The 140975-nt window shown below is 44.3% G+C and overlaps 2 protein-coding genes across 2 annotated transcripts; both read left to right on the top strand.

Moving 5' to 3' along the window:
* Positions 1-19881: 19881 nt before the first annotated feature.
* On the top strand, positions 19882-81470 carry NPEPPS (aminopeptidase puromycin sensitive). Its single transcript, XM_037886694.2, has 23 exons — positions 19882-20330; positions 30806-30890; positions 42479-42556; positions 47489-47610; positions 49255-49362; positions 50334-50534; positions 51031-51127; positions 51237-51270; positions 52740-52854; positions 58094-58258; positions 59575-59679; positions 60123-60183; positions 61192-61301; positions 65911-65974; positions 67162-67301; positions 72491-72625; positions 74296-74515; positions 75118-75260; positions 76589-76645; positions 77177-77284; positions 77818-77973; positions 78079-78126; positions 81061-81470. The coding sequence occupies exons 1-23, from the start codon at positions 20208-20210 to the stop codon at positions 81211-81213; spliced, it is 2628 nt and encodes an 875-aa protein (XP_037742622.1). The 5' UTR covers positions 19882-20207; the 3' UTR covers positions 81214-81470.
* A 16130-nt stretch (positions 81471-97600) lies between these two features.
* Positions 97601-133666, top strand: KPNB1 (karyopherin subunit beta 1). The gene is made up of 22 exons (XM_037886678.2): positions 97601-98043; positions 98421-98479; positions 101557-101739; positions 106381-106581; positions 108887-109039; positions 110556-110615; positions 110949-111038; positions 113097-113207; positions 115000-115101; positions 118396-118620; positions 119231-119422; positions 121106-121236; positions 122289-122436; positions 122723-122794; positions 125197-125341; positions 127337-127419; positions 128081-128188; positions 128437-128580; positions 128690-128795; positions 128900-129014; positions 129769-129930; positions 130513-133666. Coding segments are annotated over exons 1-22 (2631 nt in total). The 5' UTR covers positions 97601-98003; the 3' UTR covers positions 130514-133666.
* The last annotated feature ends 7309 nt before the right edge of the window (positions 133667-140975 follow it).

Genomic DNA, 140975 nt, shown 5'->3' with positions numbered 1-140975 from the left:
GGGGGGGAAGGAGAGGCTATAGGGAGCCCCCCAAGCTCAGTGTGCACGGGGGGAAGGAGAGAGGGACCTCCCCCCAAGCTCAGTGTGCACGGGGGGAAGGAGAGAGGGACCCCCCCCCCCCAAGCTCAGTGTGCACGGGGGGGGAAGGAGAGGCTATAGGGAGCCCCCCAAGCTCAGTGTGCACTGGGGGGGAGAGAGGGAGCCCCCCAAGCTCAGTGTGCACGAGGGGGGGGGAAGGAGAGGCAATAGGGAGCCCCCCAAGCTCAGTGTGCACGGGGGGAAGGAGAGAGGGACCCCCCCCCCAAGCTCAGTGTGCACGGGGGGGGGGAAGGAGAGGCTATAGGGAGCCCCCCAAGCTCAGTGTGCACGGGGGGAAGGAGAGAGGGACCCCCCCAAGCTCAGTGTGCACGGGGGGAAGGAGAGAGGGACCACCCCCAAGCTCAGTGTGCACGGGGGGGGGAAGGAGAGAGGGACCCCCCCCCAAGCTCAGTGTGCACGGGGGGGGGAGGAGAGGCTATAGGGAGCCCCCCAAGCTCAGTGTGCACTGGGGGGGGAGAGGGAACCCCCAAAGCTCAGTGTGCACGGGGGGGGGGAAGGAGAGGCAATAGGGAGCCCCCCTCCGCTCAGTGTGCACTGGGGGAAGGAGAGGCTATAGGGACCCCCCCAAGCTCAGTGTGCACGGGGGGAAGGAGAGAGGGACCCCCCCCAAGCTCAGTGTGCACGGGGGGAAGGAGAGAGGGACCCCCCCCCCAAGCTCAGTGTGCACGGGGGGGGGGAAGGAGAGGCTATAGGGAGCCCCCCAAGCTCAGTGTGCATTGGGGGGGAGAGAGGGAGCCCCCCAAGCTCAGTGTGCACGGGGGGGGGAAGGAGAGGCAATAGGGAGCCCCCCAAGCTCAGTGTGCACGGGGGGAAGGAGAGAGGGACCCCCCCCAAGCTCAGTGTGCACGGGGGGGGGAAGGAGAAGCAATAGGGAGCCCCCCAAGCTCAGTGTGCACGGGGGGGGGGAAGGAGAGGCAATAGGGAGCCCCCCAAGCTCAGTGTGCACGGGGGGAAGGAGAGAGGGACCCCTCCCAAGCTCAGTGTGCACGGGGGGGGAAGGAGAGGCTATAGGGAGCCCCCCAAGCTCAGTGTGCACGGGGGGAAGGAGAGAGGGACCTCCCCCCAAGCTCAGTGTGCACGGGGGGAAGGAGAGAGGGACCCCCCCCCCCAAGCTCAGTGTGCACGGGGGGGGAAGGAGAGGCTATAGGGAGCCCCCCAAGCTCAGTGTGCACTGGGGGGGAGAGAGGGAGCCCCCCAAGCTCAGTGTGCACGAGGGGGGGGGAAGGAGAGGCAATAGGGAGCCCCCCAAGCTCAGTGTGCACGGGGGGAAGGAGAGAGGGACCCCCCCCCAAGCTCAGTGTGCACGGGGGGGGGGGAAGGAGAGGCTATAGGGAGCCCCCCAAGCTCAGTGTGCACGGGGGGAAGGAGAGAGGGACCCCCCCAAGCTCAGTGTGCACGGGGGGAAGGAGAGAGGGACCACCCCCAAGCTCAGTGTGCACGGGGGGGGGGAAGGAGAGAGGGACCCCCCCCCAAGCTCAGTGTGCACGGGGGGGGAAGGAGAGGCTATAGGGAGCCCCCCAAGCTCAGTGTGCACTGGGGGGGAGAGAGGGGACCCCCAAAGCTCAGTGTGCACGGGGGGGGGAAGGAGAGGCAATAGGGAGCCCCCCAAGCTCAGTGTGCACTGGGGGGGGAGAGGGAACCCCCAAAGCTCAGTGTGCACGGGGGGGGGAAGGAGAGGCAATAGGGAGCCCCCCTCCGCTCAGTGTGCACTGGGGGAAGGAGGGACCCCCCCCCAAGCTCACTGTGCATGGTGTAGGGTGACTTTGTGTTCACTCTTTTGTTTACTGCTAAGTAGTTTAAAAAGCAGGGGGGGATGGGGAACCCTGCCCCCCGCCCCCAACTCAGTGTGCCGAAGCTAGCTCAGAAAGTGCTGAACGGATCCACATGCCAGCACAGGCCCCGGTGATAAGCCGACGTGTACCAATAAGGGAAAGACCCTATACTTTTTATTTGCATCATAAGGCCTCCTTTTAATCATAGTCGAATACCCCCTCGCTGGCCCTGCCTAAGGAACTAAAAATGGAAGCTCCTGGGGCAACAGACATGCTCCCTTCCCTAAGCACCCACATTGTGCAGGGTGGGCTCAAAGTTTTCTTTCCAGACCTAAGAACATTTACTTTGCAAACTGGTCCAGCGAACAGATCCCATTTTGACTCTGCATGAGCAGAAATGCATCATTTGTTAAGTCCCTGCAACCAGTTGTTTTTTCCCCTTAGAATAAGTTTTCCTGTATAACTAGACCGTAGCGCTATCAGAGAGCCAGCCTCTTCCTCTCCTGGAGGGGTGAAATCAGGCGCTTTGGTTTTTAATCAACAGGCCTGTTCCAACAAGTGCGATACTTTCATAGCCAACAGCTTAGGGACAACGCCTCAAAAGTCTATTGGCTTCCCTCCAAAGGTAAGGAGACACTTCTGTCTGGCACAGTAGTCGGTGGGGGGGGGGGGGGTGAAGGTAGGTTGTTAAAACGAAAAGCAAGGTGCATGCTTTGTTTTGTATTCTTTTTATCTTCCACCTGTCATTAGGTGACAAATCGTTAACAACAAAAGGCATATGGACGGCCTGTTCCGCTAACAAGAACGCCCATGTGCTTGTGCATTAGGAATATCGGTAGCTGGGCCTCTGGCCATTGCAAAGTAGCCTTAAAGCCCTCAATTCCCCCACCCTTTTCTTCAGATCTTCTCTTAAAATCTTACTTTCTTCTACTTCATCTGAGCCTTTTAATTTCCCCCAGGCACTCTGCATTAGTCATCATAACACCTCTGTTTTCAGTCATTTCTCAACTCTCTCGTCCCCTGGCTTGTATTATTTAACTCTGCAAAGCATGGATGGTTACAGTCTGTATACAAGTAAAATATAAAGTGTTGTGTAAAAACAAAAATAATTCTTTAGGGCTTCTGGACTGTAATGATAAATAAATATTGAAAAAATGTAATTGTTGCTTGGCAGGTATTGCTACAAAATATCTCCAGGCATGTCCTCCCTCAATGTTTTTGTTCATTTTATATCCGATAGTCCATTGAAGGGGGGGAAAACAACACCTCACGAAACGGGGAGGTCTTTCTATCTGACAAACGCTTGCCCAACAAAGGAGGGCCACCTACAAAACTGTTTCGCCAAAAAAGATTTCTGCGAGACGAGGTGGATGAGGTAATATCTTTTATTGGACCAATGTCTGTTGGTGGTCCAGTTTAGGTTGGACATATTCCTGGAGGTTTCATCACAGGACATAATCTTTAATTAAAGATTAATCTTGAATTCCTAGAGACTCCAGGACAATCCTGGAAGTTTGGCAACTCTAGTTGGTGAGAGAGATCTCCAGCCCAGAAGAGCCGCTCTGTGTTGCTCGAAAGCTTATCTTTTGTTCGACCAACTTTTGTTGGAGAGACAGACATCACCTTACCCACCTTGTGCATCTCATATCCTGGGACTGACATGGCTACAACACTACCCACCAAAAAGATTTCAGGCAGTTATCAATATTCCCCTAAAATCCAGGCCAGCTCGCTTATCCTCCCAGTTCTGCATTCCACATTAAACTTTTTTCAAAGTTTATAAATTAAAACTTTGATATGATTAAAAACTGGATGTTTAGCGAAAGAACATGAAAAGGTGACGGTTTTAAACTAAAAATCAGGACAGGAGGAGGAGCAAGAATAGAGCAGAGGGGTTTGGGGCTCTTTCTTCACATAAATGAGTGAGGGGGTGACAGCTTCCTGCGGTCATACAGCTACGGTGTTTTGTCTCTTAAAAATATATTTTTTTTTTAATTGTAAAAGTCCTCAGTTGGGGCTTTTGTACTATACCCCACATGTTGAAGCTTTCTTCACAATTTACTAGTGATAACTCTTAAGAAAAGTTTTGGTTTGGTTGGGATTTTTGTATTCTGGTCAATTCATTTAGGTAAAACTCTGAAAAGCAAACAAACACTATGTTTTTAAAGAGCTCCTTTAAACATTTAGAAAGCTAGGACATGTCCTGTTAACCCCCCTCCCTTTTTTTTTTTAAATTGTAAAACCCTCCTTTACATAAGGGTTTTGTATAATATTGCTATTCCCCAGGAACTTATGTTGTTACAATTACATTCCTATAAACTTATTTTGCCCGGAGCTGCACTGATTTCCACCAGCTGAGATGCTGGCCCTATTGTCTTTCTAGCCGACACTCGCTGGAGGGGGAAGGTTTGGCACTGGGAGAAGCTGCTAGAGAGGAATCTCTGGAGCTTTGCCCTCTCGTTTGTTTCTTGGTGAATAATGGTCTTGCGAAAGGGGTTCGCTTAGCAGCCCTGGGTACTTAGGCTCTCCCTGTGCACCTCTCTCAAGTGCCACCCTGGGATACATTTCTGGGGTTCAAGGGATAGCTGGGTGTTTAAAATCAATTCACTCCTTGCTCTCTACTGAATATATCATGAGGGCCAGGTAGTGCCAGCTGTACCTTGGTGTTTGTGCCAGGGGCACCTGCCCATATGACAAATGGGGGTGGGGGGAAGCCCCCAACCTAGAGGGTGACGATGCAGCAAATTTTTTTCACAACTCCAGATTTACCGCAGTCTGACCACAAGCAGATCTGACCCCACAGGCCCTATAGCCAGTCCCCAGTCTCCTGACATCCAGAAGGGTCCCAAAGTGCTCTGGGAACTACAGAATTTGTACTCCACTCCTAGCACCGCTCAGCTCCTGGCACGCAGAGCAGCCTGCAGCAGAGTGTGCACTCCCCACGCCCAGGGTGGGCAAACAGCTCTGACGTTCCAGGGACACGCAGGGAGCAACACCTACCCCACGCTATTCTTAGTCATTGGCAACAAAGAGGAAAAAAAAAAAAAAGAGTGCCTTCTGATTGGTTTGCAAAGGGGGCTTGAGTTGCATCCAGTGGTTTTGCCAGTCAGGACCCTGAAACGTGCCAGGAAACGGTAACTAGGACACAGGGTGGAGCGGCGGACACACAGCGGCTTTAGAGAGCCACCAACGAGATGCGTAAAACGTGACGAGAGCCCCGTTTATACACCCTGCCGTTCGGCAGCTAAACACACGGCTCTGCTTTACAGCCCCTCACTTTGGATGTGGAGCAGAGTGGCTTAGGGGGATAGGTAGAGGCCAAGCTGGGCTTTGGAGTCCTGCCATTCAGAGGGCATGAGCATCTCAATCGGCCAGATCCTAAAACCATTTATTTACCAGCATCCCCACAAATGCTGAGGGCTTTGAGAAAGTGAAACTTGGATTCAAACCACCCCGACTTTGGCAGCTTGAGAGCCCAAGCCACCACTCCTCTTTTGCCCAGCTCCATTTCAATTTGTGGGGCCCCTGCTAGGAGGTGGGGGCCAAAGGTGACCATAAGCCACCGTTCTGGTGCTGCACAGTCCAGGGCTGCACAGCACAATCCCTGCTCAGCCTAGTGTAAATTAGAGCAGCCTCTGGTCCTCCTTCCCATCCAGTGCCACACCCCCATACAACTCCTAGGGGCTGAGAGCAGGACCTCACCCCAGCTGTGCACTGGGTAGGGGAGGCCCCCAGCGCTGGAGGCAGTCTCAGGGACTTTGCAGGGAGGCGGAGGAGTACCCAGGCTGCTGCAGAGCAACGTAAATGGGCCTTAGCGTAACTGAGAATCAGGCCGATTAAAGCCAAGTTGGAATGGGAAAACCTGAACCAGGGCTCCTCGGTTTGGTTCTTGCCCAATATTCATATGTAATGGCCAGAGAAGGGGCATGGTTCCTATGCTACTCATCATGTCAGACAGGCTGGGCCAAACATAACCCAGGTGCAACAGCTACAGTGGAAGTTACTCATGATTATTAAAAAAAATCCCATGGCTTTTTTTGGCAGGGGAGCAGGGGGCAGAGTAGATATGTGAACCTCAGCTTGAGGAGTACTTTTATGCTGACCCCTACTCCCTTTTCAGCTCCAGTTGGATTCATCTTCGCTTCTTGTCGTGAACAACTGGGTTGCAAACAGTTGCTGGGCTCTGTCAGAGTCACCAGGCCAACTGCCCCTTTGACCCCTCCTGATCTGGCCGAGTGCTCCCCCCAGGCCTCCAGCCGTCACCTGGCTCAGGGTGGAATCACAGTTCTTCCCCTTGCGATTGAACTGTCCCAGGGTACTCACTGTGGTGACCTCAGCAGGTCTGACTCAGGCTCAGATCCTGCTGCTCTGGTCTCTCCAGGGTCGTGATAACAGGAACCAGTGACTAAACAGCTAAGCTTAGAAGAACAGCATTTCAGAGAAATGCAGTCATCAACCAGCCCATAGGCCTGCCTGCTTATCAGGCGTCTAACCATCTTCCACCTGGGGACACTGGAAGGACTAGCTCTCTGTAGCCTCTCACAGAGCCGCTGTGTCCCTTGTCTCCCTATCCGAGCTTATGGACAACTCCCTGGCAGTGGCAATAAATTCCCCCTTTGCAGGACCAGAGTCTCTTTTTAAACTGTTGATAGCCCCTTTTGATGTCTAGCCTCCCAGCCTAGCAAAAACAGCTGGGTCATTTCAGCCTAGAAGCAGGCCAATCTTCTAATTACCCTCCACTGTTTGCTGAGAGGTTGCTTCTCTGGGACCACTGGCTTGCCTTCTTGTTTGTCCTTTCCTCAGCTCCCTACTAAGGGAGATCAACCCATTCATACAAGAACAGTTTGTAACAATTATAGGGTCACCACTTCTATTGCAACCCCTGTGGATCTGCCGCAGTCCTGTCTCAGTTTCCCTCCAAGCATCCCAGAAATAATCCACAGAGGCTGACTTGGAGCTAATGACACCCCAGCTTGGGTCTGGTTTCCTAACATAATTCAAAGCAAGCTTCAAAGTAAAGTCTATCACCCAACACAAAAATTCATTATCAGCTCTTGCATTTTCTGCTAGTCCAGGGGCTCTGCAAGCAGCACCCTCAAGCTTTCCTATCTGGAGTCCTCCTTCCCCTGCCCAGGAGAGGATCCAAAATTCTCCCTGGATTGTCTTCTCTGTGGCCCTAACAAACCCATTCTTCTGGTAGCCTACAGGAGCCTTACCACCCTGCCACCTTTCTAAGCCTCTCCTTTATTTATCCCAGAGTCCTGATTGTATCATGACCCATCTTGATTTTCCTGACCTGGGAAAGAGAATTAACAATGTCACAGGTGGGGCTAAGACCCATTTCTGTTAAAGAACTAGCTGCCGTGTGACAAGCCCCAATAACTTCCCATCTGTAACAAGGTCACATACAGTGTTCATAAAATCATTATCATCACCATGTTACATATCAGCTCCATGGGTGTCACCGGCTCCACCCCAGAAGTGGCTGCATTTCATAGCTAGGGATCTAGTTTATCTCAAAGCGGGGGAGGAAAGATGCAAAGTCATTTTCATTCATGGCTTTCTTGGCCCGGATCCCTCACACCATGGGCATTCCTCCAGCAGCTCTACCTTCCTGATGCCATCTCAAGTGTGCAGAGCTCAGCAATGTGTGCTCTGAGGGAGAGAAGAGAAGCAGCCTTGGAATGTGCCCTGGCTGCTCTAGCCACACAGAGTTCTCTCTGCTTGCTGCTGAAAGTCCTGACTCTGGGTGGGGCAGCTGGGGGAGGAATACGATGTTACAAGCAAGAGAGGGGATCTGACTAGTCATAGGGGAACCAGTTTAGGAAACATAAGACCCTTCCGAAAGCTGCTTGCTTTGGGGGTGGAGCAGAATGGACAGGGAAAGCGGGGGGCCTGGTTCCCTCAACCCTCCCCACCCCAGAGCAGCGAAGCTAGAAAGGGAAAAAACAATGACGTTTTGAATTGCCCAGGTTGGGTCCTGGTTCTGAAAAGCCCAGCGTGCAGCCTTCGGCACGGGGCATCCGCTCGCACCTGCACTTTGTCCGTGCAGAGATCAGAGCCGTGCCAGCTACAGCAAGGTGTGCCTGCACGGGTTTTAGGCATGGGTTCCACAGGGTACATTGGCTAGCATGCTTCGCACACACACGATCCCTGGCCCTGCTGAACAGGGAGACCTGGCTGGAACCGGGCTATTGACAGCAATGTTTACACATGACTGTAACCGGCAGGGTGTGTGGATCTCACTGTGGAAGGAGGATTATTCACCCAGGCTGCCTGTTGCTCAGAGGGCCTGATTTTCACTTACCCTTGGAGGCCCCCTCAAGCTGCTCTGACAGTGCAAACGGGGTGGAAAGAACTTCCTGAGCCTCCCTGCACCCACACCTCTACACCAACCTTGCTCCCAGCCCCCGCTGTAGGGGGTAAGTCGGGGGCCTGCCCACGGTATACTATGGCTGTTCTGTTGCCCAGGGCCCATAGGGAGCCATGAAAATCAGGGTATAAATTAGAACAGCTCTCCTTATGCCAGGGTGCAGGCAGGGCCCTGAGTAGTCCCGGAATATTGGGAGCGCTGCTGAAAGCTACCTTCTCCCCCACCACTGCCCTTGTCCCTGCCACAAGCAGAGGAATGGAGTCACTGAGAATCAGGCCCAGTGTTTCTAGTCCCACACTGCCTCTCCTCTTGGCCACGTTAACTCCCCTGGGATCCTGAGCTGCTCTTGCCCTGATGCGGCACAGCCAAAGCTGGCTCCAAATGCTAATCCTCCCTGTGCCATCAGCTCCAAGCGCTAGGCAGAAGGAATCCGTGTGCCAGCCCAGCATCCCAGTCTCAGGAGGTGCTGCTGAGTTCAGGGCAGGAGGTTCTGTTTGGCTCCTGGCTGGCTCCCAGGACTGGACTGAAGGACACGGTGCTTCATGCTCCTGGGTCCTCAGCTGTGTCCAGAGCTGTACCCGCTCCAAGGACTGGAGCTGCGGGAACGGAGCTGTCGACTGTCGCCACCGCTGCTTTCTGGCTCGCTCGCTGCAGTTCAAGTCTCAGCTGGTGATTTACGACATTCACGAGTCTGTAAAGGGGAAATTCTTTATGGCTGATTATTCACTTACTCAGAGAAAGCAGCGGGGAGGGCAGAGAGAAGGGAGGAAAAAAGCAAATGGCACTGGGCAAGATTCTGTTGATGTCAGCGGAGTTATCCGTTTGCACCAGTGCAAGTGAGAGTATGATCAAGCTAATGGTTTCAGCTTTGCTCTAGAAAAGGTGTTGTCCCTAGATGTGAAAGGGCAGCGCGGGACATCACAATGGAGAGTGTGTGGGCAGGCGGGAATAATCCAAGCCAATGCACTGGAGGGAAGACTGCATCACCCCAGCACTGGGGAAAACAAGTGCTGCATCTAGAAAGGGGCCAAGTGCAGATGTGCCAAGTGTGGGTTCTAGATGTCTCATGCTTCAGTCTAGATTTCTAGTAGATTCTAGGCTTCTTGTGTGCTTCTGATTCCCTATGGGTTCCAGGTATCTCATGTTTCTTGTGGGTTCTAGTCTCCAAATAGATGATAGGTTTCTCATATGACTCTGATTTCTCATAGGTTCTAGGCTTCCAATGGGTTTTAGTTTTTTCCTAGGTTCCAGAGTTCCCAGGAACCCGAGGCTCTTTGTGGCTTCTGGGCTTCTCCTTTACACACACCACAGGGCCTTAGCTGTATCTGCCCTGCAAAACTTTACAACGGCTCCAGATATCCACAGGTACCGGACAGCCTACCACTCTTGGCATCCATTACAGCAGGAACAGCGTTGCTCTTGTTGCTCCTCTTTCAATATCATCTTTCTGCCTGTCCCCAGTGGAGTTCTGATCTCCATCTCATCCAGACTCTAAAGCAACTGTCTTACCAGGGTGTTCAGTGCCTGACTAGCCCTGAGACACAAAAGACAGCACCTGGCCAGTATTTTACTTTTGGGTTACGCTTCACAAACTCGCGTGGGCTCTTTCCAATTCATTCTTGCTCTCAGAGCCATGAGAGAAGGTCACCCTGTCCTGACCCATGCTAAGCTTCCTGGGCCGGTGGTTGAGCTGGCACATTCTCATTAGGTCATCCCTTTTAGCCATCTTTAACTGGCTGCCTTCCCTTGAGTGGCTGGCTATGCAGCAGGCACTTGAGAGCATGATGGGCACATTGAATACATGAGCCAGAAGAAGCTCCTTGCCAGAATGCTCGTCTGGATGGACGGAGAGGGAGGCCAGCGCTCCACAAGGGCCTGCAGCTCTAGCTCTGAGCTTGTTGTGTTGGAGGAAGACAGATTATTAGAGATTAATAATAATTATTATTATTAGAGATAGGGGCCTAATAATAGCCCATTGGCACTGGCACAGTAACAGTCAATGTCTCCCTCCCTTTCTCTCTCTGCAATAACTGTGGGCAATTCCCCTGACATTTCAGTTAACTAGCAACCTCTCTGCGCATGGCAATGCCAGTGCTAATGCCCATGCCGGTCTGTCTCAGAACGCCGTCCCTTGCGAGCAGATTTGCTCTTGCTGGGTTGGGGGTGCCAAGTGGAGGTGCATGAAATGAAAAACTCCACAACAGCGCATGGGGTAATTTATTTTCCTCACTGCTGCTGTTTCCTTCTCCTCCTCCCGCTGCATATGGACACATATTCATCCCACCAGGGCCTAAACAGAAATTCTCTAACTCATTTTTACGTGGAAACCTCCGGTATGAACCCAGGTCCTCAGAGGCAAACGGCTGATGTGCTAAATCAAAGCACTGCGTCTGTTCCTGCCCTGCCAGCCTCATTTAGTCAGTTACCCTCACACACACAAGGGAATGGGAGAAGGGAGTTTGCCCCTGTGTATTTCTTGCCCTTTGAGCTCCAGCTTTGTTGCCTGTGCAATGGCTGTGAGAGTAGATCCAGCCCAGGCCTAGAAACAGTACTTTATTTGTAATGAAAGAGGTGGTGAGGCTCAAGCAATTAGGTGCCAGGGCTCAAGCAATTTTTTGACATTCATAACTGATGCAGCAAGCCCAGAGGTGCCGGGGCTATGAACTGCCAAGCCCAGAGGTGCCGGGGCTCAGCTTTGGCAAGTCCTGGCACAACTTAAGCACTGCCTAGAAGCAGACGCAGGGGCACTTTGGATCCCACCGGGGCAAATCTAGAGGCTCTTCCCCAGTTTGTACTCAGGCACATCCCCCCACTGAAGTCAACGGGAGCTTTGCTTGAGTAGAGGACTTCAGGATCTGGCTCCTTCACGTTACTGGCTTGACAAGTTGTACAAGTGCCACCGGTGTGTCACGCATCTGTGCCTAGGACTTTACAGTGCTGCTGGGCTAGAGAGGCACCTGGGGTCTAGCGTGTCATCAGGTGTGTGTATCAGGATGCCTGGTTCTATTCTGAGCTCTTCCACGGAGCTGCTGCTTGGCCGTGGACCAATCACTCTGGGCCTCCACTTCCCTATCTGTAATAAGACCTATTTCACAGAGGGATGAGTCACTTAGTTTCTGTCTCTTAATTACTACTTTTCTATTAAGAAAAGGAGGACTTGTGGCACCTTAGAGACTAACAAATTTATTTGAGCATAAGTTTTTGTGAGCTACAGCTCACTTCACGAAAGCTTAGGCTCAAATAAATTGGTTCGTCTCTAAGGTGCCACAAGTCCTCCTGTTCTTTTTGCGAATACAGACTAACACGGCTGCTCCATGCTCTGTTTTCCGGTGTCTCTTTTCTCCTCAAAGTTACACTGAGTTTTTCTCCATGGCTGTTTAGTGGGGCTTCTATTTTCCAGCTTTTAGAGAGCTTGGTGAGGCATATTTGCCTAGTGCTTTGTAAGTTGGCTGGATTTGTCTCACAGTTTCAGTCCCTCCCTTCTGCCACATTCATTACAGAGTCCATCCCCTCTGGGTTTCCGGCATGCTCCACTGGCTAGATTCTCAAGGGCTCAGCACTCACAATAGGGACTGGATTATCAGACACTCCGATCTGGGCACCAAAATAAAAGCCAGATTTGCAAAAGTGCCCAACCCCCAGCAGCTCCTGTTGAGATTTCCCTGTTAAGATTTTCCAAATAGCTCAGCACCCAAAGTACTGAACCCTTTTGAAAATCTGCTCGTATATTTAGGTGCCTACATGGGAACTAAGCTCTTCTAAAATAAGGCCTTCATTGTGGGAGCCCAGCATGTTGGGGGAAAATGGCCACATGTCACTCCAGATACGATGTCCCGTTTGTGAGAAATAGTCCTATCTTTGGCAAGAGCCGGCCTGTGTTTTGTGCATCGGACTGTAGTAAATCTGCTAGCCCGGAGCTGCTGTGCAGGGATCTTAGTTTGGGGTGGGTATTTAAATTTGTCCCTGTGTCAACGACTCTCCTGATTTTATCACAAGTCTCACGATATTTGGTATTTTTCTTGAAGCCCCAGCTCCTGGGGTTAGCTGAATCCATAAGAATGAAAAGTCTCTGGTCCTCATGGCTGCAGATAAAAGCATGGAAATTTGACCCCGGTGTATTAGAAAGGCTGAAAAGTCAGAAGGCAAATAAGACTCCAAACTGGCTTTTGTTGTTCTTATTAAATCTCATGATTCTTTTATAGCCGAGCTTATGTCCTTTCCGCTCAGCAGCGTACTCTTTCAAAATTGATCTTTCCCAGGAAATGTTTCCACCATGGGCCAGCCTGGCCTGGAAAATGGCATGGGGAGAATCAGCTGAGCACAGCCACAAGCTGTGATGTTCTGCAGCTTGCGATCAGTTTCAGTGACGTCCGGATCCGACACGCTGTGTTGCTCTTTGATGACAGACTGAGGGATTAACGGGGGCCTGCTGGAGCCCTGGAGGGATACGCCAACAGTGACAAATGCCGCACTTGAACCGCAAGGCCAGCCAGGACGTAACGGCCACCTCCCGGGAGCCCTGGCGAAGCTCTGAATCAACGCGCCTCCCATCCTGTTTCTTATTTCAGCGCACATGCTAGCAGGATCATTCCTTGCCCGGACATGCTCTGGGGTTTGCTTTGGGGACTGTTGATCTTGGCTGAGAGGAAATGTTTCTGTATCAAATAGCTGGCTCATGCGTAGTGATGGGGACATTGTTGGGCAGGAGCCCATCTTGTCTCTGCCCAGACTATGTTCTGGGCGAGTGACTGTGTGAGCAAAGCAGGCTGGGAAAGGGGGCACAGAACCATGCAGCTGATTTGGAGGGTCGACAGTGGGGCGGGGAGGGGGATGAAAGTAGGAAGTTTAGTTTAAATCTGAATAATCAAGAGGTGAACTCATAATCTTTACAGAGCAAGGGAGTTGCCCAGAGCTGGGCATTCTCAGGGCTATCTCAGAAATCCCTTCTCTGACCTGCACACGCACACATTCCCCCAGAGGGGGAGGAGCAGCAACTAGGGTGGGAGGAAGGTTTTCCTCACAGGGTGTCAATCGGTGGTAGCTGAACAAAAGAGGCAAGGCACAAGGGTTTTGCTTTCAGTTTCATGGCTGCAGCTTCTATGAGATAATACGTGTTATAATAATTAAGGAAAGATGCTTAGTGACTGAGATTTTCTAAGATACCTAAGGGGTTTAGGCACGTGGCTCCTATTAATTTCAATGGGAACGGTGTACCTAAATCCCCAAGGCAGATTTGAAAATCTGAGCTGACACAATGCATTTCATTGTTGAGATTCTTTACTAATATGAGCTGATTAATCCTCCCAGGTCCAGGCCCCAGGAGGTAGCTAAATCAACGTTATCCCCATTTTACAGATGGGGAAACTGAAACACAGAAGGTGTCAGTGTCAGAGCTGGGATTGGAATCCTGGAGTTCCTGTTCTCTGGTCCTGTGCTCAAACTACTAGGGAACCAGAGAGGGTGAGTCATCTAACTCTGTAAGTGAAAACACCTGTAACCCTTTAGCTTCACCACTGCTATTGAGACAGCCTCCATCTTGACCGACATCCTGGGGATTGAACCAGGAACTTCCACAACTAAAAGCATGAACTTCTGCAGCTTGAGCTAAAGGGCCAGGCTGCTGTAGTTGGGCCTTGTAACAACTCATATCCTCTGTGGATCAGCACAGACAAGGCTCTGTAACACTCATCGGTGGGTTACACAACCACACATGGGGAATTGTAGATCCTATCCAGTTTTGACAAATCCTTCGGCTTCACAGATCACCTCTAACAGACGTGGTAACTATCCGGTGAGATCACCTGGCCCAAACTGGCACTCAGTGTGACTACCTGTGCGAGCTGCTATTACAAGCCATTCATGAGCGTGGAGCACAGAGATTGCTCGAGGCTATCTCAGCCATCTACTTAGCATGGCTACATCTCAGCTGTGTCCGCCCAGAGCTGGAGGAAGAGGTGTTCTAAACTCCTCCTGCATAGTGGTTCTGGAGGAGGCCTGTGGAGAGCTCTTGTGACATATGTCCTGAGAACTTTCCTGTTCGTGGAGAGGCCCACTCGAGCAACGCTGCAATCTCCAGTGAAGTCACTTGACAGTGACTTCCCGATGCAAAGCCTGAAAGTCAGCATGACCTTCTCCCTGCAACAAACGACTATGCTAGGCTGTAACTGGCTACAGCTGATAGAGGGGAATGGGAGGTGTATCCTGTGCAGAGAGTCCATGGAAAAGAAGCTGGAGGGCCCTTGTTAAACAGAAGAATAGGAGCTGTGCCCCAGCTGGGGCTGCAATGAATGTAGAAACCACACCCCAATTCCCCAGAAGGTTCAAGCTTCCTTCGCACAGTGCAGATCAGGCTGCACCTCCAATTGTTCACTGCTCCTGCCTGCCCCCAAACCCCCTCCGGGCATCATGCTCTAGCATTTCAACTATCTCTGTGACATGGCGCCCTGGGACCCCCTTGAAACTGCAGGTTTGGCTTCATTGTCTGAACTGGCCTTGCATTAAGATAACACTAAAGCTGAGCAAACGACCCAGGGCTGGCTGTTGAGTTCAGCTCCTGCAGGCACAGCCATGCCCGTCACTACTATTACGATTCTTTATCTGTCTTGCATTGTGGTAGGTGCTGTGTGGGCACAGAGTACGGTCACGGCTACACTAGAGCATCTGCAGCTGTGCTGCTGTAAGTTCTCTAATGCAGACGCCCCGTTGGCTTAATTACTCCAGCCCCGGCGAGCGTCAGTAGCTATTTTGGCAGGAGAAGCTCTCCCACCGACATAGCGCTGTGCACATGGCTTATGTTGATGTAACTTATGTCACTCAGTGGGTTGATTTATTCACCCCCGAGTGACATACGTTATGCCAACATAAGCTTTAGTGTAGACATAGCCTTAGAGACAGACTCTGCTCTGAACAGCTTACAGTCTAAATAGGTAAGACAGACAAATGTTGGGAGGGGAAACGGAATGGAAGTGGCTTGCCCAAAATCACACAGAAATTCAAGGGAAAAGCCATGAAACCCCAGTCTCCTGGTCCAGCATCCTACCCACGGGACCATGCTGTATCCCATTGTAAGAGAGAGAGGACAGAGTCCTGAAATCACAGTTACCCAATACAGAAGATCCCTCCCAGTCTAACTCACAGAGGAATGTTTGCTGCAGGAAGTTACAAGATAGCCTTTCAGCAGCAAACAGCGAGAGTTTATGCAGGAGCAGCTACAATGCACGCAGCTCACCATTCCATCTGCGGATCAAAGGGCCGGGCAGCTTTTATTCCCAGACTGACTGAATAATGATAAATAAGTATCAACCAAAATTAGTTAATGCATCTGGAGCATTAAAATACATGAGAAAGCAGGGGTGGAGAGAGAATCAGCGCAAAGACAGGGTTTTAAATGCAGCAGCTGGAGGCAACTGGCGCTCAAGAGCAACTCATAAAGGGGGCTGTTGAGTTATTTCCCCATCTGTTACTGTTTCCAACAAAAAATGTCAAACTTGTGCGTGTTGCTGTAAAAATACCTGAGATTCCAACTGTGAGTTGCTTCTACCGTACCTTCAAGGCAACGTTCGCCGGTTGCCTTGAAGCTCCCCATTTTCACAGCAGAAGGAGAGGCAAAGAAACCTTGAGATCTCTTTTGTTTGCCAGATAAAATGATGAACTAACAGTGGCTGCTGAGATTCTGGGTCAATTACAGCTCATTGACTTCGGTGGAGGAGTTTAGGTCTTTATGCAGGGACGATATTTAATCCTGAATCCCTCCTTTGACCAACAGCTGCAGGGGTCTTACCTGCCCGCTTCATTTGAAGTGGTTTCTTGCAACATGTGTTAACTCTTTATGCTTAACAATCTGTCCCAATTTGTATCGAGCTGACACACTCTGCTTATCTTTCCCAGACCTGAAGAAGAGCTCTGTGACGCTGGAAAGCTTGTCTCTTTCACTAACAGAAATTGGTCCAGTAAAAGATATGACCTCACCCACCTTGTCTGTTATATCCTGGCACCAACACAGGGCTACAACAACATTGTAAACAACGCTATACGTTTGTCTTGTGGAACCACAGGAGAAGCTGATTGATTGGGAAGCAGAATGGGCAGGGGGTGGAGATGTTTCCGTGGGTTTTCTGGGTGGAAGGATTTTTTTACCCCCCAACTGACAGCTTCTGTTCAACACAGCCAAGACCATCTCATACTGTACCTCTGGGAGAAACATAGCCATGGAAATAGTCTATTATCCTTTTCACCAAACTTAAGCCAAGCAACTACTTTGGCAACCGAATTCAAATGCAATCCATCTGCAAATATTTGTTTCCATTTGGAGAAGACAAATTGCTTCCCGTGCAGTCTACCTGGGTTTATCCTACCTTGCAGCAAACCTTTGGTAGTCACTCAGAGACCACTGTGATTAGTGCAATATCAGTACGTAGTTATCAAATGAATCGCTTTCAAAAGGATACCTGAGACTGGAATAAACTGTTCAAACGGACGAACACCCCTTGATGTAAAACAGAGCAAGAAGCTGACCCATTCCAGGATTTAGATCTAGTCCCCAAATGCCCTTACTGTGTGCCAAACCAAAGTTTATTCTTTCTAACCCTTCAGCAGCGTTAGGCAGCCCCTGTTTGAGGCAGAAACCCATTTAGAAGATATTTTTATGTGAATTGTAATGACACTTTTGAAAACAAAGGTGATCTGGACAGCAACAGGAAGGTGGCTATCCATCCAGGTATCTGTCTGCAGCCAGTCCTTTCTGCTAGGGACCTTGGCATAGTTCCCTAGACCTTCGTTGCGCCTAAGCTCCTGCTTTGGGCTGCCCTTGAATAGTACCTAGAAACAAGTGGTGTATCTGTAATGGGTTATTCTGGTTCTTGCTGTCTGGCTATTAATATGAACAAGTGGCTCAGAGGATGGGTAATAAGATACGGAGCCTTATACCTTTGATCATCAGTTCTTATTCAGCACAGTATGGTCGTGGCTGACAGTCATTGTCTGTAGGCTATTCCCTGCCCTATGTACAATGAGCTTGGTGGTAACAGATCAGTTTCCTGTAGGCAAGGGTCAAACTTTCCAAAATCATTGGCTCGAATCATCCACCCCCTTTCTGGCAGGCTCAGGGCACATCGACTATGAAATTATGCCGACCTAAATTACATCGGCATACAGCCGCAGCAGTAATGAAATAACTTTTGCGTGTCCTTGAGTCTGCAGTGCGCATCCTCCCCAGGAGCACTTGTACTGATTGTACTGTCAGTGTGGGGCATTGTGGGATGGCTTCCGAAAGCCAGTAACAATGAAAGCAACGCAGTGTCTACACTGACACTGCGTCAGCCTAACTACAGAGACATTGACTCTACGCCTCTTGTGGAGGTGGAGTTACTAAATCAGCATACATCGGTGGGAGTGAAATTTTAGTGTAGACACTTACTTAGTTAGGTCAGCGTAAGCTGCCTTCCGTTGACCTAACTGTGTAATGAAGACCAGGCTTCAGAAAAGCAGCCAAGGAGTGAATAGGCTATGGAGACAAACTGATGCTTTCACCACAAGAGCTGGGGCAAGACACTGTCTTTTCCAATGTGTTTGTACTGCAGCCTGCACAATGGGGCCCTGATCCTGACTGGGGCCTCTGGGCACAATGCTGATATAACTAATAATAATTCATTAATCTAGCAATAATGTCAGGATGGGAAAACTTGTACTGCTATCGCCCATGCTGTTCCTGTTTGGGATAAAGGATTCCAGTAACCAAGGCTGCCGCTGGTACCTTTCACCAGCACTGAATTTACTTAACAACAATTAACTAATTAATTAAAAACAAACAACCCCCCTTTCCTGCCCAGCCGCCTGTGTTGACAACTTGTATCTCAAGTTTTAGCACACTGGGCCTGATCCTGAACCACGTGGCTTTGCGATGGGTTTCAGTGGGTGCAAGATCTGGCCCAGCATGGATTGAAACAGCGGCATAGAACATGGGTTTTCTGATGGCAAAGGTAATTTGACTCCTCTATACAGTGGCATTGATGGGTGCTGCTGCACAATGATGGCCCCCGCACAGGCAGCCTTCATACAACTGGTGCAATGCACGATGGTTGGCTGGCTGCCATGAAAATGCATGAGGCCATCTGAGATGTTCAGTTCTGGGCATCTGGACCAAGAGATTGGAAAAGCAATCCTGGGGAACAGGTACAGAGAACTTATTAAATACCATGCACACCTCCAGCCATTCTCTTCTGTCTCCTTGCCTGTCCTCGGGGCCTTGCAGCCAAAAAGAAATCCCAAACAAATCTGTGCTCATCAGCTGTTTTTTAATTATGCTTCAAGATTGTCTGTTCTTTTTCCGTGCCCCAGTTCCTGCTATAAACTTCTCTGGGTCTCAGCAAATTAATGTTCTCTCTCTCTCTGTGCTTATATTTTAAACAGTGAGATATCACTTTTAACTAAAATAAAACCTTCTGAAAAATCCAGTTGTGGCTTCCAAGGACAGAAGGAAATTAACAACAAAACACTTTCCTTGCATAAGATATTTTGCTCCCTCTTAAAATAAAGGAGGAAATAGAACTCAAAAAGAGATTAATACCTTCCTTTTATTTGTTGGCATTTGAGATTTTATTCAGGTTAATGGTTAACACTGGGTGTACCCATGGAGGAGATCTGGGTCCTATTTATTGGACCTAAAATTACTCTCCCCAGTCTACCAGGAACAGTGGAAATTAACATGCTGGGTGGAATGGAATATCCTCTGTCACTGAAGAATGAGCTAAGCAACCCCGGTGATAGGACACAGAGGTGGGGTTAGTTTATGAGACCTGCACACCCTTCAGCTGAACAGAGGTGCTTGATTCAGTGCAGGCCCAAGCTTAATGGGCAGAGAGACAAAAGGGCTGTATGGAACTGAGCCACCACTGATAATAAAATAAATTCACTTATCCTCCCATTGAACACTAGTTAACCTCCGTTGGTGTTTTTTCCTCAAAGCCCCAGCTCCTGGAGTCCTGTTATTTCATGAGCTGCTTGGCTCTCAATAATCACGGTTGTGGAATAGGGTTGCCACCTTTAAGGTACAAAAGCTGGGATTTTCCCAAGCCCATAAACTGGACAGCTGCTGTGCATACCAAGCACCTTAACAGATTGCCCGGGACAGCTACCACCAAAAAAAAAAAAGATGGGGGTGGGGGACAATCATGGGAAAACGGGACAGGCGGCACTCCTGTTGTGGAGAAAAGCAGGGAAAGGTGTCCCGAGCGTACGGAGAAGGTGACAAATCAGAAGGCAAATGAGAAGAACGCCAAACGTATCATTGTCTTTAAGAGCCTAGGGGATTGAAAGGCGAGCTTGCCGCCTCCAGGGGCCTGGCTCAGGCTGTTGGAGGGCTGGTGAGGGGGACACACGCCCCAGAGGATGCTGCAGTGGCCAAGGCGAGACTGGAGGAGGCGCTCAGCTCTGGAGGGAGGGAGGGAGGGGGGCAGGTGAGTTGGCTCTAGAAATGGGGGGGGGATTTGCAGGTTCTAGACATGGGAACCCCTGCCCCACTTGGGGAGTGAATTGTATCCTCTCCCAGCCACACCTAGGCTCCCCCCCAAGCCTCTCCCCACGCGCACGCGCACGGCCCCGCCTCCTTCAGGCGGGGCGCGAGGAGGAGCCTGGGAGCGGGCGCGCTTCTGACGCACACGCGCGCTCGCTCCTTCGGGGCGGCGGTTTCGAGCGGGCGGGCGCGCGCCGCGCCGCGTGACGCCGCTGCGTGGCGCCGGCCCCCGCGCACGCAAGGCCCAACCCCTTGCCCTCTCTCTCCCTCTGTCTCCGTGCCCCGCCCCCCTCGCCCGACCGTCCTCACTCCTGTGTCGGGAACGCGCCGGGCCGCCCCGACCCTCCGTCTCCGCGGGACTCGCTCGCTGGCCGGGCGGCGCGCGCGCGCGCGGTGGGTCCCCCCCGCTGCCTCAGGCCCCCACGCCCCGTCAGGCCGCCCCCTCAGCCCCGCCATGCCGGAGAAGCGGCCCTTCGAGCGGCTGCCGGCCGAGGTGTCCCCGCTCAACTACGGGCTCTGCCTCAAGCCCGACCTCCTCGACTTCACCTTCGAGGGCAAGCTGGAGGCGGCCGTACAGGTACCGGGCGGGGCGGGGTCGGGGCCGGGCCCCCCCCCCGCGGGAAGGAGGCGGCCTGGGGGGGGCGGCCCGGGGCTCAGAGAGAGGCAGGAGGCCGGGTACGGCGGGCGGGGGGCTGGGCCTTGGGTGAGGAGAGCGGGGGGGGGCGGAGTGACCACGCGCGGCGGGGAGGAGGGGCGCTGTGGCCCCGCCCTACCCCGGGCCTTACGACTGAGGAACCTTGGGGTCTCCCGTGGGGGGCAGCGCTCTCCACGATGGGGGGGTTGGGGAAGGGATCTCCCCCGGTGGGGGGGCGCTCTCCCCCCAGTAAGGGGGCGAGGGGGGCGCTCTTCCCTGGTGGGGGGGGCTGGTGGCGCGCTCTCCCCCCAGTAAGGGATCGTGGGGGGGGGGCAGCTTAGGGGCAGGGTCTGAAGGTCAGCCTTTAGTTTTCCCCTTTGGGGTATTTCTGTATTGGGAGGGTCTGTTCCCTGCCATTTGCTTTCGCCCCCCCCCCCCCCGCATTTCTTGGATGTTTCCCTGTCCGTCTCCCTTTTTCTCCCCAATGTTTCCTTTCAGAGTCAAAGAATCCAAGGTTTCAGAGTAGCAGCCGTGTTAATCTGTATTCGCAAAAAGAAAAGGAGGACTTGTGGCACCTTAGAGACTAACCAATTTATTTGAGCATAAGCTTTCGTGAGCTACAGCTCACTTCCGATGAAGTGAGCTGTAGCTCACGAAAGCTTATGCTCAAATAAATTGGTTAGTCTCTAAGGTGAGCTGTAGCTCACGAAAGCTTATGCTCAAATAAATTGGTTAGTCTCTAAGGTGCCACAAGTACTCCTTTTTAAAGGATCCAAGCTCTGCCTTTTTTTGTACGGCTGTTAAAACGTCCAGTGGTAGGTCGTCGTCGTACTGGGCAAATGGGTTGAGGCTGTAGTAAAGAACAGAATTATTAGACACACAGGTGAACGCGATTTGTTGGGGAAGAGACAACACGGCTTTTGTAAAGGGAAATCACCAATCTATTAGAATTCTTTGAGGCGGGTCAACAAACATGTGGACAAGGGTGATCCAGTGGATATCGCATACTTCGACTTTCAGAAAGCCTTTGACAAAGGCTCTCACCAAAGGCTCTTAAGCAAATGAAGCAATCATGGGGTAAGAGAGAAGGTCCTCTCATGGATCAGTAACTGGTTAAAAGAAAACAAAGGGTAGGGATAAATGGTCAGTTTTCACAATGGAGAGGTATATAGTGGTGTCCCCCAACGATCTGATCTGTACAGTACAGTAAGAGGTAAATAGTGAGGTGGCAAAGTTTACAGATGTTACAAACTTACTCAAGATAATTAAGTCCAAAGCAGGCAGTGAAGAGTTACAAAGGGATCTCACAAAACTGGGTGACTGGGCAACAAAATGGGAGATGAAATTCAGTGTTGATAAACGCAGAGTAATGCATATAGGAAAATGTAATCCTAACTATACACACAACATGGTGGGGTATAAGTTAGCTATTACCGCTCAAGAAAGAGATTTTGGAGTCACTGTGTATACTTCTCTGAAACCGTCTGCTCAGTGCGCTGTGGCAGTCAAAAAAAGCTAATGTTAGGAACCATTAGGAAAAGGATAGATAATAAGACAGTAAATATCATAATGCCACTATATAAATCCATTGTATGCCCACTTCTTGCATAGTGCATGCAGTTCTGGTCGCCTCATGTCAAAAAAGATGTATTAGAACTGGAATAAGGTGCAGAGAAGGGCAACAGAAATGATTAAGGGTATGGAACAGCTTCCATATGAGGAGAGATTAAAAACAGTGGGACTATTTGGCTTGTAAAAGAGACAACTGAGATGGGATATGATAGAAGTCTATGAAATAATGAATGGTGTGGAGAAATTGAATAGGGAAGAGTTATCTACTGCTTCACCTAACACAAGAACCTGAGGTCACTGAATGAAATTTGTAGACGACATGTTTAAAACAAATAAAAGTTCTTCACACAATGCACAGTCAACCTGTGGAACTTGTTGCTAGGGGAGGTTGTGAAGGCGAAAAGTATAACTGGATTAAAAAAAGAATTAGATAAATTCCTGGAGGATAGGTCCGTCAGTGGTTTTTAGCCAAAATGGTCAAGGATGCAACCCCATGTTCTGGTTGTCCTCAAGCCTCTGACTTGCCAGTTGTAGGTACTGTATGACAGGGGATGGGTCGACTGATGATTACCCTGTTCTGTTTATTCCCTTTGGAGCATCTGGCATTGGCCACTATCGGAAGACAGGTTAATGGGCTAGAGGGACCATTGGTCTGACCCCATATGGCCATCCTTATGTGTCAGGGTTTCCCCTAGTCAGTATTCCAATCCAAAAGATGCTGCATTTGAGTGGTATTGTATGCATTAAGTCTATGAAGTGGCTTGGAATTATTTGGTTGAAAGCCTTTATGTATAACATTACAAATTCTTCTTTTCCTCTTGGTTAACACCAGGTTGGAAGGCGAGGGGGACGGAGACTGTGGGCCTCCGTATCATGCAGAGCAGAGGTGTCAGTGAAATAAGAGGCTACCCTACCAGTAAAAATGTGTAAACAACCCAAAACACTGAATCTCTCACTTTTTCTGAAAGGCAAAAGCTTTACCATGAGCAGGTTTTCCCTCTGAAGTTAGTTTGAAAATGATGCACATTTGTTAGGTTCTTGCTGGGCTTTCTTTCAAACTGGCACAGTTTGAAAGAAAGAATGAAAAATATTTGAGGAAGATTGTAAATACCTTGTTTGAAACACACCTATCCCAAAATCCTTTGTCATAAAAAGGACTTAAAATCTGCCTGTAAACATAATCCTACATGAGTAATAAGGTTATTAAATATAAAGTATAGAGACTGTGCTTCACCAGACAAGTTCCTGGTGTCTGTGTAGATTGGGAGTGGGCGAAAGGCTCTGAATGATAGTGAATCTTGTGATTTGGCAGGAAGATGACCAATGATTAAGTAAATTTGCATCATGTGGAATATTGAAATTCTGTATTTGGTGGTTCTCCTTTAGCTCAAGTGCTAGAGATGTGCTGCTGGTAGGGTCTTAGGGCCCTGGTTCAAGTCCAGGGCTGGCTTTGGAATTTTGAAAGGCCTTCATTTATTTATTTATTTATTTATTTGCTGGATTTGTTATCCCCTTTGAGGTGCTCTTAAGGTTAGGGTACAGTTCAGAGAGCACTGATCAATGCATTTAGAGAGTGCATCAACTAGTGAAGAAAAAATGTAAAGTAATGTGAATGTTTTGAAGATACGCGTGTTCATTTTCTGAGAATCCTAGATCTTTGTCTAGTCACCAAGTTACAACTGATTTAATACATAGGCACTTATTTTATGGGTCTTGAGTCTTCCAAATTATTTGGATTTGGGTTGAGTGTAATAACTGGAACCCCATCACCACCTGCTGAAGGGCTGATATCAGGATTTATTAACAAGAACCCCAGTACTAGCAATGGCTGTGTAGACAGTAGTGTGTGTTAAGGGGTTAAAGAGGAATACTTTCTGACTTGGAGGGTGAATAGTGTAACATTGACACCTGGATGAGTCACTAAGTTAACCATTTGTTTATGAAAGCTTGTGCTACTGTGTACCTCAAGTGTGTCCGTTCTGCCATTTAGTATCCTCAGTAGTGAGCTGTAGAATCAATAATAAATATATAATTCAACTATCCTTTTAAGTATCAGATTAAAGGCCAGCATCCAGTCAATGAAATTGTTTTTTGAATTTGTAGCAGTAAGCAGGATTTGTTGGTCTTTTGCACAGTATTTCTGTTGGACACTTCTGCCCTGAGCATTTGAGGCTCAAATACGTGTTGCACTTGAAGTCTTGGCTTTGGAACATCAGACTTTTTTGCAAACTTTTAACCATGTAAACTGATTGATAAAAAAAAATTTCATTTACTCCACAGAAGTAAATGTTATGTTTATGCAGGGTTTTTTCATGTCCGCATCAGAGAGCAGAATCTTTTATGATTCAGTAGTTAAGATTTTGTGGCAATTGTTGATTGAAGCAAATCATGCAATTTCAAAGTCTTGAAAATTACCAGTACTTACATGTAGTCTTTAATTTTGGCACTTCATTGTTAGTTTTTGTGTGTTAGAAAACTTGGCCCTCTTTAGGTTTGCTTGTTATCTGCTCTCTTGTCAAGAAACTACAATGTTGTGATCTGTCTCTTGATAAAACTCAAGTTTATAGCCATGTGAAACTAACATATTTTTCAGAGCAGTGACGGAGTTTGTTAATATCTATAACTTAAATAGTAAGTTTTCTGTCTGGTTATTCAACATGACTTTTAAATGCTAAACTTTAGCATTTACACAAATACATATATAATTTAGAAGTCTGTAGAGTTCCAAAACAGTCATAAACTGACAATTTATATTGCATTACACTTATATCACACTACAAACAGTGATCCTTAAAAGCATCTTGTGAGGTAGTTCATTTGTTATCCCCCATTTTACAGATGGGGAAGATAAGATGGGCTAACTGATACCCTCTGACTTTAGGAGTATGTCTACACTGCAGTTAGACACCCAAGGCTAGTTCATGCCAGCTGGCTCCATCTAAGGGGCTGTTTAATTGCAGTAAAGATGGGGTGTAGACTCACCTTGGAGGGTCCTAGAACTCAGATCTGAACGTCTACACCACAGTTCGACAGCCCCTTAGCATGAGCCCCGTGAGCCAGAGTCAGCTGGCCTGTGGTTTAGCTGGAATTGAAATTAAGGGGGTCTAGCTCCTGGTTCTGTGTTCAGTTCCCTAACCACACTTCCTCTCAATAGTCCAAACTGTTGCAAGTACCTGTTTGTGAACTGTTTTAAATGAACATAATTAATGTTTATTCAGAAAAAGATATGAACTGCCAGATAGTTAAGTCTTCAGTTCATGGAAGTCTCCTGTTGTAACTCTATTTCTAAGGATCCAGCCATCAACTCAGCACAGTCATTACACAATGTCTAGGTCAATTGAAGTCTATTCTGTTTCCACGTTCCAAAAGGCTTAATGCTGGACCAGGAACAAAGAAGGGATGTACTAACATACTGTTCTTCAGCAGCATCAAATTGAAAAGGCAAATCTGAGCTAGCTATCAACAAAACCAATCAGCTGACTCCTAACATTCGACTTCTGATTTAATCCTATAAATTAAAGTTTGTAATGCTGTAATGCCTCTGAACAATTACCTGTCCAGTTAAGGGTGTAACAGCTCAGAGCTTCAGACAGACTTGGGCAGCATGATTCTGCTGGTTTGCACATATTGGAAATTGTAAGCCATCATATTAAACATGGAGAACATCAGCTCATGATAGTTCAGTTTTGTTGTGTATAAACTGCCAGCAAAAGTCTACTTGGCTGCCCAATAGGTATCTTCTGCCTAAAAGGCTGGCTGTGTAATATAAAATGGATGGACCTTTTAAATCTCTCCTTTCCCAGTCCCTTTAATATGCCTTCAGGATATTCTGATATATTTAGCAATGTTTTAACCTGCATCTGTCGCTTTTTATAGCTTGCTTTTTATAGCTTGCTGTTCGCACCGCTGCTTTTCGTCGTAGAGCTTGTGTTGTTCGAGGATGTATGTTTTTTTAACACGCCTGAACAACAGAAGTTTTGACGGCGAAGTGCCAGTGTAGACATACGCTTTGAGTCAGAGTCCAGTATAGCAGTTTGGATTTGTAGTACTCTAATTTAGATCTGAGTCTGAAGTTTAAAGGTGTAATGCACTACGTTTGAATCTGTTTATATTTCACCGTCAGGGGTCCCTGCTTTTACTCTCTATTCCTCCTGCTTTTCAAAACTGGCAAAACCCCTTATTTCTCAGTTCTGTGCAATGCTATAATTCATCAGACTAAACAGTTATCCTGTGTTATACATTAAAAAGACACTTGCATAGGGATTGTGTAAACTTAAACATTTCTGAAGTGTGTGAATGCTATAGGAAAATAGTGGAATCAAGTGCTGATTGAAATATGAAATAGCTTTTTATAGCAGAGCAATACTGTGTTCAGTATTAGAAGATTTACTACTTGGCTACCATAATCCAATCTAGATGTAGGTGAATAAAAATGTGGTTACCTAGATAAGGACTAATAAATGTAACTGCTGCTGCTTTTCTCTCATTGACATGATTGATCTTTCAGTTCTAAGAGAGATCTCTCTGTGTATTTGTTTACATTCTAGGCTCTGAACTAGTTTTCATATTTCTGGAGAGTAAAATACTAATCAAATGTTTGGCAGACTCTGAGGACTGAGTACATGCTTGTTGGAATGTTATATTTAGAATAACCATTGGACAACTTTAAATTACCAGGTTTTATTTATCTAGTGTTAACAAACTGTACAGTACGCAGAAAGAGTCCATGCACCAAAGATTTTACAAGCTAAGATATTAGTGGTATTAAAAAAAGGCTTCTGATGAATAAAACTTGAGACTGAAGTTCAAGTGGATTCAGATGCCATCAGAACTATCCAGATGTCTTGTTTTTTAATTGCTGTAAATAGTACAGACATCCTAAAGAGGTTTCTTTCCCTCTACTCTTCTGCTTCAGTACCTAATCAAAAAAATTCTGAACATCTTCAACTCATATTTGGAACAGTTATGAAAATATCTATGTTCACAAGTTTCAGACTTTCAGAATTATGGTTTAGGTGAGGTAATCTGTAACTGACTTTTCCTGTGCCCGACCTATTAGTGTGTTAAACATGGATACATCTATGTTAAATTTGATCTGAACACCAGGAAGCCTTGGCGATGGGAGTTATAAAAAAGCGTATGGGGGGGGGGATGGAACCCTCAATGCTCTTTGACCTTTGAAACTAAAACTATACATAAGCATTTTAAAATACATCTGAATTAAAGGATAAAAAAACTGGACATTTTCAGAGTCAAATCTTGCCATACTGTCTAATTTTTCCCTTGTAATGAATTGTGGAATGGCTTGACTTTTAAAGTTTTGAATGCAGTTGGGCTTTCTGGTTGGCAAAGTCCAATAAATGCAGTTCAGACTTTATTGATTATTATGTAATGGAAACTATAAAAGGATTCCATGAGCCAAGCTTCCTTGATAGTTAAGTTACTTAGTCTCTATGCAGTAATTGTCCACAGACTCACTGCCTTTCTTCCCTTATTACTCAAGGACGCAAGCTGTTCAATGATCACTATTCTTTGTGCTAAGGTAGTTTGATATGGATGATAGCCAGAGTGTTACCCTTTACCCTTTTCAGTTCTGAATGAGGTGCCTGATATGTCTAGTTGCCTTCTATTCCAATGAAATTGGTCATTTTTGCAGTAGCATGAACTTTTTATTTTAAATTGCTGCTGGTTTACATGAATATTTTGACTTCAGTGAAAGTATTATCTCTGAATTTTCAGATCTTTGCAATGTCTAATTTGGACAATGAAAAGTAAAATTTCAGGTAGTCTTAGTCTCTGCATCCTTTTCTGAGAGTGAAATTTATAGACCCCTCCAAATTAATTGTGGATGCAAATATGAGCAAGTAGACACTCCTCTTCAGATATGTACACCATTTTGAAAATGAATCCCCCAAGGAAAACTTAAGAAAACAGTTAAATTTTTACTGGTATTTGAAGAGGTGAAATTGAACTGGCTTTGAGTTTGAGTTCAATAAAACAATTATAACTATTCTTCCTCTGAGAACATGGAAAAGCAATTGTTGTTTCCATTGAGACTTCATATGGTTAATATATCTGGGACATCAATAAGCCAGTTCAAGTTGGTAACAGAGAGGTGGGGAAACTTGTGCTTCAAAACATTAAACTTTGATCTCCCACTTGGGTCGATGGAATTCTCGTCTCCAGAGAAATAAACATGGTGGGAGGAGCAGGAGGAGGACTGGAGGAGGGCTTCACCTTTCCCTGTTGTTAGGCTACAGCCAGTAGCAAGATAGTAGACAGACTGTTAGTCTGTTCCAGGATGGCTATTCTGGAGGGATCTGCTGGGTATTTAAACTCCAGCACCCATCTCATCTCAGTTTTATTGCAAGTGTTTTTATTTTGGTTATTGTTGGCCCTGTAGTTACTACTTTTCTTCTCTCCATCTTTTTCTTGTACTGAATCTCCTTGATCAACCTGATCTGTTTGAAGGACAGCTTAATTATGTTGTACAGCTGTGTGGAGCAAGGGTGACACTTCACATATTTATAATCTTGGAAATGAATGTACCGCATCCATCAAGAGTGCTTTTTGCCTTCTTAACTTGATTGTGTTCATGAATACAAACTACTACATGAGCAGAATAAGTGTCTTCCAGAAAGCAAACTTCTCAAGCTTATAAACTGTGTTTTCTAAGTATTCACTTAAATACGTAGTTTTTATTAAAAGGTATCAGTCTCCATAAGGCACTACGAATGTCTGATAAATTTAAGATTTAGGTTCTGGCAAAGTAGAAATGGTTAAACGTGGAGTGTTTTGCATGGATTTTGTCATTCTGCCTCGTCTTTAAGGATTGTTGAGGACTTGTTAAAGATGTAGTTGAGTCCTACTTTTTTTTTTAATAGAACGGGGGGGAGGCTCCCTGAGAACCTGCTTCCCTGTCTGAAGATTTTTTTTTAACTGTGCTGTGTAATTATAGCATCACAAGTGTACTCTCTAATTCTTGGTGCATAGTCATATTAATTTGCTGATTTCACCTGATATTTGTGGGGGCTGATAGAGTAAACATCACATGTTAACGGTTAACCTGATTCCTGTAAATGTTTTCCAGCACTTTGCACCCTTTTGTAAAACTGGCTTGTGTTTGCAGGAGGCAAGGGAAATCTAAAAATTGTGCGTCCTCACAAAGATTTGACGATGAAGTCGTCTCCAATAAATCCTAACCTCTACTGTATTTCAGGCACTGTGTTCTAATGAAAACAGTTCTGTGTGTTTAGAGCTATTCAGAACTTTTAAAGCCGAAGACTTCTTGTTAACTTTGGAATTTTCTGAACTTTGGATAGCTCTTTCGTGTATCGTTCCACTTTTAAGATCTCAACTAGCTGAGGAATTTGGACTAGTAGGTTGAATAATAAGGCTCTTGCAATTTAGTACCATTTAGAAAAAAGTTTTTACACCATCTAGTTTTTTCTGAAAACCAGATTGACTGTGTCCCTTCATTTTTTTTTTAAACCTAAATAAGAAATTTCCTTTCATAATCTCATGCTGAAATCTGTGTTGGTTATGAAGGTTATATTCATGGGAGGGGATGTAGAACCTCCTGAGTTGTACACTATGTGGAAAATATTAGCTCTTTGCCAGATCTAGATCATGTCACTTTAGCTGTTACGTTTGTTTAGTTTCATATCATGGAAATATGTTTCTTGGTACTTTGATACCACATTAAATTTACTGGGTGATATTGTTGGGTTATTTTATGCCCAGTGAGATTAAAAGGCAACATATCAAAATCTGACAGAAGGAAATACTCTCTTTGCACAATACACAGTTCTGTGGAGCATACTGCCACAGTGTGATTGAGGCAAAGCTTTGTAGTATGCACAAAATAATTACGCATTTATTAAAATATTTATAGTTACACTAGTTAGGATAAAAGAGTGTAAAGAATATTATCCCCTTTTGCCTCAGGACTAAGCCAGTCGCTAACTGCTTATGGTTAGGATGAAACTGCCTCAGTAGGTGTTTTGTGTATTTTTCTATCATGCAGGTTTATACACTTTCTTCTGAATAATCTGTTACTAGCCACTGTGGGAGACGAGCAGTTCCTAAAAACTTCCAATTTTATTTTGTCCAGAATTGTACTCATTTTGTAGTAGACTGGTATTTAATTTGGGCATCTCTCTATTCAAGCTTTTGCATCCAAGTGAGATGTTGTAGAAGTGAGGCACTTTATTATATTGGTAGCCAGCCATTTAAAAAATAAACAATGTGTATACAGACATAAGTTGTCAGAAGATAACTTTTTACTAGAAGTTAAAGGCTACTACCCTTTTAGCAGATGTTCCTGTACTATGAAGTTCTTGTGTAATTTTTAAATACTGTTGACAGTGTAAGATGTTTTAGCTCATCTTCAGTAGTTATACTCTCCACTTTTACTGTAATCCATTATTGCTTATTACTAACTGGGAAGATCTCTAACTTCCCTAACTATTTATTATTTGCACGGGGACAGTGCTTAGAAACCCCAGTAAAGGACCACGGCCCCATTGTGCTAGTGTCCTCTACAAATTTCATATAGATCCCTGCCCCCCAAAATTTATAATCTGAGTAATAATAAATAGGTTGAAATAGTCTGAATGTAATGTAAATATGCATGTTCTAGTAAATGATTTTATGGAAGAAAAAGAGAGGATGTGGTGGTATATTTTTTCTTAGTAGCTACTTCGTTGCAATATTTCATCTAATTCCAAATGACTCATGATGTCAGATTAAATGAAGATACAAAGTGAATACCAAGCAAAAGATAATGTTAAAGGGGAATGTGTATGAGCCTTTCATGACACTTGCTGATAGAACTTCTTTTGCAGGTGAGACAGGCAACCAATCAAATTGTGATGAATTGTGCTGACATTGACATTATTACTGCCTCCTATGCACCAGAGGGAGATGAAGGTAAGAACTACTCTTGATGCAGTTTGTTACATGTTCCCTCTCAATGCTTTTGACACTGGAAGTTCCGTCACTCACAGGGTGAGCACTGTCACAAGACTTTCTTAGCTGTTGCACCAAACTGTAGTCTACTTTAGTTTGCTGTGCATAGATTTTAAATGTGTAATGTAGTGGATGTTCTTAATTTGATTTGCAGATTCTTCATTGGGACTTCTAGTTCTGAAATGGGGGGAAAATACGGTAAATGTTGGGTAGTAGGCAGATACTACTTTACCAGCCCTGAATAGGAAAGTGGCAAAAAAGAAGAGGTAGATACTCTTTTTCCTTGTAGGTGGATTCAAAAGGGATACATAGAAAGAAGTCCTATTATTTGAGCATTTATTTAAATGGGTGAGTGAAAGAGCTGAGATTACAAATAATTTTATGCTTTTAGAGTTTAGGTGTTAGTCCAAAGCTGAAGTTTAATTCCTCTACACACTGTGTTTAAAAAAATAGTCTATTTTAATTTGCACAAAAAAGGAAATTGAGTTGTGCTTTAGCATTTCAGCTCAAGGGATGTTTAAGGTTGACTGTTCTGACACTTCGTTATCCATTTATGTAAGACCATAGTGAGACATGGTCTTTACTGTGAGGCGTGTGCAGTTCAACACAAATGACAAAACATGGGGTAACAGTGCAGGTAAGGGAGGTGTGGTAGCATCAATGGTCAGATCAGTGTAGGAAAGATTCATGGGCAAAGGTGGGAAAAAGGCATTTAGTATATGCGAGTGAGAGTGTTCCAAGCATAGGAGCAACATGATTAGAAGGCATGAATCTCAGCGGATATAGGAGACAACAGGAGTATTTAGAGGTCCCAACTGGGAAGAAATAAGACCAGAGAAAGGTGGAGATGAGATTACATAGGGCCTTAACACAGAGGACTGGAACTTTCAATTGATATGGAAAGACGGGAAGCCAGTGAAGAGATTCAAGATTACAATGTGTGTAACGTGGTCAAAGTGGTGAGAGAAGATGATTTCAGCAATGGTGTTTTAAATAGATTGGAGGATGGAGAGAAATTATAGTAGTGAAAACATGAGATGACCTAGGTGTGGACAGTATCGTCCTTGATATAGAAACGCTTAGTTTACTATGCAGTAGATTTACAAAATAAGGGGAGTTAAGGATGTTTTAATAACTTGTTTGTGAGCTCTTAATATTTTTAATGGAATCTTTAATAGTACAAACATGATACACAGTGGGCCAAATAGCTGCTAAGAGTGCATTTTAAATTCTCCAGCCCCTAAAAAACCTTTGCAGAACTTTCCGAAGAGAACACTATGATAGTGATGTCAATGAAGCATTCCCTTTAAATTTTGTTATAAGTAGAATGAGCTACTGTGGGTTTGGATTTGGAAGATGTTCTTTTAAATAGGTTAAAATTTTCTTAGCGTCTTCAGTTGTCGGATAAATGAAAGGGAGTTGGTGGCATGGAACCTATTACATTTTTTAACACTTAAGAAAAATTGAAGCTTAAAATTCTCCTGACTAGGTTTAGATAGGGAAAGCTTACGTTCCGTCTGCAGTGATGTACCAGGAAAAGATTTACTGAAGTGTCCATTATATATGTCAGAAGTGCAGGTTTTTGTGTGACCAGAGGAACATCCACGAGCAGGCTTTGTTTTTAATTTGGTTTGATTTTTGTCTTCGGTGTGGTGACATTTTCTGCAAACATCAGGAAAGTGACTAGAGGACCTCCCAGTGTTGGCTGTCAACAGCTGAATAGTGCCCAGGCAGATAAGGCTGTAAGGAAGTAGCGTTCAATGGATATGTTTTGAGAAAGTGGAACTTAATGCAGGAAGTTCAGTGGGCAGTGAAAGAACAAGACTGTGGTGCAGGGAGCATTGTCAAACAATTTGGAATCTGTCCATTCAGACTTGATGATGGGAGAATGCAGAGCTAGCTTCTTCCAGATGCAAGGTTTAATTCAGGCTATGGGGCTATATCCTGCCTCTGATCTTGCATAGATTTCACAAACATTTTATCCCCCAGGATAACATTGCACACTGTCATTAGTGATCTTTAGACTCATTAGACACACTATATTGCTAGCATTCCTGAAGCTATGCATCATGCTTGTGGTGAGGAGGTGAAGAGATTGATGACAATGACAGAAGACCTACCTACCTACCTACAGAAGACCTACCTAACAAAACCACCACATGTACATGCTGCCTCTTGAAAAGTCTGTTCCAGTACTGGGGAAATGGCAGGACCAAGCAGGAAAGGCTGAATCATGGCTCCAAAAACCTTGTCTTCCCACAAAATTAAAGTGAAGCCCAAGAGATTTAAAATTTTGCACCTCCTGTTTTTAGTTATTGCCCCCCATTTGCCATACTCTGAAATGAACCTCGTAGAGTTTCCCTGTGACATCCATTTTATACTGTTTCAATGTTGGTATCCTTATTGGATAGCTTGAAATACCAGTAGCAGAACTTAGTATAGAAAATTATCATTTAAAATAATTGATGTTCTGTCCTTCTGTAGTTTTCATAATCAAGGAAAATAGAAAAGAAGTGTCTGTGGCTAAAACACTTCATCCTGAGTTTTAATTACTTTGACTGTGGTAAACTGTGGCAGCATAAATACATAGCTTTGTTACATAGAAAATGCATTCCTAACAAGGTTTATTCTTATACTCTGGCTATTTCTTTATAGGGTTAAGGCATTTAAGTCAGTTTGGTAGGCTGCCAAATAGTAATGGATTTCAAAGTAAAATTGCATGGAATTGGCAGGCCATTTGTAGAGGTTCTTTTCTGGCACCTGTTGCTGTTACTTAGAAGTCTGTCTTACTAGTGCTGCTATTGTGATAATGTGCGTTGCTTTTACATGATATTTGTTTGATCACAAATACAAAATATTGTACTAGAAAGGGATGCAAATATAAAACAAATCAATTGAACTTTTGCTACTAATACAAACATTTTACAAGGGTCAATATAAATATTATGTATTAGATTTTAAAACAAGAATTATAGGAATCTTTGTAAGATCAGTAAATTTTCTCCTTTACAGGCTGCAGTGAGGAATTGCTACCCATTTTAATTCTATAACTTTGGGGAAGAATTTCTACTTGACGTATACATTGTTAAATGTGAGACGAGATAATGTCTTATCTCCTTTTAAAGTGTGGTTCTACGCTGAAAAGTAACAGTGTAGAAATAGCACTTTCTCAACAAATCTGTGAACTTGCCACATGTACCAACTAACGTTATACTGGAACCATGATGCTCAGTTTAGAGTTACTCTGAATTTTCTGTTACAAACTCTTCCTTCACTTCAGTGAGTTTTCTTTCATGACTTGATTATTTGTTGCCTTCTAGATTCCTGGGCCTATACTTTTTCTGGTGTTTGTGGCATAATTTTTATTATACATGGCCATTACTTCTGGTTAAGGTGAATAGTTATGCATTAGCCGTATTAGCTTTGTCCAAATGAATGGCCATGCTCTGCTAAATAAGGGATTAAGAAAACAAGTGTAACTAGCTGGCTCTTTAAGTTAAATTTCAGGGGATTGTATTTTACTCATATTTAATATTGGATATTAAGTAGTTTGATTTCCCTGCAAGTCTGCATTTTCAGGAAGTGTGAAATTATCTGCTGAAGTCATAATCATTGGCTAATTATTTTTCACCTTCATTTAGCTTGGAGAGCATTTTGGATATTTCACGGATTACAAGCAACTCGTTATTAAAGACATGAATGTTGAGGTGCTTGGAGGGTAATAATCAGCAATTTCACATACAGAATTGCAAACAGACTTAGTGTTATCTGTTAATTTTACCAAATAATTGAGTGAGCACTACCATTCTATTTTAGCATTGCAATTTTTCTATATACAATTTTTGAAAAAAATGTTGCCAGCTGACTCCTTATTTGAATTTTTTGCCGCTTGATGTTTGCCACCTCAGTCTTTTCAGTCCCACAGGAAGTTAGTGAACCACCACTAATAGGATGCAGGACCTGATTAAGGCATTCCTAGATCCCCAGTCAATATGATAATATCAGAATATCAACTGTCTTTTAAAAACAAAAATTAAGTGTCTGGTAGTTGTGAACAGCTTGGCAATATGCAGTGATACCTGCTTGAGTCTGCAGATAATTTGAACTGAGAAGCGTGAACCACTTTGTGCATTTCAAAGGAGTGTTAACTTAAAAACCTAATGCTCTGAAGGGCCTATCAACACCGCCCCAATAGATGACTCTATCATAGAATCATAGGACTGGAAGGGCCCTTGAGAGGTCATCTAGTCCAGTCCCCTGCCTCGTGGCAGGACTAAGTATTATCTAGACCATCCCTGACAGGGGTTTGTCTAACCTGCTTTTAAAAATCTCCAATAATGGAGATTCCACAGCCTCCCTAGGCAATTTATTCCAGTGCTTAACCACCCTGACAGGTAGGAAGTTTTTCCTAATGCCCAACCTAAACCTCCCTTGCTATAATTTAAGCCCATTGCTTCTTGTCCTATCCTCTGAGGTTAAGAAAAACAAATTTTCTCTCTCCTCCTTGTAACAACCTTTTGCGTACTTGAAAACTGTTATGTCCACTCTGTCTTCTCTTTTCCAGACTAAACAAACCCAATTTTTTCAATCTTCCCTCGTGGGTCAAGTTTTCTAGACCTTTAATCATTTTTGTTGCTCTTCTCTGGACTCTCTCCAGTTTGTCACATCCTTCCTGAAATGTGGCACCCAGAACTGGACACAGTACTCCATTTGAGGCCTCATCAGTGCGGAGTAGAGCATTCTTGTGTCTTGCTTATAACACTCCTGCTAATACATCCCAGAATGATGTTCGCTTTTTTTGCAACAGCGTTACACTGTTGACTCATATTTAGTTTGTGGTCCACTATGATCCCCAGATTGCTTTCCGCAGTACTCCTTTCTAGGCAGTCATTTTCCATTTTGCATGTGTGCAACTGATTGTTCCTTCCTCAGTGGAGTACTTTTCATTTGTCCTTATTGAATTTCATCCTATTTACTTCAGACCATTTCTCCAGTTTGTCCAGATCATTTTGAATTTTAATCCTGTCCTCCAAAGCACTTGCAACCTGTCCCAGCTTGGTATTGTCCACAAATTTTATAAGTGTACTCTCTGTGCCATTATCTAAATCGTATGGCCACGTGGGATCCTGGGCTGTAGGATATGTCTGCACTTGCACAACTGACCTGGTGTTTGGCACTCTGGTTACTTTGCCTGAGTATGAGCTGTTTCCACAGCAAAGCTTTACCCACATTATTGTTTCCTCAGTGTTTCTGCACTCGCTTCTGTCTGTCTGTGGGCATATCCCATGGTTTGTGCTGAGATGCTCGGCGATTCTTTCCCAATTAATTGTATCATTTGTGGGAGAACTTGTCTGTCCTTTGGAGGTGGAGAGGGGGAATTGTGGGAAAGGCATTGGAGCACTATGAGCACTTGAGTGCTCTTGTCCATCCTCACGTTCTAGCCCTTGCTAAAGCAGTTTGGGCTTTAACCCATGCCCCCCAGCTGTGCATGCAAGCACAGGTTTCAAGTGCAATTAAGCGTATGGATGAGGGTGGATAGTAGCAGGGTTTGGGCAAAAACACATGTAGGAGCACATGCTAAAACGACAGACATACTCTGTGTGCTGAGGGCCCTGGATTGCCTTAATCTGGACCTGATGGGATGAGTGGGATGCTGTGATGCTTAAGAATTTTTGTGAAGGAGAAAGTAGTACTTCTTTTAACTAATTTAGTTGCATAAAAACCAATGAAACTTTGTGAAAATCACCAGAAAACTCTCCATAAATCACATTGCTGGAGGTCAGTGATTAATGCTGATGACTGAGGAAGTACAAGATGTAAGTTCTTGCATCTGTGAAACTTAAACTCCAGAAGAGGGTAGATGAGGAGCTTTGAATTCTCTTTCTACTCAGGCAGATTGCTTGGGCACACCTTTAATGAAAGGCTGAAGTTTGTCCACACTGTGCTAGCAACAGTGTTTAAATATAGTTCCCGGCACAGTTTTGAGAAACACTGTGCTTTTCAGGATTCCCAGTATGGTGTTTTTGAGCTTGCCCAAACCATTTTATTGACAGATTAAGTTTTGTAGTTAAGTATGAATATAAATAATGTTTAAAACATGGAACCCGCCGACCTCATTTACCCACGCATTAAAACAGTATTAGCCATAGTTAAGGCTACGATTCTTCCCCCCCACCTAGCCTTGCCCCCCAGTTATTTTTAGTAAAGTCACGGCTTATGCTCAAATAAATTTGTTAGTCTCTAAGGTGCCACAAGTACTCCTTTTCTTTTTGCAAATACAGACTAACATGGCTGCTACTCTGAAACCGGACAAGTCACAGGCTCCATGAATTTTTGTTTATTGACCGTGACCTGTCCGTGACTTTTACTAAAAATAGCCATGACAAAATCTTAACCAAAAAGAAAAGGAGTACTTGTGGCACCTTAGAGACTAACCGATTTATTTGAGCATAAGCTTTATTATATGTCGGTATCTAAAATCTTAACCGTAGCCATAATAGCTAAAAAAAAAAAAAAGATTTCGGTAACGTTTTTAGACAACTTACTGTGCTGGGCTAAATCATAGTAAAAGTGTTTGTTCGAAACTTCAGTTAGAATTGTCATGGTTTGTCCCTCTCCACCCTGGTCTGCAATTTTATATTAAAGCCATTTAACCATGAAACTGTTTCATATTGTGCCCCATGTGCTAGATGTTCTGCAGAGCAAGAAGAGATGGGTCATGTCCCAAGGAGTGTGTGTTAAAACCACTCAGATAACATGTTTTTTCTACAAGTGTGGGTGGGGTCATAATATAAATATAGGCATAGTGGTGAGTTGCTTCAATTTTGAGCTCTGTTGGCCAAAATCTGATGCCATTGGAATTGGTGGCAAAAATTCCCAAGCTGATTTCAGTGAGGGGGAGACACTGACTCTGTATGCCATTTTAAAGGCCCCTGGGTATTTTTCTAGGGAATTTAGTGGAAAAACCAGAACACTAAATCTGCTTTTTACAGTTTGTACTGTTAAACTCAGTACCTGTTGGTATTTAATATGTTTGATGCAGCAAACAGGATGTAGAATGTGTTTTGAAAGCTATTTATGTAGACTCAACATTAATTGTATCAGAATTGTACTTAACTCATAAATGACCAAGGAGGTTCTTTAATTTTTAGCTCAGAAAACACCACTGAAAGTCTTTGTTTTCACTAGGGAAAATTGTGTTCAGTGCATCTTGGTGTATTGAGGTAAGCCCTGTGAGGGGTAGAGCTTAGGGTTTACCTCAACCAGCTAGCATGTGTTAAAGCTACACCTGTCTTCTCTAGTATTTTAATGCACCTTTTCCACCCCCAAATATGGACAGTGACCTTAGTGAGTGTAGGGGGAATCATCTTTTACAATCAGCTTGATTCCTAACATATATAATTCTATCTTTGGTATTTGTCTGTGTTTTCTCTCAAATACGGTACACTAGATTGGACATACTGCTTAGAACCTTTGGCCAGGATTTAGACTTTTGTATTACATGCCTGTAAATTGGAATAATTAATTGACACATCCATCTGGGTACTGTGCAGTTTCAGGAATTACTCTGTAGAAGTGCAGTAATTTATTTAAAATACTGGATGTTCTTTATAGAAAACTGATGTTAAATATGCAGTGCCCCATATTTTGGAAACTTTACTAGATCTTTTTTTAATGCCCTTTTCTAGAGAAACTGAGAACTAACAACTTCTTCCTGTTTTCTCATGCTACTTGGTCCAGTGTGTGTACTAGTGTGCCAGCGATGAACTCACCACCTGGCAGTGCCAAACCCTCTAAAGTTAGTAGACTGCCAAAATTGTGCTGTTTCCTTCAGGAGCCTTTGTATTCAGCTCCATCAGGAATTCCAGCAGCCTCCTGCAGCACTTAGTTATTTGTTACAAGCCGTTCTCTTAGGCACTTACAAAAATATTGTAGACTGTATTCTAAGGCTTAAATATTTGTGGGCTGCATAATCACTAATTTATTCATACTTTGCTGGGTATTAAAAAATCTTGCAGTCTTGAATGGGCATCCTTCAAATCTTTAAAAACAGTGCAACTTAAAGTGTGATTTTTTGAGTTGATAGAAATGTAATTATCTTTTGTGTATTTTAACATAAACATGCATATGGAAGCCAAGAGGCTGGAAAGAGACTTTTGGTTTGACACCATCATCAGTAATTACGTGCCTTTTTGAAGCATTGACTGAATAAATTCTCTTTTGTTACCCTCATGGATTTAAATCTTTCTGCTATTTTAAAAATGTAAGTTAATCAGAGGAAGTTTGTGATAGCAAGTAAGGCTGTTCTTGAGTCTTGTGATACTTAAGGCCTTATTTTCAGAGTTGCAGAGAGCACCCACTGTATTCATCAAAAAGAAAAGGAGTACTTGTGGCACCTTAGAGACTAACCAATTTATTTGAGCATAAGCTTTTGGGAGCTACAAAATCATCCCTTCTGAACAATCAAGTGCTAAGGCCCTATGTACACTACAATGGAAAGTAATGTTGGAAGCAACCCTGTTTAAACAGTGTTAGACCCCATCTACCCTACACAATTAACCATGTTTAAGTACTGTTATGAAACATGGTTGTTATCTGCATGTATAAACAAGTTTTCTTCCTGTGCAAGCAGAAAAATAAAACTGCGGGCTGGGGGAGCGGGGGCTGTTTTGGCTATGTATCTACCATGGTTAAAACAGTTGCCCAATGTTTTTCATGCACAGACAAGAAAAGTTTTAAAACCACACCACAACAATGTGCTGATGCTAAGCACAATTGTTTTGCAGTGATTTAGAGCCTGCGGGGGAATAAATTAAATTAAGAAATTAAATATTTGGTGTCAAATTTGGCAACAATCTGCATGCCTTATGCATACTGTCAGGTACTTCCTTAGGTTCAGTAGGGTGGAGCTCTGAATCTGCAGTGACACTGAATCCTTGACTTCATGATCAGGTCCTTGCCACAGCCCTGTATGGATAGCACAGGGTTCTTTCACTGAGTTCGTGATCAAGAGACCTTCCACTCTGGTTTCTTAGCTCTTTATTTTAGCCTCTGTCCTCAAGCTGACACACAGTTGGGCAGCTCAGCATCACTTGCTGGCCCCTGTGGTGGATAACATACTTTCCAGGCAGCCTGACAGAGAAATATCTGAGGCAGATGTTCAGCCCCTTCCTCCTCATTCGACAGATTGCCGGTGCTCTATTTTGTTACACCAGGTTTGTTTTTCATTGAAATCTAAAGATAGAAAGGGTCAAAATCCAGTGAATCTTATTTAGTGATGCAATTGGCAACCAGTTTTGCACCCTCATTTTACCACGAAGCTCATTAGTGTGCCTTGTTCTTCAGACCTCCATACACCCAAAGGTCCTACAACATTCTGTCCAGTATGCTTTAACCTACAGCTTGCTGGTAATAGCTCCTTTGCTTTCTCCACCTTCTACGAAACTAAGAGAATAGAGGAACCTAATCACTTAGCTTTTTTTTTTTTTCCTGGCTGTATTTGGTGAACCTTTGTCCAGAAGGCATTGTTTAAGTCTTCCTCATGTCTTAATATCCCAGACCTATTTTCAGTTGAATTCAGTGGTTTGAGCAGAAGGGGATAGACAATTTAAAATAGTGGAAGGGCAGAGTATTAACTATTAGACTAAACTTCCAACACATCAGTCCACTAAACTATCATTTTTCTCTTGGGATTGAGTCACTGCTATATTTCTTTCCACTTAAAATTGTTTTATAGTGAGGGTTGACTATCTCACTATTGTGATCAGTGCTGATTAATTCCTGAGTAAAGTATCATGGAGCAAGCAGGTAAGACTGTGTGCATTCATACAATTTTTACATTTACATTTTGTCAACAGAGATGGTATTTACACTGCATGACTTTCAAGCTGAAATAATGCACCATTTTAAGAAATGGAGCAACATGTTCTCTCCCCTAATATTTTATACTACAGTAAACTAAAGCACATTTTCAATAAACAGTATTCCTGAAAAGGGAGTTCTTCCTGACAGTTCCTGGCTTGACAAAATTAACTTGAGTGTTCGGAGGCTGTATCTAAAAATGCATGTCTGGAAAATACCCCTTGCCACAATATATGATCCTAGAAAAAGAGGTCATTCTGTAATACTTCAGAATTAAACTCAGTCATTTCTAGATGTAGTTCATAGTGATTCAAGGATCTGTGTAATGAGAATGGATACTGTGGAATGTTCCTCTTTTAATGTGTTCATATCTAACATCGCACAGCAAATTTCTTTAATCACCCTTTTCCTTATTTCTGTTGTCCTTTAAATATTAATACCTTAGAAGATTAAGCAAATGTGTATTAGTAAATCCACAACTATGCCTGTGTATATAATGCTGCGTATGCATGTAATTTGTTGAATGGAAATTTACCAACTCAGAACATTGGGCAGTATTAAAAATAGAGTTCATCTGTTGATTACATACAGCTCTGCGTTTCTCGAAGCTTGTTAGTGATGGATTATTTGTGTGGGCCAGGGGTGGGTGAAGAGGGCCTAGGATCTCACCTTGAAAGCTGTAGCAGTTTTCCTGGGTGAGAAGTGCTGGACACAGCAGTTCTCTCCAAACACAGTAAGTGCCACTCGCTGAATTGGTTAGAAAGGAGGAAGCAATACAAGGTGCTTCCTCAGTGCTGAGCACACTGCAGCTCAGTGGATGAGCTTGGTATCAGAGTGCTGATTTCCTCTATATGTCAGTCTGGCTTGGATTCATTATTTAACAGTAACCATTTACAATGTAGTGCTTAGCAGCTCCAACTGAAACTGGGAGCCCCTTGTGAGCTGCTTTACAAATCTAAACAAAGACAAGGTCCCTGTTCCTGAAGACCTCTGAGTTTCATTTTCAAGGTATAAGAACCAGCTTTGAAAAATTGGATATTGTTTTTCAAATTGAGATCTAGAAGCTTCTAAAACAAAGTGTCTGATTTTTGTAAATACTACGTTTTGGACATTTAAACAAATCTCTGTTGGACCAGCTTTTCTGTTTGTTCTCCCTAACACTGCTGCATGCATGTTAACGGAGAGATCTCAACTGGAATTTCACTCTGTCAGGAGAGCAGCATTTAAATGCCACTAGCATGCTTGGTGCTGAACAAGAGGCAGACAATCTTCACCCCAAAGAGTTTCTAATCTAAACATACAGCTCTCATTTCTCTAGTTGTGAAACAATTAGGTTGCTCAGCCTTTGCAGAGTTGTGTAAGTGCAGCATTCCAATGGAGTATGTGTGGGAAGAGATTGAGGTGTGGTAGCTTGGAGTGAAATCAGTGTGTGGGAACCCTATGACCCCCACATAAATATGCTTAAATTGGTTTTCTGAGGCATGAGAATAGAGCATTGAACCTTGTCAATAAGTGGTATTTCTTTGGGTGTTTAGGTTTACATTGTTCTATGTTAATTGAAATCTTGATTAGTGATTACAGCATTTTGCTAAGTTCAGCTGGATTCAATTCATTGAAGTGTGAACGTAAAGTGCTCTTGAGTTACGGAAACATTCTAGGCTCTTGTTGAATAGCTCTTTCCGTTTCAGAAATACACGCCACGGGATTCAACTATCAAAATGAAGATGAGAAAGTTACTCTCTCCTTTCCCAGTACTCTACAAAAAGGTAAGAGGTGCTTCCAAAATCTCTCAGGGCATGTCTACACTACAAAATTAAATCGACTTAAGATAATTCGACTGCTGCAGTAATTAAAGTGGTGTTTCACATCCACACTGTGCTTGTTCTGTCAGCTGTGCGCATCCTCACCAGGCGTGCTTCCACCAACTTAACTGTGTGGGGCAATGAAAGCTGGAGCCCCGCTGTCCCAGGGCTGACAGCTCACAGCTGGAGACTCCATACTGCCCAGGGGTGCGGGGGGCTCCAGCTGTCAGCCCTGAGGCAGGTGAGCTCCAGATGTGAGCCCCGCAGTGGGGCTGACAGCCAACAGGCAATGTAAGTAACACTGTCTACACAGATACTGTGTCACCTAACTACATTGATTTAAGTGCTACGTCTCTTATGGATGGGGAGTTAAGTTGGTGTAGTGAGTGACTCACGTCGGTGGCAGCTACATTTTAGTGTAGACGCTTACGAAACTGTCTTATGTCAACCTAACTCTGTAGTGTAGACCAGGCCTCAGACTGACATGTTACTTGTCGCAGCCAAGTTAAAATACTGTCACTCGGGATGGGTCTGTCTGCCTCTCTTATCGTGTATTCCTTTTGCAGTGTGTTTCGTTTAAAATTTCCCCCTCTGAATTTCACAATCTGATGGGAAAATGTCAGGCAACTGAACAGTTAGGGCCCAGTTTCTAACTAGCTTAAGAATTAATATTTACATTGCAGTTAAACAGAGGGGCCAGTTTCCATAAAGCCTCAGTGTTAGTAGGCTGTCAATTACTTGCAGTTAACGCAAGCGATTAATGCAAAACAAAATAACTAGATTAAAAAAAACCCTGCGATTAATCGCAGTTTTAATCGCCCTGGAAAACAACAATAGAATACCAATTTGAATTTATTATAAGTATTTTTGGATGTTTTTCTACGTTTTCAAATATATTTATTTCAATTACAGTGCACAATACAAAATATACAGTGCTCATTTTGTATTATTGTTTTGATTATGAATATACTCAAAAACAAAACAATGTAAAACTTTAGAGCCTACAAGTCCACTCAGTCCTACTTCTTGTTCAGCCAATCACTAAGACAAAAAAGTTTGTTTACATTTACGGGAGGTAATGCTGCCTGCTTCTTATTGACAATGTCACCTGGCAATGAGAACAGGCCTTTACACGGCACTGTTGTAGCTGGCATAGCCAGGTATTTGTGCCAGATATGCTAAACATTCATATGCCCCTTCATGCTTCAACTTGTAGGCTCTAAAGTTTTACATTGTTTTGGTTGTGAGTACAGTTATGTTAAAAATAAAAATCTACATTTGAAAATTGCACTTTCATGGTAAAGAGATTGCACTACAGTAGGGTTTCTCAACCTTTTTCTTTCTGAGCCCCCCCACCCCCCCCCCAAAAAAAAAGGCTATAAAAACTCCACGGCCCACCTATGTCACAACAACTGTTTTTCTGCATATAAAAGCCAGGGCTGGCATTAGGGGGTAGCAAGCAGGGCAGTTGCCTGGGGCCCCACACCACAGGGGCCCCTGCCAAGCTACATTGCTCAGGCTTCAGCCCCGGTGGTGAGACTCAAGGCCCTGGGCTTCAGTTCTATGCAGGCTCCAGCGAGTCTAATGTTAGCCCTGATTGGCAGACCCCCTAAAACCACCTCGCAGCCCCCCAGGGGGCCCTGGTCCCCTGGTTGAGAACCACCGCACTACAGTAATTGTATGAGGTGAATTGAAAAATACAATTTCTTTTTTTCAGTGCAAATATTTGTAATAACAAATAATATAAAGTGAGCACTGTATACTTTGTGTTGTGTTGTAATTGAAATCAATATATTTAAAAATGTAGAAAAACATCCAAAAATATATATATTACATTTAAATTGGTGGTCTATTATTGATTTAAAGTGTGATTAAAATGGCAATTAGTCGTGACTATTTTTATCTTACGATTAATTGTGAATATTTTTTAATCGTTGTACAGTCCTAGTTAATAATTATATCTAGTTAATTGAAAAACTCCTTTGTATAGAACTCCCTATATGAAGTGGGTGAGGATCATAGAGAATGGGCATGGTTCAGGTTACCATGACTCCTCTGCTCTGGCTCTTTTCTGGCTAGAGTTGCTTTCCATTCTCAGTTCCCACCAAACAGGTAGCTTAATTGTTCACTGAATATTTTGGGTGTCTTGGCTAGGTGAAAACAAGACAAGAAGAGGACCAAGAAAAATTGGTGACCTGGGAATGACAGAAGTTGCTTAAGACTCAGCCCTCTTCTAGAGTCTTGATTCCATAACTGGGGATTAATGAATGTTTGTATGGTGTTTTAAGCATGTAGAACACAGTGCAAAGTGCTAAGTATTTGCTTGTAAAGTGCCTTAGTATCCCTGAATAAAAGATGCAGTAAGGGCAAAGTACTACAATGTAAGACTGCTCTATTTCAAGATTTACTCAGGATACTTATTCCCTTTCTGTCATCTAAACATAAAGTAACTTTTTGAGGGCAGTTTAGACCTCAGCATTGTTCAAGTAGTTGTTAGGGTTGGTGACATCATTGGATAGTCCAGGAGATGAATAATTTCACATCTGACATGAGTTAAAATCTCTCCCAGGTTGGAAGGGACTGGTTATTGAGAGGCTTATATAAAATGAGCATTTGGATTCAGCCCATGTCCTGGAGGGGCTGATGTCCATCTCGCACAAATCCATACCGCAGTTGGCTCTTCTAGGCAGTCTCCTTTGGCAGCCCATGCAGAGAGGCCCAAGACTGAATGGGTATGAAAAGTAAACTGAACTATCTTCTGACCGGATGGGGAGAAATCGATTGAAAGGTTGATACATGGGTGGGACACTGCAGATGCTCATACTTAAGTGCTTGTGCTGACTGAAATCACGTGGCCTACTGGTATTGCAGCATTTAAAGAAATCTTCCTATCAAGCCCCACACACTGTCTTGGCTATGGAATATTACCCAGCAGAAGTATCCTTTCTGCAGGTGGTGGTTTGGTGCTGACAACTCCAGGAATCTTTCAACAGATTCTTTGTGCTTGATATTGTCCTCTGTGGTTAGGCTTATTAACTGTTTTGCACAGTAATTAGTAGATTAACTTGTAGTTCAGTGGGAAAACATGTGCAGGTGATCGTTGTCTGCCTATAGGGATCATGGTGTCTAGCAGTGGCAGCATTGTAGTAATTTGATAACGGCAATTTGTATGGTAAAATACTAGTGTCTGGGTCAGTTGGAAACACCCCTCTTGTAGAGATGTTTAAATATTTCACTGACTTAAAAAAAAAAAAAAATCTAGTGCTTGTTACTATCTGCCTAGCTGTTTACAAAAAAGAATCAAGATTTGAAAGATACAAAATTTTAACTACTTTAAAAAATTCCATATTTCATTCTCTCATACTTCACTGTCTCAGTTCTTGAAGTTCCTCTCCTGGCTCCTCCAAGAAAGACGGGGGAGCTGCAGCAGGCTTCACATTTCATGCGCAGATGCACAAAGTCTGATTCCATGCATGTACCACTTACCCTGTTGGTCTAGTTTGTTCATTATTGTGAGCCAGTAGAAGATTGAAATTTACAAGAATCCTATTTGTTCAATTATATTTGGCAGTAGCAGGTTGAAATTAAAACACAATGATGGGATTAAAGGTTTGTGGGTCCTCTTTTCTAGAATTCTAGTAGGCTTTTGCAAGAGCATATTTTAAATAAGAACAATTGTGCCTGAGCCTTAAAAATTACTGTCCGTCTAGCTCCTTAGTTAACAGTTGATTCTACATTCGAACTGTATCAGTGATTGGATTGCACTTGAATAAAGTTTAATTTACATTGACACTGTAAATGACATTCACTGGGCTTGAGACCTGCTCTACAAAGAACATTCTCACGGACACACTAGGTAAGCAGCGCCCGTGATGAAGTTGCTTCGATGTGTCGGACGCTAGAAGATGATTCCGTGATCGTTTGCTTCCAGCAATAGTGAAGTTTGCTCCTGAACACCAGGGGTGATTCTCATCGTCTGCCTGCCATTGAGAGTTAAGCTTAGGAGCTGTTTATGTGAGAGACTGTTTATCTGTTCTCTTGTTACCCAGAAAGGACTAAGCTGAATTAATATAGTGCTCTCCAAGCTTTGAATATACAAACTCCTTGTTAACTGCGTGGCAGTTCTGTTTGCTGAGAGATTTTTTTTTTAGGTTGGAATTTGACACCACAGTTGTATATTTTTATCTTTGCATGTAGATGTGTAACGATTCTAAGCAGATACAAATGTTACCGTGCTCTATTCTGTAGGTTATTGGCATGTTGCCTTTCTTAGCAAGATCAGGTTCCCCTTTGGTGCTGAGGCATCAAGGGCAGAATAAATCCTGGATGTAACTGAATTAGATGTTAGAGCTCAGACAGAGCTCTACCTTGACTACTGTATTAGATTTTCATAAGATTCTATTAATAACCACTTAGGCACTCCATATAAATAGGCTTTCTAAGCCTACCTGTGGAATTAAAATTAGCATCCCATCATGCATCCCTTACTCATAATGATAATGGTAGCAGTATCAGGTCCTTAAAATAGGTAGAAAGGTAGAGCTTAGTCTGGTTACAATAAAGTAATAGAGTAGAAAAAGTGAATACAAGCGGAAGCCTCACAGGTACTGTACCAGTCAATTGTGATATCTCCATGGCTGGTGAGATTTTGCTTGTATTACTCCTAATGCTTAGCTGCCATTGAGCAGTGTTCTGTGCGATGCTGCCAAAAGGGGTGGGTGGGTGGGTTTGAGGGGTGCTGGCGATGGAGCGGTGGGTGGGGACGAATTGGAGGGAAGAGTTATTTCAGAAGGGCAGTGAGCCAACTAAATAGCTTGGCCTGAAAAAACAGACAAAATAAATGTTCTGTTTGGCACCTCCAAATAACATGTCCCATCTGTTCTTTTTTTGTCACAGGGACAGGGACGTTAAAGATAGACTTTGTTGGAGAATTGAATGATAAAATGAAAGGTTTCTATAGAAGTAAATATACCACCCCTTCCGGAGACACGCGCTATGCTGCTGTCACTCAGTTTGAGGTATGAGCTGTATTTGTGTTTTCAGAAAGGGTCATTCTTAATATAAGATTTACTCTTGGGAAAAGACTTGGGTACAGTTTTTCTAGTCTCAACTACACACATGGCCTGATTTTTTTGGAATCCATATTTTCTACGTCTCACTCTCAGCAAATTAGAAGGTAATAAGAAATAAGCTTTGTACTGTGACCTAAAAGTCAAATTCAGGGTCTGGCAAATTCCTCAGTCAAGGTCTCTGTCTGTATATAGTATATGCATATGTGTAACAGCTGCAGTGTTAGAAACAAATTCCTTTAACAGCTGCTTTGAACCAAATGTCCATATAAATTGCCTTTTGAAAGTACACTATTTTAGTTTGACTCTCTGACTTACTCACAATATCTTAATGGCACTCAGGTTGTGTGCTGTCTTGTGTCTCAAGTATTCTATAACTGTTGACATCATGAAATGTTTATACCATTCTTTAAACCAGTGGTCTCCAACCTTTTTACACACAAAATCACTTTTTGAATTTAAGGGCAACCCAGGATCTACCCCGCCCCTTCCCTGAGGCCCTGCCCACTCCATCCACCCCGTTGCTCGCTCTCTTCCCCCACCCCCACCCCCACTTTCACCGGACAGGGGGTTGGGGTTTGGGAGAGGGGGTGCGGGTGCTGGGCTGGGACCAAGCGGTTTGCAGTGTGGCGGGGGGCTCCTGCCTGGGACAGGGGGCGAGAGGTGCAAGCTCTGGGAGGGAGTTTGAGTGCAGGAAGGGGCTCCGGGCTGGTACGGTATGGGGTACTGGCTCCCGCTGGGAGGCACTTATCTCAGGTGGCTCCTGGTCGGCGGCATAGCAGGGCTAAGGCAGGCTCCCTGCCTGCCCCAGCCCCACGCTGCTCCTGTAAGGGGCCCATGTGCCCCTGGGGAGGGCACGTGGCTCCGCGCGCTGCCCCTCTCTTCAGGCACTGCCCCCACAGCACCCATTGGTCACAGTTCCCCGTTCCCAGCCAATGGGAGCTGCGGAGGCGGTGCTTTCAGGCAGGTGCAGCATGTGGAGACCCCTGCCTCCCCCTCCCCCGGGGCTGCAGGGGTGTGCTGGCCACTTCTGGGAGCAGTGTGGGGCTGGGGCAGGCAGGGAGCCTTAGTGGCAGCCCTGCTGCACCGCCGAAGATCCCTCCAGGATCAACCAGTTGATCGCGATCGTCCAGTTGGTGACCACTGGTTGTCTTCGTTTGTTACATAAACAAAACCATGAAGCACTCTTTCTTTTATCTAATGCACATAAAACATACCGTGGTGCGTGCAGTCTAATGAGATGATACAACCAAGGGGTCCTGTGTGCTTTCTATGGATGTCTGTGCACTCTCCCTTTCACATGACTGAAGCATTACTCAGGTCATGGCTGTGTTGAATTTTGCTCAGGGACTGTAAACTTCAGTGGCAACACAAGATGAATTTCTGTTGCCTTTTTTTTAACCTGAGAGTGAATTAAACTATACGCTAAGAGAAAACACACTAATCCAAGGGCCAAGGAAGATGAACAAGGAAACTTTTTCTAGCAGAGACTGACCATAGCTTGCCAGACTATCAATAGAATGTATTTTTATGTGGTTCATTGTGATAATCTTGGTGAAAGATTTGTTCAGTTAATGCTCTTATTTCCTTCAGGCCACTGATGCTCGCAGAGCCTTCCCTTGCTGGGATGAACCTGCTATTAAGGCGACATTCGATATCTCATTGGTTGTCCCTAAAGACAGAGTAGCTTTGTCAAATATGGTAAGTATTTAAAGTGCAAGTAACAAACTCAATTTTTTATAGCAACTGGCTATGTAGCGGTTTTATTTGCAAGTTAGTGATGTGTTTTGGTAATATCCATTAATAGGAAGATGGATTGTATTATTTGTCATTACTAAGCAATTATACTTGATTGAGGGAAGCTTTTTTAAAGTAGATATCCATTGCTAGTAGACGCTAGTACAGAAATTAAATACGCTGCACAAGCCAGAGAGGGTTGTTTATTAAAACGAGTCCTAACACGAGGCATGACGTGCTGCTCAATTAAATGAATGAAAAAACTTAAACTTTTGCTGGTTTAGATAGCTACATAAGCACGCATGGCATTTTATAGACGAATAAGACCAGTCTCTGCCCTGGAGAGCTGATAATTAAAGTTCAGATGTAACAGGAGCAAGTGGTAGCAATTTCATCGAAGGTACAAAGCGGGTATCTTCACATTCCCCATTTTAAATATGCTGTAAAGCTTCATGATAGTCATTTGCTACTGAGAAACCACTCTTCAGGGTCTCATCCTACAGGCTTCTATTGTTGGGATGACTGTTTACTGGTAAAGGCCATTTTCAGTTAAGACTCATTTTCCTCTGCTCGGGCAGCTTGATGCTGCAATGTGTTAATGCAAGCCAGAAGTCTTGTCCAGCACCATTTTGTTGCAGCCATCCATTCAGTGTTTGAACAAAAGAATCATGCCCTGAAAACTTCATAGGGGAAACTGGCTCCATAGGCATGGGTCCTGTCACCAGTCCTGGAGAGCGGGAGTCCAGGAACTGATAGCAAAAGCTATCCAGCAGACCTTAGCTACTGCAGTGTGAAATATGACTTGTGGAGTAAACGATACAAAATAAGTATTTGTGTTTCGGGGCGGCTATAAATCTAATGAGCATTTTAACGTTGTAATCCAGTGTTGCTTTTCATGGAACTAATCTGATTCCTTTTCGTGTTTTGTTGGAAAGAATGTCACTGATCGGAAGCCATACCCTGATGATGAAAATCTGGTGGAAGTGAAGTTTGCCCGCACACCTGTGATGTCAACGTACCTAGTAGCATTTGTGGTGGGAGAATATGACTTTGTAGAGACCAGGTCATCTGATGGTGTGTTAATCCGTGTTTACACTCCTGTTGGCAAAGCAGAACAGGGAAAGTTCGCATTAGAGGTAAATGCGCTTGAAGTGATTTCTCCACTACTTGTATAGTCCCCAGTTGCGGGGAGCCTATGTTCTGGCTGGGTTCTATCAACAGCGCAATTAATGTGAAACTTGTCATGCTGCTTTGGTTTTGGTTTGATTAGTGACATGGAGAAACAAGGCTTGATAGTAAACTGAAATTCATTACATACAAAGAAAACATGAAGTCATGACAAAAATCTAGATTCTGACCCAACTGAGATGATTTAGCGTTATCACCTTTTATATAAAGTCAGTGTAAGGTAGTAGAGATTTGCTGAAGCCTGGAAAAAATTGGGGTACTTCCAAATGTTGGTACTCTGGCATTCCTGGAAGTCCCACCTTTTAGAAGTGGGATTTCTGGGGAAGAGAGCCAGTATGTGCCGCTTTCTGGAGTACTTGCAGCCATGTGGAAATGTCAGTTCTGGCCTATCATTGTGAGTTAGTTCAAAATGTTTACTAGGTTTTTCCTTTTATTTTTTTATAGGTTGCTGCTAAAACTCTGCCTTTTTATAAGGGCTACTTCAATGTTCCTTATCCTCTTCCTAAAATTGATCTCATAGCTATTGCAGACTTTGCAGCTGGTAAAGTAACTCACTTTATTGCTGAACGGTATTGATTTTCTTTGAATTTTAAACATTTAGGAAGAGGTGTGTATCAATGTCAATAAACCTTTGTATTTATTTTATAAAGGTGCCATGGAGAACTGGGGCCTTGTTACTTATAGGTATGCTGTTAAAATACTGTCTTTCCCCCCTTTGTTCACTAATTTTGGAGGCAATCAAACTGGTTTTAGGGAGCTGTAATGATTGGGCTTCATCATCCCAAGTAAGGTTGAGTAACTTCCTCCAAACTCTAGCTTCAGTCTTGAGTAATTTAGGCTTTTACACCAGAATGCACTGGTGTTCACATCTCAGAAGGGCAAGAATGAGCTTTTAAGACTACTGGCCAAGATAGCCTTAAAGATTTTAAAAGCAGCTTCTGCAGAAAAGGAAAGTGTTTTCTTGGCTACATTCCCCCTCCCCCCCCCGCCCCGCCCTCTCCCAAGGTTTTGTAGTTATTTACACAGCTTAGAAAACTGTTTTTGATTTTTTTGCATGTTCTAGCCAAAGTCAGTAAACTTCTGCAACCATAGGACAAACATGTGGGTTGAGTCATTTTTAAAACTTTATCTTGCCTTCCATTTTCAGTTGCTTGATCAGATGAGCTAAATTTCATACCTTCTGCTTGATAGACTCGTGTTTGTTTTGAGCTGTTGGAAGGCGCTCCCTTCAGCCTCTGCAACATGGGACTCTCATTAGCTCTAGATTAATTAGCATTGAAGTGATATTTCAGGATTTTTCTTCTTTTAAATTTACTCCATTAATTTGACCTTACAAAATTGTCATGAAAAATTACTAGCCCATGCACAGAATCTACTTGCCTGCTCTACCGTGCTGATGAGAACTGATATTTTTTTCTCTGTGCAAAAATTATTTGCCCTGAGTGAGTAGAATTTTGAAAGCCTGCTTTAATGCTAGTGCTATGTTCTCCCCTTGCATTCAGATTGGCAGTTTTGCCTCTTACCTGTATGATAGATAGGAGGCAGGCTATATTTTATCCAAGACATTTTTCCCCCTTAGAGTTGCAGGAGTCTAAAAGTCTCTTCTGATTGACCTACTGAGCCATGGTTGTGTTGCAGGTGTTTGTAGATTTCTTTAGAGTTTCCGTTATAGGATCACAAGTGAAATGAGTGTGTGTGTCTGTGTGTGGATATTCGTATGCATCTGAGATGGTAAATGTAACACGACTGATGATTGGGCACGTGGATGAGTGGAGACTCCCTCTGGGTTGAGTGTGGGAAAGAAGACTTGCTTTGCATACATTATGAAGTGTGAAAGCAAATTGCAGTCAAGGTGAGACTTCCCCCTGTTTTTTCTAGTCATGTAGCTGGACTATTTTTTGCAGAATAAAGTTTTTCTCCTGTCTGGGTTTCTTGCCCTTGATTTTATGCACACTTTGAGGAAGTGTTGCCCCAACTCATCCCAACAGCTCTGAAATTTAATGTAACTGCTTTTATGCGCAAACTGAAACAACTTCTGTTTTTCGGTTGTGCGGATCATGTTTGTAGGTTGCTTAGGTAATTCAGACTTTGAAATCTTATTTTTCCCAGGTGTGTGCTGCTCAATTAATTTATCTTTATTTCTTAAAAAACAGGGAGACTGCACTGCTGATTGATCCCAAAAATTCCTGCTCTTCGTCCCGCCAGTGGGTTGCTTTGGTTGTGGGACATGAACTTGCTCATCAGTGGTTTGGAAACCTTGTCACCATGGTATCTAATATTTAAAGTATTTTTATTATTATTTGTATTACCATAGCACCTAGAAGCCCTAATCATGGAACAGTACCACATTGTGCTAGGCACTGTACAAATGCAGAACAAAAAGACTGTCCCCACCCCAAGACGCTTGCAAGTTAATTAAGAAGAGATGTATCGTATGTTTAGATTTGACATGCTTCTCCTAGATTCTTCATGTGCCCCCTACAGTATCATGTAATAGACAGGTTGAGTAGATACTTTACAAAGCTGTCTTTTTAAAGTGGATTTTAAGATACTTACTTGACCAGATGCTCCTGAAGAACAGATGTATAAAGAGAAAAATGCTAATTAACCTGTTCTAGTTCATGTGTGCATGAATTAATGTTAAGAAGTTGACTGCGTCTGTTTGAATATAGTCGGAGAGTGGGAAGAGAACAGCAAGTTTCCATGGAAATGAGTTAAGCCACCATATTAGATTACTTCTAAAGTGATAAATCATCATTTTCCTTTCTGGTAGGGATGATTCACTGTGTCATCAGCAACTTTTCATACTAAGCAGGCCGCCTCAGTTTGTGACACTGGGACTGTATTATTCTAATCCATTAGTTGAAAAGTTGCCTGGTGGTAGCTGACATAGATTATTTTGGGTCCATAGGGAACCAGTCTTCTGAATGATTGAAGCTGAAGCCATTTAGATGGGAATAAAAGTACGTGAGAGGCAGCAGGTTGAAAGGTGCTAATAAACTCCCCACTGTGCTTACAAACCTGAAAGCCATGTTTACTGAAGTGTCTGCCGACAAATGGCCTCTGCCGATCCTGATTAGATCTTTGCAGCGTTGTTGTAGCCTGACGCTCTCTTTCCTCTGAAGCCCCATCAAAAAAACCCTGCTAATAGGTCCTTGGAAGCCAACCATGTTACATATTAGGAAGCTTATGCGTTGTCAAAAGCAGAGTATGTTTGGTAATTGAACTAGAAGCACTGCAGCAAAAAGAGCATGGCTTCTGGGGCCAGCAGTTTCCTAGCCATATCTTTTAGGCTGCCAAAACAGAGGTCATGACTTGGGTGGAAGATAGGTTTAGATGTCACTTCACAGGGAAAGCAGTAAGGAAGGGGTTTTCAGACTTTTCCATAGTGTGGCACGCATCATAATAGAAAGTCTTGTGCGCCACTTCTTTTCCCATTCACAATTGCACAGGCTACCTCCCTCAGTGACTCAAGTCCCATCCCTGTGACAGCAACAGCAAATAAGAGGAAAAGTAATACAGTAGAGACCCGTTTATGCAAGGTAGCGCCATGCCTTCCACTGCTCCCTGTTTAACACACGAGACTCGTTAACATGCAATACAGGAACTTGCTACGTAGCGCTACGGATTTGCTCACTAACTCACTGACATAGAAATCGACAGGAAGTGCGGAACTGGAAATGTGTTGTACGTCTTTACCGATATTGCATGCACGCTTAGTCATAGTCACGCTAGAGAGATATACAATATATAGTAGTGTTATAGTAATATATATATACTACATTAGAAAATTTTAACCATAGGCCTAATATAATGGCAGAGGGCAAGCATCAGCGTTCCTACACGGTAGAAGAAAAGCTAGCTGCAATAGATCGAGTAAATAGCGGAGAAACCCAGGCCAAAGTTTCAAAAGATACTGGGATTGCCGAATCTACTCTCTGAGGATGGCTAAAAACCAAATCTGAATTGAACGGCTTTGTACAAAATATCGATTCTGCCTCAGGGCTTAAGCGAAAATGTGCGCGCTATTCAGTAAAACCCACAATAGACAAAGCCACACGCACGGGGTTTGCTCGGGAAAGGCTGAAAGGAATGCCGCTAAGTGGGCCAATGCTTCAAGCCCAAGCTACAAAATTTGGAAATTTAATGGGGGATGAATCATTCCAAGCCAGCAAGGGGTTTATAAGTCGTTTTAAAAAGCATCATGGCAGTAGCACAGGTATCGATTTCTGGAGGAAGCCGATGAATTGGCCACGAACGCGTTTCCTGCCGAGTTAAAATCTCTTTTACAAAATGAAGGCTACCACGAAGAACAACTTTATAATTGTGATGAAACAGCTTTATTTGCAAAACTGCTACCTGATAAGACTTTAGCCTTTAATTATGAGAGACAGAAAACAGCTGGATTAAAAAAGATAGTGTGACTTTTCTTTTTTGTAGTAATAAGACGGGCAGCCATAAGCTTGCCCCTCTTCTCGTTGGCCACTTCCATAACCCTCGCTGCTTTAATCCCTCAATAGAGCCAAACTGCTAATAGTATATGCTAACAGCAAAAATGCTTGGATGACAAGACACATTTTCAACAACTGGTTCCACAACCGCTTTGTTCCAGCTGTTTGTAAGCATCTGCGGTCGAAGAAACTCGAAGCCAAAGCACTTTTGCTACTTGACAATTGTCCAGCCAATTCTCCAGCCGAATCACTGGTATTGAGCGATGGAAAAATTTGAGTGCTATACCTACCATTCAACACAACATCAAAAATTCAACTTTTAGACCAGGGCATTATTCAGAATTTTAAAAACAATTGACAGGAGCCTGATTTCGGTGATCGTGTCATGCGCATCTTCAGGCATTTCCGAATTCCTGAAACAGTTAAACATGAAGGAAATTATTTATTTAGTTAAAAAAGCTTGGGATGGAGTAAAACAAAAGTCCATTGAAAACTGCTGGATGAAGGGTCTCGGTGATGCCTTTTCTGTCAAAGATGGCTCAGACTCGGAAAACTCCAGCAGTGGCACTGATTCAGAGCCAGACTTTGAAGGATTTTTGGAAGAAGACGTCCTACGAACACGCACACAGACAAAAGAAGATAAAGGTAAACTTCTCTTTCAAATTATAAAAGATTTTAGTTTGGATCCATTGCCGGAAATCATTACCAAGTGGCTGGAGATGGATGAAGATTGTCAGACTTCAGATTTTCTGTCCGAGGAAGAAATATTAATGGGCTGCGAGGCTACGTCGGACTGCGAAAGTGATGGTGAGGATGTCTTTGAAAAGGTCAACGTTTCGCCCACAGAAGCCTTTAGTGCTGTAGAAACTGTTGTAAGATTTATGGAGGGGCAAAATGTGGAAAATACTGAAATCATTCATCTGTGGCGAATGACAGACTTCATAAGAGAGAGAAAAAAAATGAGCCAGAAAGCGCAGAAAATAACGGCGTTTTTTTCTAAGTGAATCATAGACACTTTTTTCAGCATAGCCTTCTTAGCCCATGGTCCGTTAACATGCGGTCATGAGGGCTTGACTCCCGACACCTGCGCATAAACGGGTCTGTACTGTATTAGGATAGTATATAATGTATTTTTAGCTTTTAATGCAGTTGGACAGCTGGAAATTAAGAGAGCTGGCATTGTGTGATCAACCAGTTCTTTGTGGATCACTAGTAAGTGCTTTTGGGACACCAGTGGCTCACAGACCATCAGTGGTCTAACCGCAGCTTGAGAACCACTACAGTAAGGCATTTAACAAAGCAGTATTACTTGTCTTATAAGGGCTTGGCTGCTTTGATAAAGTTTTACATTTTCTTTCCCTTTTGAAGCTTTGTGCCATTCATAAAGTTTTTTCTTTTAATTTTCGTATTTTCAAATTTTTTGTATTTGAAATAGGATTGTTTTGTGAAATGAAAGTCTTTCACTTTCCCATTTCAGGTAGCTTGTTGCACACAGGGAACAAAGATACTATCACTGCAGGAAGTGTCAGTTACATCATGGTTACAATGTGCCAATGTTGGATCTTACCTGATAGCACAGCCCTCAAATGCCAGCTCTTTAACACTGAGGATGTTAAACTAATTGGAATCAAAATAGGTCTGGGAAATAAATGGATGCCTGAGCAACAAGACTGTAGTTGTCTACCCCGGTCTTTAGTTTTCACTGGGGTAGGCTAGCAGCTTGTTGCACTTAGCATGTGACTGACAGCCACTTATACTTCATGAAATTAATACAGAAAAAACCTGACTTGTTGGGAGTTTGAAAGTAAAGTTGAATGCCTTTCATTTTTCACAGTTGCATTAATCTTTTGACACCAGAACTACATTTAAGTTCTGGAACTTTGTCTTGAAAACAGATTTAATCAGAACTATAATGAAAATTGGACAGTCTCCGCTCTAAAAATAAATAATGTTGGACTTATCTGTGTAGAATGTCAGTAAAATTATTTCTTATCATATTCCCTCTGTGATGTTTCATTCTTAACTAGGAAGTAGAATTGCTGTGTGGCTGAATTTCTATTGGGTTGACTCTGCACTTGACACTTTTCTTCTCCTTAAATAGACATGGCAACTTAATCAAACATATCTGAATTTACCTACCACTGTTTTATAAGTAAGAGTACTATATCTGAAAGAAATAAGAGGATGGGAAAGTCTTTTTCTCTTTTTTTTTTTAGTTTCACATGTAGTCTGTTTCCTTATCTCAGTACAGTAGACATTCTCTCTCTTAGCCAGGGATGGGGAAGGAACATGCATTTAAAATATAGCACATATAATTGCACACCTGCAAAAATTGTCAGTGACTGAGTCTTGGATAGGTATAATCCAGAAATTACTTTAACTTCCTTTTTCAAGAAAAAAATTACTAGATTTCAGGTTTTCAGTATCTGTTTACAACAGTATTCTTTCTCCCTCAGGTATCCAAACTCCTTTTCCATTACCTGTAAGGACATTAATACAAAAATTCCTGTGCAGCTGTGATTGATGGAGGCCTTTTCCAGGATTTGGCTACTTCGTTGAACTGTGGCCTTCCATGCCACAGACAGCTTCCCCAATCTGGTCTTCCCTTGTCAGCTTCCTGTAACTGTTCCCTCTGTGGCTCTGTGCTCAAATCCAGCCTCATATGCAGCTTGTACAGCAATTTCTTTTGTACCATCTGCAGGTTTGCCCTCTCCATTTTGAGTTCTTGGAAGCACACCTCACCTAGCAAATAGTTGCTAGATAGGCCATTCTGCACTGGGTTCAGTTCAGTCCACAAGCTGTTCTAAGGCTAAAGGGGATACTTTTGTGTAACCAGTCTGCTGTGTGTTCTATTCCACTTCCTGAATTTGACTTCTCCATATTGTGGAATTCAGATACCAGCTCAGTAGACCTTTCTCTCTGATTTGCGGTTAACTGGGCCGTTAATAGGTTATAGTCTGTAATGCAGACTTTTTAGTTGAGTGAGTAGGAAGAGTTAAAATAAGTGAAACTAGAGAAATAAAGCATTTTATATTCAAATACTCTTTTCTTTCCAGGAATGGTGGACCCACCTCTGGCTGAATGAAGGCTTTGCCTCCTGGATTGAGTATCTCTGTGTAGACCACTGCTTCCCAGAATATGATATCTGGACTCAGTTTGTTTCTGCTGATTACACACGAGCTCAAGAGCTTGATGCCTTAGACAACAGTCATCCTATTGAAGTGAGCTGTAACTCCCTGCTACTGGCATTGTCTCTCTTTCAGTTCAACTAGGAATTCTTGGTAGAAACCTTCCACTGATAGCTAGAAAGGAGGGAAGTGTGCAGGCATTCACAATGCAAAGCAAAATCTCAAATTGCTTTTGCATCTAGTAGATTTTCTGTTAAAATAGGAAGGACTCTTCTAGTAAAAGTAGTACTTAAGGGAGATCTGAAAGCTCAAGCAATTGGTAATGGTTTAAAGACACTTTCATCTCTACTGACTTGAGCTAGCAAACTAGTGACCAAAACACATGTTTTTTCCTTTGACAACAGTGAAATGAGTTGTTGGGTCTCAGTCCAGTTCCTAGTCAATACTTGCTCACATTAGAAGCAGCCACCACTAATTGGTATCTTTGAGCCTCAGCAGTGAGGGAAGGGTAGACCAGAGGGCAGTAACTTCCCTGTAATCCTTAGAGGTGGTCACTCCGGTTCAGAATTTGAGGCCCATTAACAGGACAATATGAGGAAACTCATGTTGCCGCTGCTTGTGCTGTACCTATTCTGTGAACAAATAAGAATGTAAGTCTTCTGGGCTGTCAGTCTGGCACCTTAACCTAAAAATGCATAAAATGTCATTTAAAACTTTGAAAATTAGGCTGCTCATCTGCTTAGTATTTGTACAGATGAGGTAGTAGCTGTTGGATCTATTCATCTATATTTAGAGTCTAGCCTCCATTATATAAATGTGACAGGGATTTAATATGTTCAGTCAAGCTTTCAGATAATCAAGGAAATTCTTAATGTAATAGATATCAGGGGGCATGATCCTGCTTTGCGTAACAGGGAATTTTGGATACTTGTAGATGTACTGCTATCACCCACAGGCAGGTACAGTGCTGGTACTCTTAGAAGTTTACTTTTCTCATTGCCCCATCAGTAACCAGTTTTCATTATATTATTTTTTTACTTTGAGCTCAACCAAATTTAGTCAAGTCAAAGTGTGAGTGTTTGAGTGTAGATCATGGGCCACAAAGGACTGGGACAAGACCTTCAGACCTATTTATTAGGGGCTGGAACCTAAGCACAAGACTGTCAACCTATAAACGAATCCTAACACTGCCATCTCTGAACATATCTAGTTGAAGAGGCATATTAGGCAGGCTTAGTAAGAGATTCAGACATGGAGATAGGCTACATGAACCTCCTCTGTAGCTGAACTATTAAATAAGAATATTGTTTTAGCATTGGCTATTGAGACTTTTTTGTTCTGTTCATTGGAACTGGAGTTGCAGATAAGATGTTGCTTGTTCTAACTACACATTGTACTGTAAACCCCAGGTCAGCGTGGGCCACCCATCTGAAGTAGACGAAATATTTGATGCTATTTCTTATAGCAAAGGAGCATCTGTAATCCGAATGTTACATGACTACATTGGAGATGAGGTAAAAATGCACAATGCTATTGTACACAATTTAATTCAGATTGTTCGTAAAAACTCTTGTTGAACAGTTAAAAACAGATGTATGTTTGTCATTTCTGGTTGCTGAACGTTTATATTCCTGAACACTAATTCTCCCACTCCCATAACTACACTTCAAGAGGAAATGTAAACACCCTGAATAAATTCAAGGGGGAAGTAAGCTATTCGGACAATATAGAAACATGATTGTTTAAAAGTTCTAAATGCATTTGAAGCTTGAATGCCACCTACCAATAATGCTACAAAGCCATTTTGGTGCCTAATGTCACAACCTAGGAGAGTGGCAGATAAGTAAAACCGGTGCTAGGGATCCTTGACTGCTGTGTGGAAGTAAGTGCACTGCACTGGAAGGCAAGTAAGAACCTCCTTTCTGGTGCAATTACATGTTTAATTGTATGTTTCTAGGATTTTCGGAAAGGAATGCATTTGTACTTAACCAGGTTCCAGCAGAGGAATGCAGCTACAGGTAATCAGCAGTTATTCTTGTACTTTATCCAGGAAAGCTCAACTCTGGAGAATTAAATTGTCAGCAGTATCTTGGGTTTCTAAAATACCCAGTTTCCCTGCTGAGTTGACTGAGATGCAAGGAAGTCAATAGACTTGCACCTGAGGTCATGTAATGAGTCAGTAGCTCAGCCTGGATTAGAACCCAATATACTCTTGGCTTTCTCCCAATCCGTTTCTCTAACCTCCGGAGTACACAAGCACAATGATCAGAAAGAGCTGTTTTTACCTCAGTAAAGCTGCCTGTGCAGTAGTCTAATTCAGAATTTTTGCCCTTGAGGCTTTTTTCTAATGAGTGGTTGGTTTTTCAGAGTAAGTTGATAATTGGCCATTAAGGCTTCTGCAAATTTCCATTTGCAGAACTGATCACATGTGGGATTAAACGGATCAAATGAGGTTGTGTCCAGCGTATCTTGGCACTTATTTCACATGGCGATTTACTGTGTATCAAAGTTAAAATTCTGAAGTGGAATAAGGGGCTCTCTGTCATTTAGGTATAAGTGATCCAGATGTTCAGTAATGCTCCTGGGCATAATATGTGAAAGTATGTAGAGAAGAGAGCAGTTGTTTTTGAAGCCTGGTACAGTTCTGAATGTTTCATTACTTACTCCAGATCTTTTGATAACAATGCATTACAAATGATACTCTTTGGAATCCTAATGAAGAGGCTGACGTTTTCCATGGGAGGTTTAAACTGCTGCTTATTCTAACTGCGTGATCTCTGTTATAGTGTAACTTTACAAAAGTGGAGCATAAAACCGTGGAGGGAAGCATCTTTAGCTTCTGATTAGGAATATTTGTGACAATAAGAATAAATAAAATGACACAAATTAGACTCCTTGATGGTGCCAGTATAGTGTGGCCTTAATAGCTTTTAATGTGTGTTTAGATTTACATTTTTGTGTGTGTGTGTGTTTGGGGCGGGGGGGAGAATTTGGAAACCCTTAGACTGATGATTTTTCTTCTACAGAGGACCTTTGGGAGAGCCTGGAGAAAGCCAGTGGTAAACCTATAGCTGCTGTAATGAATACATGGACCAAACAAATGGGATTCCCACTCATTTATGTGGAAGCAGAGCAGGTAAATTGTGATGATAAAAACAGAACATCAGAGGTTTTGAAATTCCAGTTACACTAAATGTTCCTCTGCACTTCAGAACAAAACACTACCTTACTTAAGTGTCCTGGATCACTTTTTAATAGTATCCAGTCATTTCAGAACTTTCTTCTGTTTGATCAGGAGGCAGTGCAGTGACTTGCTTTTGTTCAGTGACAAAATCTGCTCCTGAAGGGAGGGAGAATGCTGTTAAATTGAACATAAAAGTTGGGTGCTATCATACTGTTGCGAGAGGACTAGTGTATATTCTTCATAATTTAAAATTAGACTGGACAAAGTATCTTAAAGTAAAGGAGCTTCTATCCCTTTCCTTGGGGAATGCTATTCATAGTGGTATGGAGTTCATTCCCCTGATGCGTCCAGCTCATGTGCTTGGAGCTTAGACATTAAGTATCCTTTTTGTTCTGAGCATGCATCAAGTATAGGGGAGAGAATACCTGGCATGACTCACTTCTCATTCCAGTTTAATTACAATGACTTTAGGAGATTGGCCCTATCTCTTCCTTGTGTTAATGAATCAGCTGTGGATTAAGATGCATGGCCAGTCTTGCTAGTGGGCTACAATCCCTAGGATCCTCATAGTATATGACAAAGGTAGCTGCGATCCATTAGTAAGTGACTTTCTGAGTGAAATTCAAAGTAAATCCAGGGTGAATCCAGCAATCCTGTGGCTGAATGAATGATGTGAAGGGCCGTATTAGCTCAGGTTTCTCAAAGGAAACATATCATCCAGGTTTATAGACAGGGATGTAGACGCTTTACTGACATTACTCCAATTTACTTGAAATTGTCTGTGCCCTCTGGGATTAACAAGGAGAATTGGTTAATGCAGGTGCTAAAATTTGAGATTGGGAAAGAATTCCTGAAAGAGTTTAATGAACTGCCATGATAGACTTCCTGGTTCTGAAATTTTACAGCCAGAAGACTGATCTGCCCTCAATTGTTCTGAAGTCTTTTATGGTCTCTGGTGGCAAATTTTCAGTTTGCTGTTTTTCTCGGTGTCGTTCAGAGAGAGACTGTCACAGACACCTGCAGGAATGAGGAGCTGAGATATGTGGTGTTTGAAATTAAAATGTTGAAACACTGCATATAAATTGGTCTCTTGACCTCTAATTCTCTCTAGTTCGTCATACCTAATATACATTAAGAGTGTTATAATGGGGCAGTAAAATTGGCAAATTATCCTCTGAGCAAATGCATCATAAAAGTTAGATGCATCACACTGTTAGGAGAGGATTACTGTATATTCTTCGTAACTTAAAATTAGATTGGACCAAGTATCTTAAGTAGAGGGGCTTCTACCACTTTCCTTGGAAACTGTTCTCCAGTTTAATAATCTTGCTTTCAGTAAGTGTCCCCCTTTTTAATGTCCTCCCCTTACTTTTAGTTCATACCATCCTGTACAGTGTCTTTCCATCACTGATGTTACACATTTCAAATACTTGTTGGATGATTCTCACCTCCCTGTCAGTAGTAGTTGCTTAGCCACTTAGTCACTTTTTATAAGCTAATGTTTCTATCACCACTAATAATTTTTCCTTTTTCTCTTAAAATCTTCTGGTGCTGAGGCACTTATGACTTAATACAATATGCTAGGTCTCACTAGCACTTCATAGACCGCTATCTTCTACTGTACTCTGATGTGATGAGCATAAGAATGGCCACTCTGGGTCAGGTCCATCTAGCCCAGTATTCTGTCTTCTGACAGTGGCCAGTGCCAGATGCTTCAGAGGGAATGAACAAAACAGGGCAAGTTCAAGTGATCCACTCCCATCTTCTAGCAGTTGGAGGTTTAAGGACACCCAGAGCGTGGATTGCATCCCTAACCATCTTGGCTATTAGCCATTGATGGAACTGTCCTCCAGTAAGTTGTCTAATTCTTTCTTTTTTGAACTCAGTTATACTTTTGGCCTTCACAGCATCCCTTGGCAATGAGTTCCATAGGTTGATTGTGCAATGTGTGAAGTACTTCCTTTTGTTTTAAACCAGCTGCCTATTAATTTCATCAGGAGACACCCCCAAGTTCTTGTGTTATGTGAAGGGGTAAATATCACTTCCCTATTCACTTTCTCCATACCATTCATGATTTTATAGATGCCTCTGCTAACGTTGAACAAAGTTGTATTTGCCTTTCTTGGTGCCATGTTGCATTGCAAACATGTAGCCAGCTTGTTCTTCAACCATTGTGGACCATAACATCTTGAGGAACATTTACTATGCGTGCTTCTGTCACCTCCTCTGCTTTAATTCTGATTATTGGAGCTTTAACCTACAGTACTTTTCAAGCCCTATACTTTCAGGTTCAGAAGCACATTTAAATGGAAAAGGGTGGACTTTACTTTGGTTGGACACTGTTTCCTCCAGTGAGTAATTCTCCATTTTAAAGTGCTATGTATAGCCATTCCGTCACACTTTAAATCATCCCAGTCTTCTTTCTTCGTGCTTCCTACAAGCTTGAATCCCAATTCTCCACTCTGAAGCAGAAGTGGCAAAGCAACTTTCAAAGAAAAATAAAGGATGAACGAATAACCTGTCTTGAGTCATCCCAGTGCTGAATGAGGATCCCTAAAAACTTGGCAAAGCTGGCTTGCATTAACTTGGGAAACGTGCTTCCTGACAAAGTTGCCTGACTCAGGCAGGCTTTGAGGACCAGCACTGTGTAGCTAATGTCCCCAAGCTCCAGTAGAGAAGTTCTCTCTCCAGTAGCTGTGCTGATGGACCACTTCCTGCCTTAATTGAAGAGCCTTTGATTGCACTTCTGAGTGTATTTTTGTATTTAATCTCCAAGATTTGTGCTATATAATCAATTTGTCAACCCTTCAAACCATTGGAAGCCCCATTTCCCTTCAGACTGTGGCAAAGCTGTCTCTGCTTCTACTCTTCATTAGTATTTTTTTATTACCTCTCTATTCTAGGAGTTCACCTGTAAAATGTCATTGCATGTAAATGATACTTTTTCTTCCAGAGCCTTTGACCTTAGCCCAGCACTGCTGTAACATGCAATCTTCCAATGATATGAGTGCTCTTGTTCCTGTTAACTACAAGAAGCAGGAAATGACTTCCTGATTCTATCATTTTCAGATTAGTCCTTCCAGGCACCAAATACCTGTTTCACTTTTCTGACTTGGCAGTTATCACCACTGCTGTAGTTGGGATTCTCTTGCATCTGATTTTCCTAAAATGAACATTTTTTTCTTTGCCTATTTTTTTCCTTTTGTGTCTTGTTTTTACACTTGAATAGCTTTACAGAATCATACTATACCAGGGATGAAAATATATGGGCTTCTTCCTATCACCTGTTCGAATTTTTTTTATCTATTGGTTTCTAGAATGTATTAGATAACAGTACTTTTCTGCACTGAAGACACTTAACTGCCACGGTTACATTTTTTCAGTCTTGGAGTAGGTGAGTCTGTGAAGAACGACCCTATTGTACTTTCATTAGACTTTCAGCATTGGTATAGATTGAGGACGTGTTTGAATTTCAGCTGCTTTGATTCTAGTTCTCTGTGCCTGCAGTTATGGGACAGGCTGGGGACTTCAGATGAGGAACTCATACCTTAGTGACAACTGGAGGCCACTCTTGATAATGGAGCTGAAATCTCCATCATTTTGGGGAATAATAATCAAATTAGGGGTGTTTCCAGTAGGGTTCTGCAGGGATTGGCACAAGGCTTACCACAGTTCAACATGTTCATCAATGCTCTGGAAGTAAATGTAAAATCACTGCTGATAAAATTTGCAGCTAACCCAAAGATTAGCGGAATGATAACATATGGCAACAGGACAGTGATACTGAGGGATACTGGATGGCTTCGTAAGCTGAGCATGTTCCAATAAAAATGCATTTTAATATAGCCAAATGCAGAATTATACTTCTAAGAACAAGGAATGCAAGGCATACCTATGGAATGGGGGACTGCATCCTGGAAAGCAGTGATTTAGAGGTCATAACGGACAAGCTACTCAGTATGATCTCCCAGTGTGATGGCTGTGGCAAAAAGAACTAACGCAACTCTTGGATATATAAACAGGGAAGTAGTGAGTTAGGAGTAGGGAGGTGATTTTAGCTGTATACAACACTGGGAAGACCATTACAGGAATACTGCGTGCAGTATTAACCTTTGGGACAAACTACCAAGGCGGAAGTAGCAGATTCTCAATCTCTTGGAGTCTTGATTTGTAGACTGGATACCTTTTTAGAAGATATGCTTTAGCCACACACAAGTTATTTTGCTTAATATAGGGGTAATTGGGTAAAATTTACTGGCCTGTGCTATGCAGAAGGTCAGACTAGATGATCTAGAAGTCCCTTCTGACCTTAAACTCTATGGATCTTTAAATGTGCTGGGACTCTGTTCTGAATCAAGTGACTGATACCCTAGTATCCGTTTCCAGTTGTGTTGCTTGCTAGTAAAAAAAAAAAAAACCCTCTGCCCCACGTGATTGAGCCGTGGGAGCAGGGGAATTGGAAAAAACATTTTCCAGTTATTCTGTGTTTTCATGAGAATGTTCTTCCATCATGGAAGTTTTTGAAATCGATACTACTTTAGCATTTATTTTCCATTTTTAGCAAGAAGAGGACAAAGTTCTGAAGTTAGTCCAGAAGAAGTTCTGTGCCAGTGGACCATATAGCGGTAAGATGAAGGCTAATAGCAGGAGTCGAGCCGTGCATCATATTGTATGCCACGCCAGCACTTCCGTGAAACTCAACTCTTGCACTGTCTGATTGCACAGGCAGGTGCCCTTTTAGGATTTAGATTTTTTTAAAATACTTGTTAAAACCCAAAGTTAAGCTAAGCCCTGGGTGCTCTTGCATTTTTAGAGTATGTCCTATGCTGCAAAGATAAACTCTGAGCCCAGGTCGATTGACTCGGCCTCACAGGGTGTGGGGTTAAAAATAACTGTAGACATTCGGGCTTGGGCTGAAGCCCAGGCTCTGAAACCTAGGGCAGGGAAGGGCTCAGAGTCCAAATGTTAACACTGCCGTGTTTAGCCCCAAGCCTGAGCTCCACAAGCCTGAGTCAGTCGACCCAGGCTCTAAGACTCTGCTCTGTGGGTTTTTCCTCAGCAGTGTAGACGTATCCTGAGTCTGCATGTCATTATCACATGTATCGGGGAGAGACTTTCACCTGTAAAATGTTTTTATATTAGCATGTTAAGATGTTTAAACCTTTGTTCAATATCCAATCTAGGGCCTTGACTGCCGTCTTAGCCCTGGTCTACACGGGGGGGGGAATCGATCTAAGTTACGCAACTTCAACTACGTTAATAATGTAGCTGAAGTCGACGTACTTAGATCGACTTACCACCCCGTCGACTCCGCCTGTGCCTCTCGCGGAGCTGGATACAGAAGTCTATGGGAGAGCGCTCGGGGATCAATTTATCGCATCTAGACTAGACACGATAAATCAATCCCGGCTGGATCGATCACTGCCTGCCGATCCGGCGGGTAGTGAAGACATACCCTCAAAGAGCTCATCTTGTGGGCCTCAGTAACTGAGTAAATTCTCCATGTATAAGAGCAAGCACAAGCTTGTCGTTTATAATTTAAGTAGATATAAATGCTGGTTAGCTACTGCATGTACAGAAATTAGAATGTTTTATTTCAGAAGTGATATATGGACTCCTGTTGTCAGATTCTAAAATCATCCTTTTCTCTCAGAGTCTTTGCCATTTTCCTGACTGTCAGAATAAGCTGACTTTAAACTGTAGTGTTGAATTGGCCACTGAAACCTGCTGGAACATTAGGCTGAACCTCTGTGTCGGGAAGTGTCTGCTACCTTCTTCCCTCAGGCTTCATTTTTTCTTCTCTCTTGTTTAGGGGAGGACTGCCCTCTGTGGATGGTCCCCATTAGTATTTGTACAAGTGATGACCCCAGCTGTGCCAAAATGCAAGTGCTGATGGACAAGCCAGAGCTGACGTTGGTTTTGAAAGATGTTAAACCAGGCCAGTGGGTGAAGGTGAGTTTGTTCAGAAGGGGACATACTCATGAGACTTAAACTCAACCTCACTGAGATGTTCCATTATGCTTCATTCAGGCCATTCATTTTCCTTTCCTACTCTTTTGTGTTGCAAGCCTGCTATGCTTCTGGTGGGTCTTGTTGGTGCCATTACCCTGCATTGGCTCTGCTCCATAGTGCTTGCTTAGGGGGGTCCTTTCCCTTTGAGGATTTGCTTCCAAGAGCGTTCTAGACAATGTAAACTCAAACCATTTAGAAGTTCAAGCTTGGAAAAGCTGACCGATGCCATTAAACTGTGGCAGCTTTTGAATTGAACTGTGGTGGCTTTTTGTGCATCCCCATAGCAACCACAGCTTAACTAAAGCCCATCCTGGCCAAAAATAGTCCTGTTTATCTTTCATGAGTGTGTAGAGTTTTTACTGGCTATTATCAGGCCAGTATAGATCTGCAAGTGAAAAATTCAGTGTTGAGGTCTTCTGTAGATAGTGATGCATGTATCAGAATCTAAATGTCAAAACTGAAAAACACTTGTTGGATAGCTGTCATATGAACTACTTAGGTTAAGGAATAATCATTCTTAAGGTAGAGAAGTACTTTGAAAAGTGACTCCATGAAATAACATTATGGGCCAGTCTCGCAGTGATTACATATCAAATGGGCGCTGTCCCATTCTTAACCTTCAGCAACGAAACACCTTAATCAGGAAATCCAAATTCCATATGGTAACACTGGCATCGATTATCCCATCTCTCCCCCACGGGGCCTGGTTTGTGGCTCTTGGCATGGATGCCTACTTCCACATCGACATTCATCCGGCCCACCAGAAATTTCTCCATTTCCAGCTAGGACACCACCACTACCCATTCCAAGTCCTCCCTTTCATCATAGCAACGGGTCCGTGAGTCTTCGTGAAAGTCTTTGCCGTCATAGCAGCACATAGCAGCTGCCTTGGCTTATCGGTGTACTCCTACCTGGGCAACTGGCTCCTTGTTGCACTATCCCAAGAACTCACCTCCACCATCCTCACCCTTTGCACTCTCCTCACATCTCTAGGTATTTGCATCAACAAGGACAAGTCAGTGCTCCTGTCTACACAGATGATTCACTTTGTTGGGGCATGGCTCAGCTCCATTGTGGCATGAGTCTTCCTCCTGGTGGACCGCTACTCTGACAGCCATAATTGCAGACCTGCATTTCAAGCCGAACACCGCAGTCTGCTGTTCTTGTTCGTTCTCTCTCTCTCTCTCCTTGGACATACCTCCATCATACCACACACACATCTGCACATGCGTTTCCTCCACCTGCGGCTCCTCTCCATCTACAGACCCAATAAGGACTATTTGGAGGCCAGAATTATTCTGCAAACAGTTCTGGCCTCCCTCGTGTGGTGGACCGATCCTTCCAAGGACATGGTCAGGATGCCATTCATCCTTCCCACCCTGCAGGCCACCATCACAACAGGCACCTCCCTCGCAGGTTGGGGAGCCCATCTAGACCATCACAGTCCAGGAGGGTTGGATGCCACAAGAGGTCAGAATGCACATAAATGCGCTGGAACTGAGGGCAGTCCATTTTGCGTGCCAGGCATTTCTTCCTCTCATCTGGTCTCGGCACATTCAATTGCTCTCCCAACAACATCGCAGTGGTCGTGTACATCAGCAAGCCGGGTGGCCACCTTCTGCACTGAGTCCATCCACTTTTGGAACTGGTGCATCGAACACCATGTGATGCTCCAAGCTGCATACCTCCCAGGCACCCAAGATTCCTTAGCCGACTCACTCAGAAGGACTCTCTACCTTGACCATGAGTGGGAGTTACACGAAGTCCCACTCGGATACCTCTTCCACAAATGGGGCATCCCACGGGGACCTCTTTGCTAACCGAAAGCGGCCCCTTTATTGCTGCGGGGAGCCATAGGGGAGGATTCACAGGGCCACACTCTTCTCCCCTAGATGGGTGACCTGCGCTATACCTTTTGCCCTCATTCCCCTCCTCCCACAAGTGTTATGCAAGATCCAGTGGGACCAAGCTACCGTAATACTTGTAGCCCTGTTGTGGCCACACCAGTTCTGGTTCATGGACCTCCTCATACTCTCCACTCACACACCACTTCGCCTCCGCTCACTCCCGGATCTCTTCACACAAGATTGGGGCCAGGTTCAGCACCCTAACCCGGGCACTTTTCACCTCATGACCTGATATTTGGATGGGGCTCACGGGGAGACAGGGCCTGCTCCACCACAGTGCGAGACATCCTTAACCAAAGCAGAAGGGCATCAACCAGGGCCAGCTACCAGGCTACGTGGCAACGGTTCATCTTTTGGGCTCGCTGACATCAACACCCACTGAGTGTGATATTTATACCTATCGTCCTCGACTACCTTCTCAGTCTCAGAACGTCGGGCCTTTTTGATTGCAAAACGTCTCTCTCCGAGTCCATCTGGCAGCGCTCGGTGCTCTGTGTTTAGACATCCTACCACTATCCATTTCATGAAGAGTTTGCTCAATACCTTTCCGCCAGTACGCAAGCTTACACCCCTGTGGGACCTTAACCTCTTTCTCTCCACCCTCACAAAGCCACCTTTCGAGCTGCTGGCAGCATGCTCCCTGTCTGACCTCTCCATGAAGGTGATATTCTTGTTAGCCATCACTTCAGCTAGACGGGTCAATGAACTGGCAGCCATGATAGCAGACTGCCCTTATACCGTATTCTACAAGAATAAAATTTCCTTACAGAATAAAACTTCCTCCCAAAAGTAGGGTCAGAGCTCCACCTAAAGCAGTGCATCCACCTACCTGTGTTCTGCCCCAAACCGCACGCCTCCCATATGGACAGGGTCCTGCACTCCCTCGACATCTGCTGTGCCTTGGCATTCTATCTCCACAGGACTCACTCCTTTCACACGTCACCAAAACTATTTGTGGTCATTGCCAAGCCCTCTCCGCCCAACGAATCTCCAGATGGGTCTCCAGGTGCATCTTCGAATGCTACACACAGTCCAACCTGCCGCTGCCTGATGGAGTCACGGCACACTGTATGCAAGCACAAGCAACCACGTCAGCCTGGCTCACAGATGTCTCATGGCAAGACCTCTGTCATGCAGCAATCTGGTGCTCCGTACACACGTTCATGTTCCACTATGCCATCGCCCTAGCAGTGGCTGCAGATGCTGCTGTAGGCCATGCCATACTGAAGACTGAATGTTCTTTCACCTGCCTTCGCACTGCTCACTACTCACCCCATATGGAATATGCATAGGGACTATCACTCAAAGAGGAGAGGAGGTTACTTACCTGTAATTGGAGGTTCTTCAAGATATGTGATCCCTATTTGTATTCCAATACCTGCCCTCCATCCCTTCTGCTGCTGACTGGAGTACTCAGCGGTAAGAGGGATCCTGGAGAGGCATTGATCCACATAACCTATTATACCCTCGGCTGCGAGCACGAGGGGATGCACGATGCACGTGTTGGTCAATGGACATTGCTAAGAAAACCTTCCAGACTCAGGCACATATGTGCATCCACATATGGAATACACGTAGGGACCACATACCTCAAAGAACCTCCAGTTACAGGTAAGTAACATCCTCTTTTCCTGCTGGCAGTTCTGCAAGTTCACCCTGGAATCAGAGAATGAAGCTGCGTTCTTTCCTTCTCACCAGTAATAAGGGTGCATAACTTAAAAGACAATGGACTTGCACGTTTATCAGTGAGGGCAGGACTTGACCTGCGATATCTGTAATAGTGATGCCTGAGAAGGAAGGAACCCAACCCAAGATGAACTTGTAAGGCTAGCAGGTAGGAAAAAACATAGTTGTGTTTGTAAACAGATCATTTGATATGGACTCAGTGAGACACATCTGGAACCCTACACTGCCATTTCAGAGTCCCTTTTCAGACTAGAACTGCCCGGTGTTGCTTGATCTTTGGTTGTGTGGCGTTCAAGGGTGTTATACTTGACAGGTTTGACTCCTGCTTGCTTTAGTTGCATTACTATCTCCTTGAGAAGATTTTGAATTCCTCTTACTGGCTAGAGGAGAAACACTTCATCCTTGGACTCCAAAAGAGGGAATTCTAAGAGGTTTAAAGTGGGGAGTGTAGGGCTCTGGGTGAGCTCCACGAAGATTAACCTTCAGATGTGCCTGTTGAGAATGGGAGGAGAGATGAGATCATATTGTTCAGAAATGTCACTTCCTCGCCCTTCTGAGAGAGAATCACCATCCTTTGTTATGCTTCGCTAAATCAGCCCACTGCCCGTTGCAGTTACACCTGCAGAGGTATGAACTTACCTCTGTCCTGTTTGGATGATAAATTCAAAGCCTGGCTGAGCTCTTTTACATCTTAACATGGTTAAATCCGCCTAGATGTTTGAACACCCGCCTTGAGTCATTGAAATGTAATATTATGTCAGCTGGCATGTAGTTTATCAAGTTTACTTACCACAAAGCACTTTTACACAGGACAGAGGAGTTTAGTTGTCTTTCTGCAGGAAGTAGAAAGAGATCTGCAAACTTGATTTGGATGGTTTCCAAATATTGCACTGGCATTGCCAATGTCAGAATTGAATGGAGCTGGCTGTGGGGTGACGTTAGATACGCATTTTTGTTCTTCCTCTGTACTTAGATGTGCGTGTTTCTACACTGCAGTCCCCTTCGCTGATTCCTGCAAGACCCAGAATGCTGCAGTCTGCCTTCAGACATAGACAGAGGCATGTCCCTGTCACTCCATCCTCAAACAGCTCCACTGACACTGTTCGCTTTAGGCTTCCGTTCAAAATTGCCCTCCTTGTTATAACTCTCCATGGAGTTGATCCAGTCTTACCTCATGGAGCTAGTTTCTCTCTGCTCTCTTCCCCACTAATTTAAATACTTACTAGCCTCTGTCTCCCCTACATAAACTTACCACTGATGGTGCACGAACTTTCACCTCTACAGTTCCTACCATTCTGGATATCTCTGCTTCAGCACGCCTTATTTCAGATCTGTTCTCCCTTGTTCATACCTCTTAATTTCTTTTTCCCTCTGTGCTGTGCAAAATAGTTATGATTTTTAAATGACAGTGTGGCTGATTCTGCTGCATATACAGACAAGGACCATTTGAAAACTGTTTCCATATATTCCAGAAGAACAACAGTTGGCTTAATTATTCAGTGCTGGTAATGTTGGTTTTATTTTGGTGTATTTCAGTTAAACCTGGGAACAGTCGGGTTTTACCGTACTCAGTACAGCCCTGACCTGCTGGAGAGTTTAATACCAGCGATCCAAGACCTCTCCCTACCCCCTGTGGACAGACTTGGGCTGCAGAATGATCTCTTCTCTCTGGTGAGCAACTCTCTTCCTGTCCTGTGTTGCAGATGATTAATAACGAGAACTACAGTTACTGTAACTATCAGTGTCTGAAGAGCCAGGCTCTGTTCCTGGAGTCAAAGCACCTTTGGGATTACTGCATACAGAGGATTATTAATGAGCTTTGCAAGTTAGAACTTGTACTATAAATTTAAATCCTGTGGCACCAACCTGAGCCTGCAACTCTGTTTTGCCATTTCCCACAAGGGTATTTCACACTGTTTTTTTTATAAACAAATAGTATCTGAAAACTTCCCTTGCTTCTCTCACCTGAGTCAGCACTATTTCCTGATCCCTAAAAGGGTTTTGAGTAAAGGGCTTGTTGGGGAAGCTTGTCAACTGTCTTCCCTCTGGGGACAGAACCCATTTTTATGTCCCACATACTATACACGTATTTTTGAAACTGCATAGGGAACCGAGCGTTAGATATGAAACAGTCGACCCCCTTCTCCATTCCTGAAATGGGCTGGAGAAGGTCCTCCTTTGTTGAAAGAAATGACCGGTGGTTTTGGATTCAGTGTCCAAGCACAGATTTCCATTAAAGCAAGATGTACCAGCTTTGAATATCCCCTTTACAAGATACAAATGTCCCATGGGGTGGGCTCTTGGAGCAGTTAGCTCCTGTAACTGAAGTCATGCTTTCTTATATTGCCAGTCAGCAATCAGCTGAGGGATTTAAACACAATTTTGAGACTACATTGATTTCCTTTAATGACAGGTTTCAGAGTCGCAGCCATGTTAGTCTGTATCCGCAAAAAGAAAAGGAGGACTTGTGGCACCTTAGAGACTAACAGATTTATTTGAGCATAAGCTTTCGTGAGCTACAGCTCACTTTTCCACTGAATGCATCTGATGAAGTGAGCTGTAGCTCACGGAAGCTTATGCTCAAATAAATTTGTTAGTCTCTAAGGTGCCACAAGTCCTCCTTTTCATTGACTTCCTGCAACTTTAGAGATAGAAATAGTCTTAAGCTTGTAAAGAATGCCACGGTTTAGCTGTTACAGTTTTTAAGGGGAAGCTGTCAATAGTTTTGGCCTGTAGTTTAGGTATTGGATACTGCTAGGAACAAAAATATTTTCATGACGCCTTTTTAAGAACAGTTATTTAATTCTTTTCTCATAGTGGAAGGAACAACAATTTTGTGCTAGCACCCAAGAATTGGGAAATGAAACTGACTTCCCTAGTTTCACTGTCCCCGCTGAACGAATGGTAACAAGTAAAATGTAGATGTTTAATCCGAAGGGAGGTTTCAGTGGGCACAGAATCTGACTGGGATTAAGGAAGGTCTCGGGCTTGGGGGAGGGGGTTTCTCTTGTCAGCCCTAACACAAACATACTGTGACTTTGAGAAAGTTGCTTAAGCTCTGTGCCTCGGTTTTCCCATTATTATCTTTAGCCTCCTTCTTATAAAGTGCTTTGTCTGCCGTTCAAATGCACTCTGGGTGCTGTGTCTTATTAATAAGAAGGCAGGTGAGAAACTCTCAATAGACTTATCTTGGCACCATCTTTCTCCATACACAAGTGCAGCTCACATTCAGACCCTGTAGACTGCAAAGAGGAAAGAATGTTAAATAACTATCTGGTGAACGACTGACTGTTTCAGTTCTGTTTGGAGATGAGTTTAATCTGTCTCTTTTCCTCTCCCAGGCCCGAGCTGGAATCATTAGCACTGTAGATGTTCTAAAAGTCATGGAGGCTTTTGTGAATGAGCCCAATTATACAGTGTGGAGCGACCTGAGCTGTAACCTGGGGATTCTCTCAACTCTCTTGTCCCACACAGACTTCTATGAGGAAATCCAGGTGTTTGTGAAAGATGTCTTTTCACCCATAGGGGAGAGGCTGGGATGGGACCCCAAACCTGGAGAGGGTAGGAGATTTTTTTATGCTACGGAATTTAATAGTGGTTTTGAAATACTGCTATGTGATGAATAGATTAAAAGTTTTGGGGGGTGGGGCATTGCTGCTGGTGTGTTTAGAAAAATGTTCCTCATGTTTTCCTGCTGCAGTTAAAGCCAGCTGACATGGTAAAATCCATCTCAGCATGTTTCTTTGCAGCTTGAGAGGTCTCTTATCCTAGCTCTGAGTCTGACAGTGCAAAGATTGCAAGGTTAATGAAAAACTTTACGCGTGCACAACTTGTCTTGGACTAATCTGAGTCATGTTGTAGCAAAGCATTGACGGGCTCAAATGGGCATTATACCTAATTTCAGTAGGCCAGATTACAGCTCTAATTATCTGTGTCTAGCCTGCAAAATCCCCTTTTCGTGAACCTCTACTCAAAAGTCAATGCATTGTCCAGTGGAGCCAGGGGTGTGGAAAAGATCTAGCTTTTTCATACAGCTTACAAGGATGTGGGAGAGAAAACGATTGTGCATTTATAGCCTATCCTAATGGCTGTAGGTCATGAATGGAGCTGCTTAAATATTGTCCCAAATTAATTTTTCTCTCTTCCCTACCCTTGTTTATCAGGTCATCTGGATGCACTTCTGAGGGGCCTGGTTTTGGGAAAACTAGGAAAAGCTGGGCATAAGGCAACATTAGAAGAAGCGCGACGTCGGTTTAAGGACCACGTAGAAGGAAAACACATCCTGTCAGCTGACCTGAGAAGTCCTGTAGGTTACTGTGAACTCTGCTTCCTAATGGAGCCAAACCCATTTTCACTCTGCCCCTTGTTCTGTACCAAACTGTCGTATTTATAGTGACCAGAATTAGTATGAGTCCCATACTGCAGCACTGCCTGCCTAAGTTTTTGTCCCTGAATTAGGTTTGTACTGAGCAGATCTTGCCTTTTTTGAATTTTGCTTCTAGCAAGTTTGCAATGCTCCTCATTGCTTTGGAACTTATTAGTGAACTGATCCCCATCCCCTTTGGCAAGCCAGCAGAAATCAGTGCCACAGAAGTAAAGTTGGTTGGTAAATGCATTTCTGCTGTGCCCGATATTGAATTGCGGCTGGCTCCTAGTCAGTAATTCACAGTTTAATCCTTAAATTGCTGGCTTTCTCCAAACAGCTGACTGAATGCTTATAGGTGTTTAGTCTCATGAGGACTAAAATGCTTTATTTAAATAAAATAATTGGGCTTAACATAGGAGTATTTGGATAAAATTCAGTGGCCTGTGATATATAGGAGGTGAGACCAGATGATCTAATGGTCCCATCTGGCCTTAAACTCTGTTAATCTTTGTATATATATCTGTCACCAGTGAGTTACTGTAGTTTAATAAAACATTTAATCTTTCACTAGTATGCTATTTAGCATGTCCACAAAAATCCTAATTATCTCTATCACCAGATCAGGGGTTGAAAATGACATTGGTCTGAAATCTGGGACTTGCTTCATTCAGTCAGTACTGGACCAGTACCAAATAGCACTGACTAGATCAAAGGATTGGTAACAGTTTTAAGATCCAGATATCTTGTGAATTACCAGAACCAGGAATGGTTTGTGCCGTACCCCACTGGAAATCACTTCACCGTCATTGCTTTCTTGCAACTGCCTCCTGGCACCATTGTCCCATGTTTAATTTCCAACATGATTTTAGCAGCCAAAATCTCTCTCTCCCTTTTACAGTTAGATTTAAGCATGATAGTGTTTTTTAAAGTATTGATTTCTAGCTTTGAGGTTTCCTGAAGTGTGACTTGAAACAGGAGGGCAAGGAGCAAGACAGATCTTTAAAGTCCACTATCTTGTGACTTACTGGGGCTGGTCCAATACTAATATTTTCAGGACCAGTAAACTTTTCCAAGATCTGGTCCCAGACCACTGGTGAGAGGAATTTATTATTGCAGATCACTTACATTGTAAGAGAACTCCTATGGGTACTCTTGTGTACAATGCCTTACCTATAGCCCATTCATCCATTTTGCCATCTTTTCCTCTGTCTTTCCATTTCTAAAAGCCTGCTTTTCAAGGAGCGTTCCTTGTTTGTGTTCTCTCTTAGGTATATGTAACGGTTTTGAAGCATGGAGATGGTGCTACTTTAGACACTATGTTAAAGGTGAGTGCGTTCTTGTTGCTTTATGTTCCTGTCACCTCAAGATCTGTCCTTTTATCCGGCCAGGAACTAAATATTCTTCCTCATGAACTGATCTATGAGACAGTTGGTCTGAAGCTAGTGTCGCTCCCAGCTTCTGCAGGTGATGTGGAAGCTAGTTTGCCACAGTACTGTTTGGTTACAGATAGTGTTAAGGTGCCATCTAGTGGGCTCCTACACCTGTTTTCTTAAAACAATGTACCATTGCTCAGAGGAGTGGTGCCTGCTTGACCCTACGTAAACGAAGTGGTGAGTAGTCCAGTGCAGATTACCAGTTGGCTACGTGCCCCATTGCTGGGCTGATAATGTGGAAGAGCTGTGGGAGTATGTATAGCCGTGTAATACCACATGTCCACTTCATAATCTCCAATACTTGAATGCCAGCCGTACAGCTCCAGTATATTGTGAAGGATTTTCTGTACAGGGTAAGAATCCACGTAACGATTGCTCCTAATCTGTGCTGTGTTTAACACTGCTTACTCTTGTTGCCTGAAGCTACACAAACAAGCAGAGATGCAGGAGGAGAAGAACCGAATTGAGCGAGTTCTCGGAGCCATCTCTCAACCTGAACTGATCCAAAAAGTTCTGACCTTTGCACTTTCAGTAAGTTATCAGAGGGGTTGGTACTTGTCTACCTCATGGGAACAGGGTTGTTATTGAGCACCCTGAGGTAGTAGGATGGAAGGCTCTAGGGTAGGGTGAAGTATCAGAACTGCTTTTGAAAAGGACCCACCAAACTTTGGCCTTGTTGCCAAATCTTCTAGAGTCGTTCTGTATCCCATGATTAACGTGGCATAGACTTCTCAAGGCCCTGGGGTCAGGTCCAAGAGGGGTATCGAGGGAGAGTGTGAAGGGGTGTCACCTGTCTTTGAATTTTAATGTTCAGCCCTAGACTGAGGATCTCTGCCCTCAGTCCCCAGGGTTAGTCATTCTCCTGTTTAACTAGTGGCAGCTCTTCCTCATGGACTAGCTTGTTGCTGTCTACCTTAAAAAGCCAACGGGTGAACAGCCTGGGAGAACAGAAGCTGATCGATGCTGCCTACAAGCGCAACCTCTGAAAAGTGCCGTGGGAAATAAAGCAAATGGTCTATTTCCGAGGACACTGGCCTGAATATTTGCTTCCTTCTTGTTTGCAGGAAGAGGTACGTCCCCAGGATACCGTGTCTGTTATCGGTGGAGTGGCTGGAAGCAGCAAGCAGGGGAGAAGAGCTGCCTGGAAATTTGTAAAGGACAATTGGGAGGAACTTTATAATCGCTATCAGGGTGGATTCTTAATATCCAGACTAATAAAGGTATGTGCAGTTGCCTGGAAACTTTGGGCATGTCGTTAATTACATCTAGACAGTTCTAATTAAAATGGTTCTCCTTAAAACATAAATATTCTTATCCCTTTTCAGCTATCGGTGGATGGATTTGCAATTGATAAAATGGCTGCAGAAGTTAAGGTAAGACTCATCTTGCTTTAATCTTGTCCTCTAACATAACAAAAGAGTGACTAGCTTTCTTTGACAGGCACAAGAGAGGGGGAGCCAGAAACTCCTGATTTCAAATCCCAGCTTTTTCTGTTGACTCTGGCTGTGATTTTGGCCAGGGCACTTAACCTCTGTGTCTCAGGCCTTGTCAACATGAGAAAGTTCCACTGGTTTCAATAAACTGGTTTTTAACCTGATTTAGCTGAACCAGTGCAAACCCCTGTGTGGACGCTTACTTTGGCTTCGCTTAATCTGATGCCTATTCGATTCAGAGTAAACTGCAATAAACCTGGTTTGAACTAGAATAAGTGTCGACATAGCTTTTTGCACTGGTTTAACTAAATTGATTTAAAATCATCCCGTTAGGTAAACTTGTGCAACTTTTGTTATCTGGACTAGCCCTGTTTCCACCATTTGTAAATTGGAATTAAAACCTCCATATGTCAGAAGTGGTGGGGTGGTTAACTGTCTAATGTTCATTGTTTTATGATGTAAAGTGCTACGTAAACTGTAAAGCGAATTGATTAGAGAGAGGCTTTAGTACCACTATAATTAAGGTGGAGACTAGCTTACTGTTTAACAGCTGATTTTTCCAACTGCTCTAAAATTCACATATTTGGATTGTCTTGAAAATTCCTGTACCTCATGGGGATCCAGGATAGATTAGTGGTCTAAATTTGAGGTTATTTGGCCTAGGGGTTCCCAAGATATGGTCCTCTTAAAATAATCATGACATCAAAATGTTGTAACTTTTTTGTGTACCTGGGGCTCAAACTGATCTTACTCGCTCAGGATTGATCTCAACTAATGTCTGGCTCCCACTTCCTCTCTGGAAAAGCAATGTTAAAAAAGTTAGAGTAAAAGCTGAACACCAGTGTGGCTAGAGCCAGGATGAGGAGCCAGAGAGTCATTTGCCGGTGTACAGCTACACTGGGGCTCTGTTGCAAGCCGGAGCGTTTGCAGACAGTCTGATGTCAGAGTATGTGGCTGGCTCAATGCGACAAGCTTTGGCCACTGAATCTGAGCGGCACCCATATACTGAGAGTTCAAGGCCTGTCCTTGGCAGCTTTCTGCAAATGTGTTGTGTACATTATTTTCTCTTTGCCTGCAGAGGCTCCTTCTGGAAATAAATATCCGATGTTAAAAATTTGTCACATGGCCCTTTTTAAAACGTGTGTTGTCATAGCCCTGTTGGTCCCAGGGTATTAGAGAGATAAGATGAGGGAGGTAATATCTTCTGGTTGGTCCAGTAAAAGAGATTACCTCACCCACATTTCCTCCTTCATTAGAACAGTCGTAGCAAACCGCAAAGGATATTTTTCTCCCACAAATGCTATAGAAAAATCTAACCGTGCACAAACTGCAGTAAACAATTAAAAATGGTACTCTGACCCAAAAGACAGTTTTTGTAGACCTTTCTCATCCCTGTTAAAATGGAAATCCCTAATGCAACCATAACAGGTGGTACTATTGCTCCATCATAATTGGCAGATTCTCCATTTCTTGATGTCTTCAGATCAAGGCTGGTTGCCTTTCTGGAAGAGATACTTAAGCTAAACACAAGCTATTGGGCTCAATATAGGGGTAACAGTGTGAAATGTAATGGCCTGTGTTATACAGGAGGTCAGACTAGATGATCTAATGGGCTCTTTTGACCTTAAATTCTACGAATCTTTAAATAACATAGCTGTCACACAGGGCCTGGAGTAGTGTTTAGTTTGGCAAGTTGGGGTCATTTGGTCAAGGGGTTTCTCAGATACAACCCCCCCATAAGAAGATGGTCTTAACATTCAGATTGTTCCAGAAGCGTAGTAAGATTGTCTCAAAAATTGGTGTGTTGGAGCGGGGCTGGGTTTGACTTTGGAAGATAGAGGGGAAGAACACTCAGTGAGATGAATGAGCCACATCACACCTCTACAATCCTCCTGTGCTGCAGGGGATTGTGCAGAACCCCTGTCCCCTACACAAAAGTCAGCCACTTATCCAGAGAAGTGAACGGAGTACTTTGTAATGCCGTTTCCTTCATTATTGATACTATTACCTTGTTCACTAATGTGCTAATTCTCAGTGGCTCTCCTAGTCAATAGTATGAGTTAGTGAGGTTCTGCTATCGTGGGGAAGAGCTAGTATGCAAATAAATTTAATGATTATTCATCCTTATTCTGACAGCATCCTCTGCTCTGCTCCTGTAGTCAGTTAATTCTAAAATGCTAAGTGACAGTCTGTAATGGAGTGCTCTCTGGCTGGAATTATTTCCATGTGGTCAACTTCCATTCTTCTGGGGGAGTGGAGAGAAGGGCAGGCCTCCATGCTCTCAGCAGTGCCCCTTCTCTGGGGCCAGAGGCCCATTTAAAAGCAGCATGTTAAACAAAACAAAACAAAACAAAATCTGACCGTTAACAAAGTTATTAGTAATCCTAAAGGGCCTTGGGCTTAATTTAGTGTCTTCCAAGTAGCCTTGTGATAGTCACACCTTGGATTTGTTTCTCATTTGCTGCCCTTCCACGAGGAGATGCATGCTGGATCTGTCTTTGTTTAAGCTCAGTTTGCTGTCACTGGTAGTCAGTACATAGTGGTAGAAGGCTCTGTCTGAACCAGTTTGCAAAGATAATGCTGTGGATTTTCCCTAACAGAGCAGACATTTTGCTGTTCCCCAGCAGTACCTTTGGTTACACAAGTAGCTCTAGCAAACTAAGAGCCCCATCCTGTGGCCTTTACTCACCCAACTAAGCTCATTGACATCATTGTCTCTTCTCGCATGAGTAAGGGCTCCCAGGAGCTAGATATTGTGTAATCATATTTTGTAGAAAGACTTTCTACCCAACTGGTGAATTTGACCATTTAAAAAAACATATTTTTGTCTATGGGTGTTACCCCTTTATGGATGATGTTGTGTGTTTTATTCAGGCCTTCTTTGAGACTCACCCTGCTCCATCAGCAGAACGCACTGTCCAGCAGTGCTGTGAAAATATCTTGCTGAATGCAGCTTGGCTGAATCGGGACGCCGAGAGCATCCACCAATATCTTCTGCAGCGCAAGGCCCCGCCAGCCATGGTGTGAATCTGTGCATGCGGCTGCTGCAATCCTACTGCCTCGTCAGGGGGAGAGGGAGGAGCTACCCAACAGCTGATTCATATGCCAAGAATTTGGAGTCTTTTCTCAAAGCGATGGGGATTGGACAATGAATGTAGTTAACTGGTTCCTGCTCACACTCCAGAATTAAATTCTATTAAAAAAAAATTATCAGCAATTCAGCAAAAAACAAGTCTGTAAATATGATAGTAATAAAATAGAGCATAACAAAACTGTGAAACTTCCTCAAGCCTTGTCAGTGGTTAAAATATTTAACACCCCCTTCCTACACTCTTATTGACAGATGTTCTGTTTTTTTACATCCCTTAAAAAGGAAACCAGAGGCTCTGGGTCAGTGGAATTTTGTGATAAGTCTGGGGCAGGAATGGGTTAACACCTCTGTGTAAGACAGAGACCTACAAGACACTGAAGTGCACGTTGTGTGGAACAGTTCACTATGAAAGGCAGGTAGCTGGTATAACAGTCTGAATCTGTGCATAAATTCCACCTGTGTGGTTTTGGGGAGATTATTTTCCTGCAAACTCCAATCAAATCCAAGGATAGTAGGTCCCCCCCCTGCATCCCTTCTGTGTCGCCTCTTGGCAAAAAGAAAAATATTCTGTTGCTCTTTGGTTTTTCTCCATGGTTCCACTCGCTGATGTCCTTCTTAGAGATAAAGGAATTGTTAAAGAAACCTCTTTCACAGCCACATTAAATAAGAGATCAATTCAGGCAATATTTTTCCCCTTATTAAATGCACCCTCGAATTGCATGTGAATGAGGAGCTAGAGTAGCGTGTGACTGGTTCCCCTCAGCCGCTGTTCAGGGGCGGCACCGTTACTTGTTTAAAAGATCTGGCTTGTCCAGCCTCCTCACAGCCGTAGCCACACTTGCTTTTAGTTTTGTTCCTTTGCTGTGATGTCGATGGTCATTTGATTCCGAAGCCTTAAATTAGTGATAACTGGTGTGACTTAGATGAAGTCTAAGCTGTGTGCCATCATTGACTTCACAAAACAGCATGGTCTACTAAGCAGACAACACCATTTAATCAATGAACGTTTGAGTTCCCACGGTTTTTTCTTTTAACAGGAATTCATATTTGGTGTGGCTTAACTGTGTTTCAGAAGGTCATCAGACTAACTGTCCGACTGCTTCCCTGAAATTTTTTGTGCTATTGTTTAAAAAAAAAAAAAATTAAAACAGTTGGCGTTAATAAAAATGTCAATGTGAAATCCATGCCCTGCTTTTTGTGTTCTGTTCGCGGTCTGAGGAGGCGCTGTTTCAGATTAATCGTCGCAGCTTGGAAAGCTGCTTACATTTCCATAGAACGCTGTTGGTCATTTGTCCACTGTGGCTTTTAACTTCCCGAAGGAGCACTTGTCCCCAGCCTCTTTTCCCCTCCTGCAGCCGTTCATAGGGTACCGGACGAGCTAACCATATGGAGATCAGAAGACCTGTATATCTTGTATAGCATTTTGCATGCAGCCTATTTCCCAAACACGACAGAACTAATGGCCGAGGGACAGAATTTACGAAGGGTGGACAAGGGAGGAGAGATTCCAAATCTCAGCTGAAAACACGAGGTGAAGAGTCAGGGTGATAAAGATGCAGGAAGACGTTTAAAGTGGCAGGGGGTGCAGAGGAGCTTGTGCACCAGCAGAGATGAGATTATCTAGCGGTACAGAGAAAGGGGAATAAAATAGAAACTAGTGGTATAAAGACTGCGGGCGCAAGGCATCATGGGCTTTAAAAGCCAAGGAGGGAACTTGGAGCTGAATCCTGAAATGGAAAGGGAAGCAGTAAAGGAGACGGAATTGGGTTAATGTGGCCATGCTTAATGTGTGTGTGACAGGGGCGGGGAGGAACATTTTGCATAAGCTATAGGCAGGCAAGCTGGGCCTCAAAGCTACAGAAGGATGCTCAAGGCATGGATCACTTGAGCAAAGATACTGAGTCACAGCGGTGAAGTACATGGGTAACAGGCAACTTTATAGCTATGGCAGATGTGGGTTATTGAGCATCTTGAGCATATAATGGTTGTTCTGAAAAACACCAGCATCCCTAGAGAGTGTGGCTACATGGTCAGAAATGTGATTGAAATGTGATTAAAATAGGCAGTTGGTCTGCTCCCTATGTGTTCTGAGTCATATCGACTTCATTTACTGACCCAAACCATTTTTTCCTTGCTGTCAGGGCTGCAGTGCCAATGTAACTGCCGAAGAGCAAGCTGGTTTCTCTTCTGCCTCTTGTGCGCTGACCAAATAACCTGCAAAGTTCTCCTTCCAGTGTGATTGGTGATGTATGAAGAGAACAGAGTGCTGTCTGGTTTTTTGACACCAGATGCAGCTGCTAAGTTAAGACCGTCTCATTTTGACTTGTAAACGAAGCATATTTGATTTGCAAGTTATTGAGGTAGAACAACAAAAAGAACAACTGTGAGCTGTAGCTCACAGAAGCTTATGCTCAAATAAACTGGTTAGTCTCTAAGGTGCCACAAGTCCTCCTTTTCTTTTTGTGAATACAGACTAACACGGCTGCGACTCTGAAATTTGTGGTCACTGTTCAGTTGGCTGACTAACAAATTGAAAGCTTGGGTCTTCTGGATCCAGGAGAGTTGATCTAGGTTGGATCCCGGATGAAAATAAATCTCATTTCTTTTGTCCACGTCAATGCAATCATCCTGCAACTTGGTAGAAACTAGTACCCTGTTTAAAGAGATCCAGGACAGGAGTAGCAGGAGTTGCTGCAGATCAGGACTGAGCTGCCTTGGTGGAGCTTGGCCTGAGGCTTGGGTGATGAACAACAGGAATTTTGCAGGTTAGGAGTAAGGTGTATTTTGCAATGGTGTGTGCAGCCCATGGCTGGAACATCAGGGATGATTATAAGTAACTTCCATGTCAGCTCATTAAACAAGGGCTCCACTGTATTGCATTTGGAAGTTAAGCCCATGAAATGTTACACAGAATTCTGTTTGTTCTTTTTCCCCCTTCTCGTCTGTTTCACTCTTTATCCCACTAGCTCCTCACTGAGATCTAAATGAGGCAGGAAGTAGGAGACAGACAGCACGGAAAGCAGTACTAAAAGCTTTCCAAGCCTGCTTTGGAGAAGTTTGCTTCCATCCCATCCCATCCCATCAGTGGCCTTGCAATACCGCCAAATCTTTTCTCCCTGCAGGAACCTTGGTACTAGGCTGACTCACATCCCAAGGTGGTTTGTGGAAAAATCTGTATCGAATCTGTTATCCTCCCTCACTGAAACATCGGCTTTCTGAGGGTCTCATCTGACAATCTGGGTATATTCTACATACCTACCAGGGCTTATAGCTCCTGGTCATGCTGTATCCCTAAGTGTAAGTGTGAGAAGCAGCGAGCAAAGTGCAAGAGTGGAACTCCTGGGGTCTAATCCTGGTGGCTGTGACACTTTGGAGGAGTAATCTATGCCTCGTCTTGGGTACCACACTTGCCTCCCAGGCAGGCTGAGGTCTGAGTGAATCTTAAACACTAAGATGCTGTCGTGAAAGGTTCCTTACCCCCTTCCCGTGTTACTCTGCATACTGGAGTGGAGGGCTAGGGTAATGGCACCTCAGCCTCGGGGACTTTGCTGATTTCTGTCCCAGACTGGTTGTGCTGGGATTGCAACCGTACACATCCTGTGTGGAATGTCCCTTTAAAGGAGCAGGAGCTTTGCATGTGCTAGAATGGCAGGTGGGCTTTGCTAAGCTCCAGGATCGAAACACCCCTGCTTGGAAATGGTGCCCCTGATCCCCTATCTGGTCTTCTGACAGCTGTGCTAAAGCAGCTCATTTGAATCCCAGTGAACCGAGGTGCTGTGTAGGTCTGGAACAGATGCTGCTCCGACCACAGACCTCACTTCCTGCTCTGTGCAAACTGGTGGCGGGGCTTCCCTAAGCACAAAGCATCAAAGTAACAGAAATGAGCTGGGTGCTTTGCTTTGGGTGGAAGGTTTAACTGTCTGATCTCTCTACACCTAAGGCTACCGGGACCTCGTAAAGTTAAATCATATTTTCAAATCAACTTCCTTGCTTATGCTACAAACCCCAACTTAGATCATTAAAACTCAGGTTTTAAAAAATACAGACCTCAAACTCTTCACTTCCTATGGTTTGTTTGCTTTTGCCATTTTCGCAGCTTGGACCATGAAAGTAGCCTAGTTTCACTTTACCTACAGTCCTCCTCAATTTCCTTTTCAAGGTCTCCACCACCAGCACTTCCATGTCTGGACTGCAGATGCTGTAGAGGAAGATTCTGGTTTAGACTCTCCACTGGCATTTTAAAAATGTCATTGAAATACTTATATTGGTTAAGTTTTATGTGAACTTTTTACAACAATTTAGAGGTTACATTTGACTTGAATTTTTGTTTACTTACTAATCCATTTAGGGTTTTCTACTCAGTACGTCCTATCCTATCAATTCTGCTAGCTCACCTGAAGCAGACGGATACGAGCAGGGCTCAAACTGTAAATGCTAATTTCTAGTTGGTCCTGTCTGGGAAAGGATGCTAACTATATCCTTCATTTTAGCCTCTAGGACCCTGATTCAAATGGAGCCAGTCTTGGTTGTGATTGGGAATTACAGTCCCCTGACAGTTTGCTAGTCCGTGTGAAGTGGATCAAGCCAATTTGGAGTGGGCAAGTATCTGCATTCTAGAAAATAACTGCTTGTTAGCCGAAGCAGTGGGGCTGAGCTCCTGGGAGTCCTCATCACGGCTGGTACGCAGCAGGAAGCTTGTTCTAGCCTTTTGACAAGGAGCTTTACTACTTTTGAGCAATGTCCCAAGCTCTCCATCTTACGCAGAATGTTACCTTCCCAAACGTTTCGGGTTCGGGCAAAGGATAAAAGTAACACCCACTGGGTGTTCCTATCTGGATCAGCACTTCCTCTGGACACGAACACATCATAGGCTGTTCTGACTTGACGCGAGTCAGATCCATTTTCTATCTAATCACAAATGCCAACTCTGGGAAGCAATTTAGAAAACTTCAGATGTTTTATTTTTTTAAATAGAGAGAGAGAGAGAGAGAGAGAGAGAGGCCTTCCTGCATACAGCCACCGCTGATGCTTGAAACCTCGTTCCCAGGGGACGAGAGAGAATATTTGGTCTCAGAGTTGGGTGCGGAGGGGGAAGTATGATCCTGCCAGGCTCGTGTGGAATTAAGCTGGACATAAAATTTTCACACCCCGTCCCACTCTCCCAAAAAACTCAGCTTCCAAAGACAGGAACGTTCTCTCTGGCAGAGTCTGGGTTGCAGCATCTGGAAAGAGGTGAAGTCTTCCCATCCCTAAAGGCCAGGGCCCTTTCTTTTTCCAAACCAGAACTGCATTAAGAACACGTTCTTTATTTCTTACTGTCACAGGGCTAATTAAGGTACAACAGTGAATAAACTCTGTCGTCTGGGTGAAGAGCAGTTGGTGAACCTGTGAGTTTGAGGGGGGTTCAAAAAGCTTTAAGGCTGAGCAATGAGGAGCCAAACCTCTTAGCATTCTTCAGTCACTGCCCCAAATCACTTAATTACATGGCCCTGTTTTGGCTTACGTCTTTACTGGGTCATAAGATGCAGAGGTGCTGGGGGGGCTGCTGCACCCCCTGGCTTGAAGTGGGTTCCATCATAGACCAGGCTTACAGTTTGGTTCAAAAGCTCTCATCACCCCCACTATATAAATTGTTCCACCACCCCTGCTAAGATGATGCTGTGAGGTCCCTCTGCTCTCTCTTGCCTGTAGTCAGCCAGGTAATCCTCACATGCTGAACATCCTTCCGCTCCTCTATTAATCTGAGGGACTCTTCACGAGTTAACAAAATCTGCCTTAGCCCATGCGGGAAAAAACCCCACCGAACTTTGTGGAAAGTGGGGAATGTGTTAGCTACCCCGATTTATTCCTTGCACCCCCCAGACTCAGAACCATTCGAGTGACGGGTAAAGGCAGGGTTGTGGCTAGCTTGATTCTCGCACGTTTCCCTTGACACGAGGCTACGGGGCTAGTCAAGAGGAAAGCATTCTGCAGCTCCTCTAGCCACAAGCATGCGGGAGCTAGCCTAGTTCTGTGCCGAGTGTGCAAAGGACCATAAAGCAGTGCAACGCTGCTTAGGCACGAGACGCAGCCTTAGGCAGAGCGATTGGCAGCGGCTTGGCTCCAAACGGATGTTTTCCGTTACCTGGAACAGGGCTGTGTTCCTAGCGCTGGGTTCGGCTGAAGCCAGAGTGGGAAAGGATCTGTCCATTCAAGAGAAGCGTGCAATCGATCGACCGTCCACGGTAGAAATGGGAGTCTGGAGTGGACTATGGTAGCTGCTGATGCAGCGTTTTACCTGGACTGCCACGGAAATGCCTCCTCTCCCTGCACTGGAGGTAAAAGACTTTGGGCCGCTACATTAAGGGCAAGTGAGAGGGAAGGAAAAAGGTGACCATCTACCCAACTGCTGCTGTTTAAATCCCTTCAGAGGGGAAAGGACAAACCTGCTCGGTTCTCCTTTCAGCGTGTGGGGAAGTGGGTGTATAAAATCCCAAAGGGCACAGCTTGACCCCACTGTACTGCTGATCCTGTTTCTTACAGGGCTGAGCTGACTCCAAAGGCCTGTCTACACTTGCGTGTTAATTCTGCTTTAGGTAGGGTGGGGTACCCAAGCCCTGAGGACCCACGAGGTGTTGCAGGAAGTCGGTGGTGCTATTTTCCTCTGCCTCCGCCCTGCCATTGCACAAGGGGTAACAGTTACGGGTGGCACTGTCCTTTCAATGAGACGCAAACGGGAGCTCTGCCTCCGATGTGGTTCTTAAAAATTCCCTGGATCTTTTCATCAGTGTGAGGTTCAGTGCTGGAGTCCTGCTCTGGTCCAGTTTGGGGTAATTACATCCCCCGCACATTCTCAATCAGCTCTAGTATCCTCCTTCACTTCCTGTCCTAAACTCAGGCAATATCCCTTTGCCTTGTTGAACTATTGGTACATTCCACCCCAGAGGTGGCTGCATTTCCGGCTATGCCTACATTTGCTTCCTCACTGTTGCACCTTCTTCAAAGGTGGGTGTGAGTGTAGACACAGCTCCAAGTGTCTTACCAGCATTTTCACGCCTGTCGGAACTTTATTTGAACTTCAGGAGCATGTAAGGGCCTCACCTGCGATCAGGGCCCCCGTGCGCTTGGGCACTCTACAACCAGCTAGGAAGAGACAGTCCCTGCTCCCTGGAGCTTGCAATCTATGGTGCTAGACTGTCAAAGCAGCAGCCAAATCCCACTGAATTTCAGGCCATGTAATTTAAGAGCATAGCCAAAAAGGTGGCAGGAAAGGGACTTTCTCACGGTTACACATCAGAGCAGTGCCGGAGCCAAGAACAGAACCTCGCTTTCGTGCCATGTACGCCGGCTGCCTTCTCCACTCCACTGCTCTGCCTCCTCTCAAAGCTGTGCCAACGTTCAGCTTCACAATGAAGCTCGCCCCTTTTACAGACAGGGCAACCGAGGCACAGCGTGGTTAAGTGACTCATTCAAGGTCACGTGATGAGCTAGGGTTGGCAGGAAAACCCAGCACTCCCGGCCCTCAGACGTCTGCTCTAACCACTGAACTGTGCTTCCGGAGTCAGGACTAGAACCAAGGAGGCCTGGCACTCCCAGTTCTTGCTCAAACTCCTCCCCCTGGTAGAGCAATCACCCCGAGGGAAATATCACGTCCCCAGCGTACCTGCAACTGGGTTGAGCGTTGTTCTAAAGGTCAGCTGTTTATCTGGAGGGGGATTCCAGGATTTCCTTCCCTAGTTCAGCTAATCCGTTTATGAACACTGGATGATACAAGCCCGTTGTACCACGGAGGCCGAGCACACCATGTATGGCAACGAAGAGCGGGAGCCTGCATCCACCTCCAGAGAACAGCCCCAGCAGCCGTCAGACCAATCGGAGCCGACGCTGCGATCTCAGTTCTCTGCTCAAGCCTGATTTTACACTAGGCTCCAGTGCTTTGATCTCTGCCAGGGGGACAGATTTGTACCTGGCTCCTTACCCCCACGCTCCTTGGCCGCCCTGAAGGAGCACACCCTTAGGGAAGGCCGAGCTGTGCATAACGCTGAGTTTCATAAAACTCCAGCCGTGCATGCCGAAGGGTTGGCGTTTTTCACACATGCCCTAATGCCCACGCTTAGACAGAGCCAGGCCACCCTTCGGTCAAACCCAGGAGCTGGGGCCAGGTTACCATTTTGGGTGGAACCAACGTGCAAGTTATTGGCGTTGTGATTTCAACCCAAACCGTGCAGTTTGAGGTGAGTTTCACCTTGAGCCTTTTGCCTTGCTAGCGGAGGGACCCCAGTGACGGGGGTTTACCGGGAGAGGGGATCCACTCCTTGTGTCTGCATAACCCCTCACAGCCATTTCGTGAGTTGAGGAGCAAATAGTAAGTGGTCTTAGCCAGCGTAGCTGTGAATTCTGCACAACCGTCTGCCCATGCCTGGGGCCCCGTCCCCATCTGATGATCTCAAAGCACTTTACAGGCATTAATGAACTCTGCCCCCTCACATCTTGAGCAAGGATCATCCCTGAGCATGTCATCACTACAGAGTTAACCTGGGTCTGGGCACTAAGTTAGCCCAGGCAAATCCCATGGGTCTTAGTGCTGCTCTGTTCTAGGGTGAGCACTTTGGGTCAGCATGCTGGGATGAGGGTCTCCCAGCTGGCCCCGCTGCTCATGGGCTGTGTCGATATGCAGCAGGCCTTGTGGAAGATGGGGCTGAATCACCAAAGTGGGGTCTAGGAACTGGTGGGAGCCTTCTGGTGCAGAATACAGCCCTGAGGGAACTGTGCGAAGGCTCCGGAAGGCTACGAGCACCCGAGATAAGTAACTGGGGTTATAGGCCGTGTCCACGCTGAGATGGGTGACAGCCTGAGTTAAAACAGAACCTGAGCTCTGACCTATACTCCCAGCCGGGCAAGCCAGCCTGGGTTCAGAGCACCTCCATATTCAGCTGAGTGCGTGTGTGTGTGTACGGTAAGGTGGTTAGGGCTAAAACCTGCGTTAACACTGCAGCAAAGAGCAGCCAGACCCTGTTTTACAGATGGAGAGCCTGAGGCGGAGAGAGGCACAGTGACTTATCCATTACGCCAGCGGCAAAGCTGAGGATAGACCCAGGATAGACTCCCGGCCCTACTCTTATTTCCTCCCTTTTGACTATCTTAAGCTCCGCTCTACTCACCAGCTGTATATAAAATCGTCTGAATGGGCCAGGGGCCAACGGACATTCCCTGCGATGCATGTAGCCTCGGTGTAAGACCGCCTCCTTCGCGTTATTGCTAGACTCAGCTCCCTCATTGAGGATGTTGCTATGGGCGCTTGCCATGCATGAGCTGGCTCGGTCATTAGTCCCCCGGCTGTCGGGCAATAGCAGCTTCGGTGACTCACCCTGAAGTACAGCCGGACTGGAAATCCGTGGCGTTGTTTGGAGGACCAGAGGCTCCCCTTCCTCTCAGTTTCACCAGACATGGGATTCTTCCCTTCCTGGGCTAAACCATTGGGCAGCATTACTGGGAGGCTGTCAAATGGCTCCCACGGTCCACCCCCACGGGAGGTCACATTTCAGCATTGGCTGAGCAATCCCTATGCAGCATTACTCAGCTGTTAAACACCTGCGTTCTGCTTCAGAGGTGGCTGCATATCAGGGCTCGGTAAGCAATCCCAGTACAGCGTTGCTCTTAATCACCACCTGCATTCTGCCTCAGAGGTGGCTGCCCTTCACTGGTGGGGCGAGCGATACCATATCAATTTGTTACAGTTTAAAAGCACTTTTGGATTCTTCAGGATGAAATGGCAGGTAATGTTAGTCCTCAAGAACAACCTCTAGGGCAGCACTTGGAAGCTGACTTGGGAGCTTCAGCTTGGAGCAGAAATGAGTGGCCCATTTACTTAGGGGCAGCTCACAGAAGCATCTCACATAAAGGCCCCAGAGCTGAGATTGCTGCATGTGTCTGGTTGCAACTTGCCCTACGACGCCCTCTGGGCTCTGGGCCCAGAGAATGAGAGAGGGGCTGTTACAGACAGCAGCTGGGAATGGAAAGGGGTCTTTGGGAGTGGATGAGGCCATTAAAAGGGATAGTTGGAAATGGTGATTGGCAGGGCAAGGGGTTGGGAGTGGGTAGAGCCAGCTGGACATGGCAGTTAGGAGGAATTACTTCACACAACACACTGTCAACCTGTGGAACTCATTGCCAAGGGATGTTGTAAAGACCAAAAGTATAACAGTACAAAAAATAATTAGATGAGTTCATGGAGGATAGGTCCATCGATGGCAATTAGTCAAGATGGTCAGGGATGCAAGCCCATGCTCTGGGTGTCCGTAAGCCTCTGATGGACTTGATGCCAGGGGATGAATCGCTTGATAAACTGCTCTGTTTCTGTTCATTCCCTGTGAAGCACCTGGCACTGGCCACTGGAGCAAGACAGGATGATGGGCTAGATGGACTATTGGCCTGATGCAGTATGGCCATTCTTAATTCAGAACTGCAGGTATGAGAAGAGTCTGGGAGGTGGAATTTGGTGGTTGAGAGGAGGGCACTGTTCTTTTAGGGTCTGTCTGTCAGACGTTGCTCAGAGTCAACTCAGATGGGAAAGACAACCTGCTTCTGGGGTGCTGGTATTGTTAGCTTTTAGGGAGAGTGTCCCAAGTTCACAACTTCACACGTTACAGGGCCAGAAGGGATCATTAGATCATTATCTGACCTGCTATATTAAAATACAGGCCACAGGCCCCCCTTGAATGACTTCCTGTTTGAACCAGAGCAGGTCTTCTAGGACAACATCCAGTCTTGCTTTGCTGCTTAGGCTGAACGAGGGGAAATGTTTACATTCTAAGAGGAGGAGCTGGGGTTCGTCAGAGGAGGCATAGATAGCGCGGGACTGGGGAGCCGCTTTTCCACTGTCCCCCTCCCAGCGCCAGCTGCAATAGAGAAACCCATGAGGAGGAAAGCAAACAGGGTCCCTTGTAGCAGCCTGCGTCAGGAGCATCACAGAGCGAACAAAGCCAATGGCGAAGGTACCTCTGGAAGTTGCTAGCACTCAGTAGACACACGTGTCTGTCTAATCCATCCCTGCAGCGAAGGATCAAAAGACGGTGTCTCCTAGCTGGCTGTGGGCAGCTGGGTTCCTGCTGCCACAGTAAATGGGGTGGGGGTTGAGTTGATACAGGATAGTCTAGGGAAGGGGTTCTCAATGTAGCCCACTTAGTAATGTGGGGAAGGCTAAGAGTTTGCAACCCCCAGGAGTCCGCTAGCGGAGGTCACTACACGGGCTGGTTGGGAATTTTTCTACATATTGTCTTTTCATTGAAACATGTTGATTCGTCAAAACCGTTTGCCAAACAGCTTGATGAATTCCCGACTGGAAACCATGTGGAGAAACAAAGGTCTGAAATTGTCAACGTGTTTCATTTGGACCCAGTCTGAAATGAAAAATTCCAGTTTCCCACTTCTGAGTCTCCTTTTTCAGCTTTGAAATTGCAGCTAATGAGGCTGAGAAGAAGGTTGAAAAATAGGACAAAAAAGTCAAAATTTAAACAAAACCTATTGAATGACCCAAAACAAACAAAAACTCGGTCTTCAGTGGGCGAATATTTTTGACATTTCATCCCAATCCAAGACAGGAAATTTCAAACTCTGGAAAATATCTGTGGGACGGCAAAACTGCTCCTCGCCAAGCTCTAGTAGCTACTGAGGAAGAAGAAACTCCCTGCCCCCAGGGACAATGTATGCTGCATCCACAATACCCCCAAGCCCTTCTGCTCTTGATCAGGGCTGCCCAGTTGTTTTTTCCAGTTTATATGTTGTTCTTTTTTACCCTTTATCAGTGCACCCTTCTGCCAGGGTCAATCATTTAGCAAGGGGCTAGTTAGCCAGTGGTTAGACAAAGGCACTGGGAACCCAGGACTCCTGGATTATATTTCTGGCCTTATGTTACTGGTTCTCAAACTTTCTTTTTTGTGGACCACTTGAAAATTGCTGAGGGTCTCGGCAGACCACTTAATGATCTTTCCAAATGTTGTTTGTACCGTTAGCTAGCTATTGTAAAGCACTTTGGGTAAAAGCGCTATATAAAAACACCCTTAATAATAAACTTTTTTTGTTCTACAAATAAAAGCCCACAACTCATACTTCAATATCAGTAGTCTTACCTTTCTAATACAATGAATGTGCCCTCTCTCCCGAGCTGGGGCTGGGAAGGAGGTAGGAGGGTCTCTCCCCGGTAGCCACAGCCCTGGAGCTGAGGAAAGTTGCCTCTTTCTCTGGCCGCCGCAGCCCTGCGCATCCCAAATTCCCTCCACCACCTCTTCTGACCCTCAAGGCCACCACCTCATCTTACATCTGTGTCTCCTCCAGGATCCAGGCACCTAATTAGTGGAGCCACGCCTGCACGGCTCCATTAATTAGGTGGGTGGCCCCTCATTCTCTTGTGTGCGGCCCCCAGGTGTGCACCTTAGAGGGAACTATCGGTGGACCACCTGAATGGAGCTCATGGACCAGAGTCTGAGAACCTCTGCCCTATGTGATCTTAGACTCACTGTGCCTCAGTGTCCCCATTTGTAAAATTAGCAGAACAAGCCCTGCTGTGAATGGCTTAATGGCTTGAAAAAGTGACTTGGAGGTCTATGCAACAGGTTTTAAACATACACACTCCCTTGATCCCCAGGTTCATATCTTGAAAGAGTCAACAGAGAATTCCAAGGAGTTTATTGTGCATGGGACCTTAAGAGACCTTGCAAGCTGAGACCTGATCTGCTGCATATTGACATTAAAGATCCCAGGGCTCTTTTCAGAACAGTAGATTTTTTTCCCCTGGTATCAACTAAACTTTTCCCTCCCTCTCTTAGCCTCCTCTCCAGAGGTGGTTGCATTTCAGTGGCACATAGAACTTAAAATGCTTCCCATTCCCAGAGTGCCTTACATATGCGTATGACGTATGGTCGATTACAGGGCGTGAATTTCATGTCAGACCAGGAGAGTTATGTCTCACTCTGGCTGCAGCAGGAAGGACCTAATATACATCTGCCAAAAGAGACTGGACTTTCCTTCTCATCTTTCTTCTTGTGCGAGCAATTGGGCCTGTTTTATCCCCTCTCTGTTATTAGCCTTGGGGTGCTTCCTACCTGTAGCAAGAGAGAATTGAACATATCTGGCTAACTTCCCCTTCTCCACATGGCATTTGTATTTAATACCACAACAGAGCCTGATTGTGTTACTAATTACTCTTTCTCCTGCAGCAAGAGACCCTCTTCACCTTGGTTTAATTATTCAGCTGCACCTCTGTTCCCCTATTTTCCTCTTCTGACAGTCTTGATTTTCCATCAGAGCATCTTGCAAGTTTCACTTAGGTCTTGTCTACACACACAAGCTGTTCTGCTTTTACTAAACCGCTCTAGTTAAAGTGATATAACCCCCTTAATGTGAATGCAGCTTTACTAGTACAAAGGTGCTTTATACTGGTATAGCTCTTCCTATACAGCTCCAGGGGTCAAAAGCACCTTTCTGCCAGTATAACCCACGCTAGGGATTGTACTGGTACAACTATTTCCATACCAACAATCATCACCACTCTAACTGAAATATCTGTATGATACCAGTATAAAACCGGGGTGTGGACCAGGCTGCATTATTATTATTTACCACTTCTATTGTGGTAGCACCACAGAGCCCCAGTCCAGGACCAGGACCAGGACCAGGACCCCAATGAGCTACGTGCTGTATAAACTCAGACCAAAAAGAAGCCCCAATGAGATCACAGTCAACATCTGCCTTAATTTCAACCTTGCCTTCATCGCAGTTTTTAGGATAACCAGTCTGGAAATTCTGTCAAGCCCAAAGCCTTTTTGGAAGATGGGATCCTCCAAGGAGTTTATTTTCTGGTTCTTTGGGGTTGTGGCACGTAGGGGGGGGGGGGGGCAGCCCTTAGCTTCCCAGGGTCCAGCGATGAAGGTGCTTTCAGCTCTGTGACTACAGCATTACGTTTCAGTTATATCCTGGGCTACCTCCCAGGTAGCAAGCTATAAGCTTTCCTGTTTCTTCTCAGGTGTTAGTCTGGGCTTCCCCTCAGATTGGGTGACCGCAGATGCTCTGATGCTGTCACAGGTGTCGAGAGGACACGGGAAGTGACACTGCTGGGGGGGGATGCTGCTCAGGTGGACATGGGCAAGAGAGGCTACTGCGCCCTATGCGCGCTCAGGAAAGTTGCTTCATGTCCCCATTGCAGGAGTCACCCCCCAACCCCAAATATGGGGATAAGGAGAGTGTGAAGGGTGAATTAATTCATGTTTATAAAACCTGTTGAAAATGTGAAGCACAGCTACCCTACCGTGTTCCACTGGGAAGAAGGATGTTGTACAGGCCACTGCGGTAGTTATTCCTTGCTCCTTCGAAAACTTGTATTTCCACCATGCCAGCCGTCGCTATCAGCCCCAAGGGACAGTGGTGTGTCCTACTGGCAAACACCTCTAATCCCACCACTATCCCAGTGTTCTTTATCTATACTGAGCCGTTAGGTCTAGCCACAGACAATGCTGGAGGGAAATCTGCTGCATTCACACCATTCTCTTCTCTCTTCCATTGTATACCTACCATGTTTCAAATGCCCTCTGAATGGGGGAGGGCTGAAGATGTCCTAAAAAACCCGTCAGCTCCCCCAAAAAGCTTTCAAAGAGATGTGTATTACCTCCAGCACTTCCTTTCATGGTGGGTTTAATCATCCCTAGGAAGCACTTTATTACGAAGTTAGCCACAAACCCTTTTAGTCCATTTCCCATACTCCCTGGAGTCCCAATATGTCCTTCCCCTCTAGTCCTCATAGGCACAGCACCTTCCCCTGCAAGCCCAGTTCCCAGAATGCTAACCCATCCTCCTGTAACCACAGTCTCCTACAGGAACCTAGAAAAAGGTCATACCAACAATACAAATTAATAATTATTAACACCTAATTATTTTCATCAGTCCATCTCAAAGTACTTTCCAAAGGTGGTCAGTATTATTCTCCCCATTTTACATATGGGGAAACTAAGACCTGGCAGGTATAGCAGAGCCAGGAATAGACCCCAGTCTGCTGTATCCCAGCAGTGCTCCACCCACTAGCCTGTACTATCTCCAGTGATCCATTTAGTTCAGCAACAGGTCTCCAAGAGTGGACTGTACCTACCAGACGTTGCAGAGGAATGTATGAGAAACACTATGACGGACAATGATGGGCAACCGACCCATGGCAGCGTCTCCTTAACCCCAAGCAGTGAGTGGCCGACTAATGCTATAGACCAGCCATTACAGACTGTGTTCCTATTGACCCAGGCCCTTGAGCTGCATCCCTATTGAAAAGGAGAGTATCCACAGCTACATTAGCATAATAATTACATATGGGCTAGAAATCCTCTTGCTTTAGCGCATGCACCAACCACTAGCTGCTTAGGAAGAAACTGCCCCCGTGGGCAGAGGATTCCAGAATTGTCCATTATGAGTTTCTTACCCCTTCCTCTGAAGCTTCTGGCACTCGCCCAGATGTATTATTGATCTGATCCCGTAGCAATTCCTACATTTCTAAAACCACAGTCCCCTCCAGACACAGCGCTATTTCTTCTGATTTAAAACAGGGCCTCCTCAGTCATTCCCCTATAGTACAGCCCCAGCTCCTAGAACTCACTCGCTTCACATCCTTTCATATGGCCCCAGCTCCTGTCCCTTGTAATCCCAGCCACATATAGCTTCCTTTATGGCCTCACCCCCGCTAGAGCCCCAGCAGCCCCTTGCCCTGATGGCCCAACCCCCATCTAGGCCCCCAGGAGCCCCTGATGGCCCCACCCGTCTCTAACCCCCCAGCAGCCCTTGGCCCTGATAAGCCCCACCCCCCTCTAACCTCCCCCCACCCCCGAGGAGCCCCTGATGGCCCCACCCCCTCTAGCCCCCAGCAGCCCCTGATGGCCCCACCCCTCTCTAACCCCCCAGCAGCCCCTGGCCCTGATAAGCCCCACCCCCCTCTAACCTCCCCCCACCCCCGAGGAGCCCCTGATGGCCCCACCCCCTCTAGCCCCCAGCAGCCCCTGATGGGCCCTATCCCCCCGATTTAGGTCCCCAGCGGCCCCCGATGGCCCCACCCCTTCTAGCCCCTGGCCCTGATAAGCCCCACCCCCTCTAACCTCCCCCCCAGGAGCCCCTGATGGCCCCACCCCCTCTAGGCCCTGGCCTGATAAGCCCCACCCCCTCTAGCCCAGGGCCCTGATAGGCCCCACCCCCTCGAGCCCTTGGCCTGATGGGCCCCACCCCCTTCTAGCCCCCCCCAGCTCCCTAGCAGCCCCGGATGGCTCCGCCCCCCGCTAGCCCCTGGCCCTGGTGGCCCCTCCCCCTCGGGAACTTCTGCTGACGGCCCCGGCCTCTCCATCCGCTTCTCTTGGCCGCCCTTGCCCAGCCCGGCCAAACGGGCCAATCGGCGGGCGGCGCCGGAGCCCCGCTCAGCCAATGGCCGCGCGTGCGGCGGCGCCGGCGCCGGCCCAATGAGCGCCGGGCGTGCGGGGCGCTGCCAGCCAATGAGTCTGTGCAGCGGCGCGGCGCGGGCCCTGCTCAGCCATATCCCTCCGCCCGCGCGGCTGCCCGGCCCCTTCCCCCCCCGCTCCGCCTAGTCGGTGCGCGCGCGCTCCCCCACCCGCGCGGCCCTTTCTCCCTCCGCCGCCCGCCCGCCCCGGGGTCCCCCACGCACCAGGAGCCGAGAGCGCGAGCGAGCGAGCGGGACCCCGCCCCGTGCCGGAGACGCGCCGCCGCCGCCATGGAGCTCATCACGATCCTGGAGAAGACGGTCTCGCCGGGTAGGGGCCAGCACGTGGGGGAGGGCCCGGGGAGCGGCCGGGCGGCGGCGGCCGCCGCCGAGCCCCGGGAGGGCGCGGCCGGGCCTGAGGGGGTGGCCGGGCCTGGCGGCGGGAGGCCGGGCTGGGAGGCGGGCTCCGGCGGAGGCCGGGCGTGGGGCCTGCCCCGGCTGGCGGCGGGGGGCGAAGCCGGCCCTGCAGCGGGGCTTGGGGAGCGGGGGGGCCCGAGGCCGGGCGCTGGATGAGGGCGGAGGCCGGGCGGAGGCGCTAGGCCGCGGGGAGCCCGTTTGCCCCGCGCCGGGCCGGGCCGGGGGGAGAGGAGCGGGGGGGAGGGGCGGGCTCGGGCAGTGACTGACTCCGGCTCCCCCCCCACCCCGCAGACCGCTCCGAGCTGGAGGCGGCGCAGAAGTTCCTGGAGCAGGCGGCGATCGAGAACCTGGTGAGCGCCGCGGGGCGGCGGGGTCCCGCGGGCGGGGAGCGCCCCGCCCTGCCCCGCGCAGGCCGAACCGCCATCAAGGGCGCAGCCCAACTTGCCGGCTGCCAGCCGGGGCGGCGGCCGGCCAATGGTGACGCGCCCGGGAGCCGCGCCGGCCAATGGGGGCGCGGAGCCGGGGCGGGGGGAGCGCGGTAGGCTGCGCGGCGCTGCGTGTGCCGCGACGGGGCCTGCGGTCCATGTGGGGAGACCGGGCTGCGTAGGGTGCGCCCGGAAGAGGCCCTGGAGCTGGGACACCCCCCCCCTTCCCCCCCGTAGGCCCTTCACTTCCCCTCTGTTCCCCCCGCCCCGTGCAGAACCTGATCCTTCATCCTGCCCCCTTTATCTTGTGCTTGCCATGCTGGGCCTTTACCCTTCTCTGCCTGCTCTCAATCCCCCCCTCATTGCTCTCATGGGCCGGTACATTCCTTCTTCCCTTTGCCAGGCCTTCTGATTGTCTCATTCTTGGCCCTTCATTTTCCTCTTTCCTCTTCCAGTGTTTGGATCCTGTTTACCTTTCATCCTAGCCCCCTTTACTCTTAAGAGGACCCTCACTCTCTTCTGAACTAGGCGCTTCTCCCCTCACTCCCTCCCCCCCTCCCCACTTGTCTGTGGCCCAGATAAGGTGGAGGTAGGGGATGAAGGTGTTAACACTGTTCGGGTCCACTGTGGTCCACTGCCCTGGGTGGAGTTAGAGCAGATTTAGAATGCATTTAAGGGAAACGAAAGGCTCTGGGTCACTTTGTTCCAGAGGGAAAGGGTACTCAAAAATCTGCAAATGACACACTGCCATTAGTGTGTTGTGAACTCTTAGCATCGTCTACACATGCACATACTAAAATCAAGGGAGGATTAAGTTAAAAATATGTCCTACCATTAATGTATGTTGTGTGTGTAATCAAGGCACAACATTACAAGCATTACTCTACAATAAGGGTGTATGGATCTGATTCTTAGAATTGCTATTCTGCTTTCATTCTGGAGGCAATCTCTGGTTCTTTGTGTGAGTGATTAAATATGGGTGAATTATTGCATTCCTCTTTGCTACTGTGAAGGTTAGTTGTCACTGACTTGTCTGATGGATTGGAGGTTAAAAAAAAAAAAATTGGGTGTTTAATTTTTTGGCAACCATATACATTCTTTCCTCTCCACCAGCATAAATTGACAGCCTATGCAGGTTATTTGTATGTAATTTAATGTTAAAGGCTTGTGAAATGTGGTAATCAAAGTTGCTTACAGTTTCACATTAGCTCCAATTCTCTGGCTAACTGTTTAATGAATCATTGCCCTCCAGTGAAACACGAGTTTTTTCTGCCCTTATTTTGGGGCTCTTGCTGAGTCTTCCACACGCAGAAGCATTGCAGGAAGCTGTGAGTACACCCCAATTGGGTTTGGGTTTGCAGTCTAGAAAAATTAAATAAGAAATTCTAAATTAGAATTGTGATTTTTGGGCCTAGAATGAATAAAGCTATTGTCAGTAGTTTAAACAAAACAACACCTAACCATTTGAGGGAGGCAGGTGAGAGAATAAAGAACTGGTGACTGCTGGCTACTCTTATCTTTAGTGGATTTTCCTGGCATAGTCTTCATCAGATATATGGCATTTTGGGAGTTGAGCCCACTGTTTCCCCTCAAGGGATGTGTCCTTGCAACACTTTCACTTTCTATCCCCAAAACATTCCCTTCCTGAAAGCTTCCCCCATTTTTACTTTAATCCAGGCTTGCAAAATTTTGTGTCTCAAATATTAATACATTTTTGATGGATAAGTAAACTTAGCTTTTTCATTATGGTAAAAGGTGAACAAGTAGATTTCTTGCCTTGGGCACTGCATTTTTCAGGATATTTTTGCAAGACTGATTTAGCTTAAAATGGTGGTTTTAAACTATATATTTGTTTACAAACGCTGCAGTTTGGGTGTTAAAACAGATTCTTTGATAGCTTTATTTAACTTTTTCAGGTGGTATTTTGGACCATGAAGAACACAAGTTCCTCTGTCCTCACTACCTGCTTAAAAATGGCTGCATAGCTACTTTTAGATAGTCTTTCTTAGGCCCTGGTTTCCACTAGAAATTTAGTTTGTATTAACTATGAGTGCAGTTGCACCAATTTAAAAGATTGGTTAAATGCTAGTATAAAGTAGAGAAAACCCTTTCAGAAAGGCTTGATTCCACCATGTCTAAATCACTTTGGTATGAATTGATATTGAAACCAGTGCAGCTGCACCGAAAAACACATACACAATTTTTAGTGGAGACAAGGCTTTGGTCAGTCTTCGCACAAGAGTCGCACTAATGGAGCTCTTTCTCCATACCACACAAAGCAGAAACGTATCACATGTCAAGATGTCAAATTGCGAGTAGTCCGAATCCTAAAGACTTTTTCACTTGTTACCAAAACCAAACATTACAAATGCAGGTATTGATAAACATATGTTAAATAGCCCTGCAAAAATGGTATCTTTGACATTAGAGAAATTGTGTAATAAACTAACTCTTACAGAAATATTTTACTGTATATAAAGCACCTGATTTGAGCTTTTAAAAGCATTAAAAAAAATTCCAAAAGGAAACTGGCTTGGTGCTCCCCTTGGAAAAAAGAAATATTTTTTTATTCGACGTGACATTTAAATTCATGTTAGTTTTAAGAGCACAGACAGTCCTGGGTGATATAGGCCTTGGAATAGGACCTGAGTGCTTTATTTAAAGGCCTACTTTAAACAGACAATAGGATTGTGAAAGGTATCTGAGTGTCTCAAGTAATCTGAAAAAAATCCAACAAATTCACATCTAGTTAGGTTGCTTTCCAGCCGTTCTAATTAGTATCTTAACGTTCATAATCTTGGTATAAAATACAGTCATTGTATGGTAGCAGCAGTATGCTATTGGTCAGATACTTTCCAAATTGTCCAAAGAGTTTTGCTCTTGTTTGGTTGGGTAAAAATTTAATTCTCTTTAGTTAGAAAAACCTAATGGATTGGATTCAGATTAAGAGCAGATTATGTGTTTGTATCCATTGATAAGCAAGTTTTCTTCTCCTGACCCAGCCCACTTTCCTTGTGGAACTGTCCAGAGTGCTGGCAAATCCAGGGAACAGCCAGGTTGCCAGAGTTGCAGCTGGTTTACAGATCAAGAACTCTTTGACGTCTAAGGACCCAGATATCAAGGCCCAGTACCAACAGAGATGGCTTGCAATCGATGCCAATGCCCGCAGGGAAGTCAAGAACTATGTAAGTAACTTCTGTACTTCAGTGAATTCCATTTTTGTCCATTCACTTCCAAACAGCTTATCACTTTTCCCACAATATGGCTGAGTAATGAACATTTGTTTCTCACTGTTAGAAAAATTGTTACTTTTCTTACCATTATGGAACAATGAACCTCATTTGTACTTAATACTTTATGTTGCTGTAGCACCTTTAATCTGAGGAGCTGTTTCACAAACATTAAATTGCAGAACACACCTGAGAGATAGCTAAAGGATAGAAGAGGGAACAAGTTCACCAACTCTGTAATGCAGCTATCTCTGGGGTGGAACACAGCACTGTGGGGTTTTTTAATTTCTCTTAAACCGAGGTCTAGGGCTGTGTTGCTTTAGTTCAGGGGTTCTCAAACTGTGATATGTGTACCCCTGGGGGGTACATGAGACCTCTCTGGGGGGTTCGTGGGAGAAACTGTGTAATGGTGGATTTTATTTATTGCATTTTCATAATAGGCTGCATAGATGAAGCTTTAAAACTCTGGGGGAATTTGCGTTATAAAATATGGTAGTTAATTTGTTTCAAGATAGACCAATGAGAACACAGACACTGACGTACAGAGCACTCACCTCCAAACACCATACACCACGGGTTCAGTTGCCCAGCAACTGTCCAGTCTAACTGAGCTCGGAATTTAGTCAGGGTTGTTTTGGGTTTTTTTTCCCCGGTTGTGTGTGTCCACTGTAACTATCTCTGTATGTAACAGTAAAATATGGGCAAATGGCTAAAGAACAGGTGGTGTTAGGAAGAACACACAACGCATCAGTGATGAGAATGGTGGGGGTATGTGGGCATCTGGTAGATCTGGAACAGGGTATTTCCATAAGAAAAGTTGGGGAACCTCTGCTTTAGTTAATCCTCTCCAGTGCTTGCAGCCTGGTAAGTACTCTTCCCGATCTCATCGTTGCTGGATGTGTAAAATATGTGGCAAATGTCTACTTCTGATGCTTAAATAAGCAATGTAGGATAGTGCTTAGGGAAGAATAATATGTCCAGCACCCGTTAAGATAATGTTAGAGGGTAGGTTTTTCCACCTCTGTTCTGCTACTAGTTTTTCTCTTCCTTACCATGCAAAAAAAAGGTGGCATTTGCTGTTGGAGCATGGTGCTTGAAGGAAAAGTTATAGGTGAGGTTTTGGGGCAAAAACTGAGACTGCTTTTGTATTGTGTTAAAGCATTCTTCAGAAGCATATGAATAGCCAGATAGAAAGATTTCTGAATGGTGAACTGCGATTCCAGACTTTTTGGAGGATATAGTTTTCATCACTAGTAATTTACAGATGCATTGGGATTTGATTTTTATTCTTCATACTTGAACAATTTCTTCAATTTTTTTTTTAACCGTGTTAATTGTAGCTTCCATTGTGAAGTCTCTGAGACAGGGACAGTCTTTCTGTGTGTACGCTGGGCCTAGCACACTGTGGGTGTTTACAGAATACAGTTAAAATAGTTACCTAAATTCCAGGTGCTGAAAGCTACCGCTAAGTTTTGTAAAGATGTGGAGTGTCTTTGTGATTTGTCAAGCTAAAAGCTATGACCTTTGTCAGAGGAGATGGCAAGAGATTTTAGCTGTGCTAGCAAGTGGTTAGCATGAAGAGACATAATGCTGGCCTGGCAATAATGACTTTCCAACAGATAACTGCTATATTCTTTAATGACAATGGGTCATTTGCTGTCAGCCAGAGTGTCCTTTGTGCTGGTTATCTTTGACTTTTGAAGATGTATGTGCACTTGGATCTGTGCAGAACTTTATAGTGGATACATTCTGGGTGCAAATGGACTACCCATTCTGCATAATCATTTGTCTCGGATAATTGGTGTCTTTGAATGTTTAACACTTACGTAGTATTCTCCAGAGTAAGGTTGGATGATTAGATATTGTGTGATAATTTAACTTTTTTCAGTTATTACTTTCAATGGGAGGGGAAGGGGGTAATGCTGTTTTGATGTTTTTGACTTCAGTTGTCAAATGTGAGTCAGGAAATTTAGTAGCTTTTGTTTCTGGTAATAGTATAATTACAAAATAACAGATCCCTCCTTTAGGAGCTGCAGTGTTGTAGTATATTGAAGGAAACTCATCAGTTTCATTTGCTTTTAATACTGTCCCGCCAAAGAATTAAAGTAGTAATCCTTTACTTATTGTCATTGGATCATCTGGTGCAAGTGATCTACTGAGCGAACTTTTTGATTTAAGATTCCTGATGACTAGCTCTTTCTTAAAAACTTGGAGAATTTTCTTATTTGCACTACCCTTTTTCCTGTTTAGAAGTTAAGTGGGAGTTGTGACAGGGCAATTTCCTGTGATATCTTTGGGAGATCTTATTGAACTAAACTTAAATAGCTTTGGAGTCCATTGTATTATGAATGAAAAGTGTATATATTATTGTGGGATTATATGTAACTTATCTGGGGAGGAGACTTGTCCAATGTAAAACCGGAGAAGTGTCAAAGTACTATTTTAAACAATATGCCATTTAATTTTGTTTGTCCCCAAGTTCCTTCTTATCTGGGTTTCCTAGGAGATAACAACCTGGATTGGGTGGGGAAGGAGTGAATGCAAGTTCCCACCTCCAGACCCAACCTTTTGAAGCTACACCCTGAAGAGAACCATTATCTGACTGATAACATGTTCATGGTCTCTAAAGATCAAAGACCCAAGCTGTGTATAAAAAAAGAGATTGAGTTATGAATATGCTTGTTCTGGGCTAAAAGCTGGTAAACCCTTAATAGGATTTAAAGGGCTGATTGCCTGCCAGAGCCCTTGTTGGAGTTGGGGCGGCGGGGGTGGGGTCATTTCTGGTAAGCTTATTAGCATACTTGTGGGTTTTTACTGTTTTTAATGTGTTTTCTCTGTAATGCTTTCACTTTAAGAATAAATGTACTCGCTTAGAGAGGGCTGTGTGGTAACTTAAAACTGGGCAATTACAAAGCCTTTGGAGTGAAAGCAACGTGCAGATGCTGACCAATTAAGGCAGATTGGTTTGCTGCGAAACTCTCAGTTTAGACTGGGGACTGTGCAGCATGGAAGAACACTGATCAGGATGGAGAAAGATGCCTCTCCATCCAAGCGAGATGATGGCTGGGAGCCAAAAACCTAATAGTGGATGCATTTGCTGGATCACGGGGGGGTGCAGTTGACCTAAACTGTTACAGGAATGTGTTGACCAATTGCTACTGTCTGATTATCAGTAGCCTAATGTGAAATGAGTTGGTGAATCAGTCGCATTTCCATCATAAAATCACTTCCACATTTGGCTCCAGCTGGTATTGTGAATACCAAAGATTGAATGGCCATGGAAGCTTTTCCCCTATTCCTAAAGGTCAACTAAGACAATAGTGGTAGGTTGCTTGGGAGAACCTTGCAATACCACCAACATTGTTGTACCTATTGTATGGATAAATGGAAGATCTAAGTATCCAAGGCTGAGTGTCTGCAATTAGTAGAATTTTTTTAAAAAAAAAATGGAAGTTATTTGTTGAAGTGGACAGTACAAAATGTCTTTGCTGCTGAACAAAGACTAGGACTGTTCAGCAAGTCAACCAGTTAGAATAAGCAGAAAGGTCACAATAATTTGTGCCATACTAGTCAGCTGGAAGCAGTTCAGTGCTTCCTATTGGGACAGTTTGACTTAGAGATTCAACTGTAATAGAAATTTAAAATATTATTCACCCCCACTCAAAGATAATCTTCTCATAAGCTGTCCAGTTATATTTTTGATTTGGAATGCCATCTATCCAATTTTTTTGTGATTAATTTTTATTCGTTTTCGTAATACAAAGAGGTAAATGACTCCCAGCATATATATGTTTACCAAATGCTGCCCATTTCCCAGGATATCCTATGCAGTTATTCAGCTTTACAACTCATCAAAGCTGCAAGACCAGGCAATAGAGAATCGGACAATATTACACAGGCATAACATGTTAGGGCGGGGGTGGGGGGAGAGGTAACAATTTAAAAAAACTTACATACACAGGCAAAACAAGGAAGGAGAGGGTGGAGGGGTGGGAAGTTGGAGAGGAAAAAGCCGAGAGGTCAGGTAGAATGGAAGTTTAGCATTGTTTGAGCTATCTCAGCATTCTTTGTCAAGTGTATCAAGAAATGGGGTCCAAATTACTTCAAATTCATGTAATTCTTCTCTAAGTTGAAAAGCTTTCTTTTGCTGATGATTTTTCTGATTTATAATCTTATAGCAGACAAAGGGGAATTGTTCCCTTCCTGTTTCATTGTATATGGGCACTCTTCACAGAATGTGAAGGGTGCCTTTGCGAAATGTATGGAATCATGCAGACAAATCCTGCTGCCTGGAGGGGTTAAACTACCACCCTGTTAATATAGGGGCAAACTCATTTCAGATGCTGGGGTTATATGCTTGTTTGTAGGGAGAGAGAGACAGAAAATCTACCTGTTTTAATTCATGTTTGTGGGTAAAAATAAAATTGATCAGCTAACTCATGCTAGTTAAATTTGCTATACTCTCTCCCTCGCTTACCTTCCCTTAAAGTCTTCGTTTCCAATCTTATATTGGGTCTCTGATATCAAATAATCAACGTGTAGACTATGAAATTGATTTGGAAATGTCTGACTAAATTGCTGATGTTTTCTCCACAGGTGTTGCAGACATTGGGTACGGAAACATACAGGCCCAGCTCAGCCTCACAGTGTGTGGCTGGCATTGCTTGTGCCGAGATTCCCATGAACCAGTGGCCTGAACTCATTCCTCAGCTGGTAGCTAACGTTACAAATCAGCATAGCACTGAACACATGAAAGAGTCAACGTTGGAGGCGATTGGTTACATCTGTCAGGATATTGTAAGTGCGTTCTCTTGAATATATGGTATGCAGTGTCTTTGCTCACCCTTTCTCCCTTCTAAACTTGTTTTCTCTAGACAGCTATTTGTAGTCAACTGCAACAAACCCCTATAGGCTGTTTTGTTGCCTGCAGGTTGAGGATGTCTATACTAAGAGTTAGGCAGCAGAATGATTCCCCACAAAACCCACGGATGAGACCAAAGTACAAAGAGTGGCATCTGAAGGAAGAATTGATCTGGTTTCATGACATAAATCCAGGTCATCTTTACTAAAGTGCAGATTTAATCATGGAGTGTGCATGGTGTTCAGCCTGTGGAGATGGGTGCCATTTTCAGAACCCAGATAAATGTCCTGATGAGTACAGTGATTACAACTAAGTGGTAAATGCTTACTGAGGTTGTCTCTAGGGACTCGAAAGTCTAAATTATTTCATTATATCATGGGCTAGGTATCTTCTATATATTGACCAAAATATTTTGCTCTGTACAGCACCTTCCTGCCAAGGACCTTAAGAAAACAGCAGTCACAATTTTTGTGGGCAACTTGTTTTTAGTATCAAACTGTGTTGTGTATATAGGACAAGTGGCTGATCTGAACTGCACTTAAAAACCCTGTGTTCTGACCTAAGGCTGAAAACAAAAACTGGCTTCCTGCCTGTTTCTGTGTAAATGCCATTGAATGGTGGTTTTGCCCCTTATTACACTTTGGAAAGAGTACAGATGTGCTCCTTCTGAAGTGTAAAGTGCAGTGCATCTAGTTCATCAGAGCCAGAGAAGTTTATAAAAGCAGTGCTCTAGTCAGGCAAATTTTCTGCGTGATGGCTTTCACAAGGAAAGCAGGAGGTCTGCTTTCACTTTTCAGTCTATGGTCAAACATCTTGTCAGTCAGTGTGTAATAGGATAAACATGTTTTCCCCTTCTACTGCTATTCATGCAGCAAGTGGGATATTTTAGGTGGTGTCCCTTTTACAGGAGAAAGGATGGAATATTGGAATCAAAGTTTGGGAAGCTTCCGTGGTAGACGGAGAGGTCTGAAGAACGTGTAATGACTGCAGAAGGCGGGTCCCCTCCTTGAAGAGGAGAGAGACAGGGAGCAGGCAGTGAGGGAAGCCTCATAGGGTAAAGTGAAGAAACAGTATCAGAAGTGTCAGTGAGGACAGGGAGTGGAAGAAACCAACAAAAATAAGGCAGGAGGAGAGACCAGAGGAAAAACAGATTTTGAAAGCGACCTGAAAAGATAAGTGTGCCTCTTGCTGCACTGAGTGTCTGAAGGGTTTGAGTTGCTGCCTGACTGATTTGAATTGAAAACTAAAAATTTTTTCAGTAATAAGTTCTGGGGCAAGTAAACAGGCTTGGGAGGGAAAATACGGATACTGAGATACGTAAAATGAGGAGGTGATTCAAAGTTGCAATCACTACTACTAGAATAGCGGGGCTTCAGGTCAACCATTGTCAGTTACAAATACACCCAGGATTTCTAAGTGCATGTCAGCCGTTGTCTGGAAGACAGCAAGTAATTAAGCTTCACTAATCCATAGTGGATTTTTTGATTGTCCTGGATTGCTGAACAGAATTTTTCCTAACAGGAGTCCCTTTTACACTGTTTTGTATTGTGCCTCAATGTGATATTGATAAATCCTAACACAATAGTTTAGGGACCCTTGGGACCTTGCATTCCAGATACTCATTTTTTCCTGTGGTGTAAGTGATGGTGTTCTGTATTCATCATTTAGTGCCTCCAACCCTGAATGATTAACCTCTACTACCTCTTTTGGTTATAGCTGTCCTTCCTTGCTACTGATCCTTGCATGATCCCCTGGCAGTATACCAAACGTGGGCCTATTAGTGACCACTGATACATGCCTCTCTGCTCAAACGGTAATAGAGTGGAAATTGGCAGTTGTTTGACCTCACTATAACATAGCTGAATGAGGCAGTCTGAGGCTTGCTGACTAGAAGCACAGTGGTAATATTTAATATTTATTTTTAATATTTGGCACTTGGCGATTCAAACTCTGGAATGCATATGCTGTTCAGGTGCAGCAGACTGTGCCCTCTTTGTTAAGGGTGCACTGCCCCGGAGTCACAGTGAGGTGTTAAGTTGCTCATATTTGACTCCTGGCGTTTCTAGTGAACAAAAGGCCTTATGGCCTTAAAGGACTTGAATTTCCTCTGGCTGTAGAATTCACTGCGAAACCGTATCGGGGGGTGGAGGGGACTTGATGCATAGGGGAGCAGGCACCTGAAAAGCAGAGAAGCAATCTGCTAGCCATCAGAACTTCGCCACTATTTATTCCTTGTTTCAGGACCCAGAGCAGCTTCAGGACAAATCCAATGAAATTCTCACAGCCATTATCCAAGGGATGCGAAAGGAAGAGCCCAGTAACAATGTGAAGCTAGCAGCTACTAATGCACTCTTAAACTCTTTGGAATTCACCAAAGCAAACTTTGACAAAGAGGTGAGTAAAGGAAGCAACGGAATTCTGGGTGCAAAAGGCAAGGAATGAATCCATGGTCTGTGATGAGAAATCATGCACCACGCTGAATTTTGCTTGATGCGTAATTCCACTGGAGCTGAGACTTGGGTTCTTGTCTGTAAAATTAAAGTTTTAAAGGCTGCTGTGATGCAGAAATACTGTGGAAGTGTTTGGAGAAGACTTATAAAATGAAAAGGGAGCATCACTAGCTTTTTTGGCTAAATATGAACTGAACTTAGAGTTTAGCCTGTTACACACGGTGTGTCCTAATCAAACTCTCTGCAATGTTGTTATTGTAGCCCAAGGGTAAGTCTACACTACATAATTCATTCAATCTAAGTTACTTGGACATCAGTAATTAAATCACTTTTGCATGTCCACACTGTGCTCCTTGTATCAGCGGTGCGTGTCCTCACCAGGAGCACATCCACCAATTTAACTGCCAGGGTGGAGCTTTGTGGGACAGCGTCTGAAGGGCAACAACGGTCAATGTAAACAACAGTGTCTATGCTGACACTGTGGACCTAACTACAGCCACTAAAGCACTACCCCTCTCACAGAGGTGGAGTTAAGTCAGTGTAGTGGGCGAGTTTTATCGGTGAGAGCTACATTTTAGTGTAGATGCTTACAGAGGTCAACGTAAGAAGTCTTACATCGACCTAACTCTATAGTGTAGACCATGGCTAAGCATGGATCAGCACTTCCTTTCTAGTGGCGTGGCAGCAATCTAGCTTTTTGACTCTACCTCTGAAATTGTGTGCCCTATTTGGGGAAGGTGGCATTAAAGTAGGGACCTCTGCTAGCATTCTGAGGTCAGTACACCCCTCGTGTTCTTACCATAGAGATTTCATAGAAAATGGAACTAGTAATTAAAGTTGGGATGCTCTCTTAATAAAAGCTTTTCCCTAGTCAGCCATTCAGCGGTTGTTGATTTCAGTTGGTGCCTTAACGTTTGAGCTGGTTGAGTAATCCATTCAGCTTGCATTTGTAGTGGACTTCTGCCCTCTAAATGGGCCTGGGAGTAGTAAATAGAAAGTTAAATTATTGTATTCCCGATCTCCTCGTAACACCCCCCAGAAAATTAGTGTCCCAGCTAAATCGGCTTTTGACATCTCTTGTAATAATTGCTGGAATAAATCTAGGGGACGACCATAGCTTTTTTTTTTTTTGTAAAACTTAGTTTCCCTAGTGCTGTGACCTTCTTTTTGGGGCCGGGGGTTGGGAGGGGGAGTAGAGCAATGTACCTACTTGCATGTGACATTCAAATTTGGGATTCACAATTGCAGTGGCTGCTTATCACTTGGAAGTAATTATGAAAACGCTGTGTGGCGAGTGGCTGCCTATATCCTTACTAGCTCTTGTAGCAATGTAGTGTCGGTGGCAATAATTGCTGAGAAGATCAGGTGCTCTCTGAGCCAAAGAATTAAAATATAATCCTGTTCGGAAGATTTTTAAACCCTTTTGCATAATTACACTTCTAATTCTTTTTCATTTGCAGTCTGAAAGGCACTTTATTATGCAAGTAGTTTGTGAAGCAACGCAATGTCCAGATACAAGGGTAAGTGATAATATAACGTCTTGAACTGTCTGTCGCTGCACCATCCAGTGACCTCTAGAATTTTAAATCTTTAAAGAAATAGTGCTATATGAATAAGTATATAAACTCGTTTTAATTGGGCTGTGGAATAATTTTAATCACTAATAATTTGCCTTGATATTTGCTTCCCTTTGTTTTAGTCGTGTTCTGTTTGGCTACAAACATGCTAATATTGAGTATTAGTCTCTGAAAAGAGTGTTTGTGATGGTTGCATGAATTCTGCTTCGAGAGTAACGTTTTCTTGACGTGCTCAGAAAAATGACACATTTGTTGACCCGCTTCCTTCTCTGACAGGTACGAGTGGCTGCCTTACAGAACTTGGTGAAGATAATGTCCCTTTATTATCAGTATATGGAGACATATATGGGGCCTGCTCTTTTTGCCGTGAGTACTGTAAATCAAAAATGGAATAGTGGCTTAACTCCAGTGTGCTCATGCTTACAAACCGAGGGACAGGAACCAAGAAAATTGCTCCCCTGTGTCTCCCACTCCAACCCCTACAGTGCAAGAACTGGAGAGGGAAGAGTAGCCTTCTGCTCATGTTCCCACACTCCCCAATCTGGAAAGAGGGCATCTTTCCTTCCTAGGGTGGGATAGAACCATTTATACATTACCATAATTTGCAGTTATAGTGGCTTTCCTCCACAAAGAATGAATCCTTGTATGGACACCCTCTCCTGAAATTATATCTATTTAATTATATCGCAGTGTTGTGGTGGTCACATTTTACAGATTGAGTTAGATGACATGCACCCAAGGTTTTGTAGTCACTGGCAGAGCTAGGAAAAGAGCCTTGAACTCCTGATTCTTGGTCCCCCTACTTTAACTCCAAATGTATGGCAAATAGATTTTTTTAATGTGAACATAGAAGCATCTCACCTCTTCACAGCAACGGTTGTCAGCTATGTTCATAGTGCCCCTCCCTCTGCGTTAAGTGGATTGTAAAATAACTAATCCCAAACATAGGTAATCTAAGAAACGTTCAGATACTCTTAGAAATTCCTTATGTTTTTCCCATCCCTTTACACAGGACTGGATTTCTGCATGTTTGTTTAAAGTAGGACTTCCCTGCCACTCCGCCTGTGTGAAGAGGAAATTGGTTTTCTGCCCCTTCCTCACTGGAATTTTGTTTTCCATTTCTTCTGTGTGGCAGTTGCTACTAGAGGATGGGTGGGCACTTAGCTTTTAAAAACTGCATATTCACAAATCACCTGGCAGTGCTGTAGTCACAGGGGACGGGACCTGGCACTTTTCGTTGCCTGTTCTTTTACAGGCTTAGGGCACTAAAGGCTGAGTCTAAATATAAATGTGGTCTCTACGTTAGCTGCAGGCATGCCTGCTTTTCATTTTAATTTCTAAAACCCTTCTCTTCCTGAACAATTGCAGAATATTTCAACCTGGATGCTTATAGTACAACTATAATGCAGCCACCTCTGGGACAGAGCACTGCAACTAACTAGCATATACAGTAGCATTACATAGTAGTGAAGGGGGAAACATCTGTTTTTACTAAAGAACCATAGAATCTTTAATATCCTGGCAGAGGACTCAGGACTTCTGATTTAGGTCTCAGTTAAAGAACCACATATTGTAGTTGGAACTATATTTTGAAGGGACAGTAAGCCTACATTAATTTCAGATAAATAATGGAATACACAAAATTCACAAACTTTGCCAATATCTCTAGATTTTTCCATCTCATAGGTCGCCTTCTGCCTCCACACCACCCTCTTATGTACCACTAAACCTGGGCAATACCTTCATAAGCAAGACATCCTGAATGTAAAAAACAGCAGGTCCCTATGCAAGAATTTCTAACAGTATCTTCTCTAGTTTTTGGTATAACCCTATCTTTTTTTGTAAGGTCTCTCTACAAACACCCCTATTCCAATCAAATCCATGTAACCAATGACTGGAGTCGCATCTCTGTTAGTGCTTGGTGCTGTGAGCACTTGTATCTAAGCAGTGTTCGTGAGCAATTGGTTGCTATTCTGCAGTCCTTAAAGGCTATTCTCCCTATTGCCAAGTTGTACTCTCAAAATGTGGAGGTATTGTTTAGCAGCGGTCTCCACTTGGAACTTGTATTGGCATAGCTACATCTCTCTGGAGTGTAGATTTTTCACACCCCTGTAAGTTGTAGCTATATATACCTAACCTTCGGTATAGACAGGGCTAGTTCAACAAAAGAAGTTTTCTGTTGACCTAGCTACCGTCTCTTGGGGAGGTGGGTTATCTGTGCCCACGGGTGAACCTCTCCTGCTGGCATAGGTAGGGTCCACGCTGTAGCTTTTCACATGTGGACAAGCCCTAAGAAAGACACGCTCTCTCGAGCTGCCTCTTGTGTCAGGACATCTAGGTTCCTGTACCATGCTGCCAATATGTGGCGTCAGAATTACTTTCTCTAAAATGTCCCCTTTTTCTCTACCTCTCCTGTTTCTGAAGATCACAATTGAAGCAATGAAAAGTGACATTGACGAGGTGGCTCTGCAGGGAATAGAATTCTGGTCAAACGTCTGTGATGAGGAAATGGATCTGGCTATTGAAGCATCTGAGGTGAGCTTGGAATTGGTGTTTTGTGGAGATCAGTGTTAGGTGAGTAAAACAGGCAGCTGTTGTTTCGAAACGTTGAAAAGGAGGGACTGAACCAGGTCTGGAAGCTCCTTTGTTCTTCCAAGGTGCGATTTTTTTTTTTTATTTTTTTTTTAAATGAGAGAGCTGACTCTGAACCCTTGTGTAGCAGTCCTAGGTCCATGATGAGAGATCATGCACCACTCTGAGTATTAAGTGATGCATATCTATTATGGAAGCTGAGACTTGAGGCTGCATGGTATACAAGGCAGTATGCTGGCTTCACCCATTTCCGATTGCTGTCTTTATGAAGAGCGATTCAGTAGCAAAACTTCTGATTCACTGGCTTAGACGGCTGGATGTCTGTCAGGGGTTTACAAGTAAAGTTTTGTATTTGCAAGTATCTCAAGTTTGTTTAGCAGCTGTAAAAGCTTTTTCCCAGCTCATTGTTTTTGGCCAATAACTTGCTCTGTCCTTGACAGGCTGCCCAAATATTTCTGGGTTTGAGTGCCTTGGAAATACTTACTACAGTTGGAGCACAAGTTGCAGGAGTGTTTCCATTATTGAGTCCCTATAAATTGCTTTTGTAAGTTCTCCAAATTTGTATCCATCAGGCTGAAATTTTTCAGGCTGAGTGGCTCTCTTGAGGTAAATTTTTTGGGAAAGCTGGAGCAAAATATTTCTGCTGTTCTGAGATGGGACTAGAACAGGACTTAGTTCGAGTGCCAGAGTGGCTGGGAATTGAAACTCAGCAGGGCTAAAGAGATGTTTTTGAATATTCTGATGAAATTAGGTTATGATTTGGGAGTTTTGGCTATTTGAAAACAGCGTTTGTAAAGTGCATATTTTGGGCATGATTTTTTTAGCATTCTTTTAAAGACAAGTGAGGTCCCATATGAGTGGCTGATACGGCTGCATAGTGAACACGCGCATTGGTTTGCACATTACATTGAGCTTTGTGCATAAAGTTCTCAGCACCTTGGAAAACTTTAGATCTCTTGCCTCATTAAGGCTTATTAGAGCCCTTCCTCGGTCCTTGTACTGAACAGGGCCACATGAGTATTTTCTTGGGCTGAGTTTCCTTAGCTCTGTGAATAATAATGATTTCTGTACCATGAGCCAATGACATGATTTAGGAGTTCAGTGATACTGGCACCAGTAGTTTTCCTCTAGGAATGTTTAAAGGATTACATTGTGTAAATACATGAGATTTATGGTTTTGGTTATAAAAAGCAATTGGCTAAAATAAGTTCGTATTCTTTAGAGTGGATGGATTGAAAAAGAAAATGGTGTCTTGTTCTCCATGCAGATGCGCTTTCTTTCCAAGAACTGGTAGTGTAAACTTCCTTCTTTAAAGGGAGCTAAATGTATTAATTCTGCTGAATGCTCAAAATAGCAAGGGTAAAGGGACAGTCGGCACAGAGGTCTAATCTGTATGCTAAGTGCCTCTTACCCTTCCTGTTTGGAGGCATTTAGTAATTGTTTAATTTGTAAATATTTGCAGTTTGTCTTCAGCATGTTTGTGTAACGTGGGGAGTGGCGGCATGCATTTGTGGAATAGCAAACTGAACGTATGTGTCAAACATTTAACTAGAATAGAATTCAAGAAGTCCTCCTGGGAAAGAGTTCCAGCTTTTGCTGGTGATCTTACAGCATAAAGTAGATAACTTAGATGTAATTCATTTTGTGATTTTTATTTTTTTTATTTTTTTTTCCCCCAGAAGGAAAAGTGTTTCTGTATAGCTATTGAGGATTGTTTTGTAACCTTTCTTTCTAGGCAGCAGAGCAAGGAAGGCCTCCAGAGCACACTAGCAAATTTTATGCTAAGGGAGCACTACAGTATCTGGTCCCAATTCTCACGCAGACACTAACTAAACAGGTGAGTTGGAGGTTCCTTACTATGTGCATTGCCTGGAGTTGTCTCTGTGCACCAAGAACCTTACGCTTACGGTACCAGCCTTAAGTTACACAAGCAACTGCTGGAATGCTGTCAGTCCAATTATGTAGGATAGAATGCCATTAGTTAAATAATGTGGCCCCTGGTCATTGAATCACTATTCTGTTTCCATAGATGATTCACTAATGAACTGGGACTGGAAGATCCTTTAGGCTCTTTATAGAGTTGTTGGTAAAGGCATGCTTGTTCTGAACACCTCATGTAGCAGTCCTTGGTCTATGATGAGACATCATGCACCACTCTGACTGAATGATGCATTCTTTGTGAAAGCTGAGACTTGAGGCTGCAGTGAAGCTGGTTCCAGCCACTTGAGGTGGTTTTATTGTTGTACAACATTTCATTAAGGCAGGTTTCCCTTTCCGATTACTGAAGGCTTTTGATAGGTTATCATGAGTCTGCAGTATCATTTAGCATGAAGTGTTTGGTGTTTGTTTGTGGAATTAAAAACAGGACATCAAGGTTCTGTTTGCCTCATTTAGAACCCCATTTTTGGTTTTTTAAACCTTAAATTCTAAGCTCTGAGTACCACATTTTACCACACTTGTTTGTTTTTATGAGGACTTCTCAGGAGCTAATTTAGGCTGTGGAAAAAACCGAATCCAAACAAAACCTAATGAAATCACTTGCTATACCAAATCTAGTTAATATATTAAATAACAGTTACAAAATTCATGTAGTATCAAGTTCCTTTGTTTGCTCTAGTGTGTCTCAAACTTCACAGGAAATAGCTGCAATTTTTAATGGCTGTTATGTTTGAGATTGCTTCCCTGTTCCATGTTTTATTGCTACCTGCCTGAATAAATGGTTCTTTAACAACCTTACAGCCTCCTGTGATTGAGCTAATCAGGAAGCATAAGTCATCCTCAGATGTGCACCTTCAAAGGAGTTAGGTTAACAATGGCAGAGCCATCAGCTGGAAGGAGAAGCTACCTAACTGGTTCCATCCAAGCTAGAATGGGTTACTCTTCCAAAGGCTAAGCCTGGGGTTAAAGGAGACCTAAAATCTCAGACCCCGAAAAGGGTGTGGTGTTGGGTGGTCTAGAAGAGGTTACTGAGGGTGTCAGTTAACTGCATAGAGAGTCACTGCTTCTTCCTGACAGAGATGAAGCTAGCTGGAAAAAGAGAACTTACAAAGGTGTAGGTCAGTGGTTCTCAAACTTCTTGTTTCACGGGCCACTTGAAAATTGCTTAAGGTCTTGGCAGACCTCCTTAATGATCTTTCCAAATGTTGTTTGTACTGTTAGCTAGCTATTGTAAAGCGCTTTGGATAAAAGCATTATATTAAAAAAATCTTAATAATTAACGTTTTTTTGCTCTACAAATAAAAGCACACCACTCTTATTTTAATATCAGTAGTGTTACCTTTCTAATGCAATGGATATGTCCTCCCTCAGCATCCCCCGAGCTGGGGCTGGGAAGGAGGGCTGTCTCTCCCTGGCAGCTGCCGCCCTGGAGCTGGGGAAAGTTGCGTCTTTGGCTGCTGCAGCCCTCCATGTCCCAAATTCTCCCCACCCCCTCTTCTCACTCTACTGCCCCCTCCCACCTACCTCCTATTCCCCCCCAACGCCACCACCTCACCTTACATGTGCGTCTTCTCCAGGGTCTAGGCACCTAATTAGTGGAGCCACACCTGCACAGCTCCACTAATTAGGTGGGTGGCCCTTCATTCTCTCATGTGCGGCCACCCAGGGGTGCACCTTAGAGGGAACTATCCGCGGACCACCTGAATGGAGCTCGCGGACTACTGGCGGTCCGCGGACCACAGTTTGAGAACCTCTGGTATAGATAATACCCATGCCTGTAGACCTTTTATTGTGTTTACACTTTGATGTAAATTGTTTTATCTTCTGATGAAAGAATAACACTTTGATTTGAAGATGATGTTTGTTTGTGTCACTGCAAAATTATGCTCTCGTTGGGCTCCTGAAGGGAAACTCATACAGGAGCCAAAACAGAGTTAACACAGTTGGGAACCGCAGGGCTCCACCCAGAGATCCATTCTGAGTGGTTGGACCATGTGGATCCACCCAGAGTAAGGTGCCCGTCACCTAAAGAGGCGTACTCCTGAGAGAATAAAGGGGCTGTCATAAATATAAAGGGAAGGGTAAACCCCTTTAAAATACCTCCTGGCCAGAGGAAATCTCCTCTCACCTGTAAAGGGTTAAGAAGCTGAAGGTAACCTCGCTGGCACCTGACCAAAATGACCAATGGGGAGACAAGATACTTTCAAAAGCTGGGAGGAGGGAGAGAAACAAAGTCTGTGTGTCTGTCTATATTCTATCTTTGCCGGGGATAGACCAGGGATGGAGTCTTAGAACTTTTAGTAAGTAATCTAGCTAGGTACGTGTTAGATTATGATTCCTTTAAATGGCTGAGAAAAGAATTGTGCTGAATAGAATAACTATTTCTGTCTGTGTATCTTTTTGTAACTTAAGGTTTTGCCTAGAGGGGTTCTCTGTTTTGAATCTAATTACCCTGTAAGGTGTCTACCATCCTGATTTTACAGGGGGGATTTCTTATTTCTAATTACTTCTATTTTTATTAAAAGTCTTCTTGTAAGAAAACTGAATGCTTTTTCATTGTTCTCAGATCCAAGGGTTTGGGTCTGTGGTCACCTATGCAAATTGGTGAGGCTTTTTATCCAACATTTCCCAGGAAAGGGAGGGTGCAAGTGTTGGGAGGATTGTTCATTGTTCTTAGGATCCAAGGGTCTGGGTCTGTAGTCACCTAGGCAAATTGGTGAGGCTTTTTTACCAAACCTTGTCCAGGAAGTGGGGGTGCAAGGTTTTGGGAAGTATTTTGGGGGGAAAGACGTGTCCAAACAGCTCTTCCCCAGTAACCAGTATTTGTTTGGTGGTGGTAGCGGCCAATCCAAGGACAAAGGGTGGAATATTTTGTACCTTGGGGAAGTTTTGACCTAAGCTGGTAAAGATAAGCTTAGGAGGTTTTTCATGCAGGTCCCCACATCTGTACCCTAGAGTTCAGAGTGGGGGAGGAACCTTGACAGGGGCTCTAGGGCGCAGTTTGCCCAGTAACTGACATTTACTTTTTTACGTTTGTAATGTGGACTGAATTCATGTCAAAACAGTCAGTACCTGTTCATATTCCTTGCCCTTGGATCCAGCAAGATCATTTTATCTGTAAGTGGTAGAAGCAAAGTCTGGCTGGTAACAGATATTTTTGCTAAGAGTGACCCAGGTGGTGTTCTCTTCCCAGGATGAAAACGATGACGACGACGACTGGAATCCCTGTAAAGCAGCTGGGGTTTGCCTCATGCTTCTGGCAACCTGCTGTGAAGATGACATTGTTCCCCATGTGCTGCCCTTCATTAAAGAACACATTAAAAACCCAGATTGGCGATACAGAGATGCAGCTGTCATGGCTTTTGGGTGTATTTTGGAAGGGCCAGAGCCCAACCAGCTCAAACCACTAGTTATTCAGGTCAGACCAAGTTTTTCTTGGGAGGTTGGCTTTCTTGGACAAAAATATTTGACTTAATGTAACTACTTTGAGCACTACCCAGGAGCGGAGGTCCGAGATCATGGTGGAGTGTAACCGGTTAGTTTTGCTCAGTTGCTGAACAATCTGCAAAGGAGATTTTTAAGACGACTAAATTTTAGCAGTATTGTAACATGCGGGTGTTTGCATGTTTGGCCAACTCTTGTGATCAGTTGGAGTAGCTGTCTTTAGAGCAGGAACACCTTTGTTTGTGAGGCACATGGAAGGCACGCTCAGCCCACACAGCTTTGGTTAGCGCAGGCTTTTAACCCTGTGTGTGTTAACTCTCACTGTGAGGGAGTACGTAGGATTTGAGAATTGAAACTTGTAGGGTTCAGTGCTCCTGGCCTTGTCGCTATGGAATACTTTACTTCATGGGCCTTCTTTACATCAAAAGGTGGCTTCTTAGCTTGGGGGGGTCCCATTTATCGGTAGACCATGGAATAACTATTATTAAAAGTCCATATGCCCAAATAGGTGCAGGCTCATTGGCATCATGCAAGTGAATTAGGTATGATTCTGACTTACTACTAACTGTGTGGTTCTGTTCCAGGCCATGCCCACTCTAATAGAACTAATGAAAGATCCTAGTGTGGTGGTTCGAGATACAACTGCATGGACTGTGGGCAGGATCTGCGAGCTGCTCCCTGAAGCTGCCATCAATGACATTTACCTCGCTCCGCTGTTGCAGTGTCTCATTGAGGGCCTGAGTGCTGAGCCCAGAGTGGCTTCCAATGTGTGCTGGGTAAGGCAGGACTCCACTGTTATGTGACAGTATGGGCAGGGCTTCTACCAACAGGTGTGGGGTTGAAGGATTTACTGACCAATTCTTGTGAGCACACCTCCTATGTAAAATAGAGGCGTTCAGCAGCCTATGGGGTACTCACTTAAATGATGTGAAGAGATGACTGACTTGTTCATCCACCACAAGAAACCTTGTGTGAACGAGCCTCAAGTCTGTAGTGCAACCCTCTGGTGGGACAGGAAAAAAGGAAGGAAGCTGATGGGGAGAAAGCTAACTGGAAAGATGCTCAGGAAGGAATCCAGTGTGTGAAGTCTTCAGTTTGAAAATGCTGGGACCACTACTCTTCCCTACAAAGACCTAAGTGGTTATGGTAACTGTATAAAAGAGAGGTCTTCAGATGACTCTGTTTTAATGCACTCTTTTGTATTGTCTAGCTTCCCTCCTCGGGCAGCCAAGGCTGCTCATTCAGCTGAGGGGGGAGACAGGATATTTTCTCTCCATATTAGCTGAGCGTACTGTCTCTGCAGCACTAACTCAAGGAACACGAGATACATCTCATTCCCTTGCCTATGGTCAAGTTGTGCTATGGCCAAACCACTGGGCTAGCGTGGCAAGTTCAACTTTACCTTCTTCCTAATGCATTTAATATTAGGCAGCCTATCTGAACAAACATGTAGCGTCCTTGCAAGGAGGAGGCATGCCTTTTAACCAATCAACTACCTCTGCAACATTTTTGAGTCCTTTTGTTATGTTCCAGCAGAGATGTGTGAGGATTATGATGTTAAATCAAGCGTTAGGAGCTGTGTAATTAACATTTTAATTTTCCTTAGTATATTTTCTCAACTGGTCCCAGGAACCTGGAGGGCCTCTGCTCAGCCAAGGACTCTTCCTGATCCCATTGACCCTGGCAAGGGCTCATGTTACTGGGGCTTTTTTCTTCTTAAGACGTGAACGAATGTATATTTTGCAAATCAAAATGAAAATCATAAGGCTTTCACCTTTTCATCTGTTCAGTTCTTTCGTCCTTTAAGGCAGTTGCAGTCACTGCCTGGCCCTGCAGCTGGCAATGTTAGCATTCTCTCAGGCCTTGTCTAGACTAAGGTTTTAAAGTGAGATGATAGTACAAGTTAGCTAACAGGTGTCAATTCACGTGTTAAAAGCCTCATAGAGTCAGGACTGTGTGCCTTTAAAGGGTAGGCTATTGACACATCTTATATCCTAGTCTAGACAAGGCCTCAGGCATCATTATTGGTTTGAAATGTCACTACGCTTGGGTAGCTGGCCATGGGGAGGAAGTCATTAGTCCTGCACTTGGCCTTCTCTGTGGGTGACTTTGATGACTCCTAGTGTTGGTGCCTGGACTTCCTGCCCCTCGCTTGCTACTGGACTATAAACAATGACAAGTTTTCTTCCTGCTAGTCAGCTTGTTTTATATCGTGAGCTGAATTCTCATTCCGCTGACCCTTTTCTATTGTGTTTGGCGAATGAATTTGGCCACGCATCGCAGTCTCTCCTAAACCATTGATGCTGCCATGGGAATGACTGGGCAGGCTGACAGATTATTACTTTAAATGTGTCACTTGCCATCCCTTAAACTGGCAAGGCCATGTATGTGGCTGGGCTAGTTTGCTGTTATGATAAACTCACTCCATTGTAGAGACTGTAACCTGTTCTGTATTGCAGGCCTTCTCTAGTCTGGCTGAAGCTGCCTATGAAGCTGCAGATGTGGCAGATGATCAAGAAGAGCCAGCAACCTACTGTTTATCCTCCTCGTTTGAGCTAATAGTTCAGAAACTCCTGGAGACCACAGACAGGTACTCTCAAACCAGCCGGCCTAATTGCTGCAGAAATGCCTTTTTTTAATTCCCCTGTCCCACTCCTGTTGCCTCCTAAAGCTCTTATGTGAAGTGATGTGTTAAGCGTGTCAGTTCGTCATGGCCTAAAGTTTGTGTGACTTGGAGTATCCCAAGAGAAAAGTCATATTTACACATACAGGGATTTTTCCAGTTTTTGGTCTCATTCATCCCTATTGATATCTCTGGAGCATCCTGTAAATGTATTTGCTCCTCCAATGCTTTCCTTCAAGTTGTGGAATACCATGTAAAACTGTACACAGTCAGAAACATACAGAGGTCTGCACAATATTCAGCAAGCCATTTCAGACATCCTGTCTGTCCTGAGAGTCACTAAGTAGTCAAGATTGTAGCAAGACAGACTAGAACTGTGTGTGTGGTGCGCCTTTCATCTCTGTAGTTTGCATGTATGCAGGGTATCGTGGTGTAGTTTTTATTTTGATACTACAATAGCACCTAGAGGCCCCACAGCAGATCACAACCACGTTATGCTAGACCTGGTATATACACAGTAGCACTGTCCCTGGCCCCAAACAGCTCACAAAAATAGACAAGACCACCATTTTGCAGATGGGGAGTAAGGCACAGAGAAAGTGACTTGCCAAAGGACAAAAAGGGAGTCTGGCTGATCCAGTAATTGAACATTGATCTTTTGAGTCCTTGCTCTAGTGCTTTAACTACAGGATCAGTCTTTGAGGTGGTCCCTCGAGGGCAAAGGCACATCAGGAGAGAGTGTTGGGAAGTTTTTTCTGAAAGTGCAGCCCCTGCTGTCTATGGCTAAATAAAGGCGTTTCAGGATCTTTCATTAACACAGATTAATAAAACCAAACTATCAAAAATTTAGCCTAGATTCAAGCCTTGGTATGCAGTAATTAATAGTACAGATATGTTCAGCTTCTGCTGTAGCATTGAGGTTTAACTTTTACTGATTGGTCAAACAAGGTCTGTATTGAAGCCAGTATGGCTGCTTAGAGCAAAAAAATAAACTCTTAAACTCTTTGCTTTCTGTTTAGGCCGGATGGACACCAGAATAACCTGCGGAGTGCTGCATATGAAGCTCTGATGGAAATAGTGAAAAACAGTGCCAAGGACTGTTACCCTGCTGTCCAGAAGACAACTTTGGTCATTATGGAGCGGCTGCAGCAAGTGCTGCAGATGGAGGTAGACAGAGGCCAAATTCGCTACCGGGGCATAGGGCAAATGTAATACTCAGCGGCGTAATCACTTGGCTGTATTCTGGCTTTAGTCTCTAGCCAATGAGTTCTGCTGTTGATTGTCTATATATAGCAAGTGTCTTTTGAGAAGCTTGAAGTGGAACAAGCAAATTTTAAAGCTCAATTCCTTCTGGTCGTAGCACTGCCATTGCTGTGACATATTAATGTCCATGATACAACAGCAGAGACCTTTCTTCTAAGTATTAAAAGAATCTGTTTTTGTTCTCCTGCAGTCTCATATCCAGAGCACATCAGACAGAATCCAGTTCAATGATCTTCAGTCTCTACTGTGTGCTACTCTACAGGTAAACCACTTTCCTACCAGTTCTGACATCCATGGAGAGGAAATAGGTAGAATCTTGTGACAAGCTCATGCATCCCAAAGTGTGCATGCTGGCAGATGAAATTTTTAAAATGAAATCCCACTCCTTACACCCAAGTTAGTGTGAAAGGGGCAGAGGAGTTTAAACATATGAAAGGATGGAGCCATTCTCACAACTAAGTGCCTGGTTTAAAAACAACAACAAAATACTCTTGTTTTTGTGGAACAGAAGACATCTTACCAGCCATGTTTAAAGTAAAATACCTGTGCAGTTTCACACTGGCTGTCATGTTAGTGTAAGATTGAACAGTCACTCACTTTTGTCAACACTCATCAAAGAAATTAACAGCTTTAACTTGTTCACTGCTGCTTGTGGTTGGAGTTCAGACTCATTCAAATTTGCACTAATTAAAATGCACTGAGTGTCCTTGAAATTAAACAACTTGGTAAAGAACATCTCACCTGTTTCGGGAGCATTAGCTCATTCCACTTGCTTACCTAGTCTTAAAGGTTACTGAAAACTGCCATCCTTATTCTAAGCCTCTCGGGAAATCCATCAGACAGTTTTTCTGCTATCACGTGATAGTTTCCTGCTGTCTGTATTGCAAAAGGGCTGGAGCTACTGTGGGATCGTGCCTACTGTATTTTTTCCAGCATTGCTGTAACTTTTTTCTAATATGCAGTATTGCAATTAATACCTCTGTTTATTACTGGAAAATATTAGCATATTATAAGCTTTAATGCAATTCTCCAAAATACTTTACAGTAGACATGGATTCAGCATGCTCCGTGCAGGATTCAGAAGCAGACCCTGCTCTCTTCTGTATGGTAACATTCCTAGAGGTGTGTTTGAACATCAAGTACACTGAAATAAAAGCAGTTACTGAACACCCATCTTTATCTGAAACTCACTTTTTTCCCCCGTTTTTGTTGTGTGCTCATTATGGGTTCATGACTTCTCCCATTTCCATTAACGTAAGAGTCTGAAATGATTTTAACACCCTCATGTTCAAAAGCAAGTAGCATCAGCTGGGGCTCTGTGAAATTTGGAGAGAATGAAAGAAAGTTTTAAATCACGGAAGCTAATGGTAAGATCCTTGACCCCATCAAACCCAGCAGAATCATAGATGTCTGATGTCTGGGATCTCTCTCATCTCCGTGGTATGAGATTAATTATCCCTTTTGAGTTGCCTCCAGTCATTTGCAAAACACTTAATAGCACTGATTAAAATTTTCAGTTCGGTTTTACTCTTCTAAGGTATACTGTCAACCTGAATCACATTTCTCTGAATTTCATACTTACTGTAGTTACAATACTTAATATGACTAAGTGAAAAATTAATGGAGAGCACTTCCTTCAGCTTTATTTGACTGAACTTTGTATGTAATCAGTTTCACCGTTTCTGGTGTGTAGGCAGTCATTTGTCTCCTGCTGAAAGGATAAGGGTGCAACATAAGAAATTACTTTAAAAATATTTGTACAAAGAATTTTAAGAAAAAGAGCAAGACCTACTATTTTAATGGTGAAACTCAAACTTTCTGAAGTGGGTCAGTTTAAAAATTCAAGTTCAAAACATTCCTTGAAGTGTCATATGTGAAATATACTAGTTTAAATTTTTTGCCAAGCATGTGGAGACAAGTGGTTAAAGGATCTTTGTGTCCTTCACATGGTGAGTGTTGGGGCTTCTTGTTTGTTAAATAGCGAACTGCCAAAACTAAATTTCTGAGGTCAAGTTAAAGATGGTGATGGGGAGAACTTTGCAGTGAAAAGAGAATATATATAATAGTTGGGGGGGGGGGGGGGAGGGGGAAGGTCTCTGAGGAACCTGGTAGGAACAATATTTAGGAAAGTTGTAGGAAATCCTATTCTATAGCACTGATGATAAAATGTGTCCTGCCTGTTAATACCATGGTGTACATGAAGCACGCAGGGCAACTGGAATTCCCTCTCTCTTCATGGGGCTACCAGCAAAGTTCAATTACATTCCACAATCGGAAATAAAATTGCTGAGAGATTGTTACAATGGGAAATAGGCAGTGTTAAAAAGGGATTGCTTAAGTCTAGCCAAACATAATTCCGCTCATAAATTAAATGCCCAGAGAACAGCCTCTCTAGCAGGAAAGATAAACTCTGCTTGTTCTGTAGCTGGAAAAAGCAAGGATAGATAAAATGAGAACAGCGTTCTGTTCTTGTACTGACAAAGCATTTTTTGCAGCAATGGTGTTCAGAGCAATGGAAGATCTTTTTTTAAAAGCATAGTATGGTTTTGATAAAACTGTAGTGTTCTGAGCTAGTGTGGAAAACTCAAAGGAAGAATTTACCTTAGTGTATATGGGAGTAGTGTATTACAATCTCTTCCTTTTCTCCCCCCCCCCCATACCTAGAATGTTCTCCGGAAAGTGCAGCACCAGGATGCTTTGCAGATCTCTGATGTGGTTATGGCATCTCTGTTGAGAATGTTCCAGAGCACAGCTGGATCAGGGGGAGTGCAAGAGGATGCCCTCATGGCAGTCAGCACCCTGGTGGAAGGTCAGTAGTGGAGACTGGAAAAAGTCTCTTGCTTTATGCAATGCGCAAACCGCTCTGAGTGAGCAAATCAGACTTGCAGGTTTGCGATTGGCACTATGTCTGTCCCTGCCAGCTGCTTCTGTTGATGAAGGCTTAACATATAACATCCTTTGCTAAATAGTTGCGTTTACGCAGATGCAAATTTGACTGCATAGCTATTCCAGAATAGTGCCTTCAGATCTGTGAAGATTTGAGGCTAGCCGGTCCAACAAATCAGATGGCAGCTTGATTCTCCTCGACTGTATTTCTTGTGTGTGTGGTGTTTTTTCTGTAGATAACGTGGGTACTGTGTGTGTTGAATAGGCAGTATATAGGATTTTCTCTTTATTTTTGTACAGTGCTTAGCATAATGGGTTGCTGGTCTCTAGATGCTATTGCAATGAAAATTAATATTCTGATTTACGTTTGCTGTTATCTGTTACCATTGATTTGTGTAGTTATTTCAGTGGTTGATGTGTTTTTTGTGTCTTTAAAAACCACACAGTGCAGAGACTGAAATTTATTTTTTGTTGCAAATTCTGATTCTTACTAAAGTTGGGGTTGTGGCATACCAGACAGTTTTAGAGCTTCATTGTGATTCCTCTTTAGAATGCTGTTGCTATGGCATGATATTGAGCTCTAGGAATGCATTGTGTTTTCAAACACTGTATGTTTGGATGTGAAAGTTGGGTGCTGTTAGAAATCCATAAATGATTTCACTGTTGGAAAAACCGTTAATCTCCTTTAAAGACCATGCTTGATTGGGAAATGGTTCTAGAGAAACAGGAGCCTGTAAAGGGACTTATTTGAATCTTCCTTCATGTTTCTGAGGCCATTAGTGTGGCTAGCTCATTGAGGGGCTGCTCTCCTGGGGACTGGGCCTGGTTTTAGTGCAGAGGACCCATGCCTAATTGCGCTCAGAATATATGAGAGTCTGAAAAAGCAGAGAAGTTAATTCTGGCTTCCTGGAGTAGCTGCTTTCTTAGAACAGGTTTGTGACTTTGCCAGCACCTCCTTCTAGGGGGGTGTTATTTGTGACTACACTTGAAGTGATCAGTATCCTTTGAGTGGAATCAATGGAATTGATTGGCCAGGTCTGCAAGTGAGGAAGCAGAATGGCTGATTGCTGGGGGTTGGTTGTGACCCTGGCTAACGGGCTGACTTGTGAATAAACGTTATGACACCCTTTTTGGGCAAAGCCATTCTCCTTGCCAGAGGTTAATAGTAACTTGTGGGTTAATTTGTAATAAGGTGCTGGGGGAAAGCAGATATGTAATATAAAAGGAAGCCTTTTCCTTCACCAAATAGTTAAATGTTCTTTAAATACAAGCGTCCCAAATATTCATCTATGCTTGGGCCCCACAGTTCTTCCACAGCCAAAATAGAAGCTGGACAACTGTTCCGAAAGGAGGATTTTACTATTGTCTCATTCATGCTGTCCCCTACCCCCAATCAACTTTAACCCTACAAAGTAGGACTTCTCCAACGGGTGTAGTGTGGCCTGGCGCTGCCCCGTGCACCCCCACGCTACTGAACGCTGTGTGGAGAACCCCACACAGGCGCAGCTGTATTTTTTGCCATGATCCCACTTTCACCGTCCTTTTGCAGCCACAGAAAAACCAGGTATGTGAGGTCTGGGTAATTCAAGGCTGAAAACCACTGCTCTAAAGGGTGCTGTGTATATATTGGGGGAAACCCTGCAGCCACTTCTGAGCACAGGAAGGATCTGTTCCTTATCTTCAGTGGCCTGCATCTCCTACAAGTCTCTTGAAGTCCATTTTATTACAGAAGGATGTTTTCCGCTGGTGCTCAGTTCTTCGTGTAAAATCTAGTGGAGAATCAATTTGTCATGCTTCTGTTGAATGTACATGCTCTTCCTGAGAGCTGCAACGGGCTGGGTTTCCTTGTTTTAGACATCAGGCAAACATGTAGACTGTCTTGTGGGGATTAGACCTAATCAGAGTGTTTTCTGTGCAGTCTTGGGTGGAGAATTTCTGAAGTATATGGATGCCTTCAAACCCTTCCTGGGCATTGGACTGAAGAACTATGCAGAGTACCAGGTAGGACCTGAACCTGGAAGCCCCAAGTTCAGAACTTTTGCATCTGTTGGTAGTTAGGGATTTACAGAGTTCTTTGGGATTGCATCCCCTGAGGCCTATCGGCTTCTGGTGAGGAAGCCAGCAGGTGAGCACTGTAGGAACTCAGTCATTACTGGCTGCACTTGTAAACGAATTTATAGACTCTCCTCTATTTAAAATTGTCCACAGCAGGCTGTCATCAGCTTGACACCTGAAGTTCTGCATTGACTGCATATTCAGTGGCATTGATCAGGAGAGAAGTTGCTACTAGGAATGAATTTCTAATAGACCATGCATGCTATGGTATTTACTCTGGTGCTGATCCTTAGAACGCCTGGCTGCTGAACGTTTTCAGCACGTCTCTAAAACGAGTATCTGTCACTCGTTGACATCTGGAACTCTCGCCCCCGATCGGGTAAACTTATTCAGCTCTCTTCTTTATGACTTACCATTTCAACGGTTAACAAAGCTCTGACTTCTATGGGCAATTGCAGATGAGGGTCACTATTCCGTGATGATTTTATTTCCTGCCTGTCGCAGTTCCGTAATTTAGTGTTTTAATAGGCTACTGCTGTAAGGACAGGCAGTATGGGGAATACCAACTTATATTGGGTTGGTGCGTAACTTACTGTTCCCTCTGTAGGTTTGTCTGGCTGCAGTAGGCCTAGTTGGAGACTTATGTAGAGCCCTGCAGTCCAACATCTTGCCTTTCTGTGACGAGGTTATGCAGCTGCTCTTGGAGAACTTGGGGGTAAGTGCTTACCTACTTTCAGCCAGTTAAGCAAACGAGCTATTAGTGGTGATAAAGGGAAGTGAGAGGCAGAGATGGTATTGGGAGAAGTTAGAGGTGTTTGAAAAAGTTATATCGGGAGACATAAGCAATATATAGCTAGCTAACGTGGTAATTTGTAGAGAACTCAGGTGTCCTATGTGGGAGGAGGGGATGTAAGTTTCCGGTCATTCATCTTCATTTCCAGTCTCTCTCTCTCTCTCTCTCAGAATGAGAATGTCCATAGGTCCGTGAAGCCTCAGATTCTCTCTGTGTTTGGCGATATTGCCCTGGCCATCGGAGGAGAGTTTAAAAAATATCTAGAGGTTGTATTGAATACTCTCCAGCAGGCCTCACAAGCCCAGGTTGATAAGGTAAACCAGCAGCTAACCTGGCAGTTCCTTCTCATCCAACATGAAATAAGTCTGTCTTAGTTGCTTGCCAAAGGTCATTGTACAGACATGTTCTTTGTTTTCTATCTAGTCTGACTATGACATGGTGGACTACCTGAATGAGCTGAGGGAGGGCTGTCTGGAAGCTTACACTGGCATCATTCAGGGACTGAAAGGAGACCAAGAAAATGTGCATCGTGAGTATTTTGTCCTATGGCAGTGTCTTTAGGGAAGGGGAGACCTTTTTTAAAGATATGCTGTAACTTAAGCCTGCTACACTAAACCAGTCATTTCCTTTCAGCGGATGTGATGCTTGTGCAGCCCAGAGTAGAATTTATTCTGTCTTTCATCGACCACATTGCTGGAGATGAGGATCACACAGATGGAGTAGTAGCTTGTGCTGCTGGGCTGATAGGGTAAGCATTCCAGACTCTCTTTGGATAGAGGATAAGTGACCGCACACTCTCCAGATAGATAGTTAGTACAGTAAACAAAATACATTACAAGAAGTTCTTTTTTTTTTTTAAGATTATGTGCCTGAATTGGAAATGGTTCTTGAGAGACCAGAGCCTGTAAAGGGACTTATTTGAATCTTCCTTCATGTATCTGAAGTGCTAACCGCAGAATCTTCAGTTTAGGAGTTTTGTAACTCATTGTTGGGTTCTAAACCAGGAACAGGAGTGAAATTGGAGGACTGTGCAGCATGGTGGTTCCTCATCACAAGCTGTGTACCAGCCCTGGTGGGTGGCCCATTTGCTCCCTGTCAGTCATTGCAATGAAGGGGCAAATTGCATATGCTTTAAAAGGAGTCCGGGACAATGATCTTAAAGGAAGGCTCCCTACAATGAAATTTTCAGCTTGTGAATTGACAGTGAAGGGCCCAGTTCAACTGTCATTGAAGTCAATGGGAGTCTTTTCTCTTGACTTCGGTGGGAGCTGGATGAAACTTTCAGGGAGGACATCCTTTGGACAGGAGACATGGATGTTTCCAGCTAATAGCCATTTAGGAGGCTGTTTGGCTCTCATGTTGCTGACCATTTGCAAAATTTAAAAGGGGACATTAGCCGTGAGTCCGTCTTGTTGCTAGCAAAAGCTGATCTCACTGGCATGTTTCTGGTTGTGGCATTCAGCAAGCATTAAAGCCCATTCTCTCCTCTTTGTTTCCCACAGGGATTTGTGTACAGCATTTGGAAAGGATGTACTGAAATTAGTAGAAGCTAGGCCCATGATACATGAACTTCTAACTGAAGGAAGAAGATCCAAGACAAACAAAACAAAAACCCTTGCTACCTGGGCAACTAAAGAACTGAGAAAACTGAAGAATCAAGCTTGGTAAGGAGCCTTCTCCCTTTCCTTCATATTGCAAAGTGACCACACAGGTTAAACTTCTAAGCTCAGGCCCATTGGAGGAGACACTTCAAAGAAGCCTCTTGCTGATAAAAAGGCTTTTCCTTGTTTAGCTCTCCATAAACTATCCATTTAAAGCTATAAAGCCCAGACGGCCACTGCTTGCTCCTGGAGAAAAGAACAGATATTTGACAGTAACAAGTCTAGAGTAAGGTCCTCTCCACACTGGAGTCAGAACCATGCTGCTAGAGCTAATAAGGAGTTTTAGTAGGTTTCTCTGAGTCACAGGGGCATGGATTTTTCTGGGGTTTTCGTGGTTTATTAGTTGTAGCTAGTAAAATTTTGATCCCCAGTATGAGTAAGGGCTTTTAAAAGGAACAGAAGAGCGGGGAACAGGTTTCCTGTGCACTGGGGGACATTGTGATTCCTGAACTTGGAATTCACGGAAAGACGGCCACTTCTGGTTTTGCAAAGTTGCTTTTTCCTCAGCCTCCTGTAAGTGGCCTCACGTTGGCTCCAAAGAGGGCCTTTTTTTAAATTTCTACAACTGTCCCTCTCTGATTGCAGATCTGTTACCATTGGGATGACACCCGAGACCCCCACTGGAAATCTCCAATCTTTTGAAAAAACCCGGAAGTGAGGAGTGTGCACGGATGCTGAATGTTTGGGAATGAGAGGATGAGTGAGTGAGGCTTGAAACACACCACATTGAAAATCCCGCCACAGCAACAACAGCAGCAGCGCTGTTAGTGAGCTGAGCACTGACTTGTGTAGAAAACCTGACATCGGCCGTCTTCGGGAAGAGGGAATGACTGGTTTCTATCAAAAATAAGCAGTCTCTTCTTCCGACAGAGACTAGAACTAGCTTTTCTGTCTTTTGGCCAGTGCGAAGCGGAATGACTAGTTTGGGAGAGAGGAAACTAGGTTCAACTGTGGTGCTCTTTGTTTGAGGTCTGGCTTTTGCTGCTGAAGAGAGATGGAGTCTGGGTCTCTGGCCCGCCTTCTGTAACCTTTGCCACACAATGCTGTCAGTGCATGGGATAAAAGGAGGGGTGAAGGATTTTCAGTCTAAGAGTGAGTGTGTGTGAATGAGGCGGTATCCACATTCTCAACTTCAAGTCATTGCAGTTTATCTTTTCCCAAAAAAGGGTTAGCAGTTGCATTTCATAAACTAACCGAAGTTCAGTCTACTGATGCAGCATAAGAGGTGTAAAAAGAAAAGAGGAAAAAAAGGAAAGTCGCTCTTTAGGGCTTTTTATTTTAGGGAAACACTGACGAATGTTCAGAGCTCCCGTTCTGAGTGACGCTTTTCATGATCTTGTTTCATCAAAGCGCCTTTCCTTCCTTAATATTGTTCAACTGTGAATGTAGAAATGGGGGAGGGGGGGAAAAAACTCTTGCGTTAGAGGGAATAGAAACAAACTGTCAAACAAGATTTCAGACTTAAACAAAACAAAAAAAACCCATAAATGTAAGTGCTCCGAATTGGCGATGAGAACGCAAAGGGAAAGATCTCTCCTGACTTGTACTGTAGCAGCCCGAACACCCACTAAATTGTGCCAAAGAGTTTAAAAACAATAAAGTAAACTTCAGGTAATATTTTGGATTGCAAAATGAGGATAAATTCAATGTTCAAACAAAATCTGATAAAATGCCATTTGGAAACTGCTTGGCCTTTTGTGCTCTTTTATTTGATCGAATTTAATGTGGTATTGGTCTCTTGCTGCACTTCAAAACAAAAAAGGAAAAAAAGAGAAATTTATATAAATATATATATACTGGCTTGAGCTTACACAAGACGGCACTTGTAAAAGGTTCTATTTTTCCACTGCAGTTGAAGATTAATAAAATGGTGTCAAACATTCCCCAGTACTTTCTTTTTGTATTCTTGGTCTTTCCAATTAAAAGGGGAACCCATTAGCTTGTTTTTAACAGTGTACTAAAAGTCTGATGGGCAACCTTGGGACAGACTGGCTGTTTGCCACTCCCTTAAGCATACAGCTTTGTTTTATTCTCTAACATGAAGGATGTGAAGGATCAAAATCTCTTGTCTCTTTTTAAATCAATTTTTTTGTTCTTTGAGGCATAGTCCCTCAATTATTCTGGATTTTATCAGCAATAAGACATGAAAAATCGAGAAGGTGTAGGGTTTGAAACAATTTTTAATTTCATCTTTATTATGCAGTTATTGATATTACCAGCATTTCTGAATTTGCAGCTTAACTTGGGCATTTTTAAAGCTGTTTGCCTGTGGGAGGGAGAAGGGAAAACCTTCATCTAGTATTTTGCAAGAAGCAGGTACAAATCTGTTTTATCCCCTTCCTTCTTTCCGCAACTGATCCTGGAATCCATGATGATGGTATCCACTTCTGTTGCCCATCTGCACTGCAGCATCCACAATAGCTCTTGTACAGGGTATCGGATATGTGCCTTTCAGTGCCGGGTTCAGAATGCAGTCAAAGTGCCGACCTTTGAACCAGTGTACAAAAAAAAAAAAAAATCCCAGGTGTTTAGAGGAGAGGACAGCTCTGTTTGTGAATTGGGAGAGTTGACCACCTCCTAAACATTGGTTATGGAGAGACCTGGGTCACATTTCTATTAATGCCTTTTCTTTTCGTTTTGTTTCTTGACGTGGGTTGGGGTTTCCTAAAAAAGCCATTCCTGAAGTTGGGGAGGGGGGACGTGGAGGGGAGAAATCTGGTCATTCCTCAGTGCTACCTGTTTCTGTCCTGTGTGGCTGTTCAGCTGTAGACAGCAGGAGAATAAAGTACGCTGAGACAGTAGTAGAAACAAATCTTGTGTCTGTCATGTTTTTGTTCCAGGGAAAGCAGTTCTTGAAACTGTTCAAGCTAATCCTTAACAACTTTCACACAAGCAACACCATCCCACAGTGTGGTAGTGAGGAAAAACTGTCTGTCACCTCCAGTGTTGGTGCTAGGCCTGCAACTGTTATCCTTTAATCCTGTAACCACTGTGGTTTGGAGAGAGGGACAAATATTAAAAAAAAAAAAAAAAAATCTTAAAAGCCAGTTTCACTGCCTGGCAGACTTAATTAATGGGTTAAATCCTTGATTTTTAAATGTGCAATTTCAGCACCCGGATCAAAATGTGCTTGTTTCAGCAAAGCATTTTGGTAGCTCACAGCCTGGGCTTTGCACCACCAGCTTTGCCCTGCCACATGAGGTAAAGGTTAATGTGTGATTGGGGAAGGGATACAGAGGGCCGGAAATATTGCTGTGCTGGAAGTGGCTTAAGAAGCTTTTGGTCTCAAGTAGCAGTTCAGTTCATATTGTGCTGTAGCATTTCTGTATGTTTCTTACGCTTTTCTTTTCCTGGTCAAATGTCTTGCCAAAGGCAGCTAATGGCACTGCCCTTGCAGTTGAATGGAGGGGGAAAAGTTAATGTAATCTTTCAAAGTGCCCACTTAATGCAGTCCTAGTCCTAATGCGGTCCAGTTCAGAACCAAGCAACTTTAACTGTCTCAATTCTGTCAAATTGTCAGCCAGACCTAATGAGGTTGGTGCTTATTTGGCTTCTGAAAGTACGTTTTTTATATATCTTTAATCTGTATTGACACTTACATACTGTTACTGTGTCACCTATGAATTGGCAGTTGTGACCTGTTGACGATGACTGATCGGAAAGGGTCCCTCTTACTAACAAATTGGTACCACTGATTTTATTTACCTTCTAAATAAAAGCTGCTTTATTTTGGTTTTCATTATTTTTGCTGCTTCATTTTATATAGCTACCGCATCTCTTGCCAGAAACCCTCCTCCTCTACTTTGCTCAGTGAGACTGTGTGGGTGTACTCTCTGATTGCATGAATGACACTCTCTCGTCTAGTTTCCTGTTTGGGGGAGCTGGAGGTGACTGATGTCTCATCCGCCCATATGTGCTATTCTGACATGCATCATCACTGAGCAGGAATAGCAGCACTGTACAAAACTTTTCATGGAAGAAGTCTGGCCTCTTCGATCAGGGTTGGCTGGCTGTTTTGGTTCTTTGATCTCCAGCGCTGCCTCTGTTCTGTATGTGCATTTGCTGTGTAGCCTTGTAAGTGATGGTTAGTTATTTGCCTCCTTCCTACCCCCCCGTCCCCGACCATAATGCATAACTTGAACAGTGGGGGTAGAACCACAAAGCACAGGTGAGAGGCTTATCAACCTGTTTGTAAAGGAGGACTGAGCTTGCTGGGATCCCACTTACTGCCAATTAAAACCTGGGCTTATGAGTGTAACACCCACGGCTCACTTTGACAAAACTAGTCTCTGCACATACATATGATCTTGTGTTTAGATAGCAGGATGAACGAGGTGGCTTTGGCAGTCCCTGAGAACCTCATTTCCCCCTTTGGGATGTGGCCGTTTCTGACGGCATGGCAAGCCTATGACATCTTAGGCAAGTATTGGTGTCTAGCTGTAGCAAAGGCGGCAGTGCAGGGAGGTAGAATGCCATTAGTCAACAGGGTCTTGCCATTACCCTCTGATTACCCTCTTAGGTGAAGTCCCCAGGCATCCACTGCGTGGGCAGGGCTTTAGTTTTATGTCTCATCTCTTGAACCAGTGCCTCCCAAGATTGTGGCCTTACGATGTGTGGAATAGCTCCCTGTTTCCAGCTGCTCTGCAGCATTAAAAGAAGTGAAAATCCGTCTTTTCCATGGAGGCATTTGCAGCTGGGCTGTTGGGTGATATGTGAATGGGAGGGAAGGTGTCAATACTGAGAAACTTGAACGGTGTCTTAGCCAAGCCTAGTTAGGGACTTCCTAATGTGCTCACCTATATCCTACCTCCCTTCCCCCCCACCTCAGGAGAGATGGTAGGCTTTGTCGGGGTGGGGGAGGGGGAAGATGGTACATAGAGTCCATGCAGTTCCTACAGTCTGTATTGTGAAGTCTCACCTAGCTGATCAGAGACATTATAGTACCTTCCTGCTCATACAAGTGAGGTTGCTAGAGCCAGCTTTTACCACCAGTGCTGCTGATGTTAAGCTAGTACGAATCCGAACCAGGATGAGTACCATTCTGAAAGGCGCACTTGTGCTGATTAGGTAAGGCCTCCAGGGAGGTGATTCACGGCGTATGTCTCATTCTCCCTGGATCACGGTGCAGCTGGTTCCCCGTTGCCACGACACTCTCCCTACCCCTTGTACTTGCTGCATCTTCAGCTCCTGACAGAGGTAGCAACAGCAGGAATACTGTGGGTTCAGCCCCCAGGCTCTGTTCTGCCAGTATTACTTCTCAAGAGCCATCCTGCAGTTCAGCAGGTTAAAACTGTGCACCAAATGGCCTCCTTCAGCCTCAGGGCCCTGCGTAGCTGATGGGTTCAATGGCATTAAAATCACCTGTCTGCAACTGCACGCTGTCCCATTAGGACACAACCTCGTCTATGATGGTGTTAACAGTAGCCTCCGCTTAGGACCCTTCCTGCCTCCTTCATCTAACTGCTGAGTTCTGACTGCCTTACTGAGAACACTGCGTCCGAATGTAAAACAGCAGAGGGGCATTGCAGTGCTGTACAAGGGTGAGGGCTGGAGACCGTCTGCAGCACCTGCCACCCCGTGATCTGAAAGCACTGTCCATTCACTAAGCTTCGCAACCTCCTTGTGCCTGATGTGAAATGAACAACGCTACATAAGAACGGCTACACGGGGTCAGACCAATGGTCCATCTAGTCCAGTATCCTGTCTTGCGACAGTGGCCAATGCCAGGTGCTTCAGAGGAAATGAACAAAACAGGTAATCAAGTGATTCTATGTCACTCTTTCCCAACTTCTGGCAAACCAGAGGCTAGGGTCCCCATCCCTGCCCACTTCTGTACCCTGTTGAAATGCTGGGGCAAACCAGTGAGATGGAATGGAGTTTCCCTCACTGGAGTTCAACCAGGCCCCTAGCGTTAACACATTTCTCTTTTCAAAGGTTCCTGGAGCCTTAAATTACTATCTGGTCAGGACCTCTTATTTCAACACCTAACAGCCTGGTGTTCTCTTGTAGTCGGGTGGGGAAGGAAGGGGGGGTTGGTTCTGTAACAACGTGCCAGCGTAAAACAAGGCACGAGATAGGCCCATGTAATCTTTAGATGTTTTTCACTATCTAGGCTTATGAACCTGATAGGCAGACTCTATCCATGCCTAGAGCTAGGAATATTTGCCCACTGATTTCCATATCCATACTGGCCCATGTCCTCCTACCCTGGAGAGCAATCCCACAGAATTCCCTGTGGCTTCTTGCAAAGGCAAGTGAGATTTAAGATCATCTCCATTGATCTTGCTAGCTCACAGACAATGGTCCACTTACCCAAATAAGGGGTCGAAAGTACCAGAAAAGAGGTCTCTAGATTCCAAAGGTGGGCTCTGAAAAAGAGGCCTGTATTATGCCACAACCTCATTAAATCATTTGATTTTCCCCCTAACCAGTTACACTAATGCCATCCTGCAGCTACAGTTGTTAAAGCCACAGATACTTTACGTTGCTTCTGGTGACATCCTGATGCCACAAAACTTATTTAAGAAAGCCACACCAAGCTTGCCGGCCCAAAGTAGCTCCCAAAATCCAGAGCATCTTTTGGTGTTGGTGACTTTGTCGAGACTAAAACTGTGAACGTCGTGGTAATGTCGCAGAACCTGCAGTGCCTATAAACTGGCTGCTGAATGGAACAAGGGTGAATCCTCTTCGAGCATCAAATAAAAATTGTCCATACTTAAGAGGGGTTATAAATAACGTAGCTGAGCATGGGATTTGATTGCACTTTAAGAACCAATTACTTGTGCCATTAGTTTCCTCCTGAATGTGGGAGGGAAAAAGAAAAATAGGGTCGGGTCCTCAGCTGATGTACCTTGCTGAAGTTAATTCCTAGATCCCCAGGCCAAAAGGAACCATTGTGATCATCTAGTCTCAGCCCTTGTATAACACAGGCCAGAGAACTTCCCGCAAAATAATTCCCAGAACAGATCCTTTATAAAAACATCTAATCTTGATTTAAAAATTGCTGGTGATGGAGAATCCACTGTGGCCCTTGGTAAATTGTTCCAGTGGTTAATTATTTTCACTGTTACAAATGTATGTCTTCTTTCCAATCGGAATTTATCTAGCTTCAACTTCCAGCCATTGGATTGTATTAGACCTTTCTCTGCTAGACAGAAGAGTCTGTTAGTAAATATTTGTTCCCTATGTGGGTTCTTATAGACTGTTGTCAAGTCACCCCCTTAATCTTCTCTCTTTTAAACTACATAGATTGAGCTTATCACTATAAGGTAAGTTTTCTGGCTCTTCTCTGAATCCTCTCCCAATTTATCCACATCCTTCTTGAAATGTAGACACCAGAACTGGACACAGTATTCCAGCAGCAGTTGCACCAATGCTAAATGCAGAAGTGAAATAACCTCTTTAATGGACTCAAGAGTCCCCTATTTATGCATCCAAGGATCTCATTACCCCTTTTGGCCACAACGTCGCACTGGGAGCTCACATTCAGCTGATTATCCACCCCCAAATCTTCATCCTGTAAGTACAGCCTCCATTCTTTGTTCCTAGATATTTACATTTACCTGTATTAAAACACTTGTTTGCTTGTTACCCAGTTTACCAAGCGATCCAGATCACTCTGTATTAGCGACCTGTCCTCTTCATTATTGACCATTTCCCCCAATTTTTGTCATCTGCAAACTCTATCAGTGATGATTTCATGTTTTCTTCTAGGTCATCGATCAAAATGTTAAATAGTGTAGGGCCAAGAACAGATCCCTGTGGGACACACTCGCTCAGTGATAACTCCCCATTTACAATTACGTTTGGAGACCTATCAGTTAGTCAGTTTTTAATCAATTAAATATGTGCTGGGTTAATTTTATATCATTCTAGTTTTTCTAATCAAAATGCCTTTCAGTACCAAGTTGAATGCCTTACGGAAGTCTAAGTATATTATATCAGCCTGGTTACTTTTATCGAGCAAACTTGTGATCTCTTTTAAAGAACAAACCAACAGTTGGACAGGATCTATTTTCCATAAACCCGTGTTGATTGATATTAATTATATTGCTATCCTTTAATTTTTATTAATTGAGTCCTTTATTACCTGCTCCATTGTCTTGCTTGAGACGGATGTTAGACCAACAGGCTTATAATTACCCGGATCATCCTATTTACCCTTTTTAAATATTGGCATAACGTTAGCTGTCCAGTTTTCTGCAACTTATGTAGTGTTCCAAGGCTATGCTGAATTACACCAGCTGAGAATCTGGATTTAGGGGCTTGACTCCCCTTGAATTTCAGTGGAGTTTGGCTCCTGACATTCCCTGTCATGCTTTTGAAAACCCCAGCCTTTAGTTTCTAATTTCAAATGAATGACGTTAGCCGCAGCACACAAATGTGGCTGCAAATGAGGTTGATTCTTTAAAGCATCGCGATCTTAACAAAGAGGAGGTAGAACACAAGTCTGGTCTACAGCAACTATGTGAAATTGACATCAGAATTTACCAGCCCAGGCATAAAATCTTCCCACGCATCCTTACTGCAGCAGTGGTATCAGACAATGCTGAAGGAGGTTCTTGAATATCAACATTTAAAAGCCAAGCCTATAGGGGGAGAGTGAAGAAAACTAATGATATTTTATTATGCCTTCATTTTTTGCTCTTGTTGGTTTTGTTTTTTTTAAGTTTCCCTGGTAAAAGGACAATTAGGTTATTTTTGCAAGATGGAACGGAAGAGTCCAATTCTGCAAACCTTCTGGCATGTGAGTAACCTAGGTGAGTAGTTCTACGATGTGAAAGGGCTGCACAGCTCCCCAGTTCCTGCTGGCTATTATTAAAGCAATATATTCAATAATACCGAAGGAGAAAACAGACCTGTTTGCTGAATGGAATTCATGAAAGAGATGGCGGAAAAATTGATCTTCGGGCTCAGATGGCATTCCTGGTATATCTGGAACCTCCCGTGAAGCCTGAGAGTTTGCAGGGTGGAATGAATGTAAGACTTTCTTGGGTAGCAGCATTGTCTAGTGGGTAAGACACTAGGCTGGCAGCCAAGCGATCTAGACTCTATTCCTGCCCCTCACCTGCTGTGTGATTTTGGGCAAGTCACTTACCCTCTCAGTGCTGCTGTTTCCTCTCCCATCCTTGGGCTTGTCTGCTTAGATTGTACATTCTTTGTGGCTGGGACTGTCTTTCTGATTGTTTGTTTGTACAGATTCTAGCACAACCCTGAGCTTCCTTGGGAACTCCAGGCACTATAGTAATTCAGATCAGAAGTAAGGATTCAGCCTCTCAAGTGCATGTTCGTTACGCAGTGTCAGACAACAAGCTGCTGGTTTGTGGTTTGCCTTCAGACTACTGGGCTGCGACTGAAACAAAAGCCCGCCTTTTGGGCCAGCCTACATTGGGAAATTAGTGAAAACACGCGCATTGTGTAGTTACCCTTGTGCAAATCCCATGCAGACACGCTGCAGCAACGCAAAGTGGCACCTGCAACAGCTGCAGCTTAATCTGGTGCCCTACTCAAGGGAACCAGTTTGCACCCATGCAACTTGCCTACATTACATTTGGGCCGTGCAAATTTCCTTACCATAGACCAAGCCTGACAAGTAGGGCTGTGGATCCCCCCAGCACCAGCTGCGCAGCGGTCATGCTTGAGCTGCTGAGCTTTCATGGCTCTCCCCAGAGCCACTGGAAAATCGTAACCACTTCGGGCCAGCGCTGCTGTGTTAATGGTAAATGAACGCACAACTTAAATAAAGGTGGTGGTATTACTGTGGTGGTCCATTGTGCTTGGTGCTGTACGTCTACAGTCTGAAACGGTCCCTGCCCTGAAGAACTGCAGCCTAAATAGACAAGGCAAAGGGGTGGGAGAGGAAATGGAGGCCCAGCAAGAGGAAGTGGCTAAATGTGGTGTTTTTCACGTAGTCTATGGAGCCTCCAAAAAATACTGTTTTATTTTTTGTTTTTAAACTTAAAACTCTTCCTCTGGGCTTGTGAAAGACCCAGGTCATGGTGAAAACGTGCCACAGCTACTACCAGACTGTAATCTCTAGGGGATAAATCTTTTATTCCTGGCACTCTGTCCACAAGCGTTGCCACCACCCTGTTGTGAGCGCTGTAGCGAGAATAAGCGCGCCCTGTTATGGGAACTGCCTGACGTGGCCTGTGCAAGGCGGGTTGCTTCTGTTTTGAAATGCTATTTCATAGCCTTGAAAAACGATTCTACACCCTGCACCAACTCATGGCTTGCAGTAGGTCCAAACTCATCCACTTCCCGGGGCTCGATTTCATTCCAAAAAGGACCTTAAGTTGAGTTAGGAAGCTTGGTCTTGAGCTTAAGCCACTGGCTTGGGACTCAGGAGATCTTGGTTAAATTCCTGGCTCTGCCACAGGTTTCCTGTGTGCTTTTAGTCAAGTCACTCAACCTCTCTCTGGGCCTTAGTTCCCCATGTGCAAAATGGACCATTCCCCTCACCCCCCCCTTTGACTGATTTACTCCCTGGCTTTATAGACCATGGAGGACCTAGGCAGCTCTCGCAGCTCTCACAGCTTCCCCTATCTCTTTCTGTCAAGGGCATATTTTCCCCTCTGTTCATAATTCACATTAAGAGCTCTTACATCTTGCTCAGTGCATAAGAATGGCCACACTGGGTCAGATCAAAGGTCCATCTAGCCCAGTACCCTGTCTTCCCACAGTGGCCAATGCCCAGCGTTTCAGCGGGAATGAACAGAACAGGGTATCGTCAAGTGATCCATCCCCAATCACCCATTCCCGGCTTTCGGCAAACAGAATACTATCACTTCATCTTCTCCTTGGTCAGACACTGTAAAGATGTCCTTCCAAGAGATTCTTAGCCGGTTTGTCTCCCAACATCCTAGCTATGGCCCGTGCCCACTGAAGTCATTGGGATTTCTCTACATTTACTGGCCTTGGTTTTCTGCAGGTGTCCTGCAGTTCCTTATTGTCCCCCGCTCTCGCCTTAGATTATAACGTCGTCAAGATAGAGCGTGTCTCTCCCCTAAGAGGTTATGCAGCACCTAGCTGTGTTTAAGTAACTTAGT

Source organism: Chelonia mydas, chromosome 27 (genome assembly GCF_015237465.2).
Source record: "Chelonia mydas isolate rCheMyd1 chromosome 27, rCheMyd1.pri.v2, whole genome shotgun sequence".
NCBI lineage: Eukaryota > Metazoa > Chordata > Testudines > Cheloniidae > Chelonia > Chelonia mydas.
This window is presented reverse-complemented; position numbering and strand designations above follow the sequence as displayed.

What these genes read in the sequence shown, in the direction of transcription:
- KPNB1 (XM_037886678.2), top strand. Translation starts at nt 98,004, where the DNA reads ATGGAGCTCATCACGATCCTGGAGAAGACGGTCTCGCCGG. An exon ending in TGCTCTTGGAGAACTTGGGG is followed by an intron (nt 128,189 to 128,436) that starts GTAAGTGCTTAC and finishes TCTCTCTCTCAG; the next exon opens with AATGAGAATGTCCATAGGTC. An exon ending in AGACCAAGAAAATGTGCATC is followed by an intron (nt 128,796 to 128,899) that starts GTGAGTATTTTG and finishes ATTTCCTTTCAG; the next exon opens with CGGATGTGATGCTTGTGCAG.
- NPEPPS (XM_037886694.2), top strand. Translation starts at nt 20,208, where the DNA reads ATGCCGGAGAAGCGGCCCTTCGAGCGGCTGCCGGCCGAGGTGTCCCCG. An exon ending in AGGGAAAGTTCGCATTAGAG is followed by an intron (nt 50,535 to 51,030) that starts GTAAATGCGCTT and finishes ATTTTTTTATAG; the next exon opens with GTTGCTGCTAAAACTCTGCC. An exon ending in CAGCTGACCTGAGAAGTCCT is followed by an intron (nt 75,261 to 76,588) that starts GTAGGTTACTGT and finishes GTTCTCTCTTAG; the next exon opens with GTATATGTAACGGTTTTGAA.